The 144,179-nt window shown below is 39.1% G+C and overlaps 1 pseudogene; it reads right to left on the bottom strand.

The window, feature by feature from the left end:
* Nucleotides 1-25,665: 25,665 nt before the first annotated feature.
* Nucleotides 25,666-93,579, bottom strand: Tmem64-ps1 (transmembrane protein 64, pseudogene 1; annotated as a pseudogene).
* Between the last annotated feature and the right edge of the window lie 50,600 nt (nt 93,580-144,179).

Raw genomic sequence — 144,179 nt, 5'->3', positions numbered from 1 at the left:
TGAAGCCACAATCACTCTTATACATAAACCTCATAAAGACTCAACAAAGAAAGAGAACTTCAGACCAATTCCCCTTATGAATATCAACGTAAAATATTCAATAAAATTCTGGCAAACCGAATCCAAGAGCACATCAAAACAATCATCCACTGTGATCAAATAGGCTTCATCCCAAGCATGCAGGGATGGTTTCATATACAGAAAACCCTCAATGTGATCCATTATATAAACAAACTGAAAGAAAAGAACACATGATCTTTTCATTAGATACCGAGAAAGCATTTGACAAAATTCAATACTCCTTCATGATAAAAGCACTGGAAAGAATAGGAATTCAAGGCCCATACCTAAACATAGTAAAACCCATATACAGCAAGCCAGTCGCTAACATTAAACTAAATGGAGAGAAACTTGAAGCAATCCCACTAAAATCAGGGACTAGACAAGGCTGTCCACTCTCTCCCTACTTATTCAATAAAGTTCTTGAAGTTCTAGCCAGAGCAATCAGACAACAAAAGGAGATCAAGGGGATACAGATTAGAAAGGAAGAAGTCAAAATATCACTATGTGCAGATGATATGATAGTATACTTATGTGATCTAAAAAGTTCCACCAGAGAACTACTAAAGGTGATTAACAACTTCAGCAAAGTTGCTGGGTATAAAATTATTTCAAATAAATCAGTAGCCATCCTCTACACAAAAGAGAAACAAGCCAAGATAGAAATTAGGGAAACGATACCCTTTATAGTAGTCCCCCCCCCCCAAAAAAAAATAAAGAACCTCAGTGTGACTTTAACCAAGCAAGTAAAAGATCTGTACAATAACTTCAAGCCTCTGAAGAATGAAATTGAAGGAGACCTCAGAAGATGGAATGATCTCCCATGCTCATGGATTGGCAGGATTAATACAGTAAAAAATGGCCATTTTACCAAAAGCGATCTACAGATTCAATGCAATCCCCATCAAAATACTAATCCAATTCTTCAAATAGTTAGACAAAACAATTTGCAAATTCATCTGGAATAACAAAAAACCCAGGACAGCTAAAACTATCCTCAATAATAAAAGGAATTCGTGGGAATCACTATCCAGAACTCAAGCAGAATTACAGAGCAATAGTGATAAAAATTTCATGGTATTCGTACAGAGACAGACAAATAGACAAATGGAATAGAACTGAAGACCCAGAAATGAACCAACACACCTATGATCACTTGTTTTTTGACAAAGTAGCCAAAACCATCCAATGGAAAAAAGATAGCATTTTCAGCAAATGGTGCTGTTTGAACTGGAGGTCAACACATAGAAGAACGCAGATCTATCCATGCTTATCACCCTGTACAAAGCTTAAGTCAAAGTGGATGAAGGACCTCCACGTCAAACCGGATACACTCAAACTAATAAAAGAAAAAGTGGGAAGCATCTCGAACACATGGGCACTGGAGAAAATTTCCTGAAAAAAACACCAATGGCTTATGTTCTAAGATCAAGAATCGACAAATGGGATCTCATAAAACTGCAAAGCTTATGTAAAGCAAAGGACACTGTTGTTCAGACAAAATAGCAATCAACAGATAGGGCAAAGATCTTTACCAATCTTACAACAGATAAAGGGCTTATATCCAAAATATACAAAGAACTCAAGAAGTTAGAAAGCAGGGAGACAAATAACCCTATTAAAAATGGGGTTCAGACCTAAACAAAGAATTCACAGCTGAGGAATGCTGAATGGCTAAGAAATACCTAAAGAAATGTAAAAAATCTTTAGTCATAAGGAAAATGCAAATCAAAACAATCCTGAGATTTCACCTCATACCAGTGCGAATGGCTAAGATCAAAAACTCAAGTGAGAGCAAATGCTGGTGAGGATGTGGAGAAAGAGCAAGACTCACCCATTGTTGGTGGGATTGCAGACTACTAAAACCATTCTGGGAATCAGTCTGCAGGTACCTCCGAAAATTGGACATTGAACTACCTGAGGGCCCAGCTATACCTCTCTTGGGCATATACCCAAAAGATGCCCCAACATACAAAAAAGACATGTGCTCCACTATGTTCATAGCAGCCTTACTTATAATAACCAGAAGCTGGAAAGAACCTAGATTCCCTTCAACAGAGGAATCAATAAAGAAAATGTGGTACAGCTACACAATGGAATATTACTCAGCTATCAAAAACAATGACTTTATGAAATTCATAGGCAAATGGTTGGAACTGGAAATGTCATCCTGAGTGAGGTACCCCAATCACAGAAAAACACACATGGTATAAACTCATTGATAAGTGGCTACTAGCACAAATGCTTGAATTACCCTAGATGCACAGAACACATGAAACTCAAGACAGATGATCAAAATGTGAATGCTTCACTCCTTCTTTATAAGGGGAACAAGAATACCCTTGGCTTGGAATAGGGAGGCAAAGATTAAAACAGCAGCAGAAGGAACACCTATTCAGAGCCTGTCCCACATGTGGCACATACATATATAGTCACCCAATTAGACAAGATGGATGAAGCAAAGAAGTGCAGGCCAACAGGAACCAGATGTAGATCTCTCCTGAGAGACACAGCCAGAATACAGCAAATAGAGAGGCGAATGCCAGCAGCAAACCATTGAACTGAGAACGGGACCACTGTTGAAGGAATCAGAGAAAGGACTGGAAGAGCTTGAAGGGGCTTGAGACCCCATATGAACAACAATGCCAACCAACCAGAGCTTCCAGGGACTAATTCACTACCCAAAGATTATACATGGAATGACCCTGGAATCTAACCTCATAGGTAGCAATGAATAGTCTGGTAAGAGCACCAGTGGAAGTGGAAGTCCTTGGTCCTGCTAAGACTGAACCCCCAGTGAATGTGATTGTTTGAGGGAGGGCAGTAATGGGGGGAGTATGGGGACGGGAACACCCATATTGTAGTGGAGGGGGACATGTTAGTGGGATGTTGAACCTGAAACCGGGAAAGTGAATAACATTAAAAATGTAAATAAGAAATACTCAAGTTAATAAAGAAAAAACAGAGAAAAAGAGACATTGAATTTTGAAAATTATTGTATTTTAAATAGGTTGAAATTGAAAAATGTCTTTTAGATTATGCATATAATTTGTAATGAAAAGTAATCTAAAAGTCATTAAGTTTATTGTGAAACAGGTAGATAAAAGAATTTTAAAGAAAATATCTAAAAATAAGAAGTAATTGTTTGTCTAATAACTATTATTGGCACATAAACAACCATATTTTTCATGATAATAATTCATCACAATTCCTTCATTCTATTGGTCTTTCCCCAACTCTATATTCATTCACCTCACCCTGTCTCATTATGATGTCTTAGATCGTAATATGCCACATGAGTAGAGGACCCTTGATCCACAATTGAACATACAGAACTCCAGAAAACCTGCGCCAATCTCAAATACAGACCCCTGCTCAACCACTGACTATGTAGGCCAGAAGATCAGAGAGGAAATAGAATTAAAAGCAAAATACCCATCCAACATGGACCAATAACAAAATTGTTACCTACATCTTTAATAACCCAACACAGATGCCTAGAGGCCAGCATAAGAACAAAACCAACAATGGCCAGGGCAGCATTATCACCAGACACCACCGGTCATAGTAGACAAGAATTGAATATTCAAAAAAAAAAAAACTGAAGTACATCAAAAAGACCGTGAAACCAACTTTATCATGATAGAAGTCTTTAAAAAGAAATGAATAAATCCCTTAAATAAAGCAAAGAAAATGTGTTGTCACTTGAATTTTTGATCCTACACATTCTTACTGATTCATGGTAGAATCTCAGGGTCATTTTGATTTGCATTTTATCAGAGAGAATGCAGAGGGTACCTGGAAGAGAATGGAAAACTAGAGACTCAAAGAAGGACGCCAAGACAAGAGTCTGATCAAAGCGACAATTTTATTTTTCCCAAGGCTGAATTCATACCGTAACAGCGGTAACAGAGAGAGGGAGAAGTGTGAAATATATACACAGGCCAAGGACACAGCTCTTTTGTGGTCAGCTGATGTCAACAGGATGTCAGAAAGGTCACAGGTTTGTCATATCTATTAGTCAGCAGGATGATGGTTTTTCAGAAAAGTTACAAGTTATCACATTGGGCATCTTGATGTTAGATGTATTTCTCAGCAAGGTCACAACTTTATCATATTATTATTCATCCTGACCATCAGACTTGTATTAGTCTTCTGCAGGTGGCTGGGGTTTTTCCATGAACACAGTCGTACTTAACTCTAATATTAAGGTTGCATAATATGAACATCAATCATGGAGGGTTTCGTGGGCATCACTCCCAACAGCATTTCTCTGATGACTAAGGTCTTTGAACATTTCTTTGTGATTTTTATCACTCAAACTTCCTCTGTTCTGAATTCTCTGTTAACTCGATATTCCATTTTTTTTATTTGGGTTACTCAGTTTTTTTGGAGGTTAACTTCATAAGTTCTTTTTATATATTTATATATTAGCCCTCTTTCTGATGTAGGGCTAGTGAATACATTTTCCCAATCTGTAGGTTTCTGATTTGTCCTATTGACTGTCACTTTTATCTTACAGAAACTTTTCAGTTTCATGAAGTTCCATTTATCAATTGTTGGTCTTAGAGCTTGGGGCATCCAATGCACAAAATTTCTACTTGTGCCTCAAAATTCGACACAAGCAGAGATTTGGGGTTCTTTCCCACTTTCTCTTCTTTTGCATTCAATATATCTGGTTTGATGTTGAGATCCTTGATCCACTTGTAGTTGAGTTTTATGAAAAGTGACAAATTTGGATGTATTTTCATTCTTATAAATATAGACCACCAGTTATACAAACACCATTTATTGAAAATGCTTTCTTTTTCGACTGTATGCTTTTGACTTGTTTGTCCAGGATCAAGTGTTCCTAGATGTGTGGATTTATGTCTACCTCTCTGTCAATATGTTGCTGCCTTTAATGCTATTGTTTTGTAGTAAAGCTTGAGATCAGGGATGGTGATATCCCCTCAAAGATCTTTTATTGTTGAGAATGGTTTTGTCTATCTTGGGTTTTTGCTTTTCTATATGAACCTGAGAATTTCTCTATGTCTTTGAAGAATTTTGTTGGAATATTGACAGGGATTGCATTGAATCTGTAGATTACTTTTGGTAAGATGGTCATTTTCACGCTGTTAAACTGACCAATCCATGGACATGGGAAGCGTTCCATCTTCTGAGGTCTTCTTTGATCTCTTTCTTCAAGGATTTGAAGTTCATGTCATACATATATTTCCCTTGCTTTGTAAGATACGCCAAGAGGATGTGGAGAAAGACGTATGCACTACTATGCTCATAGAAGCATTATCGGTAATACCTAAAAGCTGGAAAAAAAAAAGTTGTCCCTCAACTGAAGAATGGATACAGAAAACATGGTTAATTTACACAACAGAATATTATTCAGTGTTAAAAATGAGGACCTCAGGCTGGAGAGATGGCTCAGAGGTTAAGAGCACTGTCTGCTCCTCGAGAGGTCTTGAGTTCAATTCCCAGAAACCACATGATGGGTTATAACCATCTGTATTGAGACCTGATGCCCTCTTCTGGACTGTAGGCATACATGCAGGCAGAAAGGTATATGATGAATACATAATAAATAAATATTAAAAAATTGATTTATAAAAATGAGGACCTCATAAATTTTGCAGGCAAATGGAGGGAACAAGTAAATATCCTGATTGAGAGTGAGATATTCCAAGCCTAAAAGTATATGCCTGATATGTGCTCACTGATAAATTGATATTAGCCAAAAAGTACAGAACACCTAGAGTACAGGCCACAGTCCATAAAAAGTATAACAAACAGAAAGGTCTATGTGAGTGTATTTCAATCCCACTTAGAACGGGATGAAAATAATCATGAGAGGCAGAGCTAAAAAGGAACCTGGGTGGGAGAGAGGATGGCGGATGGGAAAGGTAGAATTAGATTAAGTATGGGGGCTGGAAGACAGGGAGAAGCATAGAGGGCCAGGAGAATGAATGGAAATATGAAGCCCCTGATGGAAGTAGATGGGGTGACACTCTAAAAAGTATCAGAGACCCAGAGGTGAAAGACTCTCAGGATTCAATGGGGTGACCTTAGCCTAAATGTCCAACAATAGAGAGAAGAAACTGACCCAGAATTGTCCCTGTGTAAAAGAACTACAAAGAAAAAAAATGAAGAAGAGACTGAAGGAAAGACCTGCCCAAATTGAGATACATCTAATGGGATTTAGGGGGTAGCACCAAGTCCTGACACCATTGCTGTATTACTAATGCTATTATGTGATTACAGACAGGAGCCTCACATGGCTATCCTATGATAGCCCCTACCATCAGCTGACCGAGACTGATGCAGATCTCTACGCCCAACAGTTGGACTGAAGTCAGGGATCCCTATGCTTGAATTTGAGACAGGATTTTAGAACCTGAAAGGGAGATTGATTTCTTTGGAATATCAGGAGTCTCAAATAACAGGGACTCAACGGAGCTCCCAGAGACTAAGTCATTAAAAAGGCATTTTTGTGCTTGTCACAAACACCTGACACACACATTTAGAGATAGGACTATCTGGCCTCAGTGGGAGAAGAAAAGTTTAGTTTTCAAGAGATTTTAAGCCCCAGGGAAGGAAGAGGGCTTGTGCAAGGAGCACTTTCTCAGAGGTAATGGAGAGGAGGAATATAATAAGGAACTGTAGAAGGGCTGACCAGGAATGTGGGGCAAAGTCTTTACTGTCAAAAAAAAAAATAGAACATATAAATTAAAAATATGAAGAAAGTGAAGAAAAAACAACTAAAAAATTGGAGCAAGTGAGTAAATCCCTTAAAGAAAACTAAACAAAAAAGGACTAAATAATGACAAGTCGATAGAAACTAAAAAATATTGTTTAATACCTAAAATTTAGGATAGAAGCTAAATATAAAACAAAAAATGAGAGAATTCTGGAAATAGAAAATGTTTGTAAGAAAGTGAATTATAAATGCATGCATCACAAACAGAATATGAGAGATAGAAGTAAGGATTTCACAAATTGATGGTAAGATAAAAGAAATAGAAACATTGGTCAAAGCAAATGTTAAATCTATAATGTTCTGACATAAAATATCCAGTGACTCTTGCCTAGAGCCATCAAGGAGAAATTAAAAGTTTCAGGTGACTTTCCTGAGATGGTCCCACTAGGGATAGTTAAAGATAAGGACAGAATTTCTTCTCTAGGGAGGGCCGAAAAGAATTTCATTTCAGGGAAGATCACTGCTATTAAAATGCTTTTTCTGTTATTGTTAACTATATAACAATCAATAGATATTTATCCATCCTTTTGAGTAGATTTCTACAGACCTACAAAGATATTTATTTCTTATAGTGATCCTATATAGGCAAATAGATAATAATTCTATGGAATTCCTGATTTGATTAGAATAATTTTAAGTAAAACATTTTAGACATGGTCTTAGTTGCTATAAAATATACTAAACTTAAAATCAATAATAAAATCTGTCCATCCCCATAATAGTAAGTAAAAGCAGCACAATAAGAAATACAATGAGCTTTTATAATCACACAAAAAAAAATAAAATAAAAAATAAATAGACATGGGAAATTACTGTGTTTAAGGAAAAACATTTAGGTCCAACAATAAAGTCACAGCTCTGTACTATGATGAGGCAAGACATATAAAAACTGTTACATTAAACTTTTAATGAGTAGATCACAATGAAACATTGCTTGGAATTTAATATCTATATCCTTCTGTAACTCCCATTTTACATAAGACTTTATCTGTGAGGTAATTTTCTAAAGAACACTTTGTCTAACAAAATATAAAAAGATGACCAAAAAAAGATACAAATTTGTTGGTTGAATGTTTTGGCTTGGGAAGCTTTCCCCCATCCATACATCAGTCCATGCAAATGTGTATGTCTGCTTCTCTATATGTTTGTGTGTAGGGTACATATGTGTGTATATAAGTATTCATGAATATTTATGGAGTTGTGACAGACAATTGGGCCCAGCCAGTGTGTGTGTGTGTGTGTGTGTGTGTGTGTGTGTGTGTGTGTGTGTGTGTGTTTGAGTGGGTGTGGGTGTTTGTGTGTGTGAGTGTGTGTTTGTGTATGCGTGTGTGCATGTATGAGCGTTTGAATTTATATGTGTCTGTTCATAATTGACCTTCCACTCTGGTTTAAAAGGAGTTAACCTGTTTAGTCAGAGAGGCTTGTGGCTAACTCACAAGAGAAAGGAGTAGTAGAACTAAATCCTTTTATATAATTAATTGCTACTAAACAGTGTGTATTAACTGACAGATATTATTGCTTTTTAAAGCACAAGTAATAAGACTAAAGCTGTTAGTGCTTAAAAAAGCATAGAACAATAAGACTTAAGGTTCCCTAGTTTCTCTTTAAGCAAAGAGTTAAATAAATCACAGAGAGAGATTGTTTAATAAATCACGTAGTGAGAGGAAAAAATAAGTCAGAGATCTTTAACATGGAATAATTAAAAAAAATTTAAGAATCTTTTAGAAGTTATTAGCAAATATTCAGTACAGTTCTAGAACTTTCTGGACCGCAATTTCCACCTGTTCTTCAGAAGACCCCACAGTCTGAAGGCCCTCCAGACTGATAGGTAAGTTACCGTCCCAAATAAGCATAGCAGCTGGGAACCCAAAGGAGCCCAGTGGACTCTGTACCCATCTCCTCCCCAACCCCTGTGTGAACTCCACTCACATTCCTGGCTGTGCCTTCTGCCTAGGCAGATCATCAGTTTGTCTGCTCCTCTCAAAATCTCACAGTCTGGAGGTGCCTTCTGCCCAGGAGGTCTGCTATAGCCAGGGCCACAGAAATCTAGAGTCTAAAGATATCATAAGAGATCTGCCACAACTAGGGGCACAAGCCTCCCAGGAAACCTGAAGCAACCAAAGAACATGTGAGGCAGGCTCCAGACAGGCCTGTTAACACCAGAGATAACCAGATACTGAGAGTCAAACACAAGACCATATACAACAGAAGCCAATATATTCTGGCAGCATCAGAACCCAGTTTTGCTAACATAGCAAGCATTGGACACCCTAACACACCTGAAAAACAGGATGCTGACTTAAAATCCTTTCTCACGAGGATAATAGAGTCCTTTAAGGAGGAGATAAATAACTCACTGAAAGAAATATAGGAAATACAGGCAAACAGGTAAGAGTCCTTAAAGAGGAAACAAGTAAAATTCCTTAAAGAAATACTGAAATACATAATCAACAGGAGAAGGAATTAAACAAAGTAGTCCAAGACCTAAAAATGAAAGTAGAAATAAAAAGAAAAAAATGGAAGCAAACCTGGAAATAGACAACCTAGGAAAAAGGTCAGGAACTACAGATGCAAGCATCAACAACAAAATACAAGAGATAGAAAATAGAATCTAAGATGTAAAAGATACCTTAGAAGATGTTGACACAATGGTGAAAGAAAATTCAAAATCTAAAAATCTCCTAACTTAAAACAACCAGGAAATCCAGGACACAATGAAAAGACCAAACTTAATAAAAATAGGAATCGAAAAGAGCAAACATTCCCATCTAAAAGGACCTGAAAACATCTTCAACAAAATAATATAAGAAAGTGTCCCCAACCTAAAGAAAGAGATAGCCATAAATGTTCTAGAAGTCAATGGACATGTGTGTGTGTGTGTGTGTGTGTGTGTGTGTGTGTGTGTGTGTGTGTTCACTAATCTAACCCTACAGAAGGTTCTAGAAGAAAAGCTCCAACACAAGGAGGACACCAACACCTGAGAAAAACAAGATAACAATCATCTTATTAAAAAAAACAAAAGGAGAGAATCACATATATCTTATGCCATCTACAAAAACAAACCAGAAAAACAGGATGCTGACTTAGAACAAAATTTACAGGAATAATGATGATCTGTTTTTGGTATCTCTCAATATAAATGGATTTAATTACCAAGTGAAAAAGACATAACCTAACAGAGTGGATATCCAACTAGGATCCAGCAATTTGACACATACAAGAAACACACCTCAATGACAATGACAAACACTAAATCAAAACCACAGACTGGGAAAAAAAGTCTTCTAAACAAAAGGTCACAAGAAACAAATGGGAGTTTTAATCTTAATATCCAATAATATAGACTTTCAACCGAAAGTTGTCAAGTTTGGTGGGGAAAGACACTTTGTATTCATCAAAGGAAAAATGGATCAAGAGAGATTCTTAACCCAGAATGTCTATACCCCAAATTCAATGACACCCACATTCATAAAAGCAACTTTACAAAAGCTCAAAACACTCAATGAACCCGACACAATATTAGCAGGAGAATTGAACAACCCATGCTTATTAGTAGGCTGGTCATTGAAATAGGGACATAACAAGAACACGGTGAAACTAATAGGGGTTATGAACCAAATGGACTTAACAGATATCTACAGAACATTTTGCCTTAAAACAAAAGATTATACCATTTTTTTTTAGCATCTCATACAACAGGTGAGGAGAATACACCTGCGCCAACACCCAAAATAAATGGGTACCCAGGATCCAGGCACATAGTAACTGTCTGTCCAGCTAGTGGCATAGCTTCCTTCCAATCTTAACCAGTACCCTGAGCAGACCTTAGGCAATGGCTCCTCACCCAATCCCAATATCCCAGAGTAAGCTCGACTCCCATGTGCTCTAACATGCCCAGGAACAGTTTGAACCTGAATCCTGAACAGACATGGGGTACTGGCTCTGCATCCACACTGCCTACAATACCCAGATGGAGCCATTCTTTCAGGTTCTGTAATGTGCCCACAGTCACAGGTGAGGAGGCCACAACGTCTACTCCAACACCGAATTAACTAAATCCTTCAGGATCCAGGCACTTAGGATCCCCCATCAGTGGCACAGGTTCCTTCTGCTTTTAACCTAGACCTGAAGTTGACCTAGGGTGCTGGCTCTGTAACCATTCTTACAAAAACCAGAGGGAGTCCACCTTGTAGCTGCTCTGAAAGGTCCAGGATCACAGGATCACAGAGGAAACTCAATTCCCAAGAAATCATACAGTATTAGGAGCACTGGAGCTTTGACACACTCAAGATCACAGTTGAGGCCACAACAACTCTGCCAGCATCCAATTTAACTGGGACCCTCACAGGAATCAGGGAAATATAAACCCCTGCCCAGCCAGAGGCACAGGTTACTTTCAGCTTGCATCAGTGCCCAGAGCAAACCCAGGGGTCTGGCTCCCCACCAACTCCTGCAATTTCCTAAAAAAGCTTGACTCCCAGGAGCTTTGACACAACAGGCCTCAACAGGTAGAAGATTGAAATAATCCCATGCATCTTATTAGAATATCATTGAGTAAGGCTGGTCTTCAATAGCACAAAAAAAGAAAGAGAGAGAGAGAGAGAAGGCCCATATATATATGGAAACTGAACAATGCTCTACTCAGTGATAACTTAGCCAATGAAAAAAATAAAGAAAGAAATTAAAGACGTTTTAGAACTTAATGAAAATTGAAGCCCAGCATACCAAAACTTATGGGACACAATGGAAGCAATGCTAAGAGGAAAACTCATAGCTCTGAGTGCCTCCAAAAATAATATGGAGAGAAGATACAGTAGCAGCCTGACAACATACCTGAAAACTCTAGAATAAAAAGAAGCAAATATGCCCAAGAGGAGTAAACACCAGGAAATAATCAAATTCAGGACTAAAATCAACTAAGTAGAAACAAAAATATTTCTACAAAGGATCAAAAAACCAAGAGCTGTTTCTTGGTGAAAATCAAAAAGATAGATAAACTGTTAGTTATATTAAGCAGAGGGCATAGAGACAGTGTCCAAATAAACAAAATCAGAAATGAAAAGGGACATATAACAATAGAAATCTAGGAAATACAACAACAACAAAGTCATCAGATTCTACTATGAAAGCCTATAGTTGAAAACACTGGAAAATTTGGTTGAAATGGACAATTTTCTAGACAGCTACCAGGGACCAAAGAGAAATCCATATCAGTTAAAGAATCTGCATAGTACCATGAACCCTAAAGAAACAGAAACAAGTCATTAAATGTCTCCAAACCAAAAAAAAAAAAAAAAAAAAAAAAAAAAAAAAAAAAAAAAAAAAAAAAAGAAACAAAGAAAGAAAGAAAGGGCTATGACCAAATTGATTTAATAAAGAATTCTCTCAGACATTCAAAGAATACCTAATACCAATACTCTTCAAAGTATGCCACAAAATATTAACAGATGAATATTACCCAATTCAACCGATGAAACCACAATTATGCTTATACCCAAACCACAAAAAGACCCAACATAGAGAACTTCAGACCTATTTCCCATATGAATATGGATGCAAAAATACTCAATAAAATTCTCAAAAACCAAATAGAAGAATACATCAAAACCATCATCCCTAATGTTATGAAGTAGGCTTCATACCACGGATGCAGATATGGTTTGATATACAGAAGTCCATCAATCTAATCTAATAAATAAACACACTGAAAGAAAAAAAATGATGATCATCTACTTAGATGCTGAGAAATCATTTGACAAAATTCAACACCCCTTCATGTTAAAAGTCTTGGAGAGATCAGGTGTTCAAGGCCCATACCTAAACATAGTAAAAGCAATATAAGCAAATCAATAGCCAATATCATGCTAAATGGAGAGAAACATAAAACAATCCAACTAAAATCAAGGCCTAGACAAGGCTGCCCACTTTCTCCCTACCTATTCAATATAGTACTCAAGGTCCTAGCCAGAGCATTCAGAAATCAAAAGGAGTTCAAAGAGATACAAATTGGAAAGTAAGAAGTCAAAATAGCACTATTTGCAGATGATATGATAGTATAATTAAGTGACCTCAAAAACTCAACTGGAGAAGTCCTAAACCTGATAAACAACTGAAACAAAGTGGCTGGATATAAAATCAAAGCAAACAAATCAGGTAGCCTTCCTCTATTCAAAAGATAATCAGGCTGAGAATGGAATTAAGGAAACAATATCCTTCACAATAGTCACAGATACTATAAAATGCTTTGGAGTAACTCTAACCAAGCAAGTGAAAAATCTGTATGCAAAAAACATCAAATATCTGATGAAAGAAATCGAAGAAGTTTTCAGAGGTTGGAAAGATCTCCCATGCTGACAGATTGGCAGGATTAATATAGTAAAAATGGCCATCTAGCCTAAAGCAAACTACAGAGTCAATGCAATCCTTATCCAAATCCCCACTCAATTCTCTGTAGAGCAATTTGCAAATTCATTTATGTCAGGAACCAGACATCCAAACTAAGCAAAGCTGAAGCCCTGCCCTGAGCAGATTCCTGAGAAGGGCTTGACCTTTTCAAAGAACTTGTCCCTAGAAGACTGTTGCCTCAGTGTCTAAGGAGAGTATCTTGCAGTTTAATGATTTACCTTATGTCCTTGGGAAATTCCCAGTACCCCCCCCCCCCCGCCCTAAGCTTCAGTTCCTGCTTCAATTCCTACTTCATAGCTTTAAATGCTGTACATTTCTCTGAATAGAGGAGACCTTAAAACAGAACCTTGCCTGGTCTCCTTCTTTTCTCCCCACCTTGACCCTCAGGTAGCGCCTCTTTGGGACCCTGAATAACTGACCTGCTGGACGGGTCAATTTGGAAGAAAAAAATAATATAGTGAACCTTATTATCAACAATAAAAGAACTCCTGACCTCAAGCTGTATTACAGAGCAATCGTTATAAAAACTGTATGGAATTGGTACAGAGATTTTCGAAAATAAAATACCATACATGTATTCTGCAGGAGATGAACTATCCAGAGAGAAAAAATATTCTTTTGGATAAAAAGAGAGAGAACTGCTTAGAGAACACACACAAACAAGGGGTACAAAGAGATCACTTAGAATATTAAGTAAGAAGAATATAGACAGAGAAATCTCCAGAGAAATAGGAAAACATAGAGAGAAGTAGACTGGAAAAGGGGTGTTAAGCAGAACATAGGTACAATCCCCTAGATTGCTTAAATTAATCCTGAATCATAAATGGAATTCCAGGAGCATCACCATCTCTGATTTCAAACTTTACTACAGATCTAAACTACTAAAAAGCCCATGATATTGGCACAAAAATTAGACTCTTTGTTCTCAAAGACCCCCAGAGTAGGGAGACCCTCATTCAACTATTTGGATGACGCAAGCCCCTAAGAACTCACAAGAGACCGTCCTTGCTGTAATCATACATGATTTATTGATAAGAACCAGTGCCCTGAGGTCAAGACTCATATCCCATGCAGGGGCAGAGGTGTTAGATGACGAGTAGTTGGGAGAAGGGGAATTTAAAGGAAGAAACCACAAACCAGAGGGGGAAGAGATGGTGTCATTGGAAAGTGTCGAGAATACAAATGAAAAATCACAAGGAGGAGCTTCCTGTTTCTCAACATTGTTTAACTTTATGGTCTTCCTGTTTCTCAAGATTTTTCTTTAAGATTTTAATCTAACTTTACGGTCAGCTAGTTCCTGGAAGAGAGTTGCTGAACCAGCTCATGTAATTGTTCTGCTCTAACTTTTGGCTGGGGGCAGGGGGCAACCTTAAAACTTCTACCTTTCATTCTCCACTTCTTCTAGTGGCTAGTTCTAATCATAGAACTAAATTTCAGTATCTTCATAATATTGATTTTTTTTACCTTGTAAAACATGATATTGCTGACATAACATCAAAATCTGAACAGCGCTTACTCTTTCTCTGATGAAGGTAACTAGATTATTTAACACACATGGACCTATAAGCAGAAGCAGAAGCAAAATTAAGAAGAGTCCCATAAGGGAAAAATATCAGAGTAGTCATCCAAGGAGATCTACTAAGCCAGCTCTTGAAGGATCCCAGATGTGCTTTTCTGTCTCTCTGTCTTTTGTCTAATCTTTCTATGAAGTTTACTCATGGAGTCTTTAATTACTCCTGGATATTCTACATAGAAGCAGCATTCTTCTTTTAGTGTAGCACACAGACCTCCTTCTTTAAGGAATATCAGGTCATCTCTTATTCTGAAGGACTACCTCTGAGAGGGAGGTTAGGGATTCTTGGAGGTCAGCTAAAAAGTTTTTTTTTTTTTACTCTATCTGTATCTAAGTGAATGGCAGTTCTGAATTCTCCATAAGCCTTGTGGTGCAGAGCAATAGCAGATGTCCTTGTAGCTGCCCTTGCAGTACCTAAATCACCCCTAAAATAATTGCCAGAGTAATTTTCAACTCTCTTTTGTATCTTACTAAATCTTTAGCATCAGGATTCCAATCTGGACAGTAGCTGAACCCACACACAAAAGTCATGACTGCCTTTTAGAACTTCTGAGCTTATACAGATTGTGATCCCTGAGGCACAGTCCTAAGTAGTGTTAGGAGTACTAACATATGCAATACCTTCATAGTAAGTGGATGTTACATCATTTGCAATAGAAATCAAGCCTACCCCCACACCTATGATTAGGGGACCTATCCTTATGAAACACAAGGCAAACATGAAATTGTTGTTTCTAAAGCACATTCCTCAAGTGAGCATTACAACAACCCCATCAATCACGTCTCTGATGTATCCACCTTTCTAACATGCAGGTCCTGGGAGCTTTTTGAAGATCTGAGTGTACCTCCAAGGTCCCAGCTCATAGCCCCAACAGCTAGTATGCGGCTGGTGAGGGCTGAGACTAGACTTGACGGCTGTCAGGGTGGTCAGCAGCACCAGGTATGGTTTTTCCAGCAAGGCTCGTGTGTCTGGGCTTAGTGTTTTCTTATGTAGCCGAGTCTCCGACCTGGAACTGGTGAGATGTCTCAGGGGTCCATGGGGCATAGGCTGCTTCCAGCTGTGACCAGATTTTTTTTCTATATCACCTGTAGCCTTTAGCCTGGCATACAAATCATTATTACTATGACATGTTGGTTCAATAACGTCATCTAATACAGTCAGAGGAGCTGAGGCCCCATATAAGATATCAAAGGGGATAAGGCTGAATCTGGAAGGGATATTTCTTGCTCTGAAGAGAGCAAGAGGGAAGGAGTACCACACAGTCTGCGCCAGTCTCCATGGTCAATTTAGTCAGGGACTCTTTTAGAGTTCTATTTATTCACTCTACCTGTCCTGAACTTTGAGGTCTGCAAGTACAATGTAATTTCCAATCTACCTCTAAATATCTGGCCACACCCTGGCTTGCCTTGGCAACAAAAGCATGGCTGTTGTCTGACCCGATTACTGTGGATACTCCAAACCAGGGAAAGATTTCTTCCAGTATCTTCTTGATGACTACTGAGGCCATCTCTTGCTGGGTGGGGACAGTTCCTACCTGTTCATGAAAAGGTATTTACAAGCACTAGGAGATACTTGTAACTGTATTTTCCTAGGTTTATCTCAGTGAAGTTCACTTTGACTTCTCACTAAACTCCCTAGGTCTCTGCCCTGTTTTCTTGCTAAGCATTCACTTGCTGGCATACCTTACACTTTTATACTGCCTCTCTGGCTAAAATCTTAAAGTCTATTACATATAGCTTAACTACTTGGATAAGCTTCTTATCTCCTAACTCAGTACATTTGTGTTTTTGGCAAAGTGAGTCTTTCATTTGTTCTCTAGGGAATATAGTGTTCCCTCAAGTGCTCCATTGTCTCTCTCTTTTCTTTTCTTTTTTGTTTTTCTATGCGATTTGGGCCTTTGCTTCTGTTGTACATTCTAAGTGAGGCTATCCTTTAGTCCGATCCCAGTTTCCAGTGGCTGTCTCTTGTAGGCATACAACCAGGATAGGCTCCTGCGTAGCCATTCTATGAGCCACTTTATCTGCTTTGTTATTGACCCATACCACTGAATCTCTTCCCTCCTAATGTCCTGGAAAAAGAATAATACTCACAGTTTCTGGCTTCATCAGGGCATCCAAGAGATGGCAAAGACATCTGTGCTAATGTGGTGGGGGTAGAGGTTTGTCCATCCCAGATGACATTTGTATTTTCCACCATGGCAACACCCTTCTCTGACCACTCATCTCTGACCTTCATGAAGAGAACTGTTCCCATCTGTAGACAAGATAGCCTCAGCTTTCAGCAGTGTTCGATTGGTTAATCGCAGAGGTCTTCCCTACACCCATGGGCTACTGTCAGTACTTGATCCTTGTGCTGTGGTGGCTCCAGATCAGGACTGGGCAGCAAGGTGACCAGATTGCCCCCAAGCGGTGGAGAATCTAGTCCATGTCAGCTGACCAGTGGTCCCATCCTCTGGGACATTTCATTTAAAGGCAAAGTATTTTTTACTTTGGAGTACACAGCTCAGGCAGAAGAGAAGACCTTTGAAGTACTGGTTCACTGAGACAGGGTCAGCATGGGTCTTAAGCTCCACATACACAGTCTGCCCATATGCATACACATGGTTTCACCCAGCCAGTTCAGCCCACACAAGCCATTTTGGAGAGCAAATTTCTCATGAACAAGAAATAGGGGCAGTCAGGGATGACCATGAACTAGTGGGTTACCCAGCCTACGCCAAGATATACTATTCTTTGGATAGTCCATAAATATTGTTTGTTGCCGGTAGCCCCCTGTACCCAAGGTCTTTTGATGGACATTGGCCCACTTGGGCATAGGAGCACAGAGTGTTGGGCCCCTGTTTCCACAAAGCACTGGGTGGGCTTCCCCTCTCTCCTGGGACAGGCCCTGACCCATATCCTTTTTTCTTACTATAGGCATACTGATCTTTAGGCAGGAATTCTCTTTTGTTGCCAGGTACTGTCTTTCTAGTCTCTCTAACTACTGTGGCCAGTATAAGTTCCTCTGTTGTCTTTTATCTTTACGGTTCTCTAGCTTTTTCTTCTTTTTGTCTCTTTTCTTCACTATCTTCTTTCTCTTTTATCTGTTATGATCCTCTGTAATTACTAGGTGCTGTCCACTTATGTGTACAGACCCTGAACCACACTTTAACCTTACTTTGTCTGCAACTTATACTAACTCTCTCAGCAATGTAGCTTAACCCCTCAAGTTTCTACAACTTTTTCTTTGCATTTTCTTCTTACCTTAGCCAAATTGGTGGGCCACTTTTCACCCTCTCAGGGACCCACCAATGGAGTCTGGCAGTAGACCTGGCGCTCCCTACCTTCAGCCATATTCAAGTCATCAGTCAGAAGTGAGGGCCTTCCATCCATGTCTGAAACATTCTTTCTGGCCTCTAGTAGTATTCTGTATTTCCTGTAACAGCTACTATCAAGTGTCTCAAGTGGGCTAGTGAGAAAAACAATAAGAGAGTCTAGAAAATAGAGGTTTGTTGAAGAGGACAAATAGCATTCAGTAACATAGAAAGACAATCAAAGATTAACAGACAGAAAAAAAGAAGTGCGCACAAAAACAAACAAACAAACAAAAAACAAGCAGCTGCCTTGAAATCACCACAAAACTGAACTGATTCAGACTGGAGCTTCCATGAGCTCACCAGAGACAGATGAAAGGGAGCAGATTCCATATCACTCCTCCTTTCCAACGGGACACCAAAGACAGATGGAGGAGAACCGATTCTACAAAAATGATGGTTAAGTCAAAGGTGCCCTCTGGAGGCCAGCCAATATCACATGTCATCCACTCCAAGAAGCAAAATGCCTGCCACGGTCCCTTCTTAATCTCAAATGACACGTTGTGTGCTCTAGCCCTAACTTCAGTCCAGTGATCTAATGTCAAACTCAGAGGAGCCATCACAGTCTGTCCCATCATCAAAGTCACAAGTAACAAAAAACAAAGACCTATGACACACAGACAAAGACCACTCTGGAAATATAGATGACTGGAAGGGTGTGCAGATTTCTTCAATCCAGGAGAACTACAGTACTACTTAATCCTCACTGGTAACCAGATGGGAATCTCCCAGGTGTCCCTGGGGTTCCCAGAGACCTCCTGGAATGTCCCCCACGCAGCACAATCAGCGAGCCCCTGGCACATATACCACTCACACTCACCATCTCTCCTGAGACATAACCTCTGTCTCTACCTGAGATGCGAGTGACAACAAAACCAGAAGTCACAAGCAAATACAGACCCAGAGTTCAGCCGGCACAAAAACACAAAGACACAGACAATATCTCACCTCCAAATGGGTCTCTGGAGATGAGGCTGGTCGTTGATCCCAGATGAGTGCCCAAATGAAAGTCCCTGGGAGCAGGAAGACCCTCACTCAGGTCTCAGTGTGACACGACCCCCTAAGAGCTCACAAGAGACCGTCCTTGCTGTAATTAGATGAGGTGTATTGATAGGAACCAGTGCACTGGGGTCAAGATTTGTATCCGATGCAGGGGTAGAGGAGTTTGACGATGAATAGCTAGGAGAAGGGGTATTTAAAGGAAGAAACCAGAACTCAACGGGGTAGGGGTTGCTTCATTGGAAAATGTTGAGAATACAATTGATAAATCACAAGGAGAAGCTTCCTGTTTCTCAAGATTGTATAACTTTATGGTCAGCCAGTTCCTGGGAGAAACTTCCTGTTTCTCAAGATTGTTCTTTACCACTTTAATCTAACTTTATCGTCATCTAGTTCCTGGGAGGGAGTTCCTGAACTGGCTGATGTAATTCTTCTGCTCTAAACTTTTGTCTGAGGGGTCGGGGGGGGGGCAACCTTAAAACTTCTACCTTTCAGTTCAATATAATCAGATCAAAGATCAATGCATAAATCTACACACTTATGGATATCTGGATTTTGATAAAGAAATCAGAAGAGTACAATGTAGAAAAGAAAACATTTCAATATATCTGTAAAGGTACATGATTGGACAAAGAATGACAAAGCAGAATTAAATAGTATGCAAAAGCAAGGAGTATTTTATTTTGTAGAAGTCTAGAATGTTAGAAATATCATCTTCCAATATGGAGATGCCCATATAAGCTCACATTCTCAATTTAAAGCACATTAAGGGAATTCCATGGAGGAGAAGGTAACCTTTAACTTAATTGGTTAGCTCTATATCTAGGGACATTTCACAACCATTGCTAGGGCATTGTGGGCAGGAAACTATTGCAGGATAAACCTCAAAACTGTTTTTGTCTAGTGATTGCTTCAGCCAGATGGCAGTTCAGATTTTTGAGACAGCGTAGTTTCTGATTGGCTGCCTGAAGCCTGAGGTTTTCAAATAACTGACTTGCCCAGTTCTGGGAAACAGAGAACTAGGCCTTGTTTTCTGAATGGTCATTGTGAAACCTATCATCACAGCTTTGCCAAAGCTCGCTGATCTAACTGATTTTTGGTATGTCGAACCATGTGCAAATAGACCCATAATAATCACTCTACATAGATCTCTAGTTCATATGGATTAAAGCCCTCAAAAAAGAAAGAAAGAAAGAAAGAAAGAAAGAAAGAAAGAAAAAGAAAGAAAGAAAGAAAGAGAGAAAGAGAGAAAGAAAAGAAAGGGAGAAGAAAAGAAAAGACAAGACACTGACTGTAATACCTCCTTGGTCCCATGCAGCGTTTGCCACCTGCTGAGCCCTGCTTATGCATTTAGAATCCTTTTTTCCAAACAAAGAGACTCCCTGGTCCAGTAGTGCCACACCTGGGCCATTCAATCCTGTCTTTTGATCTCAGTCTTTGTTTCTGGAACTTAGGCTCATCTTCCCAGATTTCTCCCCAGTAAATTTGGGCCATGTGTTTTGTCTTTTGTTTCTAAAGCCTTAAGCAGGGTTTTCACACCTTGCTTCCTAGAATTTTCCACCTGGTGAACATCGGGTATATATTCGGTGAATAAAGCTACAGATTTGGCATTCTTATGATAAGAGTGACGCAATTTTTTTTTTAATCCCTCAGGCTTACACACAGTTCTCTGTGACATGTCGGTGTGGGCATCAACAAATGGAGGACTCACTGAGACCAGGAAAGTAAAGGATTTCTGATGGGTCATCCCGGGAAGCCAGCCAGTGACTAAGGAGGAGCATATTGGGGTAAGATGGGCTAGAAAAGGCCTTGGTGGAGTTGGGGATTTAGCTCAGTGGTAGAGCACTTCCCTAGCAAGCGCAAGGCCTTGGGTTCAGTCCCCAGCTCAAAAAAAAAAAAAAAAAAAAGAAGGCCTTGGTGATTTGGGCTAGCATGAGTTAAACTTGTAAAAAAAAAAAGGCAAAAGGTAATGGTAAAATATTTTTGCATATGTATTCTTTTAGAGTTATGTTTTAGAGTTTGAACCCTGACTAGAGAAAGTTACACCCTTGACATGAGAGACAATGGGTTTGAGAAAAATAGTCATCCAGGACTCTCCATTGATGCTTTGGAGAAAGCGAAGGAAAAAGAGCTTAAGCTTTTTCAGATCTCTCCTAGGGACAGAAGGAAGGGAGGAGACATCCTCCCTCTTTGCTGGCTCTTATTAGAGAAATGTTTAGTTCTGGTTCTGGGTTCCATAGGTAGGATATCTGGATCCCTTTGGTAGGACAGCATCTAGTTATGTCTGTCGTCTGTCCTTGGTGCACCGAGCTGTTCATGTCTGTCTGTTTATGTCTGTGGTCTTTGGTTCTCGTTGTTTAAATGTTTTATGTTTCTTGTTCAAGAGAAAAAATGGTAAAAACTTTATCTGCCAGTCATTCATGCCTTGATTTGGTTTTAACTCATTTCAGAAAAGGAACAAATAAATAATAAACAATTTCAATTGGCCTTTGGAGCCCTGCACCTGTATCTAGGAGCCTAGGTCAGCTGGAGAAGCTCTGCAGGGGCTGAGTGTCTATACCAACTGATCTAAAATGTGCCAGCAGGTTTCTGATCTACGATGGTAAGGGAGCTGATGGCTGTTTCTCTTAGAAAAATTTCTGAGTGATCATTGGACTTAGCAGATGACAAGGAGCTTCTCTTATAGTTACATCCAGAAAAAGTAAAAATGGTGTTTGGTCTGAATATTATATATATATTACATATATATATATATTATATATTAATATTATATACCCAAGTGAACTTAGAGGATATATAGTCGGTGAACAAAGCTATATATTTTGCATTCTTATGATATGAATGCCCCGAATATGTGTGTTTTCTAATCCCACACACTTATGACCAGGTCTTGGTGCCGTGTTGGTGCAGGCAATGACAGCTGAACCTAAAGAAAGTAAGAAATTTTCTTGAACCCATTCGCACAGGTACAGGAGACAACTTCCTAAGCAGAACACCTGTAGCTATCAAAAAATAATAAATGATCTCTCACTAAAAAGCTTTCATAAGGAAAAGCATCCCACCAGTAGGACAAATGGGATGCTATGGAATGGGAAGAGCATTTAACCAACTTCATATCCAACAGAATTTTAATACCTAAATAGGTTAGGAATTCAGAAAACTAGATATCAACAACCAAATAACTCAATTAAAATATGAGGTACGAATCTAGACGGATTATTCTCAATAGAAGAATCTTAAATTTGTGAGAAGCAGTTAAAGAAATATTCATTACCTTGTAGCCATCAAGGAAATACAAAGCAAAACTATTTAAGATAATATTTTACACGTATCACAATAGTTAAGTTCAATGAAACAATGATAGTTCATTCTAGTAAAGATGTGGAGAAAAGAAACACTCTTCCAGGGGTTGGGGATTTAGCTCAGTGGTAGAGCGCTTGCCTAGAAAGCGCAAGGCCCTGGGTTCGGTCCCCAGCTCCGAAAAAAAAAAAAAAAAACCAAAGGGAAAAAAAAAAAAACAAAAAAACTCTTCCATTATTGACGAAAGTAGAAATTAGTCCAGCCTCTATGGAAATCAATATGGCAGTTTATTATACCTTGTTACTTAAAGTCACAGTCTAACATGGTTGATGAACTTCTATGAGGTTCTAAGAGTCCACCGGAAGACCCCCACTCAATAAGGCCACAGAGACCAGAATTGTTGGGGTTCTCCAGCACGCAGGCAAGAGGAGACCCCAAACTCGCAAAGCATATTCTTTTTCATAAACATTTTGGCTGGGAACTCAGTGGTCACCTGAGTTGTACAACTGCGATTGTTTACCCTGAGCAACATTTAAAATTATTGGTCAACTCGAATGGTAAGGTTGTCTTCTTCATTTTGCCCTGTCCTCTTCATCTTGTGGAATTTGTGGTATATCCTGGCATGGTCTTTTCTCCTAGTCTTCACCCTAGGCAGGGCGGTCCCTGTTTAGGCCATTTCCTTATGTGTCCCTACCCCAGGCAGTCAGGGACGGAATAGAAGGTTAGTTCAGCTGTGAACCCATGGGGAGCTGGCCTGCTATTTCAAACAGGGTTCTCACAAGGTTAATACAAAAATGTAGGACTGCCATTTTTTAATGACCTTCCACTTCTTTGCCTGATCTGGGAAGTCTGGCGCCCAATCTTTGACCTAAATTATGTTACTTATTCCTTTGCAAATCTACAAGTTCATCTTTTTCTTTCTGAACAATTACCTAGGATTACTGGAATTCATTTAAATACAAATGAGGCATTCTCAGTAATTTAAAGTCCAGTTATTGATTTTTCGTTAATCCTGAAAACTCCTTCCCAGTTTTCACAGTTTATATGATGCCCATGTCCATCCCAAATAAAATGTACAAGTACAAGCTGAAGATCATTTAAGAGAGCTGTTTCATTGAGAACCTTTCAGTTAGCCAGGGATCCTTCTGAACTCTACTTCATCCTTCCAGCTTGGCATAAAGCAGTGCCTGAACACCTTGAAGGAGAGAAAGGAGGACACAATATCATAGCTGGCTACAAACACACACACACACACACACACACACACACACACACACACACACACACCACTACACCACAGTAATTCCTCATAAAATTAGAAATCAATCTACTTCAAGACCAAGTTACACCACTTGGGTATATAGCCAAAAGACACTCCACAATACCACAAAGACACTTGTTCAACTATGTTCATAGGAGCTCTATTCACAATACAAAGATACTGGAAACAACCAAGAGTTTCCTCAACCAAATAATGGATAAAGAAAATATGGGACATTTACTTAATGGAGTATTACACAGCTTTTAAAAAATAGTGGCATCATAAAATTTACAGGCAAATGGACAGGATTAGAAAAAAAAAAAAAAAAAAAAAAAAAAACAAAACCTTCCCCGGTGAGGCAACCCAGAAAAACAACATATCATCTATTTACTTGTTGCAGATTTTGTCTATTAATGGATTATCTACTTCCCAATCTGCAAATCCTGTGAGGGTAAATAATAAAGAGGGTACTAGGAGGACACATAGATCATCCTGGGAAGGGAAAATAAATGTTGCAGGTACAATGGGACAAATTTGGATGGAAACAAAAGGATCAAGTGAAGAAGGAAGGAGTGGAAGGGAGGAGTACTTGGAAAGACTAGAATTGAGAAGAAAAAACTGGGAATAGTTCTAACCAAAGTTTTTGCTACAAGGAAAAGGCAGCAGAGAGACCTCTGTTAAGTTGGAATAATTATAGCAAATGAAAAACTTAACAGAAAACATTATATTATCATTAGAATCTCATTTATAACAAAAAACAACTAATCATTAAGTTTACAAGTAAACTATTTTTAAAAATAATGTCAATAAATACATGTACCCCATATGAATCATGATGGATTATGCTGAGTCCTAGTCCTAAGTGCAGTGAGTAAACAAACATTCTATTAGCAAAAGAACTTAGATAATTTTTCATCTCAGAATTCCTGAGTCTTATTAGGAAAATGGAATATGAAAGACCTAAAGGAAAAAGTAATAATAGAGTAGACAGCATGCCTAGGCTTTTTGTTTATTATGTTTAGTGTTTTAAATAAGAAGACTATCAGGACAGATATATAAGTACTTTCTTGAATTATAAACGTGAAATTAAAATCTGTTTCATTTAAACAAGGAATTTTGAGTAAACAAGGCCACCTGAATGAAAACTTCAGATATGGTAAGCCCACTAATCTATAGGAATAGTGTTTATTTTAAGCCTAATTATTAATATAAAAAGGGAAATGGCTTGATAATTGTGCTACTGGATAAGACTTTGATGAGATCTAAGGGGTGAAACTGATATAATCAAAAAAGAATGGGGGCTTCACTTGTGAGCCACTTGCTAACTAATTTCCCTTTCACTTTGCATATTACACCATGAAAATAGAAAGGAGTCTTAAGAGCACTTTAGTCCTGTGATAGAGGATTTAAGCTTGTATAGAAAGGTGTAAATGGCACACAATGACATAATGCTTGAAAACCAAAGTATACCTGTTTTCTCACAAGCAAGGAAAGTGAAGATAAGTTTTCTTCTCAAAACAAACCAGTGAATAATAAACAAAATAGCAGGGTTTATGCCTTCTGGACAGACTACACAAGCAAAAAACAACCAGCAATGATCCATTGAGAACTGTATACTTTTACACATCGATAAGGACAGATGCACACAGCTAGTCATGCAATTTATAAATATACTAAACAGAAAAAGAATGTCTGTGTTGTTTTTCTGGTCATAAGTACCAGCAATAAAATAATTTAAAGAACATTAAAGTACACACCTATATGTCATTACAGGTATGACAAGGAGCACCCAAAGCTGCATTCACATTTACATTTACAGACCCAGAAAATGATTCTTGTTTTTAGAAAATTGTGCATTTTAAAAATCTAGTGATTTTGTTTGTGCCATAATACAACAGGACTTGTCTCTGACTTCTAGGCCTGGCCAGCAAACCAGGCTCTCAATAATCACAGTTTGTAAGTATCATACAATATTGATTCCACCTCCAGAAAATGTGAGGGTCATCTTGTAGTAGAAGGGCCAATGGGATTGGTTGATTTCCTTTAACCGGAGGTTTTCAGTTCCTTGTCACAAGTTATGATAGCTGGATTCAATTCCACTTGAATGTGCTGAACTACATGAAACATGAGGCCTATGCTTAGAACATTCTGAAAACAAAAGACAAAATATCTACTAACATTGTTCTGCAATGACTTTTTTCATTCTCCTCACTGTGGTACCCAAGTAAGAATTCAGAAGCTGAGTCAGAAGCAGTCCAACTGAAGATGTCATCAGATAGTTGTATAAGAAACATCAGTAATCAAAAGCACTGCATTCTGAAGCCCCAAAAGTATGAGAATCAGCTGGGTCAGAGCAACCACCTTCAGGCTATTTCCTCCCTCCTTGATGTGAATGACAACACTCAGTTTGTAGCCAGTTTGGGCCCTGGCAGTCATTTTCAGATCACATAAAGATTATGTTTAGGAAGCCTTGTACCATGAGGACATCCCTAATATGAAGATGTACAGGTAGCCAGCCACTGCATTAAATACAATATAACCCCTACATCAAGGGAAGGAGATCATAAGGAAGCCCATGACAAAGAACAGGACACTGAGCAGCTGAGCAATAAGACCTGGCAGGAAGTCCTGCAGTTAACAATGTGTTGGGTCCAAAGAAGCCAAGCACAGGGTGACCAGCATGCACACCAGCATGAGGCTCCAATAGGTGCCAGAGGCATCAGCAGTGCCAGTTTCTGACCTTACCCACTCGGAACACCAGACAGCTGCCGCTTACAGAACAACCACCAGCACCCCAGCTGGCAAGTTGAAGACTGCAGGCAGACCTTGGTGGTCCAGATAGGCACCTAGCAGAAGCATGATGCCTTAATAGAACTCCATTATTTACCACACTCTGTTATGTTCCTTTCATCCCTCTTTTAGAACACCTGATCATGCTTCTTTATTAATGTAATTGATGTGGTAAAAATAAGTTATTCATGACAATGTGTTTAAAATACACATTCTCAGGAAAATGAATATAAAATAGCATCTAAAACAAATGTCTACCTATTTAGAGAATGATCTATACCAAAATTTTCCTTTAAAGGACTGGAGATGGCAATTATTCACTTAAAATATTAGGAAAAATTTTATCTTTCATATATTTTATTATCAATTATGGCTATAAATTCACATTCATATCCACAAATGTGTACAAATGAACTATGGAAAGACTAAGAGATTAGCAATTTATTGTATTTTTGTCTCCCATTCCATCAAAGATCATATATATAATATTAAGAATAGTTAAAAACTGTGGAGATGCACCTTTTTATAGCTAATAAGTATGGCCTCTGAGTCTCTGAATGCATCAAACCCTGCTTAAGGAATAAAATACGTATTAAAAATATGCATCCAGCTCTGCTCCCAGACCCCGTGAGAGAGAGAGACCTCACCGCCTGGTCAGGTGGGCACTCCTGAGGCTGCAGAGCGGAAGAGACCACCAACACTGCCCACCCCCACCCCTGCCCACATCCCTGGCCCAAGAGGAAACTGTATAAGGCCTCTGGGCTCCCGTGGGGGAGGGCCCAGGAGCAGCAGAACACCTGCCTGAGACACTGCCGGAACCTGAAGGAAACAGACCAGATAAACATTCTCTGCACCCAAATCCCGTGGGAGGGAGAGCTAAACATTCAGAAAGGCAGACAAGCTGGGAAACCAGAAGAGACTGCTCTCTGCACATACATCTCGGTCGCCAGAGGAAAACACCAAAGGCCATCTGGAACCCTGATGCACTGAAGCTCCCTGAAAGGGCGGCGCAGATCTTCCTGGTTGCTGCCGCCACAGAAGCCCGATGGCAGCACCCCGAGAGCGAACTTGAGCCTCAGGACCACAGGTGAGACCAACTTTTCTGCTGCAAGTGACCTGCCTGGTAAACTCAAGACACAGGACCACAGGAAAAGCTGAAGACCTGTAGAGAGGAAAAACTACACACACGAAAGCATAACACTCTGTCCCCTTAACTGACTGAAAGAGAGGAAAACAGGTCTACAGCACTCCTGACACAGAGGCTTATAGGACAGTCTAGCCACTGTCAGAAATAGCAGAACGAAGTAACACTACAGATGATCTGATGGCGAGAGGCAAGCGCAGGAACCAAAGCAACAGAAACCAAGACTACATGGCATCATCGGAGCCCAATTCTCCCACCAAAACAAACATGGAATATCCAAACACACCAGAAAAGCAAGATCTAGTTTCAAAATAATATTTGATCATGATGCTGGAGGACTTCAAGAAAGACGTGAAGAACTCCCTTAGAGAAACACAGGAAAACATTAATAAACAAGTAGAAGCCTACAAAAAGGAATCGCAAAAATCCCTGAAAGAATTCCAGGAAAACATAAATAAACAAGTAGAAGCCCATAGAGAGGAGACACAAAAATCCCTGAAATAATTCCAGGAAAACACAATCAAACAGTTGAAGGAATTAAAAATGGAAATAGAAGCAATCAAGAAAGAACAAATGGAAACAACCCTGGATATAGAAAACCAAAAGAAGAGACAAGGAGCTGTAGATACAAGCTTCACCAACACAATACAAGAGATGGAAGAGAGAATCTCAGGAGCAGAAGATTCCATAGAAATCATTGACTCAACTGTCAAAGATAATGTAAAGCAGAAAAAGCTACTGGTCTAAAAAATCCAGGAAATCCAGGACTCAATGAGAAGATCAAACATAAGGATAATAGGTATAGAAGATAGTGAAGACTCCCAGCTCAAAGGACCAGTAAATATCTTCAACAAAATCAGAGAAGAAAACTTCCCTAACCTAAAAAAAGAGATACCCATAGACGTACAAGAAGCCTACAGAACTCCAAATAGATTGGACCAAAAAAGAAACACCTCCCATCACATAACTGTCGAAACACAAAACGCACAAAATAAAGAAAGAATATTAAAAGCAGTAAGGGAAAAAGGTCAAGTAACATATAAAGGCAGACCTATCAGAATCACACCAGACTTCTCACCAGAAACTATGAAGGCCAGAAGATCCTGGACTGATGTCATACAGACCCTAAGAGAACACAAATACCAGCTCAGGTTACTGTATCCTGCAAAACTCTCAATTAACATAGATGGCTAAACCAAGATATTCCATGATAAAACCAAATTTACACAATATCTTTCTACAAATCCAGCACTACAAAGGATAATAAAGGGTAAAGGCCAACATAAGGAGGCAAGCTATACCCTAGAAGAAGCAAGAAACTGATCGTCTTGGCAACAAAACAAAGAGAATGAAAGCACACAAACATAACCTCACATCCAAATATGAATATAACTGGAAGCAATAATAACTATTCCTTAATATCTCTAAACATCAATGGCCTCAACTCCCCAATAAAAAGAAATAGATTAAAAAACGGGATACGCAACGAGGACCCTGCATTCTGCTGCCTACAGGAAACACACCTCAAAGACAAAGAAAGGCACTACCTCAGAGGGAAAGGCTGGAAAACAACTTTCCAAGCAAATGGTCAGAAGAAGCAAGCTGGAGTAGCCATTCTAATATCAAATAAAATCAATTTTCAACTAAAAGTCATCAAAAAAGATAAGGAAGGACACTTCATATTCATCAAAGGAAAAATCCACCAAGATGAACTCTCAATCCTAAATATCTATGCCCCAAATACAAGGGCACCTACATACGTAAAAGAAACTTACTAAAGCTCAGAACACACATTGCACCTCACACAATAATAGTGGGAGATTTCAACACCCCACTCACATCAATGGACAGATCATGGAAACAGAAATTAAACAGAGATGTAGACAGACTAAGAGAAGTCATGAGCCAAATGGACTTAACGGATATTTATAGAGCATTCTATACTAAAGCAAAAGGATATACCTTCTTCTCAGCTCCTCATGGTACTTTCTCCAAAATTGACCATATAATTGGTAAAAAAAAAGGGCCTCAACAGGTACAGAAAGATAGAAATAATCCCATGCGGGCTATCAGACCACCACGGCCTAAAACTGGTCTCAATAAGAATCAAGGAAGAATGCCCACATATACTTGGAAATTGAACAATACTCTACTCAATGATAACCTGGTCAAGGAAGAAATAAAGAAAGAAATTAAAAACTTTTTAGAATTTAATGAAAATGAAGGTACAACATACCCAAACTTATGGGACACAATGAAAGTTTTGCTAAGAGGAAAACTCATGGCACTGAGTGCCTGCAGAAAGAAACAGGAAAGAGCATATGTCAGCAGCTTGACAGCACACCTAAAAGCTCTAGAGGAAAAAGAAGCAAATACACCCAGGAGGAGTATAAGGCAGGAAATAATCAAACTCAGAGCTGAAATCAATCAAGTAGAAACAAAAAGGACCATAGAAAGAATCAACAGAACCAAAAGTTGGTTCTTTGAGAAAATCAACAAGATAGATAAACCCTTAGCCAGACTAACGAGAGGACACAGAGAGTGTGTCCAAATTAACAAAATCAGAAATGAAAAGGGAGACATAACTACTGATTCAGAGGAAATTCAAAAAATCATCAGATCTTACTATAAAAACCTATATTCAACAAAACTTGAAAATCTCCAGGAAATGGACAATTTCCTAGACAGATACCAGGTACCGAATTTAAATCAGGAACAGATAAACCAGTTAAACAACCCCATAACTCCTAAGGAAATAGAAGCAGTCATTAAAGGTCTCCCAACCAAAAAGAACCCAGGTCCAGACGGGTTTAATGCAGAATTCTATCAAACCTTCATAGAAGACCTCATACCAATATTATCCAAACTATTCCACAAAATTGAAACCGATAGATCACTACCGAATACCTTCTACGAAGCCACAATTACTCTTATATCTAAACCACACAAAGACACAACAAAGAAAGAGAACTTCAGACCAATTTCCCTTATGAATATCGACGCAAAAAATACTCAATAAAATTCTGGCAAACCGAATCCAAGAGCACATCAAAACAATGATCCACCATGACCAGGTAGGCTTCATCCCAGGCATGCAGGGATGGTTTAATATACGGAAAACCATCAACGCGATGCATTATATAAACAAACTGAAAGAACAAAACCACATGATCATTTCATTAGACGCTGAGAAAGCATTTGACAACATTCAACACCCCTTCATGATAAAAGTCCTGGAAAGAATAGGAATTCAAGGCCCATACCTGAACATAGTAAAAGCCATATACAGCAAACCAGTTGCTAACATTAAACTAAATGGAGAGAAACTTGAAGCAATCCCACTAAAATCAGGGACTAGACAAGGCTGCCCACTCTCTCCCTACTTATTCGATATAGTTCTTGAAGTTCTAGCCAGAGCAATCAGACAACAAAAGGAGGTCAAGGGGATACAGATCGGAAAAGAAGAAGTCAAAATATCACTATTTGCAGATGATATGATAGTATATTTAAGTGATCCCAAAAGTTCCACCAGAGAACTACTAAAGCTGATAAACAACTTCAGCAAAGTGGCTGGGTATAAAATTAACTCAAATAAATCAGTTGCCTTCCTCTATACAAAAGGGAAACAAGCCGAGAAAGAAATTAGGGAAACGACACCCTTCATAATAGACCCAAATAATATAAAGTACCTCGGTGTGACTTTAACCAAGCAAGTAAAAGATCTGTGCAATAAGAACTTCAAGACACTGAAGAAGGAAATTGAAGAAGACTTCAGAAGATGGAAAGATCTCCCATGCTCATGGACTGGCAGGATTAATATGGTAAAAATGGCCATTTTACCAGAAGCGATCTATAGATTTAATGCAATCCCCATCAAAATACCAATCCAATTCTTCAAAGAGTTAGACAGAACAATTTGCAAATTCATCTGGAATAACAAAAAACCCAGGATAGCTAAAGCTATCCTCAACAATAAAAGGACTTCACGGAGAATCACCATCCCTGAACTCAAGCAGTATTACAGAGCAATAGTGATAAAAACTGCATGGTATTGGTACAGAGACAGACAGATAGACCAATGGAATAGAATTGAAGACCCAGAAATGAACCCATATACCTATGGTCACTTGATTTTTGACAAAGGAGCCAAAACCATCCAATGGAAAAAACATAGCATTTTCAGCAAATGGTGCTGATTCAACTGGAGGTCAACATGTAGAAGAATGCAGATCGATCCATGCTTATCACCCTGTACAAAGCTTAAGTCCAAGTGGATCAAGGACCTCCACATCAAACCAGACACACTCAAACTAATAGAAGAAAAACTAGGGAAGCATCTGGAACACATAGGAACTGGAAAAAATTTCCTGAACAAAACACCAATGGCTTACGCTCTAAAATCAAGAATCGACAAATGGGATCTCATAAAACTGCAAAGCTTCTGTAAGGCAAAGGACACTGTGGTTAGGACAAAACGGCAACCAACAGATTGGGAAAAGATCTTTACCAATCCTACAACAGATAGAGGCCTTATATCCAAAATATACAAAGAACTCAAGAACTTAGACCGCAGGGAAACAAATAACCCTATTAGAAAATGGGGCTCAGAGCTAAACAAAGAATTCACAGATGAGGAATGCCAAAAGGCTGAGAAACACCTAAAGAAATGTTCAACATCTTTAGTCATAAGGGAAATGCAAATCAAAACAACCCTGAGATTTCACCTCACACCAGTGAGAATGGCTAAGATCAAAAACTCAGGGGACAGCAGATGCTGGCGAGGATGCGGAGAAAGAGGAACACTCCTCCATTGTTGGTGGGGTTGCAAACTGGTACAACCATTCTGGAAATCAGTCTGGAGGATCCTCAGAAAATTGGACATTGAACTGCCTGAGGATCCAGCTATACCTCTCTTGGGCATATACCCAAAAGATGCCCCAACATATAAAAAAGACACGTGCTCCACTATGTTCATTGCAGCCTTATTTATAATAGCCAGAAGCTGGAAAGAACCCAGATGCCCTTCAACAGAGGAGTGGATACAGAAAATGTGGTACATCTACACAGTGGAATATTACTGAGCTATCAAAAACAACGGCTTTATGAAATTCGTAGGCAAATGGTTGGAACTGGAAAACATCATCCTGAGTGAGCTAACCCAATCGCAGAAAGACATACATGGTATGCACTCATTGATAAGTGGCTATTAGCCCAAATGCTTGAATTACCCTAGATGCCTAGAACAAATGAAACTCAAGACGGATGATCAAAACGTGAATGCTTCACTCCTTCTTTAAAGGGGAACAAGAATACCCTTGGCAGGGAAGAGAGAGGCAAAGATTAAAACAGAGACTGAAGGAACACCCATTCAGAACCTGCCCCACATGTGGCCCATACATATACAGCCCCCCAATTAGACAAGATGGATGAAGCAAAGAAGTGCAGACCGACAGGATCCGGATGTAGATCGCTCCTGAGAGACACAGCCAGAATACAGCAAATACAGAGGCGAATACCAGCAGCATACCACTGAACTGAGAATAGAACCCCCGTTGAAGGAATGAGAGAAAGAACTGGAAGAGCTTGAAGGGGCTCGAGACCCCATATGTACAACAATGCCAAGCAACCAGAGCTTCCAGGGACTAAGCCACTAACTAAAGACAATACATGGACTGACCCTGGACTCTGACCTCATAGGTGGCAATGAATATCCTAGTAAGAGCAGCAGTCGAAGGGGAAGCCCTGGGTCCTGCTAAGACTTAACCCCTTGTGAACTAGACTGGTGGGGGGAAGGCGGCAATGGGAGGAGTGTTGGGAGGTGAACACCCATAAGGAAGGGGAGGGGGGAGGGGGATGTTTGCCCGGATACCGGGAAACTGAATAACACTCGAAATGTATATAAGAAATACTCAAGTTAATAAAAAAAAAATAAGGCTGTGATGAACATAGTGGAGCACATGTCTCTTTTATATGTTGAGGCATCTTTTGGGTTTATGCCCAATAGAGGTATAGCTGGATCCTCAGGCAGTTCAATGTCCAATTTTCTGAGGAACCTCCAGACTGATTTCCAGAATGGTTTTACCAGTCTGCAATCCCACCAACAATTGAGGAGTGTTCCTCTTTCTCCACATCCTCGCTAGCATCTGCTGGCACCTGAGTTTTTGATCTTAGCCATTCTCACTGGTGTGAGGTGAAATCTCAGGGTTGTTTTGATTTGCATTTCCCTTATGACTAAAGATGTTGAACATTTCTTTAGGTGTTTCTCAGCCATTCGGCATTCCTCATCTGTGAATTCTTTGTTTAGCTCTGAGCCCCATTTTTTAATAGGGTTATTTGTTTCCCTGCGGTCTAACTTCTTGAGTTCTTTGTATATTTTGGATATAAGGCCTCTATCAGTTGTAGGATTGGTAAAGATCTTTTCCTAATCTGTTGGTTGCCGTTTTGTCCTAACCACAGTGTCCTTTGCCTTACAGGAGCTTTGCAGTTTTAAGAGATCCCATTTGTCGATTCTTGATCTTAGAGCGTAAGGCATTGGTGTTTTGTTCAGGAAATTTATTCCAGTGCCCGTATGTTCCAGATGATTCCCTAGTATTTCTTCTATTAGTTTGAGTGTGTCTGGTTTGATGTGGAGGTCCTTGATCCACTTGGACTTAAGCTTTGTACAGGGTGATAAGCATGGATCGATCTGCATTCTTCTACATGTCGACATCCAGTTGAAGCAGCACCATTTGCTGAAAATGCTATCTTTTTTCCATTGGATGGTCTTGACTCCTTTGTCAAAAATCAAGTGACCATAGGTATGTGCGCTCATTTCTGGGTCTTCAATTCTATTCCATTGGTCTATCTGCCTGTCTCTGTACCAATATCATGCAGTTTTTATCACTATTGCTCTGTAATACTGCTTGAGTTCAGGGATGGTGATTCCCCGTGAAGTCCTTTTATTGTTGAGGATAGCTTTAGCTATCCTGGGTTTTTTGTTATTCCAGATGAATTTGCAAATTGTTCTGTCTAATCTTTGAAGTATTGGATTGGTATTCTGATGGGGATTGCATTGAATCTGTAGATTGCTTTTGTAAAATTGCCATTTTTACTATATTAATCGTGCCAATCCATGAGTATGGGAGATCTTTCCATCCTCTGAGGTCTTCTTCACTTTCTTTCCTCAGTATACAGATCTTTTACTTGCTTGGTTAAAATCACACCGAGGTACTTTATATTATTTGGGTCTATTATGAAGGGTGTCGTTTCCCTAATTTCTTTCTCGGCTTGTTTCCCTTTTGTATAGAGGAAGGCAACTGATTTATTTGAGTTAATTTTATACCCAGCCACTTTGCTGAAGTTGTTTATCAGCTTTAGTAGTTCTCTGGTGGAACTTTTGGGATCACTTAAATATACTATCATATCATCTGCAAATAGTGATATTTTGACTTCTTCTTTTCCGATCTGTATCCCCTTGACCTCCTTTTGTTGTCTGATTGCTCTGGCTAGAACTTCAAGAACTATATCGAATAAGTAGGGAGAGAGTGGGCAGCCTTGTCTAGTCCCTGATTTTAGTGGGATTGCTTCAAGTTTCTCTCCATTTAGTTTAATGTTAGCAACTGGTTTGCTGTATATGGCTTTTACTATGTTCAGGTATGGGCCTTGAATTCCTATTCTTTCCAGGACTTTTATCATGAAGGGGTGTTGAATGTTGTCAAATGCTTTCTCAGCGTCTAATGAAATGATCATGTGGTTTTGTTCTTTCAGTTTGTTTATATAATGCATCGCGTTGATGGTTTTCCGTATATTAAACCATCCCTGCATGCCTGGGATGAAGCCTACCTGGTCATGGTGGATCATTGTTTTGATGTGCTCTTGGATTCGGTTTGCCAGAATTTTATTGAGTATTTTTTGCGTCGATATTCATAAGGGAAATTGGTCTGAAGTTCTCTTTCTTTGTTGTGTCTTTGTGTGGTTTAGATATAAGAGTAATTGTGGCTTCGTAGAAGGTATTCGGTAGTGATCTATCGGTTTCAATTTTGTGGAATAGTTTGGATAATATTGGTATGAGGTCTTCTATGAAGGTTTGATAGAATTCTGCATTAAACCCGTCTGGACCTGGGTTCTTTTTGGTTGGGAGACCTTTAATGACTGCTTCTATTTCCTTAGGAGTTATGGGGTTGTTTAACTGGTTTATCTGTTCCTGATTTAAATTCGGTACCTGGTATCTGTCTAGGAAATTGTCCATTTCCTGGAGATTTTCAAGTTTTGTTGAATATAGGTTTTTATAGTAAGATCTGATGATTTTTTGAATTTCCTCTGAATCAGTAGTTATGTCTCCCTTTTCATTTCTGATTTTGTTAATTTGGACACACTCTCTGTGTCCTCTCGTTAGTCTGGCTAAGGGTTTATCTATCTTGTTGATTTTCTCAAAGAACCAACTTTTGGTTCTGTTGATTCTTTCTATGGTCCTTTTTGTTTCTACTTGATTGATTTCAGCTCTGAGTTTGATTATTTCCTGCCTTATACTCCTCCTGGGTGTATTTGCTTCTTTTTCCTCTAGAGCTTTTAGGTGTGCTGTCAAGCTGCTGACATATGCTCTTTCCTGTTTCTTTCTGCAGGCACTCAGTGCCATGAGTTTTCCTCTTAGCAAAACTTTCATTGTGTCCCATAAGTTTGGGTATGTTGTACCTTCATTTTCATTAAATTCTAAAAAGTTTTTAATTTCTTTCTTTATTTCTTCCTTGACCAGGTTATCATTGAGTAGAGTATTGTTCAATTTCCAAGTATATGTGGGCATTCTTCCTTGATTCTTATTGAGACCAGTTTTAGGCCGTGGTGGTCTGATAGCCCGCATGGGATTATTTCTATCTTTCTGTACCTGTTGAGGCCCTTTTTTTTACCAATTATATGGTCAATTTTGGAGAAAGTACCATGAGGAGCTGAGAAGAAGGTATATCCTTTTGCTTTAGGATAGAATGTTCTATAAATATCAGTTAAGTCCATTTGGCTCATGACTTCTCTTAGTCTGTCTACATCTCTGTTTAATTTCTGTTTCCATGATCTGTCCATTGATGAGAGTGGGGTGTTGAAATCTCCCACTATTATTGTGTGAGGTGCAATGTGTGTTTTGAGCTTTAGTAAGGTTTCTTTTACATATGTAGGTGCCCTTGTATTTGGGGCATAGATATTTAGGATTGAGAGTTCATCTTGGTGGATTTTTCCTTTGATGAATATGAAGTGTCCTTCCTTATCTTTTTTGATGACTTTTAGTTGAAAATTGATTTTATTTGATATTAGAATGGCTACTCCAGCTTGCTTCTTCTGACCATTTACTTGGAAAATTGTTTTCCAGCCTTTCACTCTGAGGTAGTGTCTGTCTTTGTCTCTGAGGTGTGTTTCCTGTAGGCAGCAGAAAGCAGGGTCCTCGTTGCATATCCAGTTTGTTAATCTATGTTTTTTTTAATTGGGGAGTTGAGCCCATTGATGTTGAGAGATATTAAGGAATAGTGATTATTGCTTCCTGTTATATTCATATTTGGATGTGAGGTTATGTTTGTGTGCTTTCATTCTCTTTGTTTTGTTGCTAAGACGATTAGTTTCTTGCTTCTTCTAGGGTATAGCTTGCCTCCTTATGTTGGGCTTTACCATTTATTATCCTTTGTAGTGCTGGATTTGTAGAAAGATATTGTGTAAATTTGGTTTTGTCATGGAATATCTTGGGTTCTCCATCTATGTTAATTGAGAGTTTTGCAGGATACAGTAACCTGTGCTGGCATTTGTGTTCTCTTAGGGTCTGTATGACATCAGTCCAAGAAATCTGGCCTTCATAGTTTCTGGCGAGAAGTCTGGTGTGATTCTGATAGGTCTGCCTTTATATGTTACTTGACCTTTTTCCCTTACTGCTTTTAATATTCTTTCTTTATTTTGTGCGTTTGATGTTTTTACTATTATGTGACGGGAGGTGTTTCTTTTCTGGTCCAATCTATTTGGAGTTCTGTAGGCTTCTTGTATGCCCATGGGTATCTCTTTTTTTAGGTTAGGGAAGTTTTCTTCTATGATTTTGTTGAAGATATTTACTGGTCCTTTGATCTGGGAGTCTTCACTCTCTTCCATACCAATTATCCTTAGGTTTGATCTTCTCATTGTGTCCTGGATTTCCTGTATGTTTTGGACCAGTAGCTTTTTCCGCTTTACATTATCATTGACAGTTGAGTCAATGATTTCTATGGAATCTTCTGCTCTGGAGATTCTCTCTTCTATCTCTTGTATTCTGTTCGTGAGGCTTGTATCTACAGCTCCTTGTCTCTTCTTTTGTTTTTCTATATCCAGGGTTGTTTCCATGTGTTCTTTCTTGATTGCTTCTATTTCCATTTTTAGTTCCTTCAACTGTTTGACTGTGTTTTCCTGGAATTCTTTCAGGAATTTTTGCGATTCTTTCAGGGATTTTTGCGATTCTTCTCTGTAGGCTTCTACTTGATTATTAATGTTTTCCTGTGTTTCCCTAAGGGAGTTCTTCATGTCTTTCTTGAAGTCCTCCAGCATCATGATCAAATATGATTTTGAAACTAGATCTTGCTTTTCTGGTGTGTTTGGATATTCCATGTTTGTTTTGGTGGGAGAATTGGGCTCCGATGGTGCCATGTAGTCTTGGTTTCTGTTGCTTGGGTTCCTGAGCTTGTGTCTCGCCATCAGATTATCTCTAGTGTTACTTTGTTCTGCTATTTCTGACAGTGGCTAGACTGTCCTATAAGCCTGTGTGTCAGGAGTGCTGTAGACCTGTTTTCCTCTCTTTCAGTCAGTTATGGGGACAGAGTGTTCTGCTTTCGGGCGTGTAGTTTTCCTCTCTACAGGTCTTCAGCTGTTCCTGTGGGCCTGTGTCTTGAGTTCACCAGGCAGCTTTCTTGCAGCAGAAAGGTTGGTCTTACCTGTGGTCCCGAGGCTCAAGTTCGCTCGTGGGGTGTTGCCCACGGGCTCTCTGTGGCGGCAGCAACCAGGAATACCTGTGCCGCCCCTTCCGGGAGCTTCAGTGCACCAGGGTTCCAGATGGCCCCTGGTGCTTTCCTCTGGCGTCCGAGATGTGTATGCAGAGTGCAGTCTCTTCTGGTTTCCTGGCGTGTCTGCCACTCTGAGGGTTTAGCTCTCCCTCCCATGGGATTTGGGGGCAGAGAACTGTTTATCAGGTCTGTTTCCTTCAGGTTCCGGCATTGTCTCAGGCAGGTGTTCTGCCGCTCCTGGGCCCTCCCCCACGGGAGCCCAGAGGCCTTATACAGTTTCCTCTTGGGCCAGGGATGTGGGCAGGGGTGGGCAGTGTTGGTGGTCTCTTCCGCTCTGCAGCCTTAGGAGTGCCCACCTGACCAGGCGGTGAGGTCTCTTTCCCACAGGGTCTGCCTTATTTTTAATAGCCAGAAACTGGAAAGAACCCAGATGCCCTTCAACAGAGGAATGGATACAGAAAATGTGGTACATCTACACAATGGAATATTATTCAGCTATCAAAAAAAACGAGTTTATGAAATTTGTAGGCAAATGGTTGGAACTGGAAAATATCATCTTGAGTGAGCTAACCCAATCACAGAAAGACATATATGGTATGCACTCATTGATAAGTGGCTATTAGCCCAAATGCTTGAATTACCCTAGATCCCTAGAACAAATGAAACTCAAGACGGATGATCAAAATGTAAATTCTTCACTCCTTCTTTAAATGAGGAATAAGAATACCCTTGGCAGGGAAGGGAGAGGCAAAGATTAAAACAGAGACTGAAGGAACACCCATTCAGAGCCTGCCCCACATGTGGCCCATACATATACAGCCACCCAAATAGACAAGATGGATGAAGCAAAGAAGTGCAGACCGACAGGAGCCGGATGTAGATCGCTCCTGAGAGACACAGCCAGAATACAGCAAATACAGAGGCGAATGCCAGCAGCAAACCACTGAACTGAGAATAGAACCCCCGTTGAAGGAATCAGAGAAAGAACTGGAAGAGCTTGAAGGGGCTCGAGACCCCAAAAGTACAACAATGCCAAGCAACCAGTGCTTCCAGGGACTAAGCCACTACTTAAGACTATACATGGACTGACCCTGGACTCTGACCCCATAGGTAGCAATGAATATCCTAGTAATTGCACCAGTGGAAGGGGAAGCCCTGGGTCCTGCTAAGACTGAACCCCCAGTAAACTAGACTATGGGGGGAGGGCGGCAATGGGGGGAGGGTTGGGAGGGGAACACCCATAAGGAAGGGGATGGGGGAGGGTGATGTTTGCCCGGAAACCGGGAAAGGGAATAACACTTGAAATGTATATAAGAAATACTGAAGTTAATAAAAAAATAATATGCATCCATTACTTTAGGGAGTGATGAATGTCCCTGATTTTTAAACTCAAGTTAATGTTAAAAATGATCATTTCTCATGTTTGCATTTTTTGCACTTCTGAGAAGCAGCTGCTGCCATAAGCAGAAATGCTAATATTCTATGGTAACAGCTGTTGTTAGAGTATTTTGGACTAACCACTTTTTGGAAGTGTAAATCTTGCTATAAGGGTCAAATTTTGTCTTAGAATTCTCTCAATTTCACAAACTTAAAATGTTTGAGTATTTAAGATGAAATTGTGACAAGCAACCTCAGCTTGATTATTTCTCTGAACTTAAACCATCCTTTAACTTTTCTGGTCTATTATATACCTCCACTGATAGTGAATTAACATCATGTTCTATAACAGAAATCATGAAGATATCTAATATGCAGAAAATAAAAAATTCCAAAATTGAAAAGGAGAAACCTTAGTAAAGGGAAATGCACCAGTCCATTTTATTATTGTTAAAGTTCTGACTTACTTTTGATTATGTATATATTATTCAAACACACTTAACCTGCAATGTAAATGAAGTGTGTTTAAATTTCACCAAAAATAGATTTGTAAAACACGCAGAGGAAACCACCACATAACACAGTAGGTAACAATAGACATAAAAAAAATAAATGAATTAATATCACTAGCTACATCTGTATTGGTTTATGAGATTTTAATGTGGCTTTGTAAGTATCAGTGAATGCATGGCTTTGCTATTGGTGTTAGAATGCACATTTACCAACAAGGCCCAAGAGAATAACATGTGTTGTGGTCAATAAAGCTGAATGAAGTTGGACATAAGGCTTGAAGGTACATAGATGAGATTTTACCTAGCTGGTTTCAGTTTTGCTTTAGTTTAGTATTCCTTACTATGATTCTTTGGAATGGTATTATATATCCTTCAATGTTGTAGGAATGTGCTCTGCTCTTTAATCTTGATTTTATAGGGGATTACAATAAAGAAATTATATGAATCTCAGAAGAGACTTAGAGCTTTGGACTTTTAAACATTGCTGAGACTGTGAAGGACTACAGTGAATTTTGAAGTTGGACTTAATATGTTTAGCACTTTGCTATAGTTACATAATTCACCATAGAATCAAGGGCTTGATCTATGGAAACCTGGTTGTAGAATGTTTGGCCCATGGGAAGTGGCAATGTTTGGTGGCTTGTCCTTCTTGAAACAGGTGTGGCCTTGTTGGAAGAAGTGTATAAGTGTTAGAGATAGAGATAGAGTTAGAGTTATCATTAGGGTAAGGATTAAAGTTAGGGTTACACTTAGGCTCAGGGGTAAGATTAGAGTCATGTTACGATTAAGGCTTGGGATAGGTTAGGTCTGGGTCATGGTTATGGTCAAGGTCAGGGTACAGGTTAGGGTTATCTTGGGCTCCTCCTTGTTACCAACAAGGAGTTTATCATACACTTCTGGCTTCTCTAACTTCTTGGGGTATCTAAGGCAACTTCGACTTCAAATCTTCTTGTTCTAATATCTAAGATCCTCCATGATCTCTTTGGCTTCTCCAATTGTCTTAGGTCATTTAGCAACTCTGCCCTTGTCACTCTCTAGGCTCCGCTTAACTCCATTGCTGCTGCTCTCTTGGTGGTCATGCACTGGGACTGTTGTCTCCAATAATTTGTGATCTTCTGCAGCTAGACTTTACCTATAGCCTCTTATAGTATCTCGTCATCTTCTTCAGTCCTGCGCCATCAAATGCTACATTGGCTATACCTTCTCCAATGGCATTTTTTGGCCTCTCACGTGCCATGCTTTATCTGTTCACCATATTACTTTTATGACATCAAAAACAGTATAACCTGTGTGATTATTTAATATTACCAAGTCTGGCTATAGGCATGAAGTCTATCTCTGCACACAGCTGCCTTGTATATTCATAAAACACTTTCCAGAGGTTTTCAGCTCACAGTGAGTTTCATCTCTTCTTAATTATCTATTCATTTTCAGCTCGAGCTAACCAAGATCAACTGTTCCAGTAGCCTCTTCTATTCTTGAGGATAAAGCCAGTGCTACATGGCAGAAGCTGTAGAATTCTGCTGCTTTCTGGGGCTGAACCATGCCCTCCTTGTTTTACTATATTATTACCAGGTTTGGGTTTTCCAACTCCTTTACTGCCTACGCTTCACTTTGCCCAGAACTTCTGTGCTAGGCTTACCTTGAATTCAGAGATCTCCTTCCTTTGTCTTCTAGGATTAAAACTATGTACCACCACTCATGGACCTAAGTTTTTCTTCAATTCCTTTTCACAAGATTCTTATAAGCATGGTCACTGTGTTTCAAGATCTGAATCACAGGTGTGGCCTCTATTTCTGAATTGTAGTTCATTTCTAATACAGTCAATTTGACAATTTACAATAGACATCAAAATTTATTCCTTGTCAACTTGACACACAAGCATATTTTCTTATATCTAAAGGAAAACAATAACCAGGTTATAGCAGTGCCTAATATGCCTAACATAGTGACTATCCCTCATTGAATTGCAAATAAATAAACAATAAACATAGCTAGATGGACTTAACCCTGAGGTCACCATCCCCTTAATATGTTTATTTTCTTTAACACAGCGTTTAGATCCATTCTACTACCTAGTGCCCATGTATTACTTGAGCATTACATTTGCTATATTTCCTTTATGATCTTCATAAGAGTGAACCACAGGACAATCTCTAAAATATGTAGTTTGTAGCAATCTTTTGTCAATGCCATTAAGTTAATTTTTTTTACCTTAGCCTCAGGCAGATGCATTGCTCAAATGCAAAATGACCCAACTTTCTTCAACCAAGTATCATATCAATGTTCTCTAAGCAACTTACTAGAGGTTTTGTCCTCTGACACCTCTTGAGCCATGCCCCAACATTCAAATTACTCACAGCCCTAGGGTCTTCCATGCTTCTTCTGTAATGTCTTATAAAGCCCCACTTAAAGCATCCTACTTCTATTCAAAGTTCCGAAATCCACATTCCTCCAAACATAAGAATTGCTAAGCCTGCCACAATATTCCAGTCCCTGGTAATAATTTCTGTATCAGTCAAGGTTCTATTGCTATGACGAGACACCATGACCAAGGCAAGTCTTGTAATGGCAAATATTTAATTGGGGCTGGCTTTCAGTTTCAGAGTTTCAGTCCATTATTTATCATCATGGAAGGAAGCATGGCAGCCTGCAGGCAGACATGGTACTGGAGAAGAAGTATCTGAAAGTAGCCAAAGCGGAAAGAGTTCCACACTAGGTGGAGCTTGAGCCAAGGAGTCCTGAAAGCTCTAATACATAGTGAAGCATTTCCAAAATAAATAAATAAATAAATAAAAATAAAAATAAAAAGCCACACCTACTCCAACATGGCCACAATTTCTCATAGTAGCACTTCCCAAGGGTGACCCATGTTCAAACCAACACACAAAATATTGACTAAATTCCTACTATACTTTTGACTAGTTGGAAAGTGTCTTTAATACTCAGCAAAAGAAAAGAAACAAAGCTGTTTCTGTGTTGCTTGACTTTATCTCTTAATAGGAAGGGGGACTTAATAAATATTAAGTAAAACAATTAAGTAATTATCTCTGCAATGGTAGATGACTCAAGAATGCAGAGCAGAAATTACTAGAAACTCATTAATATAAGTAGATCCACAAAACAACACTATGATGTTTTGTGCCGACTCAGTCCCAAATCACAAGATTCTGCTAAATTGATGCCAGGATTCAGCTATAAGCACTTACTCAAAGCACAGAGGTACCCAGAGTACCTGTTGTCAAATAGCATTTTAATACTCTGTTTTTCGAGTGTATTAAAAGCTTCATGATTATATTTACTAGCATAAAAAAAAACAGTTAATTTCAATGTATATTTTCAGAGCTGATTTACATTTGCCCCCATGCCTCTGCCTTCTCCTGAATTTTCTTGTTTTGTATTTGTTTTGCTTTGTTTTTTAATAATTTATTTAGATGTTTTGGTATTGCTGTGATCAAGTGCCTTACAGAATCTATTCAAGGATGAAGTTGCATAGAAGGAAAGCATGGCAAGGAAGCCATCAATGATTGTGAGAGAGTGAGACAGACATATCCACAGGGGAATTGGACAAAAAAAATAGGGGTAGAGAAAGAAGGGTTGGATTTGAACATTTAAAGGTCCACAATTAGTGACTTGTGTCCTCCAACTGGGACTTACTTAAAAATGAAACCTCCTTTGCAAATACTGCCAACAGGCTGAAAATTAGCTCTCACAAAGTGGATTTCAGGGTAAACATTCCAGGTTCAGAACATTATTGGTATCAACTCAAGACTTATGTGTAGTTACTACATTCCTTCATAATACTTATATGTAATTGAAGGTATTGCCTTAAATAGAGACCATATCAGAATTATCTCAATTTAAAGTACAAAGACATTATCAAAAATTATAATATAATAATAAAAATTGAGGAAGATCTCAGAAGATGGAAAGGTCTCCCATGCTCATGGATTGTCAGTATCACTATAGTAAAAATGGTCCACTTAACAAAAACAATCTACAGATTCAATGCAATCCCCATCAAAATTCCTTGTCTATTCTTCATAGAGTTAGAAAGAACAATTTGCAAATTCATTTAGAATAACAAATAACCAAGGATATCGAAAAATTCACTTAAAAATAAAATAAATACTGGGAGAAATCACCATTCTTGCCCTCAGCCTTTATTACAGAGAAATAGTGATAAAAACTATATAGTATTGGAACAAAGAGAGGCAGGTAGATAATGGAATAAAATTGTAGAACCAGAAATGAATCCACACACCTATGGTTACTTGATCTTTGACAAAGGAGCTAAAACCATACAGTAGGAAAAAAGATAGCATTTTTAACAAATCGTGCTGGTTAAACTGGAGGTCAGCATGTAGATGAATGCAAATTAATCCAATCTTATCACCCTGAACAAATCTCAAGTCCAAGTGGATCAAAGACTCCACATAAAACCAGATAAACTCACACTAATAGAAAACAAGTTGGGAATAACCTCGAACCCATGGGCACTGGCGAAATTATCCTGACAAAACACCAGTGGCTTATGCTCTAAGATCAACAATTGACAAATAGGACCATATAGCTTCTGTAAGGGACAGGACACTATCATTAGGAAAAAGTGGAAACACGAAGACTGGGAAACGATCTTTCCCATTCGTACATCCAATAAAGGGCTAATATCCAAAAAATACAAAGAACTCAAGAAGTTAGACTCCAGAGAATCAAATAACCTTATTAAAATGGGGTATAGAGCTAAGCAAAGAAATCTTAGTTGATGAATATCAAATAGCTGAGAAGTACCTAAAGAAAGGTTTAACATCCTTAGTCATCAGGGAAACGCAAATCAAAACAACCCTTAAATTTCAACTCACACCAGTCAGAATGTCTGGGAGCGATGCCCTTGAAACCCTCTATTATTGATGTTAACATTATGGTTAAAGTTAAGTATGACTGGATAGTTGGAAAATATTTTTCCAGCCAGCTGCAGAAGATTAATTCCCATCTAGTGGTCAGGATGAATAATGATATGATAAAGTTCTGACCTTGCTGAGAAATGCGTCTGATGACAAGTTGCCCAATGTGATAACCTGTAACCTTTCTGAAAAATCAACATCCTGCTGACTAAAAGATTTAAAAAACTGTGACCTTTCTAAAATCCTGTTGATGTCAGCCGTTTGTCTGACCACAAGAACTGTGTCCTTGGCCTGTGTAAATGTTTCACACTTTCCTCCTCCCTCTGTTATCTTTGTTATGGTATAAATTCGGCCTTGGGAAAAAATAAAATTGTCACTTTGATCAGACTCTTTTCTTGGTGCCCTTCTTCGTGTCTCTTGTCCCTCATTCTCTTCCAGGTACCCTCTGCATCCTCCCTGACAAAAAATATCAGGTGACAACAGGTGCTGGCAAGAATGTGTAAAAACAGGAACACTCCTCCAATGTCGATGGGATTAGAAGCTGGTACAAGCACTGTATAATTCCCTCTGGAGTTTCCTCAGAAAATTGGACATTTTAGTACATGATGATCCAGTTATAACACTCCTGGGCATATACCCAAATGATGTGCCAACATATAACAAAGACACATGCTCCACTATGTTCATAGCAGCCTTATTTATAATAGCAAGAAGCTTAAAAGAACCCAGATGCCCTTTAACAGAAAAATGGATACAGAAAATGTGTCACATCTATACAGTGGAGTATTACATAGCTATCAAAAACAATGACTTCACAAAATTCATAGCCAAATGAATTCAACTAGAGAATTTCCTCCTGAGTAAGGCAACACAATCAGGAGAGAACACAGATGGTATGTACTTACTGATAAGTGGGTATTAGCCCAAATGCTCAAATTACCCAAGATGAAACCCACAGACCACATGAAGCTTAAAAAGCAGATGTTTCAGTCCTTCTTTAAAGGGGAAATAAAAATATTCATGGGAGAGAATATGGAGACAAAGTCTGGAGGAGAGACTGTAGGAATGGCAATTCAGATCCTGCTCCACAGGCATTCTAGCCTATATATATATATATATCCCAGGGACTAAGCCACTACCTAAAGACTGCCCATGGGCAGAACCATGGCTCCAGCTGCACATGCAACAGAGGATGGCCTTGTTGGGCACCAATGGGTGGAGAATCCCTTTGTCTTGCCAAGGCTGGACCCCCAGTGTAGGGGAATGTTGGGGAAGAGGCAGGAACAGGAGGTGGTTAGGAAAGGGCAATACCCTTATGAAAGAAGGGGACAGGGATGGGATAGGGGGCTTATGGCCAGGGAACCAGGAAAGAGATTAACATTTGAAATATAAATAAAAATACCTAATAAAAATAAATAAGATCTGAGTTCGATCTCTGTCTTCTCAGCTGTTGTTTAAATCTTATGCACCTCTTTTTTTTCCATCTTAAAGCAGAGTTAAAATTATGTATCCGTTAAAGGCAATACTGAGAATAATAATGATAATAATAATAATAATAATAATAATAATAGTAGTAGTAAAAGAATAATAATAGCAAAAATAATAATAAACCTTAGTTTAAACAGCCTTGTAATAAATACAACAACATTTAATGCTCCACAGTCCCTAGGAGAATCAGACTGAGGATCAACACTGCGTTTAGCAGAAAGAATGTCAATCACACAGCCCTTCCTGTGTGTAGCTTCCTAAGTGATGGTGGTGAAAGTCAGATCGAAAGAACTTGAGAGAAACTGTAGGCCATAAAATCTGACTAATTTTCAAAACATGGGGGGAAAAGGAGAGAGATATGTGGTATTTGGAGGGTGCAACAGTCAAGTGAATTTCTCATGAATCAGTAAAGAAGGCAATGTGAAGGAGAGCTTGAGGTATACCCTAAGTACGAAGCATGGGCTGAGAAGCTGCAGACCCTTGCTTGATGGGTGTTAGATTTAGTATCAACATTCTATCATTAGCATAAACTTTTGATTTCAGATTTAACATGTCTATATTAACTGATTACTATTTGTGTTTTAAGCTGCTGTATTTTTTCCTAAGAAAAGAAATGATATAAAACTAATTGATAATGCTATAATATTTTATAGGAATCATATTCTTTGCATAATTTTTGTTCATACATTGAAAATATAAATATACAAACTTACAGTATTATCTATAATGAATCAACTGCAATATTTTTATTATTATGAGTAACTAGATTTATAATATGCTAATTATCTCATAAAAAGTATGATCATTATAATACCATTACTATTACATTCTCTGTGAATAAAGGACAGTAATGACACTGTAGCTATCGTAACGATTATTTTATTAATGTAGGTGCCCTTCCTTTTGGAGCCTAGATATTCAGAATTGAGAGTTCATCTTGGTGGATTTTTTTCCTTTGATGAATATGACGTGTCCTTCTTTATCTTTTTTGATAACTTTTGGTTGAAAGTCAATTTTATTTTATAATAGAATGGCTACTCCATCTTGTTTCTTGGGAACATTTGCTTGGAAAATTGATTTTCAGCCTTGTAACCTGAGGTAGTGTCTGTTTTGTCACTGAAGTGTATTTTCTATAACCAGCAAAATGCTGAGTCCTCTTTATGTATCCAGTCTGTTAGTCTATGACTGTTTATTTGGAAACTGAGTCCATTGATGTTGAGAGATACTAGGAACCAATGAATGTTGTTTCCTGTTATTTTTATTGTTAGAAGCAGAATTGTTTGTGTTGCTATCTTCTCTGGGTTTATTTCAAGAAGACTACTTTCTTGCTTTTTCTTGGTTGTAGGTTCCCAACTTGTTTTGGAGTTTTTTTTGTTTTTTTTTTGTTTTTTTTTTTTTGTTTTTTGTTTTTTTTTGTTTTTTTTGTAAGACTGCATTTTGGGAAGGTATTGTGTAAATTTGGTTTTGTTATGCAATATCTTGGTTCTCCTTCTGTGTTGAGAGTTTTGCTGGATATAATATCTTGAAATGACGTCTACTGAGGATTTTCTAGCTTTCATAGTCTATGTAGAGAAGACTGGTGTGGTTCTGATAAGTCTGCCTTAATGTGTTTCTTGACCTTTTTTCCATTACTGCTTTTAATAGTCTCTGTTTTGTGTAATTGTTGTTTGGACCATTATATTAAGGGAAAAATTTCTTTTCTGGTCCAATCTTTTGGGAGTTCTGTAGGCTTTTTGTATATTCATGGGCATCTCTTTCATCAGGTTAGGGAAGTTTTCTTCTATAATTTTGTTGAAGATATTTTGGCCCTTTAATTTGTGTGTCTTCGTTCTCTTCTATTCCTATTATCCTTAGACTTGATCTTCTCATTGTGCCCTGGATTTCCTGGATGTTTTGTGTTAGGAGCTTTTTGTGTCTGCATTTTCTTTGGTTGTTGTCTCAATATTTTCTATGATCTCTTCTGACACAGAGATTCTCTCTTCTATCTCTTGCATTCTATTGGTAATTCTTGAGTTTATGACTCCTGATTTCTTTCATAGGCTTTGCATCTCTACGGTTGTCTCCCTTTTCAATTTCTTGTTTCTATTTGAATTTTTAGATCATGGATGTCTTTGTTCAATTCCTTCACCTGTTTGATTGTATTTTTATTTAATTCTTAAAAGATACTGTGTTTCCTCTTTAAGAGCTTCTACCTGTTTACTTTTGTTATCTTGTATTTCTTTAAGGGAGTTAAATATGTCCTTCTCAGAGTCCTCTAACATCATCATGAGTAGTGATTTTAAATCAAAATCTTGTTTTTCTGGTGCGTTTGGATCTCCAGGGCTTTTTGTAATGGAGGATCTGAGTTCTGATGATGCTAAGTGGCCTTGGATTCTGTTGCTTAGGTTCTTGCCCTTGCCTCTGACCATATGCTTATCTCTGGTGTTAGCTGATCTCTGCACCTCTGACAGAGGCTTGGCTCTCCTGGAAGCCTGTTTGTCAGCACTACTGGGACATCAGCTCTCTCGCAGTGGGATCTGGGTATAGAAAGCTGTGGCATAGAATGAGCTCTCAGCACAGGCAGAAACTGGAAGGGTTCTGGTCCACTCTATTCCTCCATACCTGTCTCCTAAAGGCTCCAGACTGGTTACTTGGAGCAGAAGTGGTGGTTTCACCTGTGATCTCAGGTGTGTCAACACTCTAGGAGACCACCTCTGTCAAAGTGAGATCTGGGTACAGAAAGCTGTGGCACAGGGTCTGCCTGAGGACAGGTAGAAACAGGAAGGCACTTCCATCACTCCTCCACCCCCAGCTTCTTAATAAATTCTTTAAAATATATGTTCCTTCAACCATACTAGACAGAGAGGGGGGACAGATACATGCAAATAAAAAATTGCTTTTGAAAGAAAACTAAACCATAGCAAAATAAATATAAATTCTTAAAACGTGACAAACATATCACATCAATACTTGGGAGATGCTGGACGATCATAAGAACAAGGTTAGTCTTAGCTATAGAAAGAAATTGCCTCTAGAGTTTACTTGATACCCTGTCTCAAAAACAAAAGGAAAGAATTACAATTAAAAACACACTAGAATATTTTTCTGTACTGTTTTTAAAATTTCTTTATTTGTGAAGTGTATTAGCTACCAGATCCTGAAAACAAAGTAGTTTACAAAGTTTCCAAATGACCGTGTATACTTTTTCATGTAGAGGAAACAACCAAAAATATTGATTGCTATCTATTTCTGTACATAAAAATGATCTATCTCAACATAATTCAATACTATTCTAGACCACGACTATGTCAATCACCTTATTGGTTTTCAATTTGTGGATCTCAGCATCTTTGCTGGTCATACAAGGTATTTTGAATAGCAGATATTCACATATGGTTAATAGCAGTAGCAAAATCACAGTTATGATGTAGCAACAAAATACTTTTAATATTTGGGGTCACTATATCATGAGAAACTGGATTTTAGGGTTGAGAACCACTCATTTAGAAAGTTCCTTTTCATAACATAATGTCATATTATGACATGGCATTAAAAGTTTGTTTGCGGAAGTCCCACACCCTCGGATCCCGGCCCGCAGCAGCTCTCTGCCCCCAGACCCTGTGAGAGAGAGACCCAACCGCCTGGTCAGGTGGGCACTCCTGAGGCTGCACAGCGGAAGAGACCACCAACACTGCTCACCCCTGCCCACATCCCTGGCCCAAGAGGAAACTGTATAAGGCCTCTGGGCTCCCCTGGCGGAGGGCCCAGGAGCGGCAGCACCCCTGTGCCTGAGACACCACCAGAACCAGAAGGAAACAGACCAGATAAACAGTTCTTTGCACCCAAATCCCGTGGGAGGGAGAGCTGAACATTCAGAGAGGCAGACAAGCCTGGGAAACCAGAAGAGACTGCTCTCTGCACACACATCTCGGACGCCAGAGGAAAAAGCCAAAGACCATCTGGAACCCTGGTGCACTGAAGCTCCCAGAAACGGCGGCACAGGTCTTCCTGGTTGCTGCCTCTGCAGAGAGCCCGTGGGCAGCAGCCCACGAGCGAACTTGAGCCCCGGGACCACAGGTAAGACCAACTTTTCTGCTGCAAGAAAGCTGCCTGGTGAGCTTGGGACACACGGAAGCAGAATTTTTGTAGAACCGGGCACGTTCTGTGTTTACCAGAAGTCCCACATCCTCGGTTCCCGGCCCGCAGCAGCTCTCTGCCCCCAGACCCTGTGAGAGAGAGACCCAACCGCCTGGTCAGGTGGGCACTCCTGAGGCTGCACAGCGGAAGAGACCACCAACACTGCTCACCCCTGCCCACATCCCTGGCCCAAGAGGAAACTGTATAAGGCCTCTGGGCTCCCCTGGCGGAGGGCCCAGTAGCGGCAGGACCCCTGTGCCTGAACACCACCAGAACAAGAAGAAAACAGACCGGATAAACAGTTCTCTGCACCCAAATCCCGTGGGAGGGAGAGCTGAACATTCAGAGAGGCAGACAAGCCTGGGAAACCAGAAGAGACTGCTCTCTGCACACACATCTCGGATGCCAGAGGAAAAAGCCAAAGACCATCTGGAACCCTGGTGCACTGAAACTCCCGGAAACGGCGGCACAGGTCTTCCTGGTTGCTGCCGCTGCAGAGAGCCCGTGGGTAGCACCCCACGAGGGAACTAGAGCCTCAGGACCACAGATAAGACCAACTTTTCTGCTGCAAGAAAGCTGCCTGGTGAAGTCAAGACACAGGCCCACAGGAACAGCTGAAGACCTGTAGAGAGGAAAAACCACATGCCGGAAAGCAGAACACTCTGTCCCCATAAATATTTGAAAGAGAGGAAAACAGGTCTACAGCACTCCTGACACACAGGCTTATAGGACAGTCTAGCCACTGTCAGAAATAGCAGAACAAAGTAACACTAGAGGTAATCTGATGGCGAGAGGCAAGCACAGGAACCCAAGCAACAGAAACCAAGACTACATGGCACCATCGGAGCCCAATTCTCCCATCAAAACAAACATGGAATATCAAAACACACCAGAAAAGCAAGATCTAGTTCCAAAATCATTTTTGATCATGATGCTGGAGGACTTCAAGAAAGACGTGAAGAACTACCTTAGAGAACAAGTAGAAGCCTACAGAGAGGAATCGCAAAAATGCCTGAAAGAATCGCAAAAAACCCTGAAAGAATTCCAGGAAAACATAAATAAACAAGTAGAAGCCCATAGAGAGGAGACACAAAAATCCCTGAAAGAATTCCAGGAAAACATAAATAAACAAGTAGAAGCCCATAGAGAGGAGACACAAAAATCCCTGAAATAATTCCAGGAAAACACAATCAAACAGTTGAAGGAATTAAAAATGGAAATAGAAGCAATCAAGAAAGAACACATGGAAACAACCCTGGATATAGAAAACCAAAAGAAGAGACAAGGAGCTGTAGATACAAGCTTCACCAACAGAATACAAGAGATGGAAGAGAGAATCTCAGGAGCAGAAGATTCCATAGAAATCATTGACTCAACTGTCAAAGATAATGTAAAGCAGAAAAAGCTACTGGTCCAAAACATACAGGAAATCCAGGACTCCATGAGAAGATCAAACCTAAAGATAATAGGTATAGAAGAGAGTGAAGACTCCCAGCTCAAAGGACCAGTAAATATCTTCAACAAAATCATAGAAGAAAACTTCCCTAACCTAAAAAAAGAGATACCCATAGACATACAAGAAGCCTACAGAATTCCAAATAGATTGGACCAGAAAAGAAACACCTCCCGTCAAATAATTGTCAAAACACCAAACGCACAAAATAAAGAAAGAATATTAAAAGCAGTAAGGGAAAAAGGTCAAGTAACATATAAAGAGAGACCTATCAGAATCACACCAGACTTCTCGCCAGAAACTATGAAGGCCAGAAGATCCTGGACTGATGTTCTAGAGACCCTAAGAGAACACAAATGCCAGCCCAGGTTACTGTATCCAGCAAAACTCTCAATTAACATTGATGGAGAAACCAAGACATTCCATGACAAAACCAAATTTACACAATATCTTTCCCCAAATCCAGCACTACAAAGGATAATAAATGGTAAAGCCCAACATAAGGAGGCAAGCTATACCCTAGAAGAAGCAAGAAACTAATCGTCTTGGCAACAAAACAAAGAGAATGAAAGCACACAAACATAACCTCACATCCAAATATGAATATAACGGGAAACAATAATCACTATTCCTTAATATCTCTCAATATCAATGGCCTCAACTCCCCAATAAAAAGACGAAGATTAACAAACTGGATACACAACGAGGACCCTGCATTCTGCTGCCTACAGGAAACACACCTCAGAGACAAAGACAGACACTACCTCAGAGTGAAAGGCTGGAAAACAACTTTCCAAGCAAATGGTCAGAAGAAGCAAGCTGGAGTAGCCATTCTAATATCAAATAAAATCAATTTCCAACTAAAAGTCATCAAAAAAGATAAGGAAGGACACTTCATATTCATCAAAGGAAAAATCCACCAAGAAGAACTCTCAATCCTAAATATCTATGCCGCAAATACAAGGGCACCTACATATGTAAAAGAAATCTTACTAAAGCTCAAAGCACACATTGCACCTCACACAATAATAGTGGGAGATTTCAACACACCACTCTCATCAATGGACAGATCATGGAAACAGAAATTAAACAGTGATGTCGACAGACTAAGAGAAGTCATGAGCCAAATGGACTTAACGGATATTCATAGAACATTCTATCCTAAAGCAAAAGGATATACCTTCTTCTCAGCTCCTCATGGTACTTTCTCCAAAATTGACCATAAAATTGGTCAAAAAACGGGCCTCAACAGGTACAGAAAGATAGAAATAATCCCATGCGTGCTATCGGACCACCACGGCCTAAAACTGGTCTTCAATAACAATAAGGGAAGAATGCCCACATATACGTGGAAATTGAACAATGCTCTACTCAATGATAACCTGGTCAAGGAAGAAATAAAGAAAGAAATTAAAAACTTTTTAGAATTTAATGAAAATGAAGATACAACATACCCAAACTTATGGGGCACAATGAAAGCTGTGCTAAGAGGAAAACTCATAGCACTGAGTGCCTGCAGAAAGAAACAGGAAAGAGCATATGTCAGCAGCTTGACAGCACACCTAAAAGCTCTAGAACAAAAAGAAGCAAATACACCCAGGAGGAGTAGAAGGCAGGAAATAATCAAACTCAGAGCTGAAATCAACCAAGTAGAAACAAAAAAGACCATAGAAAGAATCAACAGAACCAAAAGTTGGTTCTTTGAGAAAATCAACAAGATAGATAAACCCTTAGCCAGACTAACGAGAGGACACAGAGAGTGCGTCCAAATTAACAAAATCAGAAATGATAAGGGAGAGATAACTACAGATTCAGAGGAAATTCAAAAAATCATCAGATCTTACTATAAAAACCTATATTCAACAAAACTTGAAAATCTTCAGGAAATGGACAATTTCCTAGACAGATACCAGGTATCGAAGTTAAACCAGGAAAAGATAAACCAGTTAAACAACCCCATAACTCCTAAGGAAATAGAAGCAGTCATTAAAGGTCTCCCAACCAAAAAGGGCCCAGGTCCAGACGGGTTTAGTGCAGAATTCTACAAACCTTCATAGAAGACCTCATACCAATATTATCCAAACTTTTCCACAAAATTGAAACAGATGGAGCACTACCGAATTCCTTCTACAAAGCCACAATTACTCTTATACCTAAACCACACAAAGACACAACAAAGAAAGAGAACTTCAGACCAATTTCCCTTATGAATATCGATGCAAAAATACTCAATAAAATTCTGGCAAACCGAATCCAAGAGCACATCAAAACAATCATCCACCATGATCAAGTAGGCTTCATCCAGGCATGCAGGGATGGTTTAATATACGGAAAACCATCAACGTGGTCCATTATATAAACAAACTGAAAGAACAGAACCACATGATCATTTCATTAGATGCTGAGAAAGCATTTGACAAAATTCAACACCCCTTCATGATAAAAGTCCTGGAAAGAATAGGAATTCAAGGCCCATACCTAAACATAGTAAAAGCCATATACAGCAAACCAGTTGATAACATTAAACTAAATGGAGAGAAACTTGAAGCAATCCCACTAAAATCAGGGACTAGACAAGTCTGCCCACTCTCTCCCTACTTATTCAATATAGTTGTTGATGTTCTAGCCAGAGCAATCAAACAACAAAAGGAGATCAAGGGGATACAGATCCGAAAAGAAGAGGTCAAAATATCACTACTTGCAGATGACATGATAGTACATTTAAGTGATCCCAAAAGTTCCACCAGAGAACTACTAAAGCTGATAAACAACTTCAGCAAAGTGGCTGGGTATAAAATTAACTCAAATAAATCAGTTGCCTTCCTCTATACAAAAGAGAAACAAGCCGAGAAAGAAATTAGGGAAACGACACCCTTCATAATAGACCCAAATAATATAAAGTACCTCGGTGTGACTTTAACCAAGCAAGTAAAAGATCTTCAAGACACTGAGGAAAGAAATTGAAGAAGACCTCAGAAGATGGAAAGATCTCCCATGTTCATGGATTGGCAGGATTAATATAGTAAAAATGGCCATTTTACCAAAAGCAATCTACAGATTCAATGCAATCCCCATCAAAATACCAATCCGGTGCACTGAAGCTCCTGGAAGGGGCGGCACAGGTGTTCCTGGTTGCTGCCGCTGCAGAGAGCCCGTGGGCAGCACCCCACGAGCGAACCTGAGCCTCGGGACCACAGGTAAGACCAAATTTTCTGCTGCAAGAAAGCTGCCTGGTGAGCTTGGGACACAGGAAAGCAGAATTTCTCTAGGACCGGGCACGTTCTGTGTTTACCGGAAGTCCCACACCCGCGGATCCTGGCCCGCAGCAGCTCTCTGCTCCCAGACCCGGTGAGAGAGAGACCCAACCGCCTGGTCAGGTGGGCACTCCTGAGGCTGCAGAGCAGAAGACACCACCAACACTGCTCACCCATGCCCACATCCCTGGCCCAAGAGGAAACTGTATAAGGCCTCTGGGCTCCCGTGGGGGAGGGCCCAGGAGCGGCAGGACCCCTGTGCCTGAGACCCTGCCGGAACCTGAAAGAAACAGACCGGATAAACAGTTCTCTGCACCCAAATCCCATGGGAGGGAGAGCTAAACCTTCAGAGAGGCAGACAAGCCTGGGAAACCAGAAGTGACTGCTCCCTGCACACACATCTCGGACGCCAGAGGAAAAAGCCAAAGACCATCTGGAACCCTGGTGCACTGAAGCTCCCGGAAGGGGCGGCACAGGTCTTCCTGGTTGCTGCCGCTGCAGAGAGCCCGTGGGCAGCACCCCACGAGCGAACCTGAGCCTCGGGACCACAGGTAAGACCAAATTTTCTGCTGCAAGAAAGCTGCCTGGTGAACTCAAGACACAGGCCCACAGGAACAGCTGAAGACCTGTATAGAGGAAAAACTACACGCCAGAAAGCAGAACACTCTGTCCCCATAACTGACTGAAAGAGAGGAAAACAGGTCTACAGCACTCCTGTCACACAGGCTTATAGGACAGTCTAGCCACTGTCAGAAATAGCAGAACAAAGTAACACTAGAGATAATCTGATGGCGAGAGGCAAGCGCAGGAACCCAAGCAACAGAAACCAAGACTACATGGCACCATCGGAGCCCAATTCTCCCATCAAAACAAACATGGAATATCCAAACACACCAGAAAAGCAAGATCTATTTTCAAAATCATATTTGATCATGATGCTGGAGGACTTCAAGAAAGACATGAAGAACTCCCTTAGAGAACAAGTAGAAGCCTACAGAGAGGAATCGCAAAAATCCCTGAAAGAATTCCAGGAAAACACAATCAAACAGTTGAAGGAATTAAAAATGGAAATAGAAGCAATCAAGAAAGTACACATGGAAACAACCCTGGATATAGAAAATCAAAAGAAGAGACAAGGAGCTGTAGATACAAGCCTCACCAACAGAATTCAAGAGATGGAAGAGAGAATCTCAGGAGCAGAAGATTCCATAGAAATCATTGACTCAACTGTCAAAGATAATGTAAAGCGGAAAAAGCTACTGGTCCAAAACATACAGGAAATCCAGGACTCCATGAGAAGATCAAACCTAAGGATAATAGGTATAGAAGAGAGTGAAGACTCCCAGCTCAAAGGACCAGTAAATATCTTCAACAAAATCATAGAAGAAAACTTCCCTAACCTAAAAAAAGAGATACAATGAAAAGCTCTCAGGGATGGAGACCCTCTAACTCCAAAGACCAGACCGAGACACCACAGGATGCAATCAGCAAGAGGATTTGGTTTATTGTCGGGATACACAGGCACAGGCACCTGCGGGCGCTTCAGTCACTCGGGGGACTGGCGCACCCCACGGAACCAAGGATGGGCTTTTATAGGATTTTGGGGAGCAGAAGCAAGCATACAGAAGCAGATGCATGGTTACAGGGATATAATTGGTGGATTCTAATATGGCAAGTGTTTAGCCCGGGGGCAAGTTTCCTAGCTACCTTCCTGAAACATAACAACTGACTCGGCCCCCCAAGGGTTTAGCCTGGGGGCAAGTTTCCTAGTTACCTTCTTGGAACATAACGGCTGAATCGGCCCCCCACAAGGGTGTGGGACCTCTCCTGGGGCTTTTCTCATTGTCAGGTGCTCAACCGCAGTCGTCCTGTTGCCAGGCCTTCAACCAAACATATCTTGCTTGGCAGCCGCTGTGTACTCAGTGTTCTAACCTTTCCCTGAACCAGTCATCTTAAGTACAGCCTTGCAAAATGGCGTTACTGCTGCTAAGCTGGGGTCTTTCACCCATAGACATACAAGAAGCCTACAGAACTCCAAATAGATTGGACCAGAAAAGAAACACCTCCCGTCACATAATTATCAAAACACCAAACGCACAAAATAAAGAAAGAATATTAAAAGCAGTAAGGGAAAAAGGTCAAGTAACATATAAAGGGAGACCTATCAGAATCACACCAGACTTCTCGCCAGAAACTATGAAGGCCAGAAGATCCTGGACTGATGTCATACAGACCCTAAGAGAACACAAATGCCAGCCCAGGTTACTGTATCCTGCAAAACTCTCAATTAACATTGATGGAGAAACCAAGATATTCCATGACAAAACCAAATTTACACAATATCTTTCTACAAATCCAGCACTACAAAGGATAATAAATGGTAAAGCCCAACATAAGGAGGCAAGCTATACCCTAGAAGAAGCAAGAAACTAATCGTCTTGGCAACAAAACAAAGAGAATGAAAGCACACAAACATAACCTCGCATCCAAATATGAATATAAAGGGAAGCAATAATCACTATTCCTTAATATCTCTCAATATCAATGGCCTCAACTCCCCAATAAAAAGACATAGATTAAGAAACTGGATACGCAATGAGGACCCTGCATTCTGCTGCCTACAGGAAACACACCTCAGAGACAAAGACAGACACTACCTCAGAGTGAAAGGCTGGAAAACAACTTTCCAAGCAAATGGTCAGAAGAAGCAAGCTGGAGTAGCCATTCTAATATCAAATAAAATCAATTTCCAACTAAAAGTCATCAAAAAAGATAAGGAAGGACACTTCATATTCATCAAAGGAAAAATCCACCAAGATGAACTCTCAATCCTAAATATCTATGCCCCAAATACAAGGGCACCTACATACGTAAAAGAAACCTTACTAAAGCTCAAAACACACATTGCACCTCACACAATAATAGGGGGAGATTTCAACACCCCACTCTCATCAATGGACAGATCATGGAAACAGAAATTAAACAGTGATGTCGACAGACTAAGAGAAGTCATGAGCCAAATGGACTTAACGGATATTTATAGAACATTCTATCCTAAAGCAAAAGGATATACCTTCTTCTCAGCTCCTCATGGTACTTTCTCCAAAATTGACCATATAATTGGTCAAAAAACGGGCCTCAACAGGTACAGAAAGATAGAGATAATCCCATGCGTGCTATCGGACCACCACGGCCTAAAACTGGTCTTCAATAACAATAAGGGAAGAATGCCCACATATACGTGGAAATTGAACAATGCTCTACTCAATGATAACCTGGTCAAGGAAGGAATAAAGAAAGAAATTAAAAACTTTTTAGAATTTAATGAAAATGAAGATACAACATACCCAAACTTATGGGACACAATGAAAGCTGTGCTAAGAGGAAAACTCATAGCACTGAGTGCCTGCAAAAAGAAACAGGAAAGAGCATATGTCAGCAGCTTGACAGCACACCTAAAAGCTCTAGAGCAAAAAGAAGCAAATACACCCAGGAGGAGAAGGCAGGAAATAATCAAATTCAGAGCTGAAATCAACCAAGTAGAAACAAAAAGGACCATAGAAAGAATCAACAGAACCAAAAATTGGTTCTTTGAGAAAATCAACAAGATAGATAAACCCTTAGCCAGACTAACGAGAGGACACAGAGAGTGCGTCCAAATTAACAAAATCAGAAATGAAAAGGGAGACATAACTACAGATTCAGAGGAAATTCAAAAAATCATCAGATCTTACTATAAAAACCTATATTCAACAAAACTTGAAAATCTTCAGGAAATGGACAATTTCCTAGACAGATACCAGGTATCGAAGTTAAATCAGGAACAGATAAACCAGTTAAACAACCCCATAACTGCTAAGGAAATAGAAGCAGTCATTAAAGGTCTCCCAACCAAAAAGAGCCCAGGTCCAGACGGGTTTAGTGCAGAATTCTAGAAACCTTCATAGAAGACCTCATACCAATATTATCCAAACTATTCCACAAAATTGAAACAGATGGAGCACTACCGAATTCCTTCTACGAAGCCACAATTACTCTTATACCTAAATCAGACAAAGACACAACAAAGAAAGAGAACTTCAGACCAATTTCCCTTATGAATATCGACGCAAAAATACTCAATAAAATTCTGGCAAACTGAATCCAAGAGCACATCAAAACAATCATCCACCATGATCAAGTAGGCTTCATCCCAGGCATGCAGGGATGGTTTAATATACGGAAAATCATCAACGTGATCCATCATATAAACAAACTGAAAGAACAAAACCACATGATCATTTCATTAGATGCTGAGAAAGCATTTGACAAAATTCAACACCCCTTCATGTTAAAAGTCCTGGAAAGAATAGGAATTCAAGGCCCATACCTAAACATAGTAAAAGCCATATACAGCCAACCAGTTGCTAACATTAAACTAAATGGAGAGAAACTTGAAGCAATCCCACTAAAATCAGGGACTAGACAAGGCTGCCCACTCTCTCCCTACTTATTCAATATAGTTCTTGAAGTTCTAGCCAGAGCAATCAGACAACAAAAGGAGATCAAGGGGATACAGATCGGAAAAGAAGAGGTCAAAATATCACTATTTGCAGATGACATGATAGTATATTTAAGTGATCCCAATATTCCACCAGAGAACTACTAAAGCTGATAAACAACTTCAGCAAAGTGGCTGGGTATAAAATTAACTCAAATAAATCAGTTGCCTTCCTCTATACAAAAGAGAAACAAGCCGAGAAAGAAATTAGGGAAAGGACACCCTTCATAATAGACCCAAATAATATAAAGTACCTCGGTGTGACTTTAACCAAGCAAGTAAAAGATCTGTACAATAAGAACTTCCAGACACTGAGGAAAGAAATTGAAGAAGACCTCAGAAGATGGAAAGATCTCCCATGCTCATGGATTGGCAGGATTAATATAGTAAAAATGGCCATTTTACCAAAAGCAATCTACAGATTCAATGCAATCCCCATCAAAATACCAATCCAATTCTTCAAAGAGTTAGACAGAACAATTTGCAAATTCATCTGGAATAACAAAAAACCCAGGATAGCTAAAGCTATCCTCAACAATAAAAGGACTTCAGGGGGAATCACTATCCCTGAACTCAAGCAGTATTACAGATCAATAGTGATAAAAACTGCATGGTATTGGTACAGAGACAGACAGATAGACCAATGGAATAGAATTGAAGACCCAGAAATGAACCCACACACCTATGGTCACTTGATTTTTGACAAAGGAGCCAAAACCATCCAATGGAAAAAAGATAGCATTTTCAGCAGGTGGTGCTGGTTCAACTGGAGGGCAACATGTAGAAGAATGCAGATCGATCCATGCTTATCACCCTGTACAAAGCTTAAGTCCAAGTGGATCAAGGACCTCCACATCAAACCAGACACACTCAAACTAATAGAAGAAAAACTAGGGAAGCATCTGGAACACATGGGCACTGGAAAAAATTTCCTGAACAAAACACCAATGGCTTACTCTCTAAGATCAAGAATCGACAAATGGGATCTCATAAAACTGCAAAGCTTCTGTAAGGCAAAGGACACTGTGGTTAGGACAAAATGGCAACCAACAGATTGGGAAAGGATCTTTACCAATCCTACAACAGATAGAGGCCTTATATCCAAAATATACAAAGAACTCAAGAAGTTAGACCGCAGGGAAACAAATAACCCTATTAAAAAAAGGGGTTCAGAGCTAAACAAAGAATTCACAGCTGAGGAATGCCGAATGGCTGAGAAACACCTAAAGAAATGTTCAACATCTTTAGTCATAAGGGAAATGCAAATCAAAACAACCCTGAGATTTCACCTCACACCAGTGAGAATGGCTAAGATCAAAAACTCAGGTGACAGCAGATGCTGGCGAGGATGTGGAGAAAGAGGAACACTCCTCCATTGTTGGTGGGATTGCAGACTGGTACAACCATTCTGGAAATCAGTCTGGTGGTTCCTCAGAAATTTGGACATTGAACTGCCTGAGGATCCAGCAATACCTCTCTTGGGCATATACCCAAAAGATGCCTCAACATATAAAAGAGGCACGTGCTCCACTATGTTCATCGCAGCCTTATTTATAATAGCCAGAAAATGGAAAGAACCAGATGCCCTTCAACAGAGGAATGGATACAGAAAATGTGGTACATCTACACAATGGAATATTACTCAGCTATCAAAAACAAAGTTTATGAAATTCGTAGGCAAATGGTTGGAACTGGAAAATATCATCCTGAGTGAGCTAACCCGATCACAGAAAGACATACATGGTATGCACTCATTGATAAGTGGCTATTAGCCCAAATGCTTGAATTACCCTTGATCCCTAGAACAAACGAAACTCAAGACGGATGATCAAAATGTGAATGCTTCACTCCTTCTTTAAATGAGGAAAAAGAATACCCTTGGCAGGGAAGGGAGAGGCAAAGATTAAAACAGAGACTGAAGGAACACCCATTCAGAGCCTGCCCCACATGTGGCCCATACATATACAGCCACCCAATTGGACAAGATGGATGAAGCAAAGAAGTGCAGACCGACAGGAGCCGGATGTAGATCGCTCCTGAGAGACACAGCCAGAATACAGCAAATACAGAGGCGAATGCCAGCAGCAAACCACTGAACTGAGAATAGGTCCCCCGTTGAAGGAATCAGAGAAAGAACTGGAAGAGCTTGAAGGGGCTCGAGACCCCAAAAGTACAACAATGTCAAGCAACCAGAGCTTCCAGGGACTAAGCCACTACCTAAAGACTATACATGGACTGACCCTGGACTCTGACCCCATAGGTAGCAATGAATATCCTAGTAAGAGCACCAGTGGAAGGGGAAGCCCTGGGTCCTGCTAAGACTGAACCTCCAGTGAACTAGACTATGGGGGGAGGGCGGCAATGGGGGGAGGGTTGGGAGGGGAACACCCATAAGGAAGGGGAGGGGGGAGGGGGATTTTGCCCGGAAACCGGGAAAGGGAATAACACTTGAAATGTATATAAGAAATACTCAAGTTAATTTAAAAAAAAAAGACTAAAAAAAAAAATAAAAAAAATATGAAGGACGACAACTTATAACATTCAATGAGAAAAAAAAAAAAAAGAAGGATGACAAAAATGAGAATGCTACACTCCTTCTTTAAAAGGGGAACAAGAATACCCTTAGGAGGGAATAGGGAGGCAAAGTTTAGAACAGAGGCAGGAGGAACACCCATTCAGAGCCTGCCCCACATGTGGCCCATACATATACAGCCACCAAACTAGATAAGATGGATGAAGCAAAGAAGTGCAGGCTGACAGGAACCGGATGCAGATCTCTCCTGAGAGACACAGCCAGAATACAGCAAATACAGAGGTATATGCCAGCAGCAAACCACTGAACTGAGAATAGGACCCCCGTTGAAGGAATCAGAGAAAGGACTGGAAGACCTTGAAGGGGCTCGAGACCCAATATGAACAACAATGCCAAGCAACCAGAGCTTCCAGGGACTAAGCCACTACCCAAAGACTATACATGGACTGACCCTGGGCTCCAATCTCATAGGTAGCAATGAATAGCCTAGTAAGAGCACCAGTGGAAGGGGAAGCCCTTGGTCCTGCCAAGATTGAACACCCAGTGAACGTGACTGTTGGGGGGAGGGTGGTAATGGGGGGAGGATGGAGAGGGGAACACCCATAGAGAAGGGGAAGGGGAGGGGTTAGGGGGATGTTGGCCCTGAAACGAGGAAAGGGAATAACAATCGAAATGTAAATAAGAAATACTCAAGTTAATAAAGATGGGAAAAAAAAGATAGGAATCAAAAAAAAAAGGTCATCGCTACTGAGCAATTAATTGAGAAGACACTTAGTTACAGGTAAACCATGTCTGTAAACTCCTGGTGTAGATTTCTGGAACATCTATAATAGTAACAGCTTTGTGAGGGTCATAGAAATGCACACCAGCACTTGAACATCCTTGTGGCCAGTGTATCTGGCTTAAATCAAGGGAGTGAAGCAGAAGACATGAAGCAGTTAAATCAGCAACTACTGCTCAGTGTGGAACATGGAAGTTGATCGATAACTGTTATCGAACAGCACAGAAAGAAACAAGAGATGAATGAAGATCCCGGGACAACATCCTCAGCAGTATCCATGCACTGTTTTTTTCAAAGTCCCTGGAAACAACTTAGTAATAAACATTGAGTATGGCATATATTTATCTGGAAAAAAAAATACCAATCCAATTCTTCAAAGAGTTAGACAGAACAATTTGCAAATTCATCTGGAATAACAAAAAATCCAGGATAGCTAAAGCTATCCTCAACAATAAAAGGACTTCAGGGGGAATCACTATCCCTGAACTCAAGCAGTATTACAGAGCAATAGTGATAAAAACTGCATGGTATTGGTACAGAGACAGACAGATAGAACAACGGAATAGAATTGAAGACCCAGAAATGAACCCACACACCTATGGTCACTTGATTTTTGACAAAGGAGCCAAAACCATCCAATGGAAAAAATATAGCATTTTCAGCAAATGGTGCTGGTTCAACTGGAGGGCAACATGTAGAAGAATGCAGATCGATCCATGCTTATCACCCTGTACAAAGCTTAAGTCCAAGTGGATCAAGGACCTCCACATCAAACCAGACACACTCAAACTAATAGAAGAAAAACTAGGGAAGCATCTGGAACACATGGGCACTGGAAAATATTTCCTGAACAAAACACCAATGGCTTACTCTCTAAGATCAAGAATCGACAAATGGGATCTCATAAAACTGCAAAGCTTCTGTAAGGCAAAGGACACTGTGGTTAGGACAAAACGGCAACCAACAGATTGGGAAAAGATCTTTACCAATCCTACAACAGATAGAGGCCTTATATCCAAAATATACAAAGAACTCAAGAAGGTAGACCGCAGGGAAACAAATAAACCTATTAAAAAATGGGGTTCAGAGCTAAACAAAGAATTCACAGCTGAGGAATGCCGAATGGCTGAGAAACACCTACAGAAATGTTCAACATCTTTAGTCATAAGGGAAATGCAAATCAAAACAACCCTGAGATTTCACCTCACACCTGTGAGAATGGCTAAGATCAAAAACTCAGGTGACAGCAGATGCTGGCGAGGATGTGGAGAAAGAGGAACACTCCTCCATTGTTGGTGGGATTGCAGACTGGTAAAACCATTCTGGAAATCAGTCTGGAGGTTCCTCAGAAAATTGGACATTGAACTGCCTGAGGATCCAGCTATACCTCTCTTGGGCATATACCCAAAAGATGCCTCAACATATAAAAGAGACACGTGCTCCACTATGTTCATCGCAGCCTTATTTATAATAGCCAGAAAATGGAAAGAACCCAGATGCCCTTCAACAGAGGAATGGATACAGAAAATGTGGTACATCTACACAATGGAATATTACTCAGCTATCAAAAACAATGAGTTTATGAAATTCGAAATGGTTGGAACTGGAAAATATCATCCTGAGTGAGCTAACCCAATCACAGAAAGACATACATGGTATGCACTCATTGATAAGTGGCTATTAGCCCAAATGCTTGAATTACCCTAGATCCCTAGAACAAACGAAACTCAAGACGGATGATCAAAATGTGAACGCTTCACTCCTTCTTTAAATGAGGAAAAAGAATACCCTTGGCAGGGAAGGGAGAGGCAAAGATTAAAACAGAGACTGAAGGAACACCCATTCAGAGCCTGCCCCATAGGTGGCCCATACATATACAGCCACCCAATTGGACAAGATGGATGAAGCAAAGAAGTGCAGACCGACAGGAGCCGGATGTAGATCGCTCCTGAGAGACACAGCCAGAATACAGCAAATACAGAGGCAAATGCCAGCAGCAAACCACTGAACTGAGTATAGGTCCCCCGTTGAAGGAATCAGAGAAAGAACTGAAAGAGCTTGAAGGGGCTCGAGACCCCAAAAGTACAACAATGTCAAGCAACCAGAGCTTCCAGGGACTAAGCCACTACCTAAAGACTATACATGGACTGACCCTGGACTCTGACCCCATAGGTAGCAATGAATATCCTAGTATGAGCACCAGTGGAAGGGGAAGCCCTTGGTCCTGCTAAGACTGAACCCCCAGTGAACTAGACTATGGGGGGAGGGTGGCAATGGGGGGAGGGTTGGGAGGGGGACACCCATAAGGAAGGGGACGGGGGAGGGGGATGTTTGCCCGGAAACCTTGAAAGGGAATAACACTTGAAATGTATATAAGAAATACTCAAGTTAATAAAAAAAATTAATAAAAAAAAGTTTGTTTGCTCATTTTCTTTTTTTTCTCTCGTGGAATACATAGCAACTGTAGATTCTCCTCCCTACACACCTCCTTTTTCTGTCTGTAACCACTACCATGTCACTTCTTCCTCAGATCCACTCTTCCTTCAATTACCTACAGAACAGCGCAGACCTTCCAAGGAAAATGACTAAACACAGCACAACAATGTAAAGTAAGATTAGGCAATTAGCTTCATATGTAGGCTGGAAGGGGCAACACAGTAGGATCAAAGAGATCCTAAGAACAGGCAAAAATGTCAGACTCACCAATCCAATCGTTATGAGTCCCATAAAAATCCAAAGGTGAACAATAATTTTGTGTAATGAAATATAGGAGAAATGTTTGGCTCCATGATAGGATTGATTATTCTAGAGAGAAAAATCAGTGCACCAACCAAAATGTTTAATTGTAGAAAGGACTTAATGCAGACTAAGGATATATGATTGCCATTTCATTCTATGTGAGTAACTACAGTCTCTGCTTAGTTGATTCTTTTGGTCATATTCTCCCGACTTTTAATTGTCTTTGGCTTCTACAATTCTTCCTTGTCAGCACTTAAAGCATAGGCTTAAAATCAAAATGATAAAAGAATATAATGTCCATTATATAAAATTTAGACTAGGACTATATAAGTAAGAATTTGAAAAAGGGCTGGGGATTTAGCTCAGCGGTAGAGCGCTTACCTAGGAAGCGCAAGGCCCTGGGTTCGGTCCCCAGCTCCGAAAAAAAGAAACAAAAAAAAAAAAAAAAGAATTTGAAAAAGAATATTCATTTCATCTTACAGCAGTGGTACCATACTAGAGAGATTACACAGGTGACACATTAATTCTACTTTGTTAATATTGGAATTCACTTCTTTGTACATCTTCTCCTTTGTTATTTATTATTGGATATTTTATTTACATTTTGATTGTTATCCCCTTTCCTGGTTTCACCTTCAGAAACCCCTTATCTCATCAAGCCTCCCACTAATTCTATGATGGTCCCCCCCACAAAGCACTCCTGCCTCAATGCCCTGGCATTTCCCTACACCGGGGCATGGAGCCTTCACAGGACCAAGTGCCTCTTCTCCCACTGATGCTAGATACGGCCATCCTCTGCTACATATGGAGCTGGAGCCATGGGTTCCTACATGTATATTCTTTGTTTGGTGGTTTAGCTCTGTGAGCTCTGGGAGGGTTTGGTTGGATGATACTCTTCTTCTTCCTATGTAGTTGCAAAACCCGTTTGCTCCTTCAGTCTGTCCCCTAAGTAACTGTTCTATTGTGGCCTTTTTGCTCAGTCTGATGGATGGTTGCATGCGTCCACATCTATATATATTGGTCAGGCTCTGGTAGAGACTCATGAGACAGCTAGAGCAGGCTCCTGTAAGCAAGCAGTTCTTGGCATTGGAAATAGTGTTTGGGTTTGGTGGCTACATATGGAATGGATCCATATGTGGGGCAGTCTCTGGATGGCCCGTCCTATAGTCCATGCTCCACACTTTGTCTCCATATTTCATTTAGACAGGAACAATTCTGATTTAAATTTTGGAGATAAGTAGGTGGCCCCAGTCCCCAACCAGGGACCTTGCCTAACCTCTGGATATGGTGTCTATAGGATCTCCCTCCTGTTGTTGGGCATTTCAGCTGATCCCTTCCCCATTGGGTCTTAGGGCCCTCTTGCTTTTCCAGCATCTGGGACTTGTATATGGCTACTCCCAGTTTCTAATCCTCCATTGCTACACACGTTTACTGAAACTTCTGACAGTGTATATCATCTCCTTCTCCTCCAATACCAGATCCTGCCCCTCTTTCCCCCAATCCTCCACCTTCCTCCAAAATCCCTCCCACACTCTACCTCCTATGAGAATTTTGTTCCCCCTTAAAAGAATGACTGAAACATCTACACTTTGGTATTTTTAATTCTTGGGCTTCATATGGTCTGTGAATAGTATTTTGGGCATTCGAGGTTTGGTGCTAATATCCTCTTACGAAGCAGTGCATACCATGTATGCATACCACATTTTTTTAAATTTACCTTTCAAATGTTATCCCTTTTCCAGGTTTCCCCTCCAGCAAACCCCTATCCAATTCCCCATCCCCCACCCCCATCCTCCTACTTCTATGAGAGTGCTCCCCAACATACCCATCCACTCCCTACTTGCTCCCCACCCTGGTATTACCCTACACTGGGGCATCAAGCCTTCACAGGACAAAAGGGCCTCTCTTTCCATTGATGCCCAAAAGGTCATCCTTTATTACACATGCAACTAGAGCCACGGGTCACTCCATGTGTACACTTTGGTTGGTGGTTTAGTCCCTCGAAGCTCTGGACTATCTGGTTGGCTAATGTTTTCCCTATGTAGTTGCAATCTCCTTCAGCTTCTTCTGCCCTTTGTCTAACTCCTTGGTTGGGGACACCTATCTTAGTCCAATGGTTGGCTGCCATCATCCACCTCTGCATTTTTCAGGCTCTAGCAGAGCTTTAAAGTGACAAGTATGTTAGACTCCTATCACCATGCACTTCTTGGCATCCCCAATAGTTTCTGTGTTTGGTTTACAGTATATAGGTAGATCCCCAGCTGAGGCAGTCTCTGAATGGCCTTTCCTTCAGTCTCTGCTCCATATTTTGTCTTCATCTTTTCTCCTGCAGGTATTTTGTTTCCCCTTCAAAGTAGGACTGAAGCATGCACACTTTGGTCTTTCTTCTTTTTGAGCTTCACATGGGCTGTGAATTGGGTCATGGGTATTACAAGCATTGAGACTAATATCTACTTATCAGTGAGTGCATACCATGTGTGTTCTTTGTGTTTGGGTTGCATCACTCAGGATGATATTTTCTAATTTCATCCACTTGCCAAACAATTTTGTGAAGTCATTATTTTGAACACCTGAGTAGTACTCCAGTGTGTAAATGTACCATATTTTATATATCCCATTCCTCTATTTAAGGACATCTGGGTTTTTCTAGCTTCTGACTATTATAAGTAAGGCTGCTATGAACACAGTGGAGCATGTGTCCTTGCTATATGTAGGATCATCATTTGGGTATATGCCCAGGAGTGGTATAGCTGGGTTCTCAGATAATACTATGTCCAAATTTCTGAGGAACCACAAGACTGATTTCCTGAATTGTTGTACCAGCTTGCAATCCCATTAACAATGGAGGAGTGTTCCTCTTTCTCAACATCCTCGCCAGCATCTGCTCTCACCTGAGTTTTTGATCCTCGCTATCCTGACTGGTATGAGGTGAAATCTCAGGGTCGTTTTGATTTGAATTTCCCTGGTGACTAAGGATTTTAAAACATTTCTTTATTATTTCTTGGCCATTTGATAATCCTCAGTTGAGAATTCCTTCTTTAGCCCTCTGTCCCTTTTTAAAATACAGTTATTTAGTTCTCTGAAGTTTAACTTTTTGAATACTTTGTATATATTGGATATTATACCTCTCTTGCATGTAGGTGTGGTAAAGATCATTTACCAATATGTGGGTTGTCAGTTTGTCCTATTTACAGTGTCCTTTGCCATAAATAAGCTTCTTAATTTTATAAGGTCCCATTCGATAACTTTTGATCATGGAGATTGGGCAATTGGTGTTCTATTCAGGAAACTTCCCCTGTGCCAAGGTTTTCCAGGTTCCTTCCCACTTTCTCTTCCATTAGATTCTCTATATTTTACTTTATGTGGAGGTCCTTGATCAACTTGGACTTCAGATGTTGACAAGGATAAAAGAATGTATTGATTGGCATTTTTCTATATGTTGACCACCAATTGAATTGCAAACATTTGTTGAAAATGAGATCTTTTTTCTACTGGATGATTTTGGCACTTTTATCAATGATCAAGTAACCATAGATGTGTGGGTTTATTTCTGGGTCTTCAAAATATTCAATTTGTCTACCTGCATGTCTCTGTACAAATGCCATACAGTTTTTATCGCTATTGTTCTGTATGTGTGTTTGTATGTATCTTCTGTAAGGCAGCTTGAGGCCACAGATGGTGTTTCTGTGTATATGTATCCAGTCTGTCATTCAGTATGTTTATATTCAGGAATTGAGTCCATTGATATTAAGATATATTAAGCAAATTGATTCTTGCTTTCTGTTATTTTTGTTGTTAGAGGTGGAATTATGGTTATGTGGCTATCTTAAATTGGGTTTGTTGAAAGAAGATTACTTTCTTGCTTTTTCTAGGATGTAGTTTTCCTCCTTGTGTTGGTGGTTTCTATCTATTATTCTTTGTAGGCCTGGAATTGGGAAAAGTTAATGAGTAAATTTGGTATACTCATGGAATATCTTGGTTTCTTCATCTATGTTAATTGAGAGGTTTTTTTTGGTCTAGTAGCCTGGACTGGCATTTTTTCTTTAATTAACTTGAGTATTTCTTATATACATTTAGAGTGTTATTCCCTTTCCCGGTTTCCAGGCAAACATCACCCTTTCCCCTCCCCTTCCTTATGGGTGTTCCCCTCCCAACCCTCCCCCCATTGCCGCCCTCCCCCCATAGACTAGTTCACTGGGGGTTCAGTCCTAGCAGGACCCAGGGCTTCCCCTTCCACTGGTGCTCTTACTAGGATATTCATTGCTACCTATGGGGTCAGAGTCCAGGGTCAGTCCATGTACAGTCTTTAGGTAGTGGCTTAGTCCCTGGAAGCTCTGGTTGCTTGACATTGTTGTACTTTTGGGGTCTCGAGCCCCTTCAAGCTCTTCCAGTTCTTTCTCTGATTCCTTCAATAGGGGACCTATTCTCAGTTCAGTGGTTTGCTGCTGGCATTCGCCTCTGTATTTGCTGTATTCTGGCTGTGTCTCTCAGGAGCGATCTACATCCGGCTGCTGTCGGTCTGCACTTCTTTGCTTCATCCATCTTGTCCAATTGGGTGGCTGTATATGTATGGGACACATGTGGGGCAGGCTCTGAATGGGTGTTCCTTCAGTCTCTGTTTTAATCTTTGCCTCTCCCTTCCCAGCCAAGGGTATTCTTTTTCCTCATTTAAAGAAGGAGTGAAGCATTCACATTTTGATCATCCGTCTTGAGTTTCGTTTGTTCTAGGGATCTAGGGTAATTCAAGCATTTGGGCTAATAGTCACTTATCAATGAGTGCATACCATGTATGTCTTTCTGTGATTGGGTTAGCTCACTCAGGATGATATTTTCCAGTTCCAACCATTTCGAATTTCATAAACTCATTGTTTTTGATAGCTGAGTAATATTCCATTGTGTAGATGTACCACATTTTCTGTATCCATTCCTCTGTTGAAGGGCATCTGGGTTCTTTCCATTTTCTGGCTATTATAAATAAGGCTGCGATGAACATAGTGGAGCACGTGTCTCTTTTATATGTTGAGGCATCTTTTGGGTATATGCCCAAGAGAGGTATAGCTGGATCCTCAGGCAGTTCAATGTCCAATTTTCTGAGGAACCTCCAGACTGATTTCCAGAATGGTTTTACCAGTCTGCAATCCCACCAACAATGGAGGAGTGTTCCTCTTTCTCCACATCCTCGCCAGCATCTGCTGTCACCTGAGTTTTTATTCTTAGCCATTCTCACTGGTGTGAGGTGAAATCTCAGGGTTGTTTTGATTTGCAATTCCCTTATGACTAAAGATGTTGAACATTTCTTTAGGTGTTTCTCAGCCATTCGGCATTCCTCAGCTGTGAATTCTTTGTTTAGCTCTGAACTCCATTTTTTAATAGGGTTATTTGTTTCCCTGCGGTCTAACTTCTTGGGTTCTTTGTATATTTTCGATATAAGGCCTCTATCTCTTATAGGATTGGTTAAGATCTTTTCCCAATCTGTTGGTTGCCGTTTTGTCCTAACCACAGTGTCCTTTGCCTTACAGAAGCTTTGCAGTTTTATGAGATCCCATTTGTCGATTCTTGATCTTAGAGAGTAAGCCATTGGTGTTTTGTTCAGGAAATTTTTTCCAGTGCCCATGTGTTCCAGATGCTTCCCTAGTTTTTCTTCTATTAGTTTGAGTGTGTCTGGTTTGATGTGGAGGTCCTTGATCCACTTGGACTTAAGCTTTGTACAGGGTGATAAGCATGGATCGATCTGCATTCTTCTACATGTTGCCCTCCAGTTGAACCAGCACCATTTGCTGAAAATGCTATCTTTTTTCCATTGGAGGTTTTGGCTCCTTTGTCAAAAATCAAGTGACCATAGGTGTGTGGGTTCATTTCCAGGTCTTCAATTCTATTCCATTGGTCTATCTGTCGGTCTCTGTACCAATACCATGCAGTTTTTATCACTATTGCTCTGTAATACTGCTTGAGTTCAGGGATAGTGATTCCCCCTGAAGTCCTTTTATTGTTGAGGATAGCTTTAGCTATCCTGGGTTTTTTGTTATTCCAGATGAATTTGCAAATTGTTCTGTCTAACTCTTTGAAGAATTGGATTGGTATTTTGATGGGGATTGCATTGAATCTGTAGATTGCTTTTGGTAAAATGGCCATTTTTACTATATTAATCCTGCCAATCCATGAGCATGGGAGATCTTTCCATCTTCTGAGGTCTTCTTCAATTTCGTTCCTCAGTGTCTTGAAGTTCTTATTGTACAGATCTTTTACTTGCTTGGTTAAAGTCACACCGAGGTACTTTATATTATTTGGGTCTATTATGAAGGGTGTCGTTTCCCTAATTTCTTTCTCGGCTTGTTTCTCTTTTGTATAGAGGAAGGCAACTGATTTATTTGAGTTAATTTTATACCCAGCCACTTTGCTGAAGTTGTTTATCAGCTTTAGTAGTTCTCTGGTGGAACTTTTGGGATCACTTAAATATACTATCATGTCATCTGCAAATAGTGATATTTTGACCTCTTCTTTTCCGATCTGTATCCCTTTGATCTCCTTTTGTTGTCTGATTGCTCTGGCTAGAACTTCAAGAACTATATTGAATAAGTAGGGAGAGAGTGGGCAGCCTTGTCTAGTCCCTGATTTTAGTGGGATTGCTTCAAGTTTCTCTCCATTTAGTTTAATGTTAGCAACTGGTTTGCTGTATATGGCTTTTACTATGTTTAGGTATGGGCCTTGAATTACTATTCTTTCCAGGACTTTTATCATGAAGGGGTGTTGAATTTTGTCAAATGCTTTCTCAGCATCTAATGAAATGATCATGTGGTTCTGTTCTTTCAGTTTGTTTATATAATGGATCACGTTGATGGTTTTCCTTATATTAAACCATCCCTGCATGCCTGGGATGAAGCTTACTTGATCATGGTGGATGATTGTTTTGATGTGCTCTTTAATTCGGTTTGCCAGAATTTTATTGAGTATTTTTGCGTCGATATTCATAAGGGAAATTGGTCTGAAGTTCTCTTTCTTTGCTGTGTCTTTGTGTGGTTTAGGTATAAGAGTAATTGTGGCTTCGTAGAAGGAATTCGGTAGGGCTCCATCTGTTTCAATTTTGTGGAATAGTTTGGATAATATTGGTATGAGGTCTTCTATGAAGGTTTGATAGAATTCTGCACTAAACCCGTCTGGACCTGGGCTCTTTTTGGTTGGGAGACCTTTAATGACTGCTTCTATTTCCTTAGGAGTTATGGGGTTGTTTAACTGGTTTATCTGTTCCTGATTTAACTTCGATACATGGTATCTGTCTAGGAAATTGTCCATTTCCTGAAGTTTTTCAAATTTTGTTGAATATATGTTTTTATAGTAAGATCTGATGATTTTTTGAATTTCCTCTGAATCTGTAGTTATGTCTCCCTTTTCATTTCTGATTTTGTTAATTTGGACGCACTCTCTGTGTCCTCTCCTTAGTCTGGCTAAGGGTTTATCTATCTTGTTGATTGTCTCAAAGAACCAACTTTTGGTTCTGTTGATTCTTTCTATGGTCCTTTTTGTTTCTACTTGGTTGATTTCAGCTCTGAGTTTGATTATTTCCTGCCTTATACTCCTCCTGGGTGTATTTGCTTCTTTTTCTTCTAGAGCTTTTAGGTGTGCTGTCAAGCTGCTGACATATGGTCTTTCCTGTTTCTTTCTGCAGGCACTCAGCGCTATGAGTTTTCCTCTTAGCACAGCTTTCATTGTGTCCCATAAGTATGAGTATGTTGTATCTTCATTTTCATAAATTCTAAAAAGTTTTTAATTTCTTTCTTTATTTCTTCCTTGACCAGGTTATCATTGAGTAGAGCATTGTTCAATTTCCACGTATATGTGGGCATTCTTCCCTTATTGTTATTGAAGACCATTTTTAGGCCGTGGTGGTCCCATAGCACGCATGGGATCATTTCTATCTTTCTGTACCTATTGAGGCCCGTTTTTTGACCAATTATATGGTCAATTTTGGAGAAAGTACCATGAGGAGCTGAGAAGAAGGTATATCCTTTTGCTTTAGGACAGAATGTTCTATAAATATCCGTTAAGTCCATTTGGCTCATGACTTCTCTTAGTCTGTCGACATCACTGTTTAATTTCTGTTTACATGATCTGTCCATTGATGAGAGTGGTGTGTTGAAATCTCCCACTATTATTGTGTGAGGTGCAATGTGTGTTTTGAGCTTTAGTAAGGTTTCTTTTACGTATGTAGGTGCCCTTGTATTTGGGGCATAGATATTTAGGATTGAGAGTTCATCTTGGTGGATTTGTCTTTTGATTAATATGCAGTGTCCTTCCTCATCTTTTTTGATGACTTTTAGTTGAAAATTGATTTTATTTGATATTAGAATGGCTACTCCAGCTTGCTTCTTCTGACCATTTGCTTGGAAAGTTGTTTTCCAGCCTTTCACTCTGAGGTAGTGTCTGTCTTTGTCTCTGAGGTGTGTTTCCTGTAGGCAGCAGAATGCAGGGTCCTCGTTGCGTATCCAGTTTGTTAATCTATGTCTTTTTATTGGGGAGTTGAGGCCATTGATATTGAGAGATATTAAGGAATAGTGATTATTGTTTCCCTTTATATTCATATTTGGATGTGAGGTTATGTTTGTGTGCTTTCATTCTCTTTGTTTTGTTGCCAAGACGATTAGTTTCTTGCTTCTTCTAGGGTATAGCTTGCCTCCTTATGTTGGGCTTTACCATTTATTATCCTTTGTAGTGCTGGATTTGTAGAAAGATATTGTGTAAATTTGGTTTTGTCATGGAATATCTTGGTTTCTCCATCAATATTAATTGAGAGTTTTGCTGGATACAGTAACCTGGGCTGGCATTTGTGTTCTCTTAGGGTCTGTATGACATCAAACCAGGATCTTCTGGCCTTCATAGTTTCTGGCGAGAAGTCTGGTGTGATTCTGATAGGTCTCCCTTTATATGTTACTTGACCTTTTTCCCTTACTGCTTTTAATATTCTTTCTTTATTTTGTGCGTTTGGTGTTTTGACAATTATGTGACGGGAGGTGTTTCTTTTCTGGTCCAATCTATTTGGAGTTCTGTAGGCTTCTTGTATGTCTATGGGTATCTCTTTTTTTAGGTTAGGGAAGTTTTCTTCTATGATTTTGTTGAAGATATTTACTGGTCCTTTGAGCTGGGAGTCTTCACTCTCTTCTATACCTATTATCCTTAGGTTTGATCTTCTCATTGAGTCCTGGATTTCCTGTATGTTTTGGACCAGTAGCTTTTTCTGCTTTACATTATCTTTGACAGTTGAGTCAATGATTTCTATGGAATCTTCTGCTCCTGAGATTCTCTCTTCCATCTCCTGTATTCTGTTGGTGAAGCTTGTATCTACAGCTCCTTGTCTCTTCTTTTGGTTTTCTATATCCAGGGTTGTTTCCATGTGTTCTTTCTTGATTGCTTCTATTTCCATTTTTAATTCCTTCAACTGTTTGATTGTGTTTTCCTGGAATTCTTTCAGGGATTTTTGCGATTCCTCTCTGTAGGCTTCTACTTGTTTATTAATGTTTTCCTGTGTTTCCCTAAGTGTGTTCATGTCTTTCTTGAAGTCCTCCAGCATCATGATCAAATATGATTTTGAAACTAGATCTTGCTTTTCTGGTGTGTTTGGATATTCCATGTTTGTTTTGGTGGGAGAATTGGGCTCCGATGATGGCATGTAGTCTTGGTTTCTGTTGCTTGGGTTCCTGCGCTTGCCTCTCGCCATCAGATTATCTCTAGTGTTACTTTGTTCTGCTATTTCTGACAGTGGCTAGACTGTCCTATAAGCCTGTGTGTCAGGAGTGCTGTAGACCTGTTTTCCTCTCTTTCAGTCAGTTATGGGGACAGTGTGTTCTGCTTTCGGGCGTGTAGTTTTTCCTCTCTACAGGTCTTCAGCTGTTCCTGTGGGCCTGTGTCTTGAGTTCGCCAGGCAGCTTTCTTGCAGCTGAAAATTTGGTCTTACCTGTGGTCCCGAGCCTCAAGTTCGCTCGTGGGGTGCTACCCACGGACTCTCTGCAGCGGCAGCAACCAGGAAGACCTGTGCAGCCCCTTCTGGGAGCTTCAGTGCACCAGGGTTCCAGATGGTCTTTGGCTTTTTCCTCTGGCGTCTGAGATGTGTGTGCAGGGAGCAGTCTCTTCTGGTTTCCCAGGCTTGTCTGCCTCTCTGAAGGTTTAGCTCTCCCTCCCACGGGATTTGGGTGCAGAGAACTGTTTATCCGGTCTGTTTCTTTCAGGTTCAGGCGGTGTCTCAGGCAGGTGTCCTGCCGCTCCTGGGTCCTCCCCCACGTGAGCCCAGAGGCCTTATACAGTTTCCTCTTGGGCCAGGGATGTGGGCAGGGGTGAGCAGTGTTGGTGGTCTATTCTGCTCTGCAGCCTCAGGAGTGCCCACCTGACCAGGCGGTTGGGTCTCTCTCTCACCGGGTCTGGGAGCAGAGAGCTGCTGCGGGCCGGGATCCGCAGGTGTGGGACTTCCGGTAAACACAGAACGTGCCCGGTCCTAGAGAAATTCTGCTTCCGTGTGTCCCAAGCTCACCAGGCAGCTTTCTTGCAGCAGAAAATTTGGTCTTATCTGTGGTCCCGAGGCTCAGGTTCGCTTGTGGGGTGCTGCCCAGGGGCTCTCTGCAGTGGCAGCAACCAGGAAGACCTGTGCTGCCCCTTCCGGGAGCTTCAGTGCACCAGGGTTCCAGATGGTCTTTGGCTTTTTCCTCTGGCGTCCGAGATGTGTGTGCAGGGAGCATTCTCTTCTGGTTTCCCAGGCTTGTCTGCCTCTCTGAAGGTTTAGCTCTCCCTCCCACGGGATTTGGGTGCAGAGAACTGTTTATCCGGTCTTTTTCTTTCAGGTTCTGGCGGTTGGACTGGCATTTTTGTTCACTTCAGGTCATTTTGACATCTGCCCAGGAGAAATTCACTTTTATTATCAATTATGTTTCTCATAAAAATATAGTTTCAGATCATCCCCAGGCAAGCCAAGACTACATACAACATATAGTTTCAAAATTAGGAAAGGTAACTTCATTTAGATTATGACAATTCAACAATAATAATAGTATTAAAATCTTTCTCATCTCAAGAAATTAATTATGAAGTTAAAATGTACTCTCTGTTACATGTACAGATGGTTCAATTAAAAAAATAAATGTGTTTCTTAATAAAAATCTAGAATATCCTAAATATGTTTCATAACTTTAATTTTATTTCGGGGCCAAGAAATATGCTGTCTTTTCAGCAAACTATATTAATGCTGCAGTTATAAGGGTATCCTTCAATGCATGTGGGAAGTGATGTTATTTGTGATATATCATTTGCACATTCAAATATGTTGAAGAGGGATGTTGTTACACTTAATTGTTGTAAGCTGTATGAGTGATGTTTGACCCTTTAGTAGTATTGATGGATCTAGGGAGAAAATTCAGGGCATCAAACAATCATCCATAAAAGCTGTATGCCTAATGGGAAAACTGACTGAATATTGACTGTTAAAAGTGCTTTATGATAGCAACAGTAGTGTAGTTGGTTGCATTGGCATTATGGAGAAACTGTTATATTTGTACTTCATCAAAATACATAGTTCAAGTATATTAGTTTTTATACTTTAACATAGCTTCAAAATGAAGAAATTGTGATTGTTTTGCAGAGAGTATATTTTTCTTGTTTAAGTATCTGCCATAGATAACATTGTTGACCTTGAATGTCATTTGCAATGATATAATAGGTTTTGCGTGTCTCTTTACTTCTTTGTATTTAATTATCATATGAAATAAGTTATATCACTATTGTTTTTGTAAAACAGACATTGCACAAACTTTTTCAGCATAGTATCACTATATTCAATGCTCCTCTTTTGCCAGGAACTTTAATTTCAACGAAATGAATATGTAGAATTTTATGCGGATAGGGAGGATAATTCAAGTATATTCTCTCTTTCTTAAAGCAGATTTAGAATAAAATTTGATTATGTAACTAAAGGCAAGAAATGAATTTTATTTTAACTTGTTAAGAGAATTGTAGAATTTCTTATTTCAATGGCTTGATATACTGTGAATGGATTTGAGCTAATGCATATCTATTTTCACATTGGGACAGCAATTATTTTTAGATATAAATGTTAGGATAAGTGTTTATATATGTGTTGGAAAATATGTACTAAAGAGAATGAACATGCTATCAAACATTCAACATTTTGAAAAAATAATAAAAAGCCCACAACATTTGTAGGCATTGTATTTATAAAATCGATGTTATAATGATGAACATGGAAATGACAAAGTCATATTTGTGTGTTTTTGTAAATACATGTATATATTTATATAGTCCTATTCTCAGTTTTCAAATCTAGAAGACAATCTCTGGAAAACCGTTGCCACATTTATCAGGGCATTGAGTATGGAATCTTTACTTACCCTCTTCTCTCCCAATTTCAGTTGTACAGACATATTCAGAGGTTTGTAGCAGACCACATAATATGGCCCACCTTTCATCTCTGGTGTCATTCCCAGTAACCATAAATTTTACCCAGGACCTCCAGTGATCATACCCAATAAAACTTCTGAAGCATTGCCTGCCAGAAAACTCACGTTCACCACAGTCTACTAAAACAAAAGATAACAATAATGACAACAGCAAAAACAACAACAACGATGCCAACAAAATATAGAAAAAACAATCAAGCAACAGTGAAAAGACCAAATATCAGCACCTAGAATTATGGTAATCCCAAATCCAGAGGTAGAGATCTGCAGAAAAATTATAGTCAATATTAGCAAAACCAAAATGTCTCCTCAAGCATCCAGCAATATTATCGTAGTAGAACTCAAGAAATGCAATAGAGTTGAAGCATAAGTTAAGGACTTCAGGAGAGTTATTATGAATATGTTTGGTGTCCTTAAAGAGGATATAAATAAATCCATTAATGAAATCTATGAGAAGCAGAAACAAAATACCAAAAGTATTTTAGTCATGAAAGTAGAAATCAAATCAGTAAATAAAACTCAACAAGAGAAACTGGAAAGACTACTGTAGAAATCTGAACTGTAAATACAGAAGTAAGCCTCACCAACAGAATACAAGAGATGCGAAATAGATTCTCAGACATTAAAGATGAGACAGAAGAAATCAATAACTTTAGCAAAGAAAATAATAAATCTTAAAACATCCAGATATAAAACGTACTAAAAATCTGGAATACAATGAAAATATTGAATATGTGAATAATAGACAAACAAGGAGGTGACTAAACAAGACTACAGCACAATAATATTTTAAGAATAATCAAAGAAGAAAATTTTCTAACCTAACGTTGAAGGCAGCTTTCAAGGTAGAAAATGAATGTCAAAGGAAAAATGGGCTGGAACATAAAAGAAATTCTTCATGTCATACAACAAACACTAAATAAACAGAAAAAAACGAAATAATACTTAAATCTGCAAGAAAAAAGAGGCACATAATATATAAATATCTACTAGATAATAAAAAATGTACTAGAACAGTCCCTGCATTTTGAATGAAGTTTCTAAAAGCCAGAATGGCCAGAAGGAATTTTAACAAATTCTCGGAGAACACAGATGCTAGCCTAGATATTTATTCCCAGAAAAACTTTCAATCACAATAGATGGAGAAAGAAAGACATTCTTCAGTAAAACTAAATTTAAGCAGCATCTATGTACAAGTAAAGCTTCAAAAGGTGCAAAAAGAAAAAAAAATCTTCAATTTATGTAAGGTAACCACATCCAAGAAAATACAAAATTAATAATCACAAACTAGAAACATAATACAAATCACAAAAATAAAATAAAATGATTCAACAAACGCTGCTCAATAATACCACTATACATTAATAGTTTTAAACTCCATTTATGATAAAAATAAAAATAAAAGACTCAGAAGAACAGTAATGGACATAAGAACCAAACCATGTATGAATTTTCCACCTAATAATATTTTAACTTAAAACCAAAACTAATCAGAGAAGATAAGGAAGAATACTATAAAAAGATTAAAGGAAAAATGGACCAATGCAAAAAATGTAAGATATTGCAATTCTAAATACCTTTGAGCCTAATAGAAGTCTCCAAAGTTCATGAAGCAAACAAAAAAAACATACAAAAACAGAACAAAAAGGAAAACCACTAACACAAGTTAAATAATATATGGGTCAGCACATTGTAATAGTGAGTGACTTCAGTCCTTCAAGAATCAATAGAATAGTCATCAAGATAAAGACAATACAGAAAAAATCTGTATAAATAAATATATATGTATATATTCCATACATATTCCAAATATATTTATATTTTTATTCATATTCCAAACACAAAAGAATAATGTTCTTTCTCAGAAGCTCATGAAATTTTCTCAAATTTGATCACATAATTAGACACAAATGGAGTCTCAACAAACTTTAAAAAATAAAAATAGCATTCTTCATTCTGTTTGATGATGAAATAACAATTAAAAAGAGTATATGGCAAGAAATAATCAAATTCAGGAATTAAAGAAATAAGCAAAATAAAAACAAAAATCAATGAAAAACTATTGGTACTTTAAGAAATCATTATTATAAAAAAATTCTTAGCCAAATTAACAAATGCAAAGAAGATTCTAATTAAAAGATAAATCAGACAACAAATGGGCAAAATAAAGACATCCAGAAAATATTATGACAGGTTAAAGACTTGGACTTTGATGAATTAGAAAATCTAAAAAGGGATAATGTTCTTGATATATGCCACTTACCAATGTGAAATCATATTCAGAAAAGTGATTGAAACAGACCTATAATCCCTAGCAAAATTGGAATTATAATTAAAAACTATGGAAACTAAAGAAAACAAACACAATAAAAGAAAAATGTAGATATTTTAGTGCAAAATTCTAGCAGACTTTCAAAGAATTGTTCCACAAATTACAAAGAGCATTGTTGACTACTTTTACTAGGCGAAAATAACTTGATGTCTTGACCACATAATATCACAACAAAGAGAATTCCAGAACAATTTTGCTTGTGAGGAGGAGTCAGAAGGAATGTAACAATCAAAGAGGATTGAGAGACCCAAGGAAGGAAACAAGGACTTCCAAACTCAGCAAGACCTACAGATATATAAACACATAAAGACTGACTGTGGTAGCATACACAGAGCCAACAGGATTTCCAAACACAGCAAGACCTACAGATAAATAAACACATAAAGACTGACTGTGGTAGCATACACAAGGCCAACAAAATTGTGTGTGTGTGTGTGTGTGTGTGTGTGTGTGTGTGTGTGTGTGTGTGTGTGTGTATCCTGGCCATCCTGCACATTTGAATATGTATGCCCCTCCTTCTTTATGCAATACATGTACCTTTCTTTGTCTCTAATTCTTCTGGTTTTTACATTTTATTAATTAATTAATTTATTTGGTTTATTTATTCTAGAGTTTTTCTTGTTTTATTTTATTTTATATTAAAACTATTCTTTTTTTTTCTTTTTTTTTTTATTAACTTGAGTATTTCTTATATACATTTCGAGTGTTATTCCCTTTCCCGGTTTCCAGGGAAACATCCCCCTCCCCCTCCCCTTCCTTATGGGTGTTCCCCTCCCAACCCTCCCCCTATTGCCGTCCTCCCCCCCACAGTCTAGTTCACTGGGGGTTCAGTCTTAGCAGGACCCAGGGCTTCCCCTTCCACTGGTGCTCTTACTAGGATATTCATTGCTACCTGTGGGGTCAGAGTCCAGGGTCAGTCCATGTACAGTCTTTAGGTAGTGGCTTAGTCCCTGGAAGCTCTGGTTGCTTGGCATTGTTGTACTTTTGGGGTCTCGAGCCCCTTCAAGCTCTTCCAGTTCTTTCTCTGATTCCTTCAATAGGGGACCTATTCTCAGTTCAGTTGTTTGCTGCTGGCATTCGCCTCTGTATTTGCTGTATTCTGGCTGTGTCTCTCAGAAGCGATCTACATCCGGCTCCTGTCGGTCTGCACTTCTTTGCTTCATCCATCTTGTCTAATTGGGTGGCTGTATATGTATGGGCCACATGTGGGGCAGGCTCTGAATGAGTGTTCCTTCAGTCTCTGTTTTAATCTTTGCCTCTCCCTTCCCTGCCAAGGGTATTCTTTTTCCTCATTTACAGAAGGAGTGAAGCATTCACATTTTGATCATCCGTCTTGAGTTTCGTTTGTTCTAGGGATCTAGGGTAATTCAAGAATTTGGGCTAATAGCCACTTATCAATGAGTGCATACCATGTATGTCTTTCTGTGATTGGGTTAGTTCACTCAGGATGATATTTTCCAGTTCCAACCATTTGCCTACGAATTTCATAAACTCGTTGTTTTTGATAGCTGATTAATATTCCATTGTGTAGATGTACCACATTTTCTGTATCCATTCCTCTGTTGAAGGGCATCTGGGTTCTTTCCAGTTTCTGGCTATTAAAAATAAGGCTGTGATGAACATAGTGGAGCACGTGTCTCTTTTATATGTTGAGGCATCTTTTGGGTATATGCCCAAGAGAGGTATAGCTGGATCCTCAGGCAGTTCAATGTCCAATTTTCTGAGGAACCTCCAGACTGATTTCCAGAATGGTTTTACCAGTATGCAATCCAACCAACAATGGAGGAGTGTTCCTCTTTCTCCACATCCTCGCCAGCATCTGCTGTCACCTGAGTTTTTGATCTTAGCCATTCTCACTGGTGTGAGGTGAAATCTCAGGGTTGTTTTGATTTGCATTTCCCTTATGACTAAAGAAGTTGAACATTTCTTTAGGTGTTTCTCAGCCATTTGACATTCCTCATCTGTGAATTCTTTGTTTAGCTCTGAACCCCATTTTTTAATAGGTTTATTTGTTTCCCTGCGGTCTAACTTCTTGAGTTCTTTGTATATTTTGGATATAAGGCCTCTATCTGTTGTAGGATTGGTTAAGATCTTTTCCCAATCTGTTGGTTGCCGTTTTGTCCTAACCACAGTGTCCTTTGCCTTACAGAAGCTTTGCTGTTTTATGAGATCCCATTTGTCGATTCTTGATCTTAGAGAGTAAGCCATTGGTGTTTTGTTCAGGAAATTTTTTCCAGTGCCCATGTGTTCCAGATGCTTCCCTAGTTTTTCTTCTATTAGTTTGAGTGTGTCTGGTTTGATGTGGAGGTCCTTGATCCACTTGGACTTAAGCTTTGTACAGGGTGAAAAGCATGGATCGATCTGCATTCTTCTACATGTTGCCCTCCAGTTGAACCAGCACCATTTGCTGAAAATGTTATCTTTTTTCCATTGGATGGTTTTGGCTCCTTTGTCAATAATCAAGTGACCATAGGTGTGTGGGTTCATTTCTGGGTCTTCAATTCTATTCCATTGTTCTATCTGTCTGTCTCTGTACCAATACCATGCAGTTTTTATCACTATTGCTCTGTAATACTGCTTGAGTTCAGGGATAGTGATTCCCCCTGAAGTCCTTTTATTGTTGAGGATATCTTTAGCTATCCTGGGTTTTTGTTATTCTAGATGAATTTGCAAATTGTTCTTTCTAACTCTTTGAAGAATTGGATTGGTATTTTGATGGGTATTGCATTGAATCTGTAGATTGCTTTTGGTAAAATGGCAATTTTTACTACATTAATCCTGCCAATCCATGAGTATGGGAGAGCTTTCCATCTTCTGAGGACTTCTTCAATTTCGTTCCTCAGTGTCTTGAAGAGCTTATTGTACAGATCTTTTACTTGCTTGGTTAAAGTCACACCGAGGTACTTTATATTATTTGGGTCTATTATGAAGGGTGTCATTTCCCTAATTTCTTTCTCGGCTTGTTTCTCTTTTGTATAGAGGAAGGCAACTGATTTATTTGAGTTAATTTTATACCCAGCAACTTTGCTGAAGTTTTTTATCATCTTTAGTAGTTCTCTGGTGGAACTTTTGGGATCACTTAAATATACTATCTTATCACCTGCAAATAGTGATATTTTGACCTCTTCTTTTCCGATCTGTGTCCCCTTGATCTCCTTTTGTTTTCTGATTGCTCTGACTAGAACTTCAAGAACTATATTGAATAAGTAGGGAGAGAGTGGGCAGCCTTGTCTAGTCCCTGATTTTAGTGGGATTGCTTCAAGTTTCTCTCCATTTGGTTTAATGTTAGCAACTGGTTTGCTGTATATGGCTTTTACTATGTTTACGTATGGGCCTTGAATTCCTATTCTTTCAAGGACTTTTATCATGAAGGGGTGTTGAATTTTGTCAAATGCTTTCTCAGCATCTAATGAAATGATCATGTGGTTCTGTTCTTTCAGTTTCTTTATATAATTGATCACGTTGATGGTTTTCCGTATATTAAACCATCCCTGCATGCCTGGGATGAAGCCTACCTGGTCATGGTGGATCATTGTTTTGATGTGCTCTTGGATTCGGTTTGCCAGAATTTTATTGAGTATTTTTTGCATCGATATTCATAAGGGAAATTGGTCGGAAGTTCTCTTTCTTTGTTGTGTCTTTGTGTGGTTTAGGTATAAGAGTAATTGTGGCTTCGTAGAAGGAATTCCGTAGGGCTCCATCTGTTTCAATTTTGTGGAATAGTTTGGATAATATTGGTATGAGGTCTTCTATGAAGGTTTGATAGAATTCTGCATTAAACCCGTCTGGACCTCGGCTCTTTTTGGTTGGGAGACCTTTAAGGACTGCTTCTATTTCCTTAGGAGTTATGGGGTTGTTTAACTGGTTGATCTGTTCCTGATTTAACTTCGATACCTGGTATCTGTCTAGGAAATTGTCCATTTCCTGAAGATTTTCAAGTTTTGTTGAATATAGGTTTTTATAGTAAGATCTGATGATTTTTTGAATTTCCTATGAATCAGGAGTTATGTCTCCCTTTTCATTTCTGATTTTGTTAATTTCGACGCACTCTCTGTGTCCTCTCGTTAGTCTGACTAAGGGTTTATCTATCGTGTTGATTTTCTCAAAGAACCAACTTTTGGTGTTGTTGATTCTTTCTATGGTCCTTTTTGTTTCTACTTGGTTGATTTCAGCTCTGAGTTTGATTATTTCCTGCCTTCTACTCCTCCTGGGTGTATTTGCTTCTTTTTGTTCTAGAGCTTTTAGGTGTGCTGTCAAGCTGCTAACATATGCTCATTCCTGTTTCTTTCTGCAGGCACTCAGTGCTATGAGTTTTCCTCTTAGCACAACTTTCATTGTGTCCCATAAGTTTGGGTATGTTGTACCTTCATTTTCATTAAATTCTAAAAAAGTTTTTAATTTCTTTCTTTATTTCTTGCTTGTCCAGGTTATCATTGAGTAGAGCATTGTTCAATTTCCACGTATATGTGGGCATTCTTCCCTTATTGTTATGGAAGACCAGTTTTAGGCCATGGTGGTCCGATAGCAGGCATGGGATTATTTCTATCTTTCTGTACCTGTTGAGGCCCGTTTTTTGACCAATTATATGGTCAATTTTGGAGAAAGTACCATGAGGAGCTGAGAAGAAGGTATATCATTTTGTTTAGGATAGGATGTTCTATGAATATCCGTTAAGTCCATTTGGCTCATGACTTTTCTTAGTCTGTCGACATCACTGTTTAATTTCTGTTTCCATGATCTGTCCATTGATGAGAGTGGGGTGTTGAAATCTCCCACTATTATTGTGTGAGTTGCCATGTGTGTTTTGAGCTTCAGTAAGGTTTCTTTTACGTATGTAGGTGCCCTTGTATTTGGGGCAAGGTATTTAAGATTGAGAGTTCATCTTGGTGGATTTTTCCTTTGATGAATATGAAGTGTCCTTCCTTATATTTTGGTGACTTTTAATTGAAAATTGATTTTATTTGATGTTAGAATGGCTACTCCAGCTTGCTTCTTCTGACCATTTGCTTGGAAAGTTGTTTTCCAGCCTTTCACTCTGAGGTAGTGTCTGTCTTTGTCTCTGAGATGTGTTTCCTGTAGGCAGCAGAATGCAGGGTCCTCGTTGCGTATCCAGTTTCTTAATCCATGTCTTTTTATTGGGGAGTTGAGGCCATTGATGTTGAGAGATATTGAGGAATAGTGATTATTGCTTCCTGTTATATTCATATTTGGATGTGAGGTTATGTTTGTGTGCTTTCATTCTCTTTGTTTTGTTGCCAAGACGATTACTTTCTTGCTTCTTCTAGGGTATAGCTTGCCTCCTTATGTTGGGCTTTACCATTTATTATCCTTTGTAGTGCTGGATTTGTAGAAAGATATTGTGTAAATTTGGTTTTGTCATGGAATATCTTGGGTTCTCCATCTATGTTAATTGAGAGTTTTGCAGGATACAGTAACCTGGGCTGGCATTTGTGTTCTCTTAGTGTCTGTATGACATCAGTCCAGGATCTTCTGGCCTTCATAGTTTCTGGCGAGAAGTCTGGTGTGATTCTGATAGGTCTGCCTTTATATGTTACGTGACCTTTTTCCCTTACTGCTTTTAATATTCTTTCTTTATTTTGTGCGTTTTGTGTTTTGACAATTATGTGACGGGTGGTGTTTCTTTTCTGGTCCAATCTATTTGGAGTTCTGTAGGCTTCTTGTATGCCTATGGGTATCTCTTTTCTTAGGTTAGGGAAGTTTTCTTCTATGATTTTGTTGAAGATATTTACTGGTCCTTTGAGCTGGGAGTCTTCACTCTCTTCTATACCTATTATCCTTAGGTTTGATCTTCTCATTGAGTCCTGGATTTCCTGTATGTTTTGGACCAGTAGCTTTTTCTGCTTTACATTATCTTTGGCAGTTGAGTCAATGATTTCTATGGAATCTTCTGCTCATGAGATTCTCTCTTCCATCTCTTGTATTCTGTTGGTGAAGCTTGTATCTACAGTTCCTTGTCTCTTCTTTTGATTTTCTATATCCAGGGTTGTTTCCATGTGTTCTTTCTTGATTGTTTCTATTTCCATTTTTAATTCCTTCAACTCTTTGATTGTGTTTTCCTGGAATTCTTTCAGGGATTTTTGCGATTCCTCTCTGTAGGCTTCTACTTGTTTATTAATGTTTTCCTGTGTTTCCCTAAGGGAGTTCTTCACGTCTTTCTTGAAGTCCTCCAGCATCATGATCAAATATGATTTTGAAACTAGATCTTGCTTTTCTGGTGTGTTTGGATATTCCATGTTTGTTTTGGTGGGAGAATTGGGCTCCGATGATGCCATGTAGTCTTGGATTCTGTTGCTTGGGTCCTGTGCTTGCCTCTCGCCATCAGATTATCTCTAGTGTTACTTTGTTCTGCTATTTCTGACAGTGGCTAGACTGTCCTATAAGCCTTTGTGTCAGGAGTGCTGTAGACCTGTTTTCCTGTTTTCTTTCAGTCAGTTATGGGGACAGAGTGTTCTGCTTTCGTGCATGTAGTTTTTCCTCTCTACAGGTCTTCAGCTGTTCCTGTGGGCCTGTGTCTTGAGTTCACCAGGCAGCTTTCTTGCAGCAGGAAAGTTGGTCTTACCTGTGGTCCCGAGGCTCAAGTTCTCTCGTGGGGTGCTGCCCACGGGCTCTCTGCAGCGGCAGCAACCAGGAAGACCTGTGCCGCCCCTTCCGGGAGCTTCAGTGCACCAGGGTTCCAGTTGGCCTTTGACGTTTTCCTCTAGCGTCCGAGATGTGTGTGCAGAGAGCAGTCTCTTCTGGTTTCCCAGGCTTGTCTGCCTCTCTGAATGTTTAGCTCTCCCTCCCATGGGATTTGGGTGCAGAGAACTGTTTATCCGGTCTGTTTCCTTCAGGTTCCGGCATTGTCTCAGGCAGGGGTCATGCCGCTCCTGGGCCCTCCCTCACGGGAGCCCAGAGGCCTTATACAGTTTCCTCTTGGGCCAGGGATGTGGGCAGGGGTAGGCATTGTTGGTGGTCTCTTCTGCTCTGCAGCCTCAGGCGTGCCCTCCTGACCAGGCGGTTCTAAAACTATTCTTATATACCTGTTAGTTTTATAAAGAGAAAGAAGATTAAGGAAAAGGGGGAAGATTTCATTTGCGATAAGACAGGGAATATTGTAATTAGAATATAATGCATGAAAAATGCTATTTTCTTTTTCTTGGTTATTTTATTAATTTACATTTCAAATGTTATCCCTCTTCCACTTAAACACCATATCCCCACTTTAAACATCTTATATCCTCACCCATTCTCCCTGTTTCTATGAGGGTGTTCCCTTACCCACGTAACCCCTCCCACAACATCATCCTAGCATTCCCCATCTCTGGGTCTTTGAGCCTCCACAGGACAAAAAGTCTCTCCTATCATTGATGCCCAATTAAATTTTCCTCTGCTACATATGTAACTGGAGCCATTAGTCCCTGGATACTTTGGGCAGGGTGAATCTGGCTGCTTTACATTGTTATAATTTATGTAGTTTTGGTAACCCTTTCAGCTCCTTCAGTCCTTCCGCCAAGAAGTACTGCGGAGCAATAATGTTAAAAAACAAAAACAAAAACAAAAACTTATGGTATTGTTACAGGGTCAGGCAGTAGATCAATGGAATAGAATTTTAGTTCCAGAAATAGACCCACATACCTGTGGTCACTTGCTCCTTGATAAGGAAGCCAAAACAATCCAGTGGAAAAAAGAGAATTTTCAACAAATGGGGCTGGTTCACTGGAGGTCAGCATGAAAATTTGTATTGGTCCATTCTTATCTTCTTGTACTAAACTCATTTCCAAGTCAATCAAGGACCTCCACATAAAAGAAGATACACTGAATCTAAGAGAGGAGAGCATGGGAAAGAGTCTGGAGCATGTTGGGAAAGGGGAAAGTTTCCTGAACAGAACACCAATGGTTCATGCTCTAAGATCAACAATTGACAAATGGAACCTCATAAAATGCAAAGTTTCTGTAAGGAAAAAGACACTGTCAATAGGACAAAACAACAAGTCACAGATTGGGAAAAGATCTTTACCAGTCTTACTTCTGATAGAGGTCTAATATCTAACAAAAATATAAGTCAAGAAGTTGGAGTCCGGAGAACCATATAACCCTATTAAAAATGGGTATAGAGCTAAACAAAAAATTCTCAACTGAGGAATCTTGAATCACGGAGAACTACCTAAAAAACTGCCTAAAATCCTTAGTCATCAGGGAAATGCAAATCAAAACAACCCTGAGATTCCACCTCATACCATTCAGAATGACTAAGAAAAAAAACCTCAGGTGACAGCAGATTCAGGTAATAATGTGGAGAAAGAGATATACCCCTCAATTTTTGGAGGGATTGCAAGTTGCTACAATCACTCTGGAAATCATTCTGGTGTTTCCTCAGAAAATTGGACAAACTACTACATGTAGACCTAGCTATACTATGCCTGGGAACATATGCAAATGATGCTCTAACATATAACAAGGACACATGCTCCCCTATCCTCACAGAAAACTTATTTATAATAGCTAGAGGTTAGAAACAACCCAGATTTCCTTCAACAGAGAATGGTTCCAGAAAATATGGTACACTTACACAAAGGAGTACAACTAAGTTAGTAAAAACAATGACTTCATGAAATTCACAGCAAAGGAATGGAACTAGAAAATACCATTGTGAATTGGATAACTTAGTCACAAAAGAACAGGTATAGTATGTACTCCCTCTGAAGTACATACTCAGATTATTCATGATATTACTCACAGATCATATGAAACCCAAGAAAAAGGAAGACCAAAATGTGGGAAGTTCAAATTTACTCAGAAGGGAGAAGAAAATAATCATGGCATATAGAGTGAGAGAGGGATCTTGGTGGGAGAGTGAATGGGGATGGAAAATTAGGAGGTAAGATCAGGTATGGGAGGAGACAGGTCAGGATTGAAGTGTGTAGCAGTGAGAGATGAGCTATGACATATCCACTAAAAAGTTCCAGATGCTACAGATGCAAGTTTCCCTGGACCCAGCAGGAATGACATCAGCCAAAATCACCAACAAAACTGAGAGAAGGCCTGTAAAGACCATATCTAGTAGATAGGCATGCCTTTGGCTGAGGGATGGAACCACTTATCTGTCTCAAAAATATTACTTCAGAATTGATACTTTCAAAAGGAAATGCAGGGTCAAAGAGTAGAGCAGAGACTGAAGGAAAGGCCATCCATAGACTGCCTGACCTATTTGTCCATTCCATATACAGACACCAAACCTAGAAGTTGTTGCTGATGCCAAAAAGCACTTGCTGACAGGAGCCTAGTAAAGCTGTCTGCTGAGAGTCTGTGCCAGAGTTTGACAAACACCAATGCTGATTCAGGCAGCCAACCATCAGACTAGGCACAGGGACCCCAAAGAAGAAAAAATATATTTTACATTCAATAATAGAACAATAAAAATTTTATATACTATGTCTATGTTTTAAACTGTATAGGACATTTCAGTTTGACACAGAAAATATTAAGGATTCTTTTTTATAGTTGGATTCATTTTTAATGGTATTTATAGTTTGTCCATAATTAATATAATAAATGTGACATTTCATTTCTATTTACCAGCATTGATGTTGATATTTTAAAAGACTGTTCTCCTCTCTTCTGCTAATCCTCCGTGTCCTTACCTGTGGGATGCTTTTTATTATGCATTTGAGACTTTAGTACAGATAATTATACCTAATTTTTCTAGTCATCTGCTGGCATTTGTCCTCAATGTTATGTTTCTGTACACATAAGTTTTTCATTTTTGCAAGTCCCATATAATCATCCTACAATTACAGATGATATATGGTTTCACTTGTACGTAAAATGTCATATTATCATATTTTGTGTGTTTTCACTCTAAGATTTTGTTAAAAATGCCATTAGTTTTTACATAATAAAAATCAAGTTCTATGGTCTTTCTGTACCATTTTTCTGTTAATATCATGTGGTCTTAAGAGTATAGAATATTTATATATTTACATTGAAATCTGAAAATTATATTTTCCCCGTATGTCTATAAGCATACTCAACTTCTGCTTTTAATTTATTGTATTTATTTACTTCTCTAAAGGAACACAAAGAAACAGTCTGTATTAATTACAGTGAATAATATAAAATTTAATATCATAGTATGAATCAGTGGTTCACAACCTTCCTAATTCAGTGACCTTTTAATACAGTTCTTCATGTTGTGGTGATCTTCAATCATTAAATATATTGTTATTATTTGGTCTCTTGCAACGTATTGTGATGCTATATTTCATATGTTAAGATTTTGTTCCTCATGAGTGAATTCTCACTTTTATCTGCTTTTGTTGTACAAATATTGTTTATTAGTTTAAAATGATTGACTAAATAAAAATTGCCACAGCCCATTAGTGGAGGGATTAGCGGTAGATCTAAAATGGTTTTGAATTTCCTGTTTAAGAATTGCAGAAAGAGGAAAAAAGGATGAGCAGAAAGGGCAAGCCCCAATGAGAGAAGATGGACAATGAGCACATAGACAGTAAAAACAGGAGAGTCATCAATTATTAAGGGTACATCCTTAGGACAGTAGTCATTCTCAGAGTAAGAAAAGAAGATCAGGGGTTGGGGATTTAGCTCAGCGGTAGAGCGCTTGCCTAGCGAGCGCAAGGCCCTGGGTTCGGTCCCCAGCTCCGAAAAAAAAAAAATAAAAAAGAAAAGAAGATCAGGGGATACCCCCAATGACAATCTGAGTCTAATTAATATGTAAGCTATACAGGGATAATTTTAAATTGTATCAACTTAATATTTGTAATTTCACCTCCGTTATGAATCATAATTCAATTATCTGATATACATGATTCACAAATAGGTCTACAGCCGTAGGTTGAGAATCACTGACATTCATTGTTGACTCTTCTTTTAAATGTCTAAGTCTAATCCAGACATTCTGTTTCTTCGAATGTTAGAAACCATGTTAGTTTATAAACAAATACAAGATATAGAAGCCTATGCTTTTCTTTTGAGATTTTAAGAAACAGATAAGAAATTTCTATATCACCCAACATTAACATACTGTGTCTTTCCTGCTGAGGTGCTTACTGCCCATTAACAAAGCCAGGCAACATTGAAACAAGACTCTTCATGCTGTTTCTTAGCATTTCTGAGACATTAAATTGTCTCTGTAATACTATTGACTTTACTGAATTTTGTTTATTAATGCTAGACAAATGCTATTTATTAATCCTAGACAAAAGTTTAGAGCAGAAGAAACAAACTGGTTGGTCCCTGGAACTGCAATTACACGAGCTGGTTCGGCAACTCTGTCCCAGGAACTAACTGACCCTATAGTTAGATTAAAATCTTAAAGAGCAATCTTGGAAAACAGGAAGCTTCTCCCAGGAACTGGCTGGCCATAAAGTTAAACAATCTTGAGAAACAGGAAGCTTCTGCTTGTGATTTTTCAATGGAATTCTCAACATTTTCCAATGATGCCCTCCCTACCCCTCTGGGTTGTGATTTCTTCCTTTAAATACCTCTTCTCCTAGCCACTCAGGGTCGAACTCCGCTGCCCCTGCGTGGGATATGATTCTCAATCCCAGTGCATTGGTTCCTGTCAATGAACGGCATGGGATTACAGCGATGACGGTCTCTTGTGATTTCTCTGGTGGTCGCGTCATCCCAAGACTTGAGTTAGGGTCTCCCCGCTCTGGGAGTCTTTCAGAAGGAGTGGAGGATTTCTGAAGTCTTATAAGTGGGTTGGGACCAAGGGAGGCATAAAGGGCCTCTATCTGTAAATAAATGGTGAATATTAACCCCTCATCAGGTCCTCCATAATGGATCCTGAGGCCCCACGTATATCTTTTTAACCAATCTGTAGCCTTTTTTCCCTTTTCAGTGAATGTGACACAGAGAGGGTGACACCAATTCCATTTACACTCTTCTATATAGGGATCCCCTCCCCCATAATTCCCATGGAAATAGTGGTTACTGTGATGTAATCCTAACTTGAAGTAGGATTCCAATATGCCTGTACCATTGTCTCACACCCCTAACTTTTACAATAAAAATCGAGTTTACCCCTACATTTAGGATTAAGGGATCTATCATGATGGAACCCGGGGCAAACATAAAAGTCATGTTCGAAGTAAGCTTCTCCAGTGGGCATGACAACAGCCTCTCCCATGCACGTCCTCTGATCTGCCATTATGAAGGACAGGTAAGGAGGACCTTCTGAAGATCTGAGTATCCCTCTAGTTCCCAACCGGTGGCCCCAACAGGCAGTTTGCAGATGTCAGGGAATAAGTCCAGTCACCGTTGGACGGGTGTGGTGACCTTGGATGTGCTCCATCCTATGTCTCTCATGTCATTTACCACCATCCAGGTTAAGTTACATCGTTGGTGAGGGCTGGCATTGGTTGGTCCCAAGCGAAAGGGACTAAGATACAGTATCATTGTCAGAAGAGACACGTCATCCTCAGTTCTACTGTTGACTTGAAGCCCTGAGGTAAGTGGGTCCATGGGAGCTGACCTGTGATGCCTGAATCTGGATCCTTCCACTCAAAGGCAAAGCACTCTTGGCTCTTAGGGGGCCAGGGATAGACAGAAGAAGGTATCTTTGAAGTTCAGTACAGTATACCAGGTCCTTGAGGGAGGCAAGAAATGCAACAGGATATATCGGTTAGGGAGCGTAGGGTGGAGGTTGGGCACTCGCTTGTTCACTTCTCTGAGATCCTAGACAGGTTGGTAGTCATTGGACCCAGGCCTTTATATTGGGAGGAGAAGAGTTTTCCATGTGGACTGGCATTTCCACAGTCTCCCTAATTAGAGGAAGCGCAGGATATCGGACTGAATTCCATCTCGGTCTTCTTTAGACATTGAATACTGACAGACGGTGACTGAACTGGACTGAGCGTTTAGGTCCACATGGACCGGAGGCTGATTCTTAGCTTTTCCCATTCCTGCTATCTCTGCCCAAGCCTGTGGGAATTTCTGTAACCTCCAGTCTATATCTTCAATCCTAGTCACCTGATAAGATAGCTTTTGTCTGCTTGGTCCCCACATTCCACAATGGGCCCTCAGACCCACTCGTTTCCCTCCTTCTCACTCTTCTCCCCTTGCCTGCGTGCCACAGGACAACTTTACAGAGGCATGTGGATCACCATGCCAACTCCTTTGCTTTTCCAGTTCTCCCTTGCTACCTCAGCAGAAGCTGAAAAGCACTTCGTGCTTCCATTTATCCTGACTGGTAAGGCCCCACTCTTCAGAAACTTACAACTAAACTCAAAAGACACCTCATAATCTCTTGGCTTCCTTCAGACAGCCCAAAATGGAGACCAATCCATCCACAGCCCATCATACAAAACACCACAGCCAATCATTCTGCTGAGTTACCCTGCCACCTGGCTCTCAGATTCCATCCCCAGCTCCACACTGGTAGGGCTCCACCTGGTGCTTATGCCTGTGTCTCCCTCCCTGTCTATTTTCCAGGGTAGCTGCCCCCCTTCTCGTGCCACATGCAGGACTATTGCAGTGCACCTCCAGGGAGTAATACGCGACCAGTGCACACATGGGAAGGAGAGGGACCTGCTGGACAGACAGGATTATGTGGAGAAATGGAATGGATGACTGGAAGTTGCAAAGCAGTTTCCTCACCCAGGCCAGGTTTATAAATGGAAAAAATCTGTCAGATGGATGGCATAACCAGATGCCTACCGTTGGGCAGACTACATATGTTAGACAACACAGAGAAGAATGATGGGGTGATGTTTTGTGAAAAGTGGAAACCAAGCAGACAAAAGCTATCTTAGAAAACATCAGGTGACTGGGACTTCCCTATGAGGAGCTCCAAAAGAATTTGCTGAGTAAACACCCTATTCAAGAAGTGTCACAATCACAGCAAGGTAGGATCCCCCCCACCCCCCCGCCAAACCCTCTGCATTGCCATAAATATCTCCCTGCCAGGAGTCACCTCCCTAATGGAGTTTGAATGTTTGTCATACTTACTAGCCAATAGATTTAAAGGTCAATATGTTTAGCCAATAAGTTTAAACTGTAACTTTGCTGATGTAATTTGTACTACTAAAAGGTATAAAAAGTGTGTGTTCCTGGGGGTCGCCTCTACCCTGATTGCAGAATGACCTGAGTGCACTGGACGAGTAAACCTCTTGTTTATTACATTGATCTCTGTCTCTGTTTCTCTGTGAGTGGGACATCCCAAATGCAGGACTGGGAGGGCTTTTCCTGAGTCTTACAGTTTCACTTCTACAGTTTGAGATGTCATAGTTTCAGATGATTCAGCCTGCCCAAATCTAGAATTCCCAAGCTTCTTTATCTGAATTTTCTTTAAATGTTGTTTTTCTTTTTACTAATAACTAAAATAACTAGGAGAATGTTCATGTTTTTAGCCCGTGATTATTTTTCAGGCCTCTAATTTGACATAAATATATGTCCCTATTGCCTTTAAAAATTCATTTATGCTTCAGAGAATCATTTAGGATCCACCCCATAAAGGTCAAATTGACTAAATCAAAAACTAATTTTGAATCTTCAATTAATAAAAATAAAACTATTACTTAAACCAGTTCATGTTTCAAAGATAAGCAATTACTGCTTATTTCAAATACATAATTAACTTGGTCTTTCCTTTCTCAGCTATCTTAAACAGATGAGAGAGATAAATGATTGTTAGCCTTTCCCTCTGCTTTTCTTACTGCAATATAGATAACTTTCCACATAAAGAATGCCAAATTCGAACTAAGATTCCTCTAATAGTTATCTCATTGCCTTTTTCTTAGGCCTTACCATCAGATCTCAGTTGTGCTGCCAGTCAAACTGTTACAGGCGTTAAGCCTGTAACATTATCCCTTCGTTCTTTTAGTTTGAAACAAAACATAATAATCCCCTGTGCAGACATCCCCTGTGAGGGTTCTGGCTCATTCAAGTTGTGACTCTTCCACAGGTTTGTCTACCAAAAAAAAAAAAAAAAAAAAAAAAGCGAGAAGAGATGTTTCTTTGCTGGCAGGAATTGGACGCACCATTTTCCTTTTTTCTTGGATCTGCTAGGGTCATGCCAGCTGCTTTTGTCCAGACATACTATCTGACTGACTGGAGATTTCTGAGTCAAGCCATATCAAGTGATAGCATCCTTGAGTCCATCCAGTGTCAGATAAACTCTCTTTCTGGAGCCATGCTCCAAAACAGGAGACCACTAGTCCTAATGACTGCTAAACATGGGAGACTTACATAATATTGAGAAAAAAATTAAGTCTATGTAAATATATCAAATGTTGTTTAAGATCAATTTTAATACCCCCCAAAACTCTGTACACACCTGCTCTTGAGATTCCAAATCATTTAGCAATTAAGTTGGTTGAATAATCTCTTGTCTTTCTGGCTCCCAACATTCTTTAGGTCTCTGTTTTACGCTGTTTCATTTTGAAGTTTATACCTGACCTCACCCAATTCGTAAACAGCAGATTACTGCTGTTCAGTACTAAAATGTCCCCAACATACAGGCTGAGGAATATTGATGACATATCTCAATTTAAAAAAAGGAAAAAGAAACAGGTAGAAAAGATGCACCTCACTACTAAGGTTGTATCTATCATATTTGGAGAGTTTCCCAGAGTTTCGGAGAAAATAGAGGACTAGCTTTTCTTAGCAGGGCTTCTTCCTCTATCCCTGATCATGGGGGCCCAAAATCTAATTTCCTACATAAAGAATGCCACATAATCCTTGGTATAAGTAATTAAAGGTTCAACATCCTAGAATTCCTCTTCATGAAAATAAGGTAGCCCCAGAACCATATGCCTCATTCAGGGAAATTTCACTCTATGAAGATTCTCTTTCTATAAGATTCAAATTTAAGGACAAAGGCCGCCTTAGGGAAACACCAGGTGACTGAGACTTTAACACACTGTCCAAAGAATTTAGGATAACTCGCTGTTCCATGAAAGGAGCTAACCACCCTTAGCAGTCCCCAATCCATGTGAATGAGCTAACTATGAAAAGGGAAGGACCTTTAAACTCTTGCTTGATTGCATCGCTCTCCATCTCTATGGTTTCATGAGTGAGACCTCCTGGATGTAGGGCTGATTGGGTCCTACATTTCCACTCTCCAAGGCCTGTGTGTGTGTGTGTGTGTGTGCGAGCGCGCGCGCGCGCGTGTGTGTGTGTGTGTGTGTGTGTGTGTTTGTGTGTGTGTGTGTGTGTGTGTGTGTGTGTGTATTATTTGAAACACCGTAAATAAAGTACATGTGCAAAAGCTGTTTTGTTGAACATTGTCTAAGAGAGTTGTTTCATTGCTTGGCATCCTAATGAGTTGTAACACTGAAGATTTGTAACACTGACATCATCAACCTTCAAAAAGATCTTCTCTCCCAGGCATTCACTGCTGGATCAGGATGCTGGCTGACCCACTTGTTTAAGGCTTTGTTTCATTCATAAATATATAATTTATGATATATACTAATAAGACTCTCTGACATCGAAGGATTACACTTTTTCCAGACTCTGTAAGGTGTTCTACTTTGCAATTATTCTGAGAGCTAAATTTTATCATTTTTAACTTAGACAGCAAAAAATAAGAAGTAAAATAAAAATTTCATTGTACTTTGCCAGCTATAAATTTTCATTTAACTCAATAATTGAGTATTTCATTTGAAACTGTACATTGCTTGATTTTTAAGTTAGTACCATTGAAGAAAACAAAGTTAAGAAGTAGTGAAAGACCCTCAGAGAGGATCTTCCCTCAGGAGGGAGACCCTCGAACCCAATAACCAGTCCGAGTCCATAGGCTGCAATCTGCAAGAGGATTTTTGTTGATCAAGAAGCACAGGTATCTGTGGGCACCCGAGTCAATTCGGAAGACTGGCTCGCCTAGCAGAACCAGGGATGGCCTTTTATAGGGTTCTGGGAAGCAGAAGCAAGCATACAGAAGCAGATGCATGGTTACAGGGGTCAGCCTGGGGGCAAGTTCTCTAGCTGTCTTTCTGGAACATAATGGCTGACTAGGCCTCCCACCTGGGTGTGGGTCCTCTCCCGCCTCTCCCGGGGCTTTCCACATTCCTCTTTCTCATTGTCAGGCACTCAACCGCAATCATCCTGTCACCAGGCTCCCCACACATATCCTGCGTGGCCTGTATACTAAGTGTTCTGACCTTTCCCTGAACCAGTCATCCTAAGTACAGCCTTGCAAAATGGCGTTACTGCTGCTAAGCTGGGGTCTTTCCGTTACTGCTGATATGCTGGGGTCTTTCAGTAGGGTCTATATTGTATAGAGTAGGAAATAAATATTAGTCTACATTAACAAATTATCATGAAACAATATGTTTTGAGCCACATAATTTATTCACTTTGTGGTTATTTCAAGGATAGCAGTTCTTCCAAATAACCCTGAAGTTAGACTATGAGTGCTGGGATCAGAAAAAAGGAGAGAAAAAGGAGATAAAATAGGGTGCTGATAATGTTTGTATTTCTCACTATACCTTCTTTTTTTCCCCCAAAATATTATTCCTAAATAAAAATGAAGATAGACGGTCTCTTAGTCCCATGTCTTCACCATGTAAACAAAATGGTGTATTCTTTACTGTAAACTTGTTTTCTATATCCATAAAATCAAATATCAAAACACTATTTCATGGAAATATCCTGAACTCTGAGAACAAGTTACTTATACTAATTTAAGTAAAATGCAAATTAGTTATTTGTTCAGAGTCATGTAAATACATTTTGTTTAAATAAAGTATATTCTTATTGATATAATTATGAATTTGCCAGGGCTAATTGTTACACAGTATGATCTAGTGATCATATTCTAAAGTATAATTGGATCAGGTTAAATTCACTCCCAGGAGAATCTGGTGCCTTTAAATGTTTAGTAATGACCTTTACCTTTGTCATATTTTTTTTTCTTTCTATGAGAAGAAAGGTTGTCAGTAAAGATCACTTTGAAGTAGAAAACATCTTGAAGCAATGTTTTTGTCTCTGTCTTGCTGTCAGTTTGAAATCCCATTTGGAATTTAGATCTCTAAAAAGAAAGCAGTTTGAGGGAGGGGTTAGGAATGTTGGATGAATGATGCAAAGGGAGGAGGTTCTCACAAGTATGCCATTGTACTATCTGCTAGAAGAAGAAAAGAGAAACCTTGGAGATTCCATGGAACTCTGACTTTGAAAAATGAATAAAACATTGCCTTTGAATTCCCTTTGTGTACTACAACAAAGAGATAACAGTTTTCTCATAAAGAAAAGACTTAAATATTTGACAACTTCAGCAAAAATATCCAGGGAAACAGAATTTACTACAAATAGTAAATAAAATTAAGAATAAAAAATATAGGGTGTTTACCATCCATGCATAAAATTGGCTGGAATATTTCTTGCTGAAAAATGTGGTTTTTAAGTTAATGTTTTATAAAATTCTCCTAGGAGTTCTTTATTGAAGTAACTTTATTCTATGTAAATAGAAAATGTATGCTTTCTTTAAAGGCTCAGTTTGATCAGAGAAGATTTGTAAATTTAACTAAGTAACCAAATAAATAAATAGGTTACAGGACTATTTCTGGGCGAGAATTTAAAGCTATCTGCCACAGCTACTTCTCCTAACTCCAGGTCAAATTCATACATCAATATATCAAATTCCAGGAAATCAAGAAAGAGAAACTAAAGTATACCTTATGAGTAAAATGATCCTTTTTTTTTTTTTTTTACATTCAGTTCTAGGCCAGTCAAGGTAAATTTTCATGAATCATTCAGATTATTAAATCCCCACCATGAAGCTGCAAATCTAGTGTAGCTATTCTCTCCATAATTAAAATATTAAGAACCATAAAAGAAGAACAAGAGGTGATTAATACAGGAAGGAACAAAAAGAAAGTTAAAGGTGAGTGACAGAAACTAGGATGAAAGGAGGAAGAAGCAGAAAATTAGAAAGAAGAGAAAGAGTGAGAAGAAGAGGAGGAAGAGGAAGAGAAGATGAATGAAGAGAGGGGAAATTGAATATGCTGGTGCAGCTAAAACCATGTGCTAATGTTAACTGAGAGACTTTTTATAAATAAAAGTTTATTGGAACAGCAATGACTTTGAAACAGTAGTATTATATTCACATGCTATCTGCCCTCCGGTAGAATTTAATTATTAAATCCCTAATTATTATTTAGAATGTAACTTGAAAAATTGCATTACACACAAGATAATTCACATGAGACATTCAATGGCATATCATTATTTATGCAAATATTTATTATTTTGGTACTTCTTTAAAAATTAATTGTGGGTCAAAAGACATGGTTCAGTGGGTAAATCACTTGCCTTGTAAACGTGGTTACCTGATTTCCAATTTACAGGCCCTCCATAAAATGTGGAGTCAAGGAATGCATTTGAATCCCAGGGTTTCAGTAATCAAATAGGATGAGAAGAAAAAGAAAAACCATACTCACCGGCCAGCTAACTTAGGGAGGAGCACACAACAATGAGAAAATTTTGCGCAGACTCAGATGAATCAAAAAGTGAGACTGTCTTCTGAAGCTCACAGTAATCTAACACCTGTCATACACACACATGCTTCACTCCTACACAAGACAGAGAAGAGTGAAAAGTCACACACTTTATACAGCTTTATTAAAACACAAACACAAATATTGAGAACAAATAACTTGCACAGGGATGCTACTTTAAATATTGCTAAATTAGTGTGTTTGGTGACCAAGCCAGCTCTGTTAGTCAACAGGTGCACCTCGGCAGGGGTTAGGATTTTAAAGGAAAAAGACAATTAGAAAACAGTGAACATGATTCCAGCCAGTTCTGAGACTGAAGCAGATGTTGTTTCCAGTCTGCTTTTATATCACTTTAATTACATGAAGAATGATAAGATCATTTCTGAGTAAAGGAATAAACAAGGTGATAAAATCCTGTAAACACCATTCTGAGGATTAGTGAAGATGACTAAGACAAAAGGACTGGCACACATGCTTCCACTGAGCTTATAATTAGCTTTGCATTAACTCAAATGTAAATGTTCTTAATCAAGGCCCATTACCTGAGTCCAAGCCCAAAGCTACATTCCTGCTCTGGGCTTCTTTCTTTTGTCCTGATAAATGAGGTCAGATTCCTGCCAAGTGTCTAGAAGCTAAGCAAGTGGCACCAAAAAGCTCTCTACAGTTGGGTTTAATAAATTAAATGATTGAACTCCTATACCATGCCTATTCCCACCAAAATATTATTTAAAAAGAGAAATAATGTTGTAAATATTAAATTAGCTAAGAGATTAGACTAGCCAAATAACCTTTCTTTTCAGTGATTTATTACTTAAAAAATACTTCATTTTTATATGAATTTTCTTTTTATTTATTGATTTGACTCTATATTAATTTATTCCTTAAATAATATAATTACAGTACTTTCACATTGCCTTTCCAACCTCTATTCCTGTATACTGCTACTTTAAAAAAAATTCATGATTTGAACATACATATAAATAATAGATATGCTAAATGCCAACACCGGAGTCCTCAATCATACACAAAGAACTATAGACAACAAAGGAATGCTGAAAGTGCATAAGAAAGTGTCTTCATCAGGAAAGAACACACCTTCTCGTCTCCATCTGTGCCCAGAGCTAGGAGATTTCCAAACCTATAGGACACAAGTTCTGCATACAGAGAGCTTGTCTGCCAAAAGCACCATACTAAGCCCTCAGCCCACAGGTGAGACCCCTGCATCTCCCCATTGACTGTCCAAGGAAAGACCCACCAGAAATCCTCAGGGCTCAGTAGCCACAGGGCAAACTGGGACTGGGACCTTCCAGTCTCCATCAGGAACTATTGGGAGTGACTCTTAAAACCCTCCATTATTGATGTTAATATTATGGTTAGAGTAAAGTATGACTGGGTTCATGGAAAATCCCCAGCCAGCTGCAGAAGACTAATACAAATCTGATGTTCAGGATGAATAATGATATGATAAAGTTCTGACATTGCTGACAAACATCTGACATCAAGATGCCCAATGTGATGACCTATAATCTTTCTGAAAAACCAACACCCTGTTGACATCAGCTGACCACACGAATACTGTGACTTTGGCCTTTAAAAATGTTTCCCACTTCCCCCCTCTCTCTGTTACCCCTCTTATGGTTTAAATTCAGCCTTGGGAAAAAAATAAAATTGCTGGCCCTGATCAGACTCCTGTCTTGGATTCTTTCTTCATGTCTCTTGTCCCCCATTCTCTTCCAGGTACCCTCAGTACCCTCATTGACAAGCAAATATAGCCAGGATGGTTCCACAGCCCTCAGTCACAAAACCTGCCCGCAGAAAGCTGCTCTGCAAGGAGCCCTCTCACTCCTAAGATCACAGACTCTTAAGCCCACAGAAGAGACAAGGTCCAGTCAGACACAGCAGAACCAACTAACATCAGAGATAATGTAGAACTAGAGTTTTAAAAAGGTTACTCATTGTCAGAGTCCGGATGTGCAGGGCCGGACGTGCCTGAGGGAGAGCCAGAGATAGGACTTGCCAAACCAGCTTTCAGCCCCAAGGACATTGACCATCTGTAGCCACCCCCTCCCCTTCCTTCACCCCCCCTGAGTGAGATGAGGCACCCTACCTGCCTGCTGAGCTGCTACTCCGAGAGCATGTACTCCTTGCTGATGTAATTTCGCGCCGGAAGTAACTGTGCACCATTTGAATTGACCAATCATGTGTAACCGAGAGAATGCCCCTAACCTCCCCTACATAAACCCCCGAGTCTGGAGGCTCGGGGTCGATTCCTCTGTCTCCTGTGTGGGATACGTGTTGACCCGGGATCCCGCTAAGACCCGGGATCTCGTTAATAAAAGCTATCTCTTACTGTTACATCAAGAATGGCTACTCGTGATTCCTGGGGGCATCCCACCCCGTGATTGGAGCGCGAGACGCGGCTCCCCGTTTTGGGGTACGCTCTTTCATTTGGGGGCTCGTCCGGGATTGGAGCGTGACCCCCGGAACCCGGAATGCCACATGGAGGTACGTTAGTGTTGAAAAGCTCTCAGGGAGAACTTTCCCTCGGGATGGAGACCCTCCAACTCAATGACCAGACCGAGGCCACAGGATGCAATCAGCAAGAGGATTTGGTTCATTGTCGGGATACACAGGCACCTGTGGGCGCTTCAGTCACTCGGGGGACTGGCGCGCCCCACGGAACCAAGGATGGGCTTTTATAGGATTCTGGGGAGCAGAAGCAAGCATACAGAAGCAGATGCATGGTTAAAGGGATATAATTGGTGGATTCTAATGTGGCAAGGGTTCATCCTGGGGGCAAGTTCCCTAGCTACCTTCCTGAAACATAACAACTGACTCGGCCCCCAAGGGTTCAGCCCGGGGGCAAGTTTCCTAGTTACCTTCTTGGAACATAACAGCTGACTCGGCCCCCCACCAGGGTGTGGGACCTCTCCCGGGGCTTTTCTCATTGTCAGGCGCTCAACCGCAGTCGTCCTGTTGCCAGGCCTTCAACCATACACATCCTGCTTGGCAGCTGCTGTGTACTCAGTGTTCTAACCTTTCCCTGAACCAGTCATCTTAAGTACAGCCTTGCAAAATGGCGTTACTGCTGTTAAGCTGGGGTCTTTCAGTGTGAGTGCTAGAAAGCAGCCGCTGAATGTGTGTGTGTGTGTGTGTGTGTGTGTGTGAATTAAGTCCTATAGTCTGTGTTTTTCGGTACCGGTTTAGTGTCTTGGTGCACTGTCTGGGCAGAAGAAGGATTCCTGCCTTGTGCACGGGTAGAAGAAGGTTCCCCACCCCGAATAGGCGCCTGTGAGTAGATGAAGGATTCCTACTCTGAATAGTCTTTTTCTTTCTTTTTTTCCTTTTTAGAAAGTGCACTGGGGGACGCCCCAATCGCACAGGCTCTGGTACGCGTGAGAGACGTTCCGAGAGCCAGCCTTTGTTGGGAGGACCCGGCAACTAGCAGTCAAAAAGATCTGACTGTGACTTGACTTTGGAGGTCGCGTTCGGCTTCCTATTTAAGTATAGGCACCGACAAGTGTGCTTAGATGTGTTAGTGTCTGTTGTCTGTTTTCTGTTTCTGTGTTAGGTATCCTAGAAGCAGCTAAGGTTAAGCTGCACTTTGGGCCAGGTACTGAAGGTACCAGGCATCTGTGGAAATTGGTTATAGGATGCTTTGTCTTGGTCTTGTTTGTTTGGATTGTTTTCTGTGGTATTGTCCAGTGTCTTTTTGACTTTTGTTTCGTGTTTGAATTTGGACTGACGACCGTGTTTAAAATCTTGGACCGACGACTGTGTTTAAAATCATGAAACTGTTTGCTTTGTTCGTCAAAGAGTTTTACTTGGTCCCCTTAATGCTTAGTGAGTAAGAAACTTAATCTTATGGACCCCGCTCTAGTGGCAGTGTGTTGGTTGATAGCCATAGTTAATTTTTAAAACAGTGTTTTATCTGTGCTTGTGCTCGCAGCCAGCTGAGATAAGCTAGAGGAAGATTTAAATTTTGCTTGGGAGTAAGGAATCTTAAAGGCAGAGTTTCAGCCGGTATGGCACTTAGTGCGTAGTTGCCTAAAAGATCAGAAATGTAGTCAACAGGCTAAAAAAAAAAGGGGGGGGGACAGGCTGTGTTAGAAATGCTACAGGAGGAACTATCTAAAAAGGCTGAGAGCAAGGTGGGAGAGGACTATAAGGAAAACAAGAACAAGAAAGGAATATCTGACATTTGCTCACAGAAGGAGAGCGCTCATTTAGAGAAGTTCTTTAAGGGAGCCTGCCTTATCAGGCAGTGGCCAAGGTCAGGATTAATGTTTTCTTTTCCATGGGCCTTTAAACCCATTGAGACAGTTTGGTAAAGGGCTGCTACTGAGGTCCTGATAGCCCCAGGTGGATTGGTTACGATTCTTTTGTCAGCCACCTGGCATCTAGCACCCAGGTTCTAACCATCTCTCCATGTTTTGTTATACTCTTTGAGGGAAAAATCTAAGTCTAGAGAGATAGTCGATAACAGATCTGCTGCCTCTCTGCTCACCTTTCCGTTTCATAGACAAAGCTTGTGCTTATTTGTACAATGGCTTTTTGTCCAAGAAGGCCTCCTGGTTTAGCTGTGTGATTAAATGCTGTTTGCCCTCTTCATGCTTGTTAGTAACTGTTACAGGTTTTCTTTACCACTGAAGAAAGACAGGATCCTACTAGAGGTCAGAAAAAATGTTCCAGACACGGATAGAAGGCCCTCACTTCTGCCTGCTCTCTTCAGACACCTGAAGGTAGGGAGTGCCAGGTCTGCCACCAGGCTCCAAGGGTGGGTCTCTGAGGGGCTAGAAAATGCCCCACCAATCTGGCTAAGATAAGGAAAGGATATGAAGAGAAAGTTACAGAAATTTAAAATGGTTAAGCTAAGTTGCTGAGAGTTAGTATAAGTTTCAGAGAAAGTAAAGTTGAAAATGAAAGAGGTAAAAAGAGCAGAAAGCTAGGGAAGAAAAGAGACAAAAAGAAGAGGAAGTTAGAGAGCTAAAGAGAGATAAAGACAAGAGAGGAACACATACTGGCCACAGTAGTTAGGGAACCTAGGAAGATAGTACCTGGCAACAGAAGAGAATTCCTGGCTAAAGATCAGCGTGCCTAATGCAAAGAAAAAGGACGCTGGATCAGGGACTGCCCAAGAAAAAAACAAGAGGGGCCACTGGAGAGCTTCTTGGTCCTAGAGTGCTGGCTATGTACAGAGATAGAAGGGAAGTGTGGATACAGGGGCCCAATGCTCTGTGCTCCCTTCCCCCCCCCCCAGTGGGCCAATATCCAAAGACCTTGAGTAAAAGGGGCTACTGGCAACAAACAATCCTTATGGACTGCCCGAAGAACAGTGGACCTTGGCGTGGGCCGGGTAACCCACTAGTTCATAGTCATCCCTGACTGCCCCTATCCCTTGCTCATGAGAAAATTGCTTTCCAAAATGGCTTGCGTGGGCTGAAATGACTGGGTGAGGCCATGTGTATGCATATCTACAGACTGTGTCTGTGGAGCTTAAGACCTGTCTCAGTGTACCAGTACCTAATGCTGGGAGATGAATGGCTTAGTGTTGTTTTGCTTGGAACATATCACTCCTGCCAGCCGGGCACTAACAATTATCACCCAATCCAGGACTTAACTGTGATAGAGTGGCTGATGTTTTGCCTTTGAATAGAGTGTCCCAAAAGATGGGACCACTGGTCAGTTGCTATGGACTAGATTCTCCACCGGTTGGGGACAATCTGGTCACCTTGCTGCCCAATCCGGACCTGGAGCCACCACAGCACGAGTGTCAAACACTAACAGAAGCCCATGGGTGGAGGAAAGACCTCTGCAACTGGCTGATTGACCCCTGCTGAAAGCCTTGGACCTTGTCCACAGACGGGAACAGTTTTCTTCATGAATGAAGGTCAGAGACAAGTGGGTGCTGCCATGGTGGACAACATGATGTCATCTGGGATGGCTGAACTTCTACCCCCCAGCACATCAGCATTTCAGATGCTTTTACCATCTCTTGGATGCCCTGGTGATGCCAACAACTGCAAGAGACGGCCTTGATAATCATCAAGAAGATACTGGAAGAAATCTTCCCCCAATCTGGAGTGCCCAAGGTAATCTGATCAGACAACGGCCCTACTTTCATTGCCAAGGTAAGCCAGGGTGTGGCCAAGTACTTAGAGGTCGATTGGAAATTACATTGTATCTACAGACCTCAAAGTTCAGGACAGGTAGAGTAAATAAATAAAATTTTAAAAGAGACCCTGACCAAAATAAATTGACCATGGAGACTGGTGCAGACAGGGTGACACTCCTTCCTTCTTGCTCTCTTCAGAGCAAGAAATACCCCTTCCAGATTCAGCCTTACCCCGTTTGAGATCTTATATGGGGCCTCAGCTCCTCTGACTGTATTAGATGATGTTACTGAACCAACATGTCATAGTAATAATGATTTGTATGCCAGGCTAAAAGACCTACAGGTGATACAGAAAGAAATCTGCTCACAGCTGAGAGCAGCCTATGCCCCGGAGCCCCCTGAGACATCCCATCAGTCGGAGACTGCAGCTACACTGAGCCCAGACACTCGAGCCTCGCTGGAAAGGACCATACCTGGTGCTGCTGACCACCCTGACAGCCGTCAATTCTCAGCCCTCACCAGCCATGTACTAGGTGTTGGGGCTGAGAGCTGGGACCTAGAGGGAAATTCAGTCATGTTTGTCCTGGGTTCTATCAAGATAGGTGTGGGATAGGCTTGATTTCCATTACAAATGATGTAACATTGCATATGTTAGTACTCTTAATACTTCTTGGGACTGCGCCTCAGGGATCACAGTCTGTATAAGTTTAGAAGTTCTAAAAGCTAGTCATGACCTTGGTGTATAGGCTTAGATAGTATCCAGATTAGAATCCTCATGTTAAGACAACAATACCAAGCTGTTATGCTAGATGAAGCTGAGTTCTCCATGAAGTTCTAAGATTAGAACTATTAACAAAAAAGGAGAAGGGAATGTAGAACTAGAGTTTTAAAAAAGTTACTCATTATCAGAGTCCGGATGTGCAGGGCCGGACGTGCCTGAGGGAGAGCCAGAGATAGGACTTGCCAAACCAATTATCAGCCCCAAGGACATTGACCATCTGTAGCCACCCCCTCCCCTTCTTTCACCCCCCCTGAGTGAGATGAGACACCCTATCTGCCTGCTGAGCTGCTACTCCGAGAGCATGTACTCCTTGCTGATATAATTTCGCACCGAAAGTAACTGTGCACCATTTGAATTGACCAATCATGTGTAACCGCGAGAATGCCCCTAACCTCCCCTATAGAAACCCCCGAGTCTGGAGGCTCGGGGTTGATTCCTCAGTCTCCTGTGTGGGATACGTGTTGACCCGGGATCCCGCTAAGACCCGGGATCTCGTTAATAAAAGCTACCTCTTGCTGTTACATCAAGAATGGCTACTCGTGATTCCTGGGGGCACCCCAACCCGCGATCGGAGTGAGAGACGCGGCTCCTCGTTTTGGGGTACGCTCTTTCTTTTTTTTTTTCTTTTTCTTTTTTTTTCTTTTTCTTTCTTTTTTTTCTTTTTTTTTCTTTTTTTTTTCTTTTTTTGTCTTCTTTTTTTAATTTTTTTTTTATTAACTTGAGTATTTCTTATATACATTTCGAGTGTTATTCCCTTTCACGGTTTCCGGACAAACATCCCCCTCCCCCCTCCCCTTCCTTATGGGTGCTCCCCTCCCAACCCTCCCCCCATTGCCGCCCTCCCCCCCATAGTCTAGTTCACTGGGGGTTCAGTTTAGCAGGACCCAGGGCTTCCCCTTCCACTGGTGCTCTTACTAGGATATTCATTGCTACCTATGGGATCAGAGTCCAGGGTAAGTCCATGTATAGTCTTTAGGTAGTGGCTTAGTCCCTGGAAGCTCTGGTTGCTTGACATTGTTGTACATATGGGGTCTCGATACCCTTCAAGCTCTTCCAGTTCTTTCTCTGATTCCTTCAACGGGGGACCTATTCTCAGTTCAGTGGTTTGCTGCTGGCATTCGCCTCTGTATTTACTGTATTCTGGCTGTGTCTCTCAGGAGCGATCTACATCCGACTCCTGTCTGTCTGCACTTCTTTGCTTCATCCATCTTGTCCAATTGGGTGGCTGTATATGTATGGGCCACATGTGGGGCAGGCTCTGAATGGGTGTTCCTTCAGTCTCTGTTTTATCTTTGCCACTCCCTTCCCTGCCAAGGGTATTCTTTTTCCTCATTTAAAGAAGGAGTGAAGCATTCACATTTTGATCATCCGTCTTGAGTTTCGTTTGTTCTAGGGATCTAGGGTAATTCAAGAATTTGGGCTAATACCCACTTATCAATGATTGTATACCATGTATGTCTTTCTGTGATTGGATTAGCTCACTCAGGATGATATTTTCCAGTTCCAACCATTTGCCTACGAATTTCATAAACTCGTTGTTTTTGATAGCTGAGTAATATTCCATTGTGTAGATGTACCACATTTTCTGTATCCATTCCTCTGTTGAAGGGCATCTGGGTTCTTTCCAGTTTCTGGCTATTATCAATAAGGCTGCAATGAACATAGTGGAGCACGTGTCTCTTTTATAGTTTGAGGCATCTTTTTGGGTATATGCCATATAGCTGGATCCTCAGGCAGTTCAATGTCCAATTTTCTGAGGAACCTCCAGACTGATTTCCAGAATGGTTTTACCAGTCTGCAATCCCACCAACAATGGAGGAGTGTTCCCCTTTCTCCACATCCTCGCCAGCATCTGCTGTCACCTGAGTTTTTGATCTTAGCCATTCTCACTGGTGTGAGGTGAAATCTCAGGGTTGTTTTGATTTGCATTTCCCTTATGACTAAAGATGTTGAACATTTCTTTAGGTGTTTCTCAGCCTTTCGGCATTCCTCAGCTGTGCATTCTTTGTTTAGCTCTGAACCCCATTTTTCAATAGGGTTATTTGTTTCCCTGCGGTCTAACTTCTTGAGTTCTTTGTATATTTTGGATATAAGGCCTCTATATGTTGTAGGATTGGTAAAGATCTTTTCCCAATCTGTTGGTTCCCGTTTTGTCCTAACCACAGTGTCCTTTGCCTTACAGGAGCTTTGCAGTTTTATGAGATCCCATTTGTCGATTCTTGATCTTAGAGAGTAAGCCATTGGTGTTTTGTTCAGGAAATTTTTTCCAGTGCCCATGTGTTCCAGGTGATTCCCTAGTTTTTCTTCTATTAGTTTGAGTGTATCTGGATTGATGTGGAGGTCCTTGATCCACTTGGACTTAAGCTTTGTACAGGGTGATAAGGACGGATCGATCTGCATTCTTCTACATGATGACCTCCAGTTGAACCAGCTCCATTTGCTGAAAATGCTATCTTTTTTCCATTGGATGGTTTTGGCTCCTTTGTCAATAATCAAGTGTCAATAGGTGTGTGGGTTCATTTCTCGGTCTTCAATTCTATTCCATTGGTCTATCTTTCTGTCTCTGTACCAATACCCTGCAGTTTTTATCACTATTGCTCTGTAATACTGCCTGAGTTCAGGGATAGTGATTCCCCCTGAAGTCCTTTTATTGTTTAGGATAGCTTTAGCTATCCTGGGTTTTTTGTTATTCCAGATGAATTTGCAAATTGTTCTGTCTAACTCTTTGAAGAATTGGATTGGTATTTTGATGGGGATTGCATTGAATCTGTAGATTGCTTTTGGTAAAATGGTCATTTTTACTATATTAATCCTGCCAATCCATGAGTATGGGAGATCTTTCCATCCTCTGACGTCTTCTTCACTTTCTTTCCTCAGTATACAGATCTTTTACTTGCTTGGTTAAAGTCACACCGAGGTACTTTATATTATTTGGGTCTATTATGAAGGGTGTCGTTTCCCAAATTTCTTTCTCGGCTTGTTTCTCTTTTATATAGAGGAAGGCAACTGATTTATTTGAGTTAATTTTATACCCAGCCACTTTGCTGAAGTTGTCTATCAGCTTTAGTAGTTCTCTGGTGGAACTTTTGGGAACACTTAAATATATTATCATATCATCTGCAAATAGTGATATTTTGACCTCTTCTTTTCTGATCTGTATCCCCTTGATCTCTTTTTGTTGTCTGATTGCTCTGGCTAGAACTTCAAGAACTATATTTAATAAGTAGGGAGAGAGTGGGCAACCTTGTCTAGTCCCTGATTTTAGTGGGATTGCTTCAAGTTTCTCTCCATTTAGTTTAATGTTAGCATCTGGTTTGCTGTAAATATCTTTTACTATGTTTAGGTATGGGCCTTGACTTCCTATTCTTTCAAGGACTTTTATCATGAAGGGGTGTTGAATTTTGTCAAATGCTTTCTCAGCATCTAATGAAATGATCATGTGGTTCTGTTCTTTCAGTTTGTTTATATAATGGATCGCGTTGATGGTTTTCCGTATATTAAACCATCCCTGAATGCCTGGGATGAAGCCTTCTTAATCATGGTGGATGATTGTTTTGATGTGCTCTTGAATTCGTTTGCCAGAATTTTGTTGAGTATTTTTGTGTCGATATTCATAAGGGAAATTGGTCTGAAGTTCTCTTTCTTTGTTGTGTCTTTGTGTGGTTTAGGTATAAGAGTAATTGTGGCTTCGTAGAAGGTATTCGGTAGTGATCCATCTGTTTCAATTTTGTGGAATAGTTTGGATAATATTGGTATGAGGTCTTCTATGAAGGTTTGATAGAATTCTGCACTAAACCCGTCTGGACCTCGGCTCTTTTTGGTTGGGAGACCTTTAATGACTGCTTCTATTTCCTTAGGAGTTATGGGGTTGTTTAACTGGTTTATCTGTTCCTGATTTAACTTCGATACCTGGTATCTGTCTAGGAAATTGTCCATTTCCTGAAGATTTTCAAGTTTTGTTGAATATAGGTTTTTATAGTAAGATCTGATGATTTTTTGAATTCCCTCTGAATCTGTAGTTATGTCTCCCTTTTCATTTCTGATTTTGTTAATTTGGACGCACTCTCTGTGTTCTCTCGTTAGTCTGGCTAAGGGTTTATCTATCTTGTTGATTTTCTCAAAGAACCAACTTTTGGTTCTGTTGATTCTTTCTATGGCCCTTTTTGTTTCTACTTGGTTGATTTCAGCTCTGAGTTTGATTATTTCCTGCCTTCTACTCCTCCTGGGTGTATTTGCTTCTTTTTGTTCTAGAGCGTTTAGCTGTGCTGTCAAGCTGCTGACATATGCTCTTTCCTGTTTCTTTCTGCAGGCACTCAGTGCTATGAGTTTTCCTATTAGCACAGCTTTCAATGTGTCCCATAAGTTTGGGTATGTTGTACCTTCATTTTCATTAAATTCTAATAAGTTTTTAATTTCTTTCTTTATTTCTTCCTTGACCAGGTTATCATTGAGTATAGCATTGTTCAATTTCCACGTATATGTGGGCATTCTTCCCTTATTGTTATTGAAGACCAGTTTTAGGCCGTGTTGGTCCGATGGCAAGCATGGGATTATTTCTATCTTTCTGTACCTGTTTAGGCCCGTTTTTTGACCAATTATATGGTCAATTTTGGAGAAAGTACCATGAGGAGCTGAGAAGAGGGTATATCCTTTTGCTTTAGGATAGAATGTTCTATAAATATCCGTTAAGTCCATTTAGCTCATGACTTCTCTTTGTCTGTCGATATCTCTGTTTAATTTCTGTTTCCATGATCTGTCTATTGATGAGAGTGGGGTGTTGAAATCTCCCACTATTATTGTGTGAGGTACAATGTGTGTTTGGAGCTTTAGTAAGGTTTCTTTTACGTATGTAGGTGCCCTTGTATTTGGGGCATAGATATTTAGGATTGAGAATTCATCTTGGTGGATTTTTCCTTTGATGAATATGAAGTGTCCTTCCTTATCTTTTTTGATGACTTTTAGTTGAAAATTGATTTTATTTGATATTAGAATGGCTACTCCATCTTGCTTCTTCTGACCATTTGCTTGGAAAGTTGTTTTCCAGCCTTTCACTCTGAGGTAGTGTCTGTCTTTGTCTCTGAGGTGTGTTTCCTGTAGGCAGCAGAATGCAGGGTCCTCGTTGCGTATCCAGTTTGTTAATCTATGTCTTTTTATTGGGGAGTTGAGGCCATTGATGTTTAGAGTAATTAAGGAATAGTGATTATTGCTTCCTGTTATATTCATATTTGGATGTGAGGTTATGTTTGTGTGCTTTCACTCCCTTTGTTTTGTTGCCAAGACGATTAGTTTCTTGCTTCTTCTAGGGTATAGCTTGCCCCCTTATGTTGGGCTTTACCATTTATTATCTTTTGTAGTGCTGGATTTGTAGAAAGATATTGTGTAAATTTGGTTTTGTCATGGAATATCTTAGGTCCTCCATCTATGTCAATTGAGAGTTTTGCAGGATATAGTATCCTGGGCTGGCATTTGTGTTCTCTTAGGGTCTGTATGACATCAGTCCAGGATCTTCTGGCCTTCATAGTTTCTGGCGTGAAGTCTGGTGTGATTCTGATAGGTTTGCCTTTATATGTTACTTGACCTTTTTCCCTTACTGCTTTTAATATTCTTTCTTTATTTTGTGTGTTTGGTGTTTTGACAATTATGTGACGGGAGGTGTTTCTTTTCTGGTCCAATCTATTTGGAGTTCTGTAGGCTTCTTGTATGTCTATGGGTATCACTTTTTTTAGGTTAGGGAAGTTTTCTTCTATGATTTTGTTGAAGATATTTACTGGTCCTTTGAGCTGGGAGTCTTCACTCTCTTCTATACCTATTATCCCTAGGTTTGATCTTCTCATTGAGTCCTGGATTTCCTGTATGTTTTGGACCAGTAGCTTTTTCCGCTTTACATTATCTTTGACAGTTGAGTCAATGATTTCTATGGAATCTTCTGCTCCTGAGATTCTCTCTTCCATCTTTTGTATTCTGTTGGTGAAGCTTGTATCTACAGCTCCTTGTCTCTTCTTTTGGTTTTCTATATCCAGGGTTGTTTCCATGTGTTCTTTCTTGATTGCTTCTATTTCCATTTTTAATTCCTTCAACTGTTTGATTGTGTTTTCCTGGAATTCTTTCAGGGATTTTTGCGATTCTTTCAGGGATTTTTGCGATTCCTCTCTGTATGCTTCTACTTGTTTATTAATGTTTTCTTGTGTTTCCCTAAGGGAGTTCTTCACGTCTTTCTTGAAGTCCTCCAGCATCATGATCAAATATGATTTTGAAACTAGATCTTGCTTTTCTGGTGTGTTTGGATATTCCATGTTTGTTTTGGTGGGAGAATTGGGCTCTGATGATGCCATGTAGTCTTGGTTTCTGTTGCTTGTGTTCCTGCGCTTGCCTCTTGCCATCAGATTATCTCTAGTGTTACTTTGTTCTGCTATTTCTGACAGTGGCTAGACTGTCCTATAAGCCTGTGTGTCAGGAGTGCTGTAGACCTGTTTTCCTCTCTTTCAGTCAGTTATGGGGACAGAGTGTTCTGCTTTCTGGCGTGTAGTTTTTCCTCTCTACAGGTCTTCAGCTGTTCCTGTGGGCCTGTGTCTTGAGTTCACCAGGCAGCTTTCTTGCAGCAGAAAAGTTGGTCTTACCTGTGGTCCCGAGGCTCAAGTTAGCTCTCGGGGTGCTGCCCACGGGCTCTTTGGGGCGGTAGCAACCAGGAAGACTTGTGCCGCCCCTTCCGGGAGCTTATGCAGCCTCAGGAGTGCCCACCTGACCAGGCGGTGAGGTCTCTTTCCCACGGGGTCTGCTGGGGTACGCTCTTTCAATAACAAGATGGGAAGAAGCAAGCACAGGAGCATAAGCATCAGAAACCAAGACTACTTGGCATCATCATGAAGGACCCTAGTTTTTACTGAAGTATAAGAGCTATTAGGAGACTCGGTCAGGAGAAAATAGATAGGTTATGAGGACCCTAAGGGTTTTGTTAGCATTACACCCACTGTCTCAGGTCAAGATAAGGTCAAGTTCCATTCTCCACCCACAGTTCACTAGAGGAGCAGGCCATTCTTGAAACTCTGAAGACTACCGACAATAGTCACCTGACCCTCTGGTCCCAGATAGAGTTCAAATGCATGCCATATGTTTGTTGCCCAACAGATTCAAGATCAATATGCTTAGCCAATAAGTTTAAACTGTAACCTTGCTGATGTAACCTGTACCCCTACAAAGTATAAAAACTGTTTTTTATAGCCATTCGGGGTCACCTTCCAGTCACTCACCATAAGGGGATGATGAAAGGTGGACCCCGATGCCCAGGAAAATAAATTTCTTGCATTTGCATTGAACTCTGTTCTTGGGTCTCACTTGGGGGTTCTCTCTTGTAGTTAAGACTCACTTTGAGCCTTACAAGGAGAACCCAGTACTCCCACCACAGCAAATACTGTATATCACAACACACTGGCAAAGCAAGATTTTGATTGAATATCACATGTCATGATGATGATAGAGGACTTTAAGAAGGACATAACTAACACCCTTAAAGAAATACAGGAGAACCCAAGGAAACAAGTAGAATCCCTTAAAGAAAAAATACAAAAATCCCATACAGAGTTACAATAAAACATGACCAACAGATAACGGAAATGAATAAAACATCCAGGACCTAAAGATGGAAATAGAATCAATAAAGAAAGCACAAAGGGACACAACCCTGGAGAAAGAAAATCTAGGAAAGAGATCAGGAGACATAGATTCAAGCATCACCAAGAGAGTACAAGGGATAGAAGAGAACATCACAAGTACAGAAGATTCCACAGAAAGCATTGACACAACCATAAAAGAAATTGCAGAAAGCTGAAATTTCCTAACCCAAAGCACCTAGGAAATCAAAGAAACATTCAGAAGACCAAACCTAAGGTATAGAAGAAAACGAAGATTCCCAACTTAAAGAGCCAGTAAATATCTTCAACAAAATTATAGAAGAACACGTACCTAACCTAAAGAAAGATATGCCCATGAACATATAAGAAGCCTACAGAACTCCAAAGAGACCAGAAAAGAAATCCTTCCTGTTACACAAAAGTCGAAACACTAAATGCACAGAAAAAAAAGAGAGAATATTAAAAACAGTAAGGGAAAAGTCAAGTAACAAATAAAGTCAGACCTAAAGAACTACACCAGACTCTGAGAACCAGAGGCTATAAATGGCAGAAGAACCTGGATATTTACAGACTCTAAGAGAACAAAAATGCCAGCCCAGATTACCATATCCAGTAAAACTTTCAATTACTATCGCTTCTGTCTCTGACCCGCAGAAAAGAGCAACGACACAGTGTTATTCTCAAAGCAGTTTATTCAGGAAACTTTCTTTTTGCATGCAAGCAGCAATCTCTCTTTTCCTTTTTTCTCTCCCCCCTCCCAGCCCCCAAGCACACTCCCTTATATTCTCCCTCAACTCTGCCTCCTCAGTCCAGACTGCGTAATCTCAATTCATAGGCCCATGTCACATGGCCTGATCTTGCGTCATGGTGCACCTGTGCAGCTCTCACAATGGACGTGGCTAGTTTCAGGTGTGTGAGGAAATCAGGTGCTAGTCATGAGACTTAGCTGCAGTCCCGGGCACCATCTAGGGACTGCGGACACACCCGCTCCCCACAAATTACCATAGATGGAGAAACAAAAATATTCCAGGACAAAACCAAATTTACATGATATCTTTCAACAAATCCAACAGATGGAAAATTGGAACAGAAGAAGAGAAATTACACCCTAGAAAAAGCAAGAAAGTAATCTTGCAAGAAACCAAAAAGAAGATAGCCACACAAATTTAAATCCATGTTTAACAACAAAAATAACAGGAAACAGTCACTATTCCTTAATATCTCTTAACATCAATGAAGTCAATTCCCCAATAAAAGGATATAGACTAACAGACTGCATTTGCAAAGAGGATCCAGCTTTTCACTACATATAAGAAACACACATCAGTGAAAACAATATATCCTACCTAAGATATAATCCTGGGGATTTTATTTTTTTGAAAATTGGCCCCAAGAAATAAGACTAGAGTAGCTATTCTAATATCAAATAAAGTCAGCTTTCAACTAAGAATTATCAAAAAAATAAGAAAGGATGTCAGACCCTCCTGGTCCCTGCCAGTGTTTGCCCCCTGCTGAGCCTTCCTGATGCATGAGGAAGTGTTTTGTTCTTTAAAAAAAAAACAAAACAAAACTGATCTTTCTGTCTTCCTGTTTTGTCTGAGAGGTAACAACCCGGTGGTAATATTATTAGGTCAGTTCCTGTTTTTTTTTTGTTGTTGTTTTTTTGTTTTGTTTTTTTTTGTTGTTGTTGTTTTATTTATTTTTGTTTTGCTTTTTTTGTTGTTGTTTTGTTTTGTTTAGGTCCTGAGGGAATAAACCTGTTGTTCTATTATGCTTCCTGTAATATTCCACCTGGTGAATTTGGCGTATATATTCTATGAAACTCAGTAAAGTTTTGGCCTTCTCATAATATGAATTACCCGAGTATGTGTTTCTCTTAAACCTCTCAGGCCTATGCCCAGTTCTTGGTACTGTGACAAAATAGGCACTGTCAGAAGGATACTTTATACTCATCAAAGTAAAAATCTAAAAAGACAAACTCCCAATGCTGAGTATCTTTGCTCCAAGTGTTGTAAGACTGGAAAAGTCCCCGTTCGGGATGTCCCACTCACAGAGACACAGAGACGGAGATCGATGCAATGAGTAAGAGATTAATTGATTCAGTGCACTGGCGGCATTCTACAATCAAGGCAGAGGCCACCCGAAAGAACAAAGGCACTCTTTTTACTTTTTCAGGGTATAGGCTTTAGGTTACAGGATGAGTTGATTATTTCTCATTGCTGGGGTTTTTTACCTTTTGAATTCATTGGTGGTCAAATAGTGTCCTTTGAATTCAATGGAAGCTCTTGCCGGGGAGACATCTCTAGTATGCAGAAGGTTGGGTGGAAGGTCCTGCCCTTACTCTGGTTGGGACTCTTCCTGAATAGAGTGTTTACTCAGAAAATTCTTGTGAAATACCCCAGCCTCAACTTTATCAGAAAGTCCTAGTCACCTAATGTTTTCTGAGATAGTTTTGTGTGCTTGGTTCCCACATCCACAATACAAGGGCACCTACATTCATGAAAGAAACTTTAGTAAAGCTGAAAGCATACATTGTATCAAACACAATAATAATAGAAGACTTCAACACACAATTTAAACAATGGACAAATCATGGGCACAGAAACTAAATGGAGACACAGTGAAACTAACAGAAATTATGAATCAAATGTATTTAACAGATATCTATCTATAAAACATTTCATCCTAAAAAAAAAAATGTGCCTTCTCAGCACCTCATGGTACCTTCTCAAAAAATGATCATGCCATTGGTCATAAAACAGAACTCAATAGATACAATGTGCTTGAAATAATCCTATGCATTCTATAAGATCAACATGGACTAAGACTGGTCTTCAATATAAAAACAAAACAAAACAACAACAAAAAAAAACAAAACAAAGCAAAGCAAAACAAAACAAAACAAAAAAAAATCATCCGAAAACTCACATATGTATAGAGGCTACATAATCCTCTAGTCAATGACAACTTGGTCAAGGAAGAAATATGAAAAGAAATTAAATACTGATATAATTCACTGTAAATTAAGGCATAAAATACCTGAATTTATGGGATTCAATGAAAACAGAGATAAGAGTTAAACTCTAGAGGTTAGTGGCATTGTTGAAATTCATTCACAAGCCTATTTTGTTTGACACTTGATACTGTTGTATATTAAATTTATGTAACACTGTTATGTTTTATGCATTCTATTTATGAATACAACCATGGAAATTAAAAAAAAAAAGAGGTAAAACTGATAGCTCTGAGTGCTTCAAAAAAGTAATTGGAGAGAACATACACTAAGATCTTGACAGCACACCTGAAAGGTCTAGAACGAAAAGAAGCAAATTCAGCCAAATGAAGTAGATGACATGAAATAAACTCACAGTTGAAGTCAACCAAGTAGAAACAAAAAGAACTATACAAAGATTCAGCAAAATCAGAAACTGGTTCTTTGAAAAAATCAACAGGATAGAGAAAATCAACAGGATAACAAAAGGGCAAAGACATAATTCAAATCAAAAAATTCAAAAATGAAACAGAAGACAAAACAACAGAAATTGAGGAAATTCAAAAATTATCAGATCCTACTACAAAAGGGTATATTCAATGAAATTGGAAAATCTGGATGAAATGGACAATGTTCTAGACAAATACCAGGTACCAAAGTTAAATCAGGAACAGATAAACTTTCTAAACAACCCCATAACTCCTAAAGAAATAGAAGCAGTTCTTAAAAGTATTCCAACCAAAAAGAGCCCAGGACCAGATGTGTTTAGTGCAGAATTCTATCAGACCTTCATAGAAGACCTCATACCAAAACTGTCCAAATTATTACACAAAATAGAAACAGACAAAGCACTACCTAATTCCTTCTATGAAGCCACAATTTTGCTTATATCTAAACCACACAAAGACCCAACAAAGAGATCTTCAGACCAATTTCCCTTAGGAATATTGACACAAAAATATTCAATGAAATTCTCACAAACTGAATCCAAGAACACACCAAAATGATCATCTATCATGATCAAGTAGGCTTCATCCCAGGGATGCATGGATGGTTCAATATATGGAAATCCATCAACATAATCCACTATGTAAGCAAACACAAAGAAAGAAAAAGTGATCATTTCATTAGATACTGAGAAAGCATTTGTCACAATTCAACAACCCTTCATGATAAACGTCCTGGAAAGATCAGGAATTCAAGGCCCATACCTAAAACTACTAAAAGCAATATACAGCACACCAGCAGCTAACATTAAACAAATGGAAAAAAACATTGAAGCAATGACACTAAAATCAGGGACTATATAAGGCTGAATAGTCTCTCCCTACTTATTCAACATAGTACTTGATTTCCTAGCCACAGCAATCAGAGAACAAAAGGAGGTAAAAGGATACAATCTGGAAAGGAAGAAGTCAAAATATCAGTATTTGCAGACAATTTGATAGTATACTTCATTGACCCCAAACATTTCACCATAGAACTACTAAGTCTGATAATTAAATTCAGCAATGTGTCTGGGTATAAAAATAACTCAAGCAAGTCAGTAGTCTTTCTCTACTCAAAAGATAAATATGCTGAGAAAGAAATTAAGGAAATGACACCCTTCACAATAGTCCCAAATAATATAAAATACCACTGTGTGACTCTAACCACGCAAGTGAAAGATGTGAATAGCAATAACATTAAGTCTCTGAAGACAAAATTTTAAGAAGATCTCAGAAGATGGAAAGATCTCCTGTCCTCATGGATTGGCAGGATTAATATTGTAAAGATGGCCATCTTAGCAAAACCAATCTACAGAGTCAATGCAATCCATATCAAAATTCCAACTCAATTCTTGATAGAATTAGATTGAGCAATTTTCAAATACATTTGAAATAACAAAAACCTCAGGTAGTGAAAAACTATCCTCATCAACAAATGAACTTCTAGGGGAAATTCCATCCCTGACCTCAAGTTGTGATACAGATCAATCATAATAAAGCCTGTCTGGTTATTGGTACAGACAGGGAGGTAGATCAATGAAATAGAATTAAAGATTCAGAAATGAACCCACACACCTGTAATCACCTGATATTTGATAAAAAAAGCTAAAACTATCTAGTGAAAATGATAGCATTTTCAACAAATGATGCTGGTTCAATTATAGGTGAGCATGTAGAAGAATGTAAATCAATACATTTTTATGGACAAAACTGAATTCCAAGAGGATCATGATCCTCTATATTAAACCAGATATACTCAAACTAATAGTAGAAAAAGTGGGGAAGAGCCTTGATCACATGGGCATTGGGGAAAATTTCCTGAGCAGAACACCAATGGCTTATGCTCTAAGATCAAGAACCAACAAATGAGACCTCATATTATTGCAAATCTTCTGTAAGGCAAAGGGCACTGTCATTAGAACAGAATGGCAACGAATAGATTCGAAAAAAATAAAAAACAATATACTTCACTATCCTACATCTGATAGAGGTGTAATATCCAATATATACAAAGAACTCAAGAAGTTAGACTCCAGAAAGTCCAATAGCCCTATTAAAACATGGAGTACACAGCTGAGCAAAGAATTCTCAACTGTGGAATATGGAATGTCTGATAAGCCCTTATGGAAATGTTCATTAACCTTAGTCATCAGGGAAATGCTAATCAAAACAACATAGATTACACCTTAAACCAGTCAGAATGGCTAAGATTAAAAAAAAAAATCTCAGGTGACAGCCAATTCTGGTCAGGTTGTTGAGCAAGAGAAATTCTCCTTCATTGTTGGTTGGATTGCAAACTGGTACAAACATCTGTAAATCAGTCTGGAGGTTCATCAGAAAATTGGACATAGTATGACCTAAGGACCCAGCTATACCACTCTTAGGTATATACCCTAAAGATGCTCCAACACATAAGAACACATGCTCCACTATGGTCATAGCAGCCTTATTTATAATAGCCAGAAGCTGGAAATAACCCATATGTCCTTCAACAGAGGAATGGATAAAAAAAATGGGGTATATTTGCACAATGGAGTACTACTCGGCTATTAAAATAATCACTTTATGAAATTCAAAGGCAAGTGGGTGGAACTACAAAATATCATCCCGAGTGAGATAACCCAAACAAAAACAAAACAAAACACCACCACCAACAACAACAACAAAACAAATCAAACAACCAAAAAAAAAAAAAAAAACACACACACACATATGGTATGCATTCATTGATAAGTGGATATTAACACAAAAGCTCAGAACACCAAGTACAATTCAAAGACCAAATGAAGAAGGACGACCAAAGTGTGGATGTTTCAGTTCTTCTTAGAAGGGGAACAAAAATATTTATAGGAGGAAATATGGAGATAAAGTTTGGAGCAGAGACTGAACGAAAGGCCATCCAAAAACTGGCCAACCTGGGAATCCAGCACATACACATATCGCCACCAAACCCAGACAATATTGCTGATGCCAAGAAGTGCATGCTGACAGGAGCCCGATATAGCTGTCTCATGAAAGGCATGACAAGTACAGAGCGGATGCTGGCATGCAAACATTGAATTGAGAATGCTGTTCCCAATGGAGGAATTAGAGAAAGGATTGAAGGAGCAGAGAGAGATTGCAACCCTTTAAGTACAACAATATCAACCAACCATAGCTCCGAGGGACCAAACCACCATTCAGAGAGTACACATGGACAGACACATGGCTCCAGATGCATAGGTAGCAGAGGATGACTTTGTTGGACATCCATGGTGGGAGAAGTCATTGGTCCTAACAAGTTTCAATGTCCCAATGTATGGATATGTTAGGATCGGGAGGAATGACAGGGTGTGTGTGTGTGGGCGCATCATCTTAGAAACATGGGGTAGGAGGTAGCAGTGGGGGAGAAGAGGATGCAACAGGGGGTTTTAAGAATAGAAGTCTTGTGAAAGGGGATAACATTTTAAATGTTAGTAAATAAAGTATCTAATTAAAAAATAAAGGTAAAGATTCAAAAAATCTTTAAAAGTAATAGTATAATATTAATTGCATATTTGTCTTCAGGACTGTCCATTTGAAATTGGAAAATCAATTTTGTGTTCTTACCTCTTTTTTTATTGGATCTTTTAAATTTACATTTCAAATGTTATCTCCTCTCCCAGTTTCTCATAATAAGCCCCTATCCCATTTTTTTTTCCTGGAATGAGTGTCTCTTTGCAACATGCACCTGGGTATTTTGTGAATATAAAAAATAAACAAATAAACTGACAACTATTTTTGCAGACTTTTGTTTCATTTTATTACTTTTTGTGACATTAAATTATGTGGTATTAATTTTATTTTGTTTTTTAATACAAAAAAAGAAAGTATAAAGTAGGATGTGGAGGATCTATGAGAAAATAAGGGAAAGAAAAACACAAATGATATATGTGAAGTAGTTGAAAATAAAAAAATAAAATCATAAGGCATGGTTTGTAAATAATGTTCATTCATTTGTTTTCTTCAATGAGACAGAAGAAAAATATGGGGAACCATGAATTTTGCATATTTTTCATGAGCTGTCATACATGATCTCAGATTTAAATTATTATACTTCATTTTCTCTGTGTGTGTATGTGTGCATGCATGCATATGTGTGTATGAAGAAACTTTGCAAGAGCTAGTTTCTATTTATATTATATGAGTTCCAAATTATTAACTCAGATCATGTTTTTTATACAGAAGTATTCACCATCTGAGACATCTCTCTCTTCCCTTTCCAACTTATGTGTTCAAGAACTTTCACACAGATAAGGCTCATCTTATTTTAACATTGGCTTTGAATTTAGTATAGCATATATTATAGTAACTTTGATTTTCATAACAATGTTTGTGAAATTCTATAATTTTATATTGGAATTTTTGAAAAGTAAGCCATGTCTGATTTTCATCCTATGTCAATTTTCCTCAGGCCTTGCATACAAGCTGATTGATCTAATCTCGCTTCAGTATCCACTTTGACCTTACTAAATAGTGTGTATAATAAAAAGGTTATTTTAATCCCTCTTCCATAATTATGCTCTTGTGTCCCCATTATCTGTCCATTTATTGCTTACTCTAGTATCATTCGTGGGACTGTTGTTTTATGATTTTTTCTACTTCCTTTACTCTATTTGTTTGTTTGTTTCTCCCATTTCTTTCCCATGTCCCTGGCTCTCTTTCATCTCTGAATTTAGCTATCCTGTGTCACAAATTATAAGAGAATAAGAAGCCTAATCATGAACAATTTAGGTTCATATTTATGGACATTCAAGATTTAGGGAGTATAAACTTACTCCCTATGAGCTCTTCTCTGAATCTGGACTTTAGAATGTCATTGTGGTTCAGAGAAGTGTCTCCATCACCCAATATCATGTCCTGGAAATGGAAACTTTGCAAATGTTTTATCCCACAGTTCATCTATATTTTTTTGAGATTTAGTACAGAGCCAAGAAAAACAAACAATAGCATCCCATTTTTACCTGTACCTCCTTTGTGATCAACAGTTATCCTTCACTATATTCTTTCACAATCTGAAGAACTAAGTCATCATCATAAGCAAAATTATATATATTAATATAACCATTTAAATTTAGCATACAATGCAATGGATTTTATTTTGATATGTTTCAAACATTTGATTAATATTCATTGCCCAATAATTTTTCTGTCTTCAGTACCATGTTCTTGTGAGTAGGATACTGAATGTATCACTGTAAGTAACCTTAATATGTCTTGATGCCCCTTTCAGAACTATGGCATCCACATTTAGAAACAAAATTCATTGAATGTCTTGAAATTTCAAGGGATCATCATACAATGAATGAACTTGAGTACCACTTTTCCAAGTTCTCTACAAATATGATTTTGTATTTCAAATTCGGGGACTGGTTATATAAAGATTTATAACTCTGTTTTATTTAGCTTATATTTTCTATTATTCCACTTTGTTCCAGAAAAACAACTGAGATAAAATTACTTTAACTTTTACAAGTAAAACTGGTATTTCCATTTCTGAGGGTTGGAACTTTTAGCTGTGACTGATGAAACTACCATACATTTACTATAAAATAGCCCCATTTTAATTTCTATTAATATTTTCCCTTTCTATCTGAACATTTAAATGAATCAAAAATCTTCCTAAGAGTCCTATGTGAGTTAGGAGAAGATCTTATATTGCAAGGGGAAATAGGATGGTGACAAATCTAGCAGTGACAATAGGTCCTGAATTTATTTACAACAAATTATTACTATATTATTTATTGATTTCAAGCACATTATGCAAGGATAAGAATCAAATCAAAAAGAGTAAAGGCTTTTTATGGTTTTCCTCAGTTAAAATCCATCAGTTCTGCCATGGCAATAATAGTGAACATTGCATTGCCTTCCTAATGATTTCAAAATAAATAATTATATGAAATTTAGCATAGTAAAACTGTGACCTGTTATCTGGAGCAGTAATTCTTCTACATCCACTGTTGTTCCTCAGAGGAGATATTAAAATTTAACTTTTCAATATCTAGAACTTTGATGCAACAAAAATTGTGATATACAGTTGGCAATGCATGATGCATGCTTAATTTCTTTAGGCTTTAGGGTGTAAGGTCTATACATGGCTGAGTAATCTGAACATGGAGCAACAAACCTATTTATAAGTAGTCTTACCACTGAGGTTTCTGGCAATAGATTTAAACTGCCTTGGGCTTAATGGCTGAGCATTACAGACGAAATGCTCGGGTTTGCAGAAGAATGTCACAGGGGAGTACTATATCTTGCAATAGTATATCACTCTAGGGTATACCTATCTTCTTTGGTGTCAAAATAGCCTAAAATAATTTATACATTTCCCAATTGATATACAAACTATGATTTTGGAAATAGCTAGTACATTCTTGGTGTCCAGCAATTTACTTGACTTGATAAAAATGTTCAACCAGGGAAAGTTGGCAAAATAAGAAAAATGTAGTTTCTGCAGATGTAAACTTTCCTGTTCTCCTTCTGTGTCTGGTATCCTCTGTGTTACACTTTCAAAGTATTTATGGCTTAAAAACTCCACTGTGTATTTCAATATCCTGCTTCTGGTCAACAACTTCTTCTGCATATTAACCACATTCCAATAATTAAAATGATAATAATCAAATAAGTCCAGATTTAAAGAGTTTCTGGGGACTGAAAGGATGACTTCGAGAACCAATACTGTAATGAGGACCAGATTTTATATCTCAGTTCCCATAAGAAAACTGGACACTCCACATATACCATTTATTTCTAGTTCCAAGGGATGCATTGATATTGTTTTAGTACACCACTCACTACTTGTGTCCCTTGACATGTGTAGACACTTACATAGATTTACATAACCATATAAATATCAAAAATAATAAGTAAATATATAGTTCATTCTTCTTCATTTAACTGTCAGGGTATCTATCCTGTGAATGATTTAACTGGAATTCCAAAGTTCCTCTCTACCCCTCCCTTCCTCTTTTTCCACTCTCATTTTTTCACCCTTCCTTGGTGTCTAGGACCTTCATGTGGCTGTTCCCAGTTCCTCATTTTTGACTGCTACAAATTTTCTTCAAATTTCCTAACACTGTATAACTCCTGTCCTCTCCAGTACATAATACTGCTACTCCTTATTTTCTCCCCCTCCTCTTTTCCTTTCAGGTATCCCCCCAGACACACACACACACACTTCCTATGATCATCTAGTTCTCTTCTCACTATAGAACTAAAGATCCACACCTAGGTATTCCTTCCTCTTACATTCCAGCTTTTCTGGGGGTTGTATCAAAGAATGGTGATCTTTTTCAAGAACATGCACTTATCAGTGAGTATATACCAGTGTGTTCTTTTGTGTCTCATTACCTGACTTGGGATACTAGTTTCCAGCTCCATCTATTTTCTTAAAATTTCATGAAGTCATCGTTTTTACTGAGTGTCAATGTATCATCATATTTTCTGTACTGATTCTTTTGTTTAGTGATATTGGGACTGTTTCCAGTTTCAGGTTATTATGAAGAAAGCTGCTATAAACACAGTGGACCATGTGTCCTTGTTATATGTTGGAATATTTTGGGATATATGCCCAGGAGTGGTATAGCTGGGTCCTCGGGTAGTATTATGTCCAACATTCTGAGGAAACTCCAGAGTGATTTCCAAATGGTTGTACCAGTTTGCAATCCCAGAAGCAATGAAGGAGTGTTGCTCTTTCCTTACATCTTTGTCAGTATGTTCTGTCACCTGCTATGATGTTTCGTATATGCTTGGCCCAAGGAGTGACACTATTAGAAGGTGTGGCCTTGGAGGAAGTATGTCACAGTGGGTGTGGACTTGGAGAATCTCCTCCTAGCAGCCTGAGGATGCTCAGTCTGTTCCTGGCTTCCTTCATGTGAAGATGTAGAACTCAGCTCCTCCTGAACCATGCCTGCCTGGATGTTGCCATGCTCCCACCTTGATGAAAATGGATTGAACCTCTGAACCTGTAAGATAGCCGAAATTAAATGTTGTCCTTTATAAAATGTGCATTGATCACTGTGTCTATTCACAGCAATAAAACCATAATTAAAACACCTGCATTTTTTATCTTAGCCATTCTGACTGGTGAGAGTCAGAATCTCAGGGTTGTTCTGATTTGCATTTCCATGATGACTATGGAGGTTGAACAATTGTTTAGGTACTTCTTGAACATTTGGTATTTCTCAGTTGAGAATATTTTTTCAGCTTTGTACCTCATTTTTTTTTTTTTATTAACTTGAGTATTTCTTATATACATTTCGAATGTTATTCCCTTTCCCGGTTTCCGGGCAAACATCCCCCTCCACCCTCCCCTTCCTTATGGGTGTTCCCCTCCCAACCCTCCCCCCATTGCCGCCCTCCCCCCATAGACTAGTTCACTGGGGGTTCAGTCTTAGCAGGACCCAGGGCGTCCTTCTCACTATAGAACTAGTGCTCTGGTGCTCTTACTAGGATATTCATTGCTACCTATGGGGTCAGAGTCCAGGGTCAGTCCATGTATAGTCTTTAGGTAGTGGCTTAGTCCCTGGAAGCTCTGGTTGCTTGGCATTGTTGTACCTTTGGGGTCTCGAGCCCCTTCAAGCTCTTCCAGTTCTTTCTCTGATTCCTTCAACAGGGGACCTATTCTCAGTTCAGTGGTTTGCTGCTGGCATTCGCCTCTGTATTTGCTGTATTCTGGCTGTGTCTCTCAGGAGCGATCTACATCCGGCTCCTGTCGGTCTGCACTTCTTTGCTTCATCCATCTTGTCTAATTGGGTGGCTGTATATGTATGGGCCACATGTGGGGCAGGCTCTGAATGGGTGTTCCTTCAGTCTCTGTTTTAATCTTTGCCTCTCCCTTCCCTGCCAAGGGTATTCTTTTTCCTCATTTAAAGAAGGAGTGAAGCATTCACATTTTGATCATCCGTCTTGAGTTTCGTTTGTTCTAGGGATCTAGGGTAATTCAAGCATTTGGGCTAATAGCCACTTATCAATGAGTGCATACCATGTATGTCTTTCTGTGATTGGGTTAGCTCACTCAGGATGATATTTTCCAGTTCCAACCATTTGCCTATGAATTTCATAAACTCGATGTTTTTGATAGCTGAGTAATATTCCATTGTGTAGATGTACCACATTTTCTGTATCCATTCCTCTGTTGAAGGGCATCTGGGTTCTTTCCATTTTCTGGCTATTATAAATAAGGCTGCGATGAACATAGTGGAGCACGTGTCTCTTTTATATGTTGAGGCATCTTTTGGGTATATGCCCAAGAGAGGTATAGCTGGATCCTCAGGCAGTTCAATGTCCAATTTTCTGAGGAACCTCCAGACAGATTTCCAGAATGGTTTTACCAGTCTGCAATCCCACCAACAATGGAGGAGTGTTCCTCTTTCTCCTCATCCTCGCCAGCATCTGCTGTCACCTGAGTTTTTGATCTTAGCCATTCTCACTGGTGTGAGGTGAAATCTCAGGGTTGTTTTGATTTGCATTTCCCTTATGACTAAAGATGTTGAACATTTCTTTAGGTGTTTCTCAGCCATTTGGCATTCCTCAGCTGTGAATTCTTTGTTTAGCTCTGAACCCCATTTTTTAATAGGGTTATTTGTTTCCCTGCGGTCTAGCTTCTTGAGTTCTTTGTATATTTTGGATATAAGGCCTCTATCTGTTGTAGGATTGGTAAAGATCTTTTCCCAATCTGTTGGTTGCCGTTTTGTCCTAACCACAGTGTCCTTTGCCTTACAGAAGCTTTGCAGTTTTATGAGATCCCATTTGTCGATTCTTGATCTTAGAGCATAAGCCATTGGTGTTTTGTTCAAGAAATTTTTTCCAGTGCCTATGTGTTCCAGATGCTTCCGTAGTTTTTCTTCTATTAGTTTGAGTGTGTCTGGTTTGATGTGGAGGTCCTTGATCCACTTGGACTTAAGCTTTGTACAGGGTGATAAGGACGGATCGATCTGCATTCTTCTACATGTTGCCTTCCAGTTGAACCAGCACCATTTGCTGAAAATGCTATCTTTGTTCCATTGGATGGTTTTGGCTCCTTTGTCAAAAATCAAGTGACCATAGGTGTGTCGGTTCATTTCTGGGTCTTCAATTCTATTCCATTGGTCTATCTGTCTGTCTCTGTACCAATACCATGCAGTTTTTATCACTATTGCTCTGTAATACTGCTTGAGTTCAGGGATAGTGATTCCCCCTGAAGTCCTTTTATTGTTGAGGATAGCTTTAGCTATCCTGGGTTTTTTGTTATTCCATTTGAATTTGCATATTGTTCTGTCTAACTCTTTGAAGAATTGGATTGGTATTTTGATGGGGATTGCATTGAATCTGTAGATTGCTTTTGGTAAAATGGCCATTTTTACTATATTAATCCTGCCAATCCATGAGCATGGGAGATCTTTCCATCTTCTGAGGTCTTCTTCAATTTCTTTCCTCAGTGTCTTGAAGTTCTTATTGTACAGATCTTTTACTTGCTTGGTTAAAGTCACACCGAGGTACTTTATATTATTTGTGTCTATTATGAAGGGTGTCGTTTCCCTAATTTCTTTCTCGGCTTGTTTCTCTTTTGTATAGAGGAAGGCAACTGATTTATTTGAGTTAATTTTATACCCAGCCCCTTTGCTGAAGTTGTTTATCAGCTTTAGTAGTTCTCTGGTGGAACTTTTGGGATCACTTAAATATACTATCATGTCATCTGCAAATAGTGATATTTTGACCTCTTCTTTTCCGATCTGTATCCCCTTGATCTCCTTTTGTTGTCTGATTGCTCTGGCTAGAACTTCAAGAACTATATTGAATAAGTAGGGAGAGAGTGGGCAGCCTTGTTTAGTCCCTGATTTTAGTGGGATTGCTTTAAGTTTCTCTCCATTTAGTTTAATGTTAGCAACTGGTTTCCTGTATATGGCTTTTACTATGTTTAGGTATGGGCCTTGAATTCCTATTCTTTCCAGGACTTTTATCATGAAGGGGTGTTGAATTTTGTCAAATGCTTTCTCAGCATCTAATGAAATGATCATGTGGTTCTGTTCTTTCAGTTTGTTTATATAATGGATCACGTTGATGGTTTTCCGTATATTAAACCATCCCTGCATGCCTGGGATGACGCCTACTTGATCATGGTGGATGATTGTTTTGATGTGCTCTTGAATTCGGTTTGCCAGAATTTTATTGAGTATTTTTGCGTCGATATTCATAAGGGAAATTGGTCTGAAGTTCTCTTTCTTTGTTGTGTCTTTGTGTGGTTTAGGTATAAGAGTAATTGTGGCTTCGTAGAAGGAATTCGGTAGGGCTCCATCTGTTTCAATTTTGTGGAATAGTTTGGATAATATTGGTATGAGGTTTTCTATGAAGGTTTGATAGAATTCTGCACTAAACCCGTCTGGACCTGGGCTCTTTTTGTTGGGAGACCTTTAAGGACTGCTTCTATTTCCTTAGGAGTTATGGGGTTGTTTAACTGGTTTATCTGTTCCTGATTTAACTTCGATACCTGGTATCTGTCTAGGAAATTGTCCATTTCCTGAAGATTTTCAAATTTTGTTGAATATAGGTTTTATAGTAAGATCTGATGATTTTTTGACTTTCCTCTGAATCTGTAGTTATGTCTCCCTTTTCATTTCTGATTTTGTTAATTTGGACGCACTCTCTGTGTCCTCTCATTAGTCTGGCTAAGGGTTTATCTATCTTGTTGATTTTCTCAAAGAACCAACTTTTGGTTCTGTTGTTTCTTTCTATGGTCCTTTTTGTTTCTACTTGGTTGATTTCAGCTCTGAGTTTGATTATTTCCCTCCTTATACTCCTCCTGGGTGTATTTGCTTCTTTTTGTTCTAGAGCTTTTAGGTGTGCTGTCAAGCTGCTGACATATGCTCTTTCCTGTTTCTTTCTGCAGGCACTCAGCACTATGAGTTTTCCTCTTAGCACAGCTTTCATTGTGTCCCATAAGTTTGGGTATGTTGTATCTTCATTTTCATTAAATTCTAAAAAGTTTTTAATTTCTTTCTTTATTTCTTCCTTGACCAGGTTATCATTGAGTAGAGCATTGTTCAATTTCCACGTATATGTGGGCATTCTTCCCTTACTGTTATTGAAGACCAGTTTTAGGCCGTGGTGGTCCGATAGCACGCATGGGATTATTTCTATCTTTCTGTACCTGTTGAGGCCCGTTTTTTGACCAATTATATGGTCAATTTTGGAGAAAGTTCCATGAGGAGCTGAGAAGAAGGTATATCCTTTTGCTTTAGGATAGAATGTTCTATAAATATCCGTTAAGTCCATTTGGCTCATGACTTCTCTTAGTCTGTCTACATCTCTGTTTAATTTCTGTTTCCATGATCTGTCCATTGATGAGAGTGGGGTGTTGAAATCTCCCACTGTTATTGTGTGAGGTACAATGTGTGTTTTGAGCTTTAGTAAGGTTTCTTTTACGTATGTAGGCACTCTTGTATTTGGGGCATAGATATTTAGGATTGAGAGTTCTTCTTGGTGGATTTTTCCTTTGATGAATATGAAGTGTCCTTCCTTATCTTTTTTGATGACTTTTAGTTGGAAATTGATTTTATTTGATATTAGAATGGCTACTCCAGCTTGCTTCTTCTGACCATTTGCTTGGAAAGTTGTTTTCCAGCCTTTCACTCTGAGGTAGTGTCTGTCTTTGTCTCTGAGGTGTGTTTCTTGTAGGCAGCAGAATGTAGGGTCCTCGTTGCGTATCCAGTTTGTTAATCTATGTCTTTTTGTTGGGGAGTTGAGGCCATTGATATTGAGAGATATTAAGGAATAGTGATTATTGTTTCCCTTTATATTCATATTTGGATGTGAGGTTATGTTTGTGTGCTTTCATTCTCTTTGTTTTGTTGCCAAGACGATTAGTTTCTTGCTTCTTCTAGGGTATAGCTTGCCTCCTTATGTTGGGCTTTACCATTTATTATCCTTTGTAGTGCTGGATATGTAGAAAGATATTGTGTAAATTTGGTTTTGTCATGGAATATTTTGGTTTCTCCATCAATGTTAATTGAGAGTTTTGCTGGATACAGTAACCTGGGCTGGCATTTGTGTTCTATTAGGGTCTGTATGACATCAGTCCAGGATCTTCTGGCCTTCATAGTTTCTGGCGAGAAGTCTGGTGTGATTCTGATAAGTCTCCCTTTATATGTTACTTGACCTTTTTCCCTTACTGCTTTTAATATTCTTTCTTTATTTTGTGCGTTTTGTGTTTTGACAATTATGTGACGGGAGGTGTTTCTTTTCTGGTCCAATCTATTTCGAGTTCTGTAGGCTTCTTGTATGCCTATGAGTATCTCTTTTTTTAGGTTAGGGAAGTTTTCTTCTATGATTTTGTTGAAGATATTTACTGGTCCTTTGAGCTGGGAGTCTTCACTCTCTTCTATACCTATCATCCTTAGGTTTGATCTTCTCATGGAGTCCTGGATTTCCTGTATGTTTTGGACCAGTAGCTTTTTCCGCTTTACATTATCTTTGACAGTTGAGTCAATGATTTCTATGGAATCTTCTGCTCCTGAGATTCTCTCTTCCATCTTTTGTATTCTGTTGGTGAAGCTTGTATCTACAGCTCCTTGTCTCTTCTTTTGGTTTTCTATATCCAGGGTTGTTTCCATGTGTTCTTTCTTGATTGCTTCTATTTCCATTTTTAATTCCTTCAACCGTTTGATTGTGTTTTCCTGGAATTCTTTCAGGGATTTTTGTGTCTCCTCTCTATGGGCTTCTACTTGTTTATTTATGTTTTCCTGGAATTCTTTCAGGGATTTTTGCGATTCTTTCAGGCATTTTTGCGATTCCTCTCTGTAGGCTTCTACTTGTTCTCTAAGGGAGTTCTTCATGTCTTTCTTGAAGTCCTCCAGCATCATGATCAAAAATGATTTTGGAACTAGATCTTGCTTTTCTGGTGTGTTTGGATATTCCATGTTTGTTTTGATGGGAGAATTGGGCTCCGATGGTGCCATGTAGTCTTGGTTTCTGTTGCTTGGTTTCCTGCGCTTGCCTCTCGCCATCAGATTATCTCTAGTGTTACTTTGTTCTGCTATTTCTGACAGTGGCTAGACTGTCCTATAAGCCTGTGTGTCAGGAGTGCTGTAGACCTGTTTTCCTCTCTTTCAGTCAGTTATGGGGACAGAGTGTTCTGCTTTCGTGCATGTAGTTTTTCCTCTCTACAGATCTTCAGCTGTTCCTGTGGGCCTGTGTCTTGAGTTTACCAGGCAGCTTTCTTGCAGCAGAAAATTTGGTCTTACCTGTGGTCCTGAGGCTCAAGTTTGCTCGTGGGGTGCTGGCCACGGGCTCTCTGCAGTGGCAGCAACCAGGAAGACCTGTGCTGCCCCTTCAAGGAGCTTCAGTGCACCAGGGTTCCAGATGGTCTTTGGCTTTTTCCTCTGGCGTCCGAGATGTGTGTGCAGGGAGCAGTCTCTTCTGGTTTCCCAGGCTTGTCTGCCTCTCTGAAGGTTTAGCTCTCCCTCCCACGGGATTTGGGTGCAGAGAACTGTTTATCCGGTCTGTTTCTATCAGGTTCCGGCGGTGTCTCAGGCAGGGGTCCTGCCGCTCCTGGGCCCTCCCCCACGGGAGCCCAGAGGCCTTATACAGTTTCCTCTTGGGCCAGGGATGTGGGCAGGGGTGAGCAGTGTTGGTGGTCTCTTCCGCTCTGCAGCCTCAGGAGTGCCCACCTGACCAGGCGGTTGGGTCTCTCTCTCACCGGGTCTGGGAGCAGAGAGCTGCTGCGGGCCGGGATCCGCAGGTGTGGGACTTCCGGTAAACACAGCAACCAGGAAGACCTGTGCCGCCTCTTCCGGGAGCTTCAGTGCACCAGGGTTCCAGATGGTCTTTGGCTTTTTCCTCTGGCATCCGAGATGTGTGTGCAGGGAGCAGTCTCTTCTGGTTTCCCAGGCTTGTCTGCCTCTCTGTACCTCGTTTTTAAAAGATTATTTGGTTTTTCTGAAGTCTAACTTTTTGAATTCTTTATATATATATTAGATATTAGTCCTCTATCAGATGTAGGATTGGTAAACATTTTCCCCAATCAGTTGGTTGCCATTTTATCCTATTGACAGTGCCTTTTGCCTTACAGAAGCTTTACAATTTTATCAGGTCCCATTTCTTGATTAATGTTCTTAGAGCCTAAGCCATTGGAGTTCTTTTTGGGAAAATTTCCTCTGTGCCTATATGTTCTGGGTTCTTCCCCACTGTCTCTTTTATTAGATTAAATGTATCTTGTCTTATGAGGAGGTCTTTATTATAATTGAACTTGATATTTGTACAAGGACAATCTGTCCCAGTTGAACCAGCACCATTTGATGAAAATGCTGTCATTTTTTCCACTGTATGGTTTCAGCTTCTTTGTTAAAGATCAAGTGACCATAGATGTGTGCGGTTTTTTTTGGGTCTTCAATTCTACTCCATTGATCTACATGCCTGTCTCTGTACCAATACCATGTACAGTTTTTTAATCATGATTGCTCTGTAATACAGCTTGAGGTCAGGATGGTGATTCCCCCAGAATTTCTTCTATTGTTGAGTATAATTTTTGCTATCCTGGGTTATTTATTATTCCAAATGAATTTGCAAATTGCTCTTTCTAACTCTATGATGAACTCAGTTGGAATTTTGATGGCGATTCTATTGAATATGAAGATTATTTTCACAAAATGCAACATATTTTCTATATTAATACAGCCAATCCATGAGCATGGGAGGTATTCCCATCTTCTGAGATCTTCAATTTCTTTCTTACGAGACTTGAAATTTTTGTCATACAGATATTTGACATGCTTGGGCAGAGTGACCCTGAGGTATTTTATGATATTTGAGACAATTGTGAAGGGTGTCATTTCCCTAATTTCTTTCTCAGCCTGTTTATCCTATTTTGACTTTTTTCTTTCCAATTTGTATCATTTTGACCTCCTTTTGCTGTCTGATTCCTTTACCTAGGACTTTGAGTACAATATTGAATAAGTGGGAAGAGAGTGAACAGCCTTGTCTAGTCCCTGACTTTAGTAGGATTGCTTCAAGTTTCTCTCCATTTAGTTTGATGTTGGCTACTGGTTTGTGGTATATTGCTTTTAAAATGTTTAGGTATGGACCTTAAATTCGTCACTGTTCCAAGACTTAACATTAAGGGGTATTGAATTTTGTCAAATGCGTTCTTAGCACCTAATGAGATGATCATTTTTTTCCCTTTGAGTTTGTTTAATTAGTGGATGATGTTTTAGATTTCCACATATTTAACCATTCCTGTATCCTTAGGATGAAGTCTACTTGATAATGATCAATGATGGTTTTGATGTTTTCTTGCATTTGTTTTGAGGGACTTTTATTGAATATTTTTGCATTGATATTCATAAGGGAAATTGGTCTGAAATTCTCATTTTCTGTTGGGTCTTTGTGTGGTTTAGGTATAAGCATAATTGTAACTTCATAGACAGAATTGGGTGGTGCTCCTTCTATTTCTATTTTGTGGAATAGTTTGGACAGTATAGGTAAGAGGTCTTCTATAAAGGTCTGATAGAATTCTACACTATACACATCTGGCTCTGAGCTTTTATTCGTTGGGACACTTTTAATGACTGATTATATTTTATAGGAGTTATGGGATATTTGGGTGGTTAATTTGATCCTGATTTAACTTTGGTACCTTGTAGCTGTCTAGAAAATTGTTCCTTTCCTCCAGGTTTTCCAGTTTTGTATAGTCTTTTTTTAGTAGGATGTGAGATATATATATTACTTTCTCAGGTTCTGTTGTTATTTCTCCTTTTCCATTTCTGATTTTATTTGGATACTGTCTCTGTGCCCTGTGATTATTCTGGTAAGGGTTTATCTATCCTGTTGATTTTCTCCATATTCCACCTCCTGGTTTTGTTGATGCTTTATATTCTTGTTTTTGTTTCTACTTGGCTGATTTCATCCGTGAGTTTGATTATTTCTGCCATCTACTCCTCTTGGGTGTATTTGCTTCTTTCTGTTCTAGTGCTTTCAAGTGTACTGTCAGGCTGTTCATATATGCTCTCTCCAGTTTCTTTTTGGAGGCTCTCAGCACTATGAGTTTTACTCTTAGTACTGCTTTCATTGTATACCATAACTTTGGGTATGTTGTGTTTTCATTTTCATTAAATTTTTAAAAAGTCTTTAATTTCTTTCTTTGTTTCTTTCTTGACAATGTTGTCATTTAGTAGAGCATTGTTCAGCTTCCATGTGTATGTGGGCTTTCTGTTGTTTTTGTTGTTATTGTAGACCAGTATTAGTCCCTGGTGATCTGACAGGATGCATGAAATTATTTCAATATTCTGATATCTGTTGAGGTCTATTTTGTGACCTGTTACATGGTAAAATTTGTTGAAAATACCATGAGTTGCTCAGAAGAACGTATATTCTTTTGATTTAGGATGAAATACTCTATAGATATATGTTAGGTCCATGTGGTTAATGACTTCTGTTAGTTTCAGGATGTTTCTATTTTCTTTATGTTTCCATATGTCCATTAATAGAAATGGGGTGTTGAAGTTTCCATCTATTAATGTGTGTGTTGCAATATATGCTTTGTGCTTTAGTAAACTTTCATTTATGAATGTGGGTGCCTTTGCATTTGGAGGACAGATATTCAGAATTCAGTGATCGTTTTGGTAATTTTTTTTGATGAGTATAAAGTGTCCTTCATTGTATTTTTCGATAACTTTGGTTGAAATTTGATTTTATTTGATATTAGAATGGCTACCCAATCTTGTTTCTTGGAAAAATATTCAGCCTTTTACTCGGAAACAGCATTTATCTTTGTCACTGAGGTATATTTCCTGTATGCAGCAAAATGCTGGGTCCTATTTATTTATCCAGTTTGTTTGTTTAAGTTTTTTTATTGGTAAATTGAAAATAAATTCTTTCTTCCTTTTCCTAGAGTGTAGTTTTCCTCCTTGTATTAAATCTTTTTCATTTATTATCCTTTGTAGGGCTAGATTTGTGGAAAGATATTGTGTAAATTTGGTTTTATCATGGCATATCTTGGTTTATCCATCTGTGGTGATTGAGAGTTATGCTAGATATAGTAGCTTGGGCTGGTATTTGTGTTCACTTAGGGTTTGTATAATCTCTGCCCAGGATCTTCCATCTTTCATAGGCTCTGCTGAGAAGTCTTGTGTAATTCTAATAAGTTGGTCTTTATATGTTCTTTGACTTTTTACCCTTACTGCTTTTAATATTTTTTGTATCGTGTATTTGGTGTTTTGATTATTATGTGATTGGAGAAGCATACTTTTTGGTCCAACCTATTTGGAGTTCTATAAGCTTCTTGTGTGTTTACAGAAGAATCTCTTCTTTATTTAGGCATCTCTTTATTTAGGGTAGGGAAGGTTTTTTATAATTTTATTGAAGATAGTCACTGGTCCTTTAAGTTGGGAATGTTTTCTTTCTCTTGTACTTATTATCCTTATGTTTGATGTTCTCATTGTGTCCTGGATGTCCTAGATGTTTTGGGTTAGGAGCTTTTTTGCTTTTGTGTTTTTTTGACAAGTGTGTAACTGTTTCCTTTGGTATCTTCTGTCCCAGAGATTGATTCCGCAATCTTTTGTAATCTTTTGGTGATGCTTGAATCTATGATCCTGATTTCATTCCTTGGTTTTCTATCTCTAGGGTTTTATCTCTTTGTTATTTCTTTATTGTTTCTATTTACATTTTTAGATCCTGTATGATTCTGTTCAATTCCTTCACATGTTTGATAGTGTTTTCCTGGAATACTTTAAGGGATTTTTATGTTTTCCTTTTGAGGGCTTCTATCTATTTTCCTCTGCTCTCCTGTATTTATTTAAGAGAGTTATTTATTCCCTTTCTAAAGCCCTCTATCAACATCATGAGATGTGATTTTAAATCCAAGTCCTCCTTTCTTGGTGTGTTTGGGTATCTAGAACTTGGTCTGGTAGGAGAACTAAGTTCTTTTCATGTCAAGTAGTCTTGGTTTCTGTTGCTTAGTTTCTTGTGCTTGCCTCTCCCCATTTGGTTATATCTTTAGTTTGTCTTGCTGTCTCTGACTGCAGTTTATCCTTCCTATGGCCTTATGAGTCTTTGATCTTAGGTGTGAAAGTGTCCTGGGAGACCAGCTCACTCTAGGCAGAATTTTATTTCAGTGTTAGTTTTGGTCACAGATGAAGCTAGGAATGATCCTGTACCACAAAGCTCCATGATTCTTGTGTACTCCTCACCGGTCCTTCTTTGGACAGTTTTTCGAAAAGAGTTGGGTCTCCCCTATTGGCTTTGGAGTGAGAGTACTCCTGGGAGACCACTTTCTCTGGACAGATTTTGTGTCTAGAGGGCTGTGGGATAGCCCTAGCTCTCCCTTTACCTCTTTCAATCAAACCTTTGTACGTCTATCAATTTCTGAATTAGCTGTCTTCCTTCTACACCAGTTGAGGCTCTGGTTCTGTTACTGTCTCCTATTTCATATCACCCTAGTACTTCTATTACTCTCTCAGGCTCCCACCTTCTTGCTTCTGCTCCTTATTCTTTCTTGGTTTCTTTGGTTACCCCATGTTTTATACATGTTTTTGAGGATTTGTAATTGAAAACATTTGATGAGAGGAAAAAGTTTGTCTTTTGTCCTCGGGGTTTCAGCTACTTCCCTCAATATAAGAATAGACAGTAACTGAAGTAAATTTATTAATATCAGGAAAGAATAAGGGCTACTCATTATTCCAATTCCTTTTCCAGAGCCCTAGGTGCAGCAATAAAAGAAAAAAAATACGATATATAAGTAGGAAAATAAGCCAAATTACCTCTATTTTTATATTATATTATACATAGGAAATTCTCAAAATTCTACTCGAATACTTCTAGAAGTAATTTCCAATTCCAGAAAAGTATCAGGGTTTAAAATTAAATGGCAAATATTAGCAATCTTTTTATGCTCCAACAACAAACATACGGAAAAAGAGACTATGAACAAGTTCTTATTTATAATATCATCAAAAGCAATAAAATATCTTTGAATAATCCAAATGAAAGAAGTAAAATAGCTCTACAATTAAATCTTTAAGTCTTTTCAGAGATCAAAAATGTACCAGACACCCAGGGTTCATAGATCAGTAAAATTAACAAGCCTCCAAATAAAAAATAAATTATGGATTTAATATAATGCCAATAGAAATTCTTAGATACATTAGTTACAGAAATAAAAAAACATTCTGAAATATATATGGAAGTAATAGAGACTAAGGATAGATAAAGCAATCTTAATCGAAAAGAATACTAGAAGTATAGCTATTCATGACATGACATATTATTGAATTGTATTAAAAGCAGCGGGATATTTGCACACACAAAAAAGACTTATAGCAAAATGGAGTAAAATAGAAGGCCCAAAGATGATCACTCATAAATATTTGACACAGAAACAAAAAAAAGCATAATTTAAAGAAAAAAAAATATTATCTTCAAAATCTGATGCTATGAGAACGGGAAATACAAATGAAGAAAACAATACGAGATCAATATCTATCATCTTATATAACAATTATACAAACGTGGAATGAAAACTTAAATTTGAATCCTGAGGCACTAAAAGTGCTGAAGGAGGAACCTTAGATAAAATGCCCTATAGTGGGGAGAGAAAAATTGCAGAGCTCACTTCCAGTAGAAAGACACGTTATCAGGTGGAGGATAACTGATAGCATCTTAAGTAACCACACAAGAAGTTTTCAAAAACTATGACTTGTGCATTTGTACCGTACATAGGCTTCAAGACACTTCCTTAATTGTGCTGCTTGCTTACTATAAAGCTGATGTTGGGATCCTGTAAGCTTTTGTAGAGACTCCTGGATATTTGTGCATCATGACTTTTGTAGATAAAATGTCACCATTGGTATTCTTAGGTTATTTTTGACTGGGGATTGTAGATAATGAAGTAAATGGAAATGGTCTTGATTACATAGATTGCCTTTAAAATTATATCAACAACTTATTTTCAATATTTTTTCTTACAAATGATATTTTAACAAAAGCCTTGTGGGCTGTGGAAGCAAACTTTAATTAAAGTACTTCAAATAAACTGAAAACTGTTAAGAACAACTACCATCTGCCTCCATCATATTTGGTAATAGCTTATACTCAGTAGTAGTCAGTCTGTCACCCATTAAAACCTGAGTAGCTCATTCATACTCCAAGAGTTTTATCAGAACTACCAGTGGGTTTTTGTTTGTTTGTTCGTTTGTTTGTTTGTTTGTTTTTTGTTGCTATTTTATTTCTGCCACTGGTTCCACTTATAGCTCATGCCCAGTACAGTTCTATTCTAGTAATAATTCTCATCACCACTGAGTTGAGTGTTTTACAAGCATAGAAATCACAAAGAGCTGAGAAATAATTATTCCAGTGTTGGCATTCCCTATTTCCTTCATTGAGAATGGTCTCAGAGTTGAGATGACAGACTCGCTGGCAATTTACTCCAAGCCTCAACAGGATCAGTAGCCTGTGACTTCAATACAGGTAAAATGTTGACCCTCTGAAGCAGGTTGTATAGTCAGGGTTCTCTAGATGCAGAGAACTTATGTAATATCTCTATGTATTAGGGGAATTTATTGTAATGACTTACAGTCTATAGTCCAACAAACCCAAAAATAAGCAGCTGAGAATGGAAAGTCCAAGAATCTTGTAGTTGCTCAGTTTCACGAAGTTGTTTCTTAAGCTGTTCTTTTTTAGAAGTAGGTTCCAACAGATGTTCTGTCATGTAAGTGCAAGCAGCCTAAGAAGAGTGTACCTTCTTTCTTTCAACTTTCTTAAGTAGGCTCCAGCAAAAGTTGTCACTCAGATTAAAGATGTATACCAACTTGATTTAATTCTTGCTCTGTCCCAGGTTGACCTTAACCTCAGAGAACTGCTTGCCTCAGTCTCCTGGAATTAAAGTCATATAATATTTTGCCTGGTCCTAAGATTTTCATGCCCACTATGCCTCAAGATCTCCATTTCGAGATCCAAGTCTGAAACCTGTTTTCTAGTCTGAACCTCTGGATCATAGGTGAGCCATCCATTTCTGGATTGTAGTTCATTCCAGATGGAATAAAGTTGACAATCAGGAATAGCCATCATACATCTTTTCTGGTATGTAGATCTTTGGCCTTTGCATGTGGTATTATAGCTCCAAGATTTGGGAATTTGGTACCCAGGCTTTCCAGCATCAAAAGCCTACAGTTTTTCTTCCCTGGTTTGTCACATCTTTAAAACTCCTGTAGTCCAGGTTTGTAGGTGACATATTTTCAGGATGTCTGCAAATTGTTCTAAACATCTGGCTGTCAGGAAAGCAATTTTCCTAGTTAAAAAGGAATTTAGTTTATGAATTACAGTTCTGTTCTCCAGGTTGAAAGGCAGATGAGAAGTGTCTATCAATAGTCATAAATGGCTTGCTGCCAGATTAAAACATGTTATAAGGTTTCAGGGAGACAGAACAGTTGCTTGGGAAATGCTTGCTGTTCAAGCGTGAATACTTGAGTTTGACTCCCAGGTTTGTAAAAAACTGAAGACAATATTGCATGATTTTATTCCCAAAGCTAGGGAGATAGAAATAAGCAAATTCTCAGTGCTTTCTGGACATCCAGTTTAACAGGATTGATAAACTCTAGAAAGTGTGAAACAATCTCCCAGAAAATAAGGTTGAGCAGACGTGAAGAAAGACACCAAAGGTTGACGTTTAACCATTCCTCCTCACACTACTGCTCATTTTGCTCATTTATCTATCAATTTTTCTATCTATCTATCTATCTATCTATCTATCTATCTATCTATCTATCTATCTATCTATCTTAATAGTGAAAATTCAAGGAAAAGATAAATATAAAACTAGCATTTTGAAGACCATGTGATAGTGTGTAATCTCTGTCCCCTTGCAATCTCTTTGTTATAGATTTTAGGAACACACACACATGAAAAGAAACACACACACAGACACACACAGACACAGACACACACACACACACACACACACACACACACACACACACACACTTTACCTTGCATATTATTCCAAGGTCCAACTGATTGGATAGACTCATCTCTTACCTATTTTTTTTTTGTGATGGAAATTTCTAGTTTTGTAAGCTGGGTCTTATAAAATTTGGTTCTATGATAGTTTTTCTCATAATATGTGGCTCTTCTGCTTTAAAAAACGTCATTTTGTTCAAGCTACTCCTCAACAAAAGGTGTAGCCTCTGCGACACACTTTCACAATGAAAATTTGATTCTGTCTAAAGGCATTTCCATTGACACCAGACTTAAAACATGTACACTCTACCAAATGTGTATGAGAGAAACTACGTAAAGTGATAATTTCAAGATGGCATAATCATAATTCTTGCAGGAGTTCTAATATTTTCATGGAAAGCTATAGAACATTGTCAAATAAAACAAGGGGAGTGAAACTCCCATGACTGGAACATTTACAGGAAAACACTAGAAACTTTAAACTCCAAATAGCTTGAGAATTGAATACTATAATTCACACAATACAAATAATATATACAGTATGTTAATTATATAGGTAATGTATACATATTATATAATATCTGAAATATTCCACGTGTTAAGTATTAGCATAATATTGTAATTTATATGTAAACTGTTCTTTAAAAAAAGCTTATGTAAGACAGTAATTAGCAAGTAGATTTTATGTTTTGTTTCCTAAGAATTATAAAAACATGCAATTTACAATCTCTATTTGAGTCCAACAGCATTTCAGTATTTCCAGAGATTTTAATGTCCCAACAAATTACGTTATTACATGTCTGATTACAATAATGCTTGATTATCTAGCTGATCCTTTCTATTAGATGCTGCAAATATCTTAGAATCAACGCCCAACATTGCTTTTGCTTTGCCATCTTATCATATATCAGTCAAGTAGGCAGCGTAATTTTATTTTTGTGTTCACTGTTGTTTTTGAGAAGAGTCATTTTAATGAGTCCAAACAAAAATAAACTCAATCAAAATTCATAATGTAAATTTTCCTTGTAATAATAGTATTATAACTTAACCAATATATCAGCATACATACAATCTAATAACACATACACATATAGGTACAATTATTGTAGACCTTGTTGTATTCTGTCTTACTCTCAATAGAAATAAAAAGGCTTAACCACAATTATGATATCAAATTTTCTTCTAATTTCTCAGTATATTTTAAGTATGGTATCAAATTTTCTCCTAATTTCTCAGTATATTTTAAGTATGGTATCAAATTTTCTCCTAATTTCTCAGTATATTTTAAGTAATACTATATTTTACATGCCTTTTTAAAAATATAATGAACTATAAACTTGGGATGTGGTACAGCAGCAGAAATTTCAGTGGACATGAATATTATTTAATCTACTCGAATGTCTCCACAGCAGATGATCTATCCTGTAATGAGAAGAGTGTATCATTGACACGTCATCAGATACTTTCTTAGCTTGAAGGATCGATGATTCTCCAGCTATTCTTAAATATGAAATCAGAAAACTTGCTGAGTTCCCTGTAACTATGACAAGTGATTGATGTACAGCAATGTTTAGTGTGCTTACCTTTCTTGAATATTGTTAATGCTATGTCATCTTGACCCAATGCTAGAATAGATATATGAGATATACATTAAATGTTGTCCTTGCTTGTTGCAGTTATGTTTACAAGTTATTACATTGCTAGGTAAATCCACCAACATTATTACAGTCAAGATATATCTTTAAACACATGGCATTGCTCAAACAAAGTAATAAAACAATAAAATACAGGCTGTGCTAAAATAACTTAGATTCATAGCAGCATATGTTCTTAAGATATTAGCAAAACTCAGATTACATTGGAAAGTCAAAATTTGCATTTTACCTATGTGGTGATACCTTGTATGTAATATTTTAAATATTTTTACTTCTTTTGAATAAAATAAGAAAAGATGAGAGAAAAGAAACAAAGTATCAGAAGGGTAGGCAGAAGATGGGAAAATTGTCTCATGATAAGATATGAATTACACTGTATGTAAAATAATGTGAAAAACATAAAAATATAAATACAGTATATCTGAGATGGAACGCTATAAAAATATAAAAATAATTTTGTTACATTGCCTGTACACATATAAAATAACTCATTAAAAAAAGAAAAATAACTTTAATGGGGAAGTATTTATCTTCTCAAAGCAGTCAATGTTCATAAGTAAGTGCTGATTCTTAGAAATAAATATATGAAAAAAGTACCATAAAGCAATTCTAATTGTCCTTACCCTGATACTGTTTACTCTGGTAAATTTCTTCCTAATATTTCCCTTTAATTCTTGTAGCTGTAAATTGAAAACTTGTGCAATGCTCTCATTACTGCCATACACACACAAAATCTAAAGTTCAACAAAAGATCCTGTTTGACTCATCAATCTAACTTTCAAAATAAAGTGATCATATCAAAAATATATGCTACCCAGGGGATACAAAAATATTGTAAAATTTCATAAAAAATAACACATTGAAAAATTAAACACCTCACAAAATGAACCATCAACATTTATTGAGATTAAAGCTTAAAGTTGGAAAATTCTGAATGGAGCACTCTCAGAACCCATCCTATATATATGCAAATGCCTTCTTCACATAGGGAGATCAGACCTTTGTTTTCATCAGAACCTACACTAC

Source organism: Rattus norvegicus, chromosome 13 (genome assembly GCF_021556685.1).
Source record: "Rattus norvegicus strain SHRSP/BbbUtx chromosome 13, alternate assembly SHRSP_T2T, whole genome shotgun sequence".
Taxonomy (NCBI): domain Eukaryota; kingdom Metazoa; phylum Chordata; class Mammalia; order Rodentia; family Muridae; genus Rattus; species Rattus norvegicus.
The sequence above is the reverse complement of the archived record's forward strand: the minus strand, read 5'-3'. Positions and strand labels throughout refer to the sequence as shown.